The following is a 144179-nucleotide window of genomic DNA, read 5'->3' as shown; positions in this document are numbered from 1 at the left end:
GTGATTCCGGATTTAGGTTGGGTTCCATTCATTTTTTATGTCATTTTTATGATATTTCACTAACACTGGTTGTTTCCTTCCTCATTACTGTACTGTGAGCCATATTGCATATTCTTTATGTAGACATCATATTTCTGCTGCTCATATATTTGTACCTGTTTAGTTTATTAGACCAATGAGTGTCTTGACTGTTCCTCGTCACTACCCCACCGAGGTTAGTCTTGATACTTACTGGGCACCGCTGTGGTGTGCTCATGCTACTCTTCTGCACATTTTTTTTGTGCAGATCCAGGTAATTGTTCGTTAGCTAGCTGTGTGGACTGTTGCTGCGGAGACTCAAGGTAAACCTACCGCTGCTTTCGCAGGCTTCAGAGTCACCTTCAACTTTTTATTTTGCACTGTTTATTCTTATTTCTGGACAATTATATTTAGAAGCTTTCTACCAAACACTCTGTAGAGCTTATGACTTGTACTACCGGTTTTGAGAATTTTAAGAGATTCTATTTAAATAATGTTATTGTTTTAATTATTGTTAGGCTTACCTAGTCCCTAAGACTAGGTGCCATCTCGATACCCAAACGGAGGGAAAATTGGATCGTGACACAAACGTACCTACTAGGGATCCGACATGAGGCTATGTTATTCTAGGTTTAAATCCTGGGGGGGTGGGTTGTTTTAGGCATGGCTTACCCAAGCGGACAACTCGAGTCGAGGTGGTGGCAATATACCGGGACCACGAAAGTCTACCCCGCCTAGTTGCTAATCCCCGTCTCGTTCTATTTGGTATGACCTCTAACAGAAAAGTGGGTCACACGTACGTGTACATCATAGTTTTAGAAGACTCATAAGGGAGGCATAAGAAGACAATTTATACAATTCAAATAATATCAAAGCGGTAAATGAGCGGCAAATAGCATATTAGGCCCACAAATACAGTAATATCAATAATCAAGAAAGCTAAGTGTAGATCACATTTCAAGCTCAGATTCTAAACCCTAAACCAAAGATTCTGGGTTCTTGTCCCCTGCAGAGTCGTCAGATCTTTCACACCTCTTTTTTTCCCGAGGGATAAGGGAATTTTTCCAATTAAGGTGACATTATTAGAAATGAGATTATTTATTTAATTTAGAGTCTCCACTTGGGATAATTATTATGGTGTCCCAAGTCATCGATTTATTTTAAAATCCCAAATCGAGGAAAATGACTCTATTTTAAAGTCTGCGAACACAGAAGACCGGGTAAGGAATTTTGTTAATATGGGAGAAGGTGTTAGGAATTTTCGGGTTTCGTAGTTCTAGCACGGTCGCTTTAATTATACCTGGCTTAATCGATTTGCTTAAATATGTATTTTAGAACCTATGTGTGTTTTATCCTTTTTACCGCTTTTAATTATGGCATTTTATGGATTTATCTTTGAAACAGATCGCATGTGTGTAAATCCGTTTTATTTGGGGCGCTAAAAATCATGTCACACGTATGTGTACACAATTAGTCGTGCTTTATTAATTATTAAGATTATTTTTGGCCAAAGTCGCACGAACGCGTACCTTGATTTACTTGTGAAAAAATTATAATTATGTCACGCGAATGTGTACACAATCGTAATGATATATTAGAATGTGTCTAAAGCATTCTACGATTGTTCATGAATTCTTTTTCCAAGTTTGAGATTGATGGCCAAAGTCATGAATTATCACGAATCAATCATAGAGTTGAGCACGTTTGAATTAATCAACCACTTGTAATTATTTCAGTTTATTGGTCCTCAATTACGTTAGAGTCTACATATTCATGCTGGTATTTGAAATATGCGAACAAGATAATTAGAACGCGCCTAAACATTCTACGACTGTTCATGAATTATTTTTCCAAGTTTGAGATTGTTGGCCAAAGTCATGAATTATCACGAATCAACCATAGAGTTGAACACGTTTGAATTAATCAACCACTTATAATTATTTCAGTTTATTGGTCCTCGGTTACGTTAGAGTCGACATATTCATGTTGGTATTTGAAATCTGCGAACAAGATAAGGGTTCATGATGTAACTACCCATTTCAACAATTGTTGTAATAAATTAATAGGGAAAAGGATCAATTGATTTACACAAGTAATGGATGGCAATACCATAGCAGATTGCCAATTTTAAACCCCAAATGGATTTCAATTGGGTTAAACTCTGAATCCCAATGACCTGGAGTATCTAGCCTCGCTTACTTGACACCAATTGGGCCCTTTTGCAAATCTGGCCCAATTTCCACTTTGGCACTTAATAAAATCACTAAAAATCATGCATTAAATTTTTAACACAATCGCAGTTAACTCGACATAAAAGAATACAAAAGCTGTATTGGAGTTCAGTTTACATATTCAACCTATTCTATTATTATTAATTACAGTATGATCACCTTACACTAACATCCAACCACTTTTACATTAATAGCCAAGTCCCAGTTCATATCCCTTCATTCCACTTTTCATACTCCAAACAATGATACACTAACTTTAACTCTCATTTATACTTTTCCTTTTATGCATGTGATGTTCAACAAAGATTGGACCCAAATCATACAAACTGTTCATACTTTATAAAGTTAGGCTCAGTACATAATCGTGTTTTCTATTAAAGCTCATGAACATTTGATAGGTTATATGTACCTTGTAATGTTTTGATGATCTAATAAACTTAATGACAAAAACCAGATAAGGAACTTGATACACACCCTCAAGTATGTGGGAATAAACAAGTCTCAAGCTGGAGATGTAAATCAACTCTTCAGGCGACAAAGAAACAACAAGGGGAACCGATATCGGTTCCCCTGGTGACCATACCCCAATCAACTCCCCACAATTGTAAAGTTGTTGCCTGCACACGTAACAATACAAAAATAGTGCAACAGTCACTTTATGGGGAATGTATTTGTACCAAACATGCTTACATTATTCAAGTGATGTCACTTATGCAATATTAACATCAAGCTTTCTCTCAAGTATATTACCAATCTGCAAGTGACCTTCAAGGCGTCAAGAACAAAGATCAACATAATAAAGGACCAGTTTCCAGCATTGAGTCATCACATGACCTTAGTTGTGTTCCACCCTTGTTTAAGTTCTTTACTTGTAATTTCTACTTACCTTTGTTAGAAGCAATTGTGTAAGAAACCTTTGTAAATCATAAACCCTTGTGTTTGTGTATTGGCTAGTTTAGTCAAGTTGGAAGTCTTTGTAATAGAGTTATTACAAAGTGGCTTATAATAGAGTTGTTACAAGTTAGTGAGGGATTAAGTCTTTGTAATAGAGTTATTACAAAATGGCTTGTAATAGAGTTGTTACAAGTTAGTGAGGGATTAAGAGGTTAATTCCTAGATTACAATAGGTTATAATCTAAAGTTTGCTCAGTAGTGAAGTTGAAATCCTACAAGGGTAGGTCGTGGTTTTTAATCCCGTGAGCTAGGAGTTTTTCACATAAAATTCTATTGTGTCATTTACTGACTGCTATGCGCGTGTGTTTTGTGGGAACTAATAGAGAACCTGGTTCTCTATATAGTTTGGTGGACCCTTAAATTCTATCAACATTTATTTGATGTTAAAACTAGATCAAAGCCAATATATCAACGATACCAACAAGATGCATACAATGAACTAATTGCGCATGATTAGAGAATAATTGTGGCTTTATACAGTGAACAAACAGTGAAGGAAACAAATTCATACAGTGAACAAACAGAAAACATCAGAGAACAATTGTTACTTTATACCAAAGAAGATCTGCTAATACTTTGAAGGAAAAACATATCTAATTGCGCATGATTAGATGTAGAAGAAAAGGAAACCAAATAAAGGCTTAAGTCCACCACCTGGAGTTCAGCTCAAATTTAACAATCAGCAGCAAATTCAACAGCAATCAGCAAACGAACAACCAATTTACAACTCAAACAGCCTTCGAAACCCAGAAACGATCAAACCATGTAGCGGAAATTTGAACAACCTTTTAATCCTTTTTTTCGATTTTCCTCTTTTCTTTTGAACTTTTCTAGATCTTAAATTTTGAAGTGCAAGCTTCTTCTCTCAACAGTTCAGGCGTGTGTGTGTGTGTGTGTGAGATTGAGTGTGTGTGCGTGAGGTGCGACCGAGAGAGTGAATGTGAGAAGTGTAGGCAGATTGGAGTGAATGGAGAAGAAGAGGGTAGCGGCTAGGGTTTTTTAAGGGAGGGGGTGTTCTGCCTGTCCTCTTTTGATTGAAAGGAATTAGGGGTTATTTTAATGGGTAGGGAGAGAGTTATTGGGCTAGGCGGGTCGGGGGTGAACTTGGCCGATAGAATTGGCCCAATTTGACCTTTTCAGCTTTTTGATCAATTGTCTTCAAATTGTAGCCACTTAACCATTAATTCAAATTAATCCTATTTTTGCAGAAGTACCCTATGCTATTTTATCTAATAATTAACTGATAATTTAACTAACAATGACAAATGTATTTTTGTTATTTTATATTTTAACCATACTTTTAACACATGATTAAATCCTAGAATACAATTAAAATCCTAAACTACACTATATGAAATATAAAAAAAAATATTTTTAGTGATTTTTTATGATTTAAAGCATTTTCTAATAAATAAAAAATCCCAAATTTCTTTAAAAATAATAAAAGCTATTTTGTTTTGATATTTTTAGCAGTAATTTTATATATTGGGTAAAAATTACGTGCTCACACTAGGTACCACAAAAGTCACCTTGGCCAAATTTTATATTACTTTTACTTGAAAAGTTTATTACACCCTTGACATTATATATATTCTCCCATTTATATAATACCTTCTATATTATATATTCTATAATATATTTTACCTAGGTATTTTACTTATAATTAAAATAACTTAATATTATTTTCATAATATATTCGTATATTTTATTTTCCTTTAACGTTAATTTTCAAGATATATTGAAAGCATTATTAAATTTGTCAGTGACAAAACTGTAAGGAAATCTCAAGTCAACGTTCTTAACCATGCCTAATGAAATATTTTTAATAAAAATTATAAAATCAAAGCCCACATATTTATAAGCCAAGCCATGTTCGTTAGTTCAATAAACAAAATACTCACATTTAGCATATTTATACATCACATTAACACTTTCAAATAATAATATTAACAGATAAAACTTTAAAAAACTTAATGTTAAACACAAATATCTTTGATTTTTTAAAAAGTTATACTGACTATAAAAAACTATCATTTGGTAAATAAATCTATTTTTGTTTTTTCAAACAAATATATTTTATCATTTTTATATTTTAAAATATGTTCATGTTTGAATATGATCAAACAAATTTAATGCCATGAAATATATTATAAAAATAATAAATAAAGTAATAATATAAAGTTATTTTAATTATAAATAAAATACTTAGGTAAATTTTATTATATAGTATATAATATAGAAGGTATTACATAAATGGGAGAATTTATATAATGCCAAGGGTATAATAGACTTTTCAAGTAAAAATATTATAAAATCTGGCCAATGTGACTTTTGTGTTACCTAGAGCAAAGTAGAATATTTTTTGTGTAACAAAAGAAAGAAAAGTGACTTTTGAGTAACGAACACTGTAAACACGTAATTTTTGCCCGACGTATAAAATCTCTCCTAAAGAGGTCGAAAATAGTTTTATACTTGTTTTAGATTTTTGTAGGATTGTTAGAGATTTTTTCTCTATTTAATTTTTGCAATATATTGCATTTTTGCATTTTTCTTTAGCCTAATTAGGAGTAGCTTAAATCACAAAATGTCAAAAAATATTTTTTTTCTTTTGTTTTGTTGCATTCTAACACTTTAGTTGCATTTTTAGGCTTTAATTTCATCATTAGATGCATTAGTTAAATTTTAGGTTAGTTAATTAGTTGAATTAGTCCATAATTAGGTAAAATAGATAAATAGGCTAGCCATACAAAAATTAGATTCAATTAAAGTTATAGGCATACGTATGATGTGTACGTAGGCACAAGTTGCTACAAGCGGTTGAGACTAATACCGTGTGTGGCTAGAGTTTGCAAAAATCTAATATTGAAAAGAGCTGGGCTTGCCTCCTCTGCACATTAATGTGGGCCCAAAAAATCGGTGGCCCAATGTCTCAAATACCCACACCCATCCAAATACCCGGTCCAATAATATCCACCCACCAGTCCATCCAAACGACGCAGTTTCGAGACAAACGACGTCGTTTGGTTTCAAGTTTTCATTTCAACAACGCCTCTCATTCATTCTCAATAGACGGATCCCTCCCCCTATTTTTTGGAACCCTAGCCGTCACCCCATAGAAACGAGACCCCCTCCCTTCTACAACAAAAACCAAGCTGCCCGCCTCCCCTTCGTCACTCTGTTACTCATACACACTCTTCCCTGACACACACACGCTGAAGCCTCTAGTAACAAGTGGGAATTACAAAGTTTAGAGCTAAAATTCAAAAATTGCAAAGCTAATTTTCAGTTTCAAATCCTTGTCTTCTCTCACATTTTCTGGGGAGTTCAGAGCTTGATGGATCTGTAGAGCTTGTTTCGAAGCTGAGAGTTTGATTTAAACTCAAATCTCTGTTCGATTCCGCTGATTTTACTATTTCGGGAACTGCTGAGCTTCGGTCGAGTTTGCCTCTGCCTTTAAGTCGGTTTATTCGAGTATTCTTTGTTCAACCAGGTTAGTTTTCAAACTCCCTTGTATTATGCTTTTATTTAATGATTAAAATGGCCTAATCTTTATTTCATTTTTCTAGAACTGCTCAGCCTGATTTTTGCTAGTGCCATGTATAATGAATGTGTATTTTGATCCAATTTGAAACATAACATGAATACATTAAAATTCCTCTTCTCGATTAGGTTCCCGTGGCATAGTCATGATACATAACCCCCAATTCGAGTGTGCATTTCACGTGACTCGACCTCAACTTCAAATAATAATTAAAATCAACATGTTGTAAATCGCGGCTGCGTTTCACGTGACGCGATTCACAATGTGTACAAAAACAATAAGCGCGACATCGCGACTTATTTAAATAAATTCCATAAATAATTAAAAGCGGTTAGAAAGTAAAATGCACAATAGGTTTTAAATATATAATAAATTAGATAATTAGGCCAATTATTAATAGTTGAGCGACCGTGCTAAAACCACGGAACTCAGGGGTACCTCACACCTTCTCCGGGTTAACAGAATTCCTTACCCGGTCTTCTGGTTTCACGGACTTTTAAACAAAGTTAAATTTTCTCGATTTGGAATTTAAAATAAACCGGTGACTTGGGACACCATAATAATCATTCCAAGTGGCGACTCTAATTAAATAAATAATCCCATTTCGAATAATGTCACTTTAATTGGAAAACCAAATATGGAAGAAACCTCAACTGATGATAACCAATTACTTCATTATCATTTCTGGTTATCTGTCATTTGTAGACTTATTTAACGAGAATGACACTGAAAGTCATTGAACTACTTATTAGTTAGTAGGACCGTAGGAGTACTTATTAAACGAAAATGACATTAGACCAGCTGTTGCACTTAAAAAGTTTGGAACTTCGGTGAATGTGCAACAACAAAAAAAAAAAAAAAAAGACACAAATGATAAAATATAAAGTTTTTTTTAAAAGTAGGTTTTACTTTTCAAACATTTTTAAAAGAGGATGAAACAAATTCCCAAACCCCACCTAACAAATTGTGACCCCATTAAAAATGAAGATATAATCATTGTCACAATATGATGAGATGACATTTTATTATTTTTTTTTATGAAAAAAAAATATAGGAGTATGTATATATTATTCAAAGTCATTGCTAAAAATTACTAAAATCAATTGAATTAGGGTTTTCATTGTTAGTAGATTAAGACAAAATGCTTAGAATAGCAACCCAGTTGAGATTAAAAAGCCCAAGTAGCGGATATTCGGCCCGCCAATTTCAAAAGACGCCACAATAGATCGATTGAATTACCACCACCACTTGCTCCTCTCCTCTCTTTCTCCGACCAATATCCCCAGCTGTGTAAGTTCCTAATTTCTCTCTCATTTCTATGTAATAGCCCTAAATTCCCTTTTTCCCAAGTAATTTAGCAATTGATTTACAATGATTTTTGTATGTTTAATTTCATTAAAGATAAATATTTATGATAGAATTAGGAGTTCTAGTTCTTGGGATTTTAAGTCTTAAGTTCAATACATCCACCAAATCATCCTAATATACTAAAAGGGATTTTCTTTTCTCGTTACAGTTTTAACTTTTAAGTCAATTTAATAGAGAAATACCCTTTTCTAATCCTTATTACTGTAACCAGAATTGCTCCATTAGGTTAAATCCTGTCCTAGTTAGTGTATGCAGTAGGTCCTTTGAGTTAAATGTTATTATGTCATGGATTAGAATGTTTTTGTATAGGTTTCAAACTTAGAAATGAAAAGGAACAAAAAGAAAGAAAGATGCTTTAATTATATTAAGAGTGCAAGCCGAGTGAAGAAAATATTCCATTTATGTATTGAAAGATTACTTGGTTGATAAATTTCTTTGTTATGAACCTCAGTTGCTATTGCTTTTCTTCTTTTGTCTGAACAGATTATTGTCATGTACTATTTCTGTAGCTGATGTTCTTTGGTGTTGGAACGGCAAGTTCATTTTGTTTCACAGGAGTATATATTAACTCTACTATTATAGTTGGTAATATTTTCAGTAGAAGAAGTTTTTGTACAATGAAAGAAGTTGGAACTGATAATGCCTCGAGTTTGCTTACGTCAGAATCTGTGGGAGAGGCTCCTGTTCTACATCCTGTGTCTGTCAGAGCAAAATGTTCTTCAAATGTTCAATCAACCCCAGAAATCGAAAAGAAGTATGTCCATGGTGTTTATGATGCTATTGCTCCCCATTTCAGTTCCACTCGGTTTGCAAAGTGGCCTAAAGTGTCAGCTTTCTTGAACTCGTTATCTCCCGGTTCACTCATCTTAGATGCTGGATGTGGAAATGGGAAATACTTGGGGTTAAATCCTGATTGTTTCTTTATTGGCTGTGACATTAGTGCTGCTCTTATTAATATATGTGCAGATAGAGGACATGAAGTTTTGGTTGCAGACGCTGTGAACCTACCATATAGGACTGGTTATGGTGATGCAGCGATTTCTATTGCTGTGTTGCATCACTTAAGTACTGAAGATAGGAGGAGGAAAGCGGTGGAGGAGCTCGTCCGTGTTGTTAAAAAGGGTGGGTGTATTTTAATTACTGTCTGGGCCAGGGAACAAGAAGACACGTCGTTAGTTGAAAAATGGACGCCACTTAACCAAAGGTATATAGCAGAGTGGATAGGACCAGGAAGTCCTCGAGTTCGCAACCCTTCATCTCCTCGCACCCTTGAAAGAATCCCAGAAGCAGAGGAAAATGGTGCTGGGGAGCAGTTGAAAGACCTGCATGCAAAGTCTTCAAAAGTAAAATCAGCTGAAGTTATGGACTCAACCTCTCAGGATAAAGGCCGTTCTTTGCTTATTGGATCTGGAAAAGGATATGCAGAGCAACAGGAATTCTTTGTTCCTTGGCACTTACCTTATCATCGAGCTGAAGTAAGTGGGGCTTCAGCTGTTGCCTTAGCTAGTGGTTTGGCAAAGAAAGATGATAAGAAGGCCTCTGTGGTGTATAATAGATATTACCATGTTTTTAGTGAAGGTGAACTTGAAAGGTAATTCCTTTTCTATTTTATATAAGAAAAGTAAAGAATTTCCCCTAATTTTCTTGTTTGACTGATTTCATTCTGTCAAGTCGCTATATGTTAACAAATGCTTATCATGGTTGTTAAATTTTATAATCTATAACATGATGACTGAATGTCGTTACACTTCTCGCAATTGTTTTTTTTTTGTGACTAGGAAAGTGTAAACAGTTTGTGTCATTCTTTGAGTAGAAATTTAGTGTACAATCAATGCTCTGGCAATAATATGTTCATAGAGTTTGAATCTCTTAAAAACATATGATATTTGGGAGGTCACAAGAGCAATGAGTTTTAGAGTTCTGATTATCTCATTATATGCGATTCTAGGAGTCTCTTTCATCCTTATTCAGAAGTAATTTTGACGTGTTACTGTTCTCTCCCAATATATAGTTCTGATTATCTCATTATAGGCGATGCTAGGAGGCTCTTTCATCCTTATTCAGAAGTAATTTTGACGTGTTACTGTTCTCTGCCAATAAACTGAAGTGCATGCATATAGATGAATGAATGAAACAAAACAAATCCAGTTGATCAGTTTTTCTTGATAAGTAAAAATAGGTTCTTTTTCCCTTATTGCAGCAGGGCTTCTGCTTGTTTGTCTCTGAGTCATTTCTGAAGTTCTTTTATTGCTTCTTTCATACCCCCCCCCCCCCCAATGGACTGAAGGGAAAGGATTTTGATTATTTGGGGTGGGGAGTGGCAAGATGAGGCAGTATTTCTCTGTTATGTAGTTTCGCAAAATTAGAAGTTTGACCAATTTGTAACAATGAGCTGCACTAATTGACATGTTCTGTTCTTCGATAGGTTGGTGTCTGGTCTGGATAATACCATTCTCGTTGATAGATTCTATGACAAATCAAATTGGTGCATCATTCTTGAGAAAACATCGTGATAGTGTTGAACTTTTCAAATGATTCTTGCACTTCCATTTGGCGAAGTCAAATCTATTACCTGAAGACAATAACCCTAGTTGTGAAAGGGTGATATTGTCTTGATGCAAGGATTGTATTGTACAGATTATGGAGGTTATCAACAGAAACATGTCTAGTTTTTCATTCTCCGCTGTTCGCTCGGTTGTTGCCTGTATCTCTCATCCTGGGTTCCTGGTGTTATCACGTGCCTGATGTGGGTATGCATGACAGTATCTTGTAAAATGCAATTATTTTTTAAAGATTTTGGGTGACAGGCCTGAGAACAAGGGGTTTGATATCCCAATAGTTACTTCAGTTTTAGGAGATAGCATTCTCTTGAATAAATTTATGGCTGTTTTTTTAAGGGAACTGAATGCATTTCACAATACTTAGCTGAGTTCATTACTGACCATAAAAACCATCCCTCAAGTTTACGTGTTGGACTAAACTCACTCCTAAAATATTACAGTAATCATAAAATGTTCTCCAAGTAAGCAATTTAGCACATTAGACTTTTGGTCCAACTATTAAAGTTTCTACATGTATTTATCTTTTGACATTTTTCAGTCCAGTTGAGTATCAGGCAATTTTGCATTCTGCTTTTATCTATTTTCCCATAAGCAAATGAGAAGTCGTAAAGTGTTATTTTGGTTTTAGGCTTTTTTCAATTACATAACATTATTAGTCACCTCTTCAAAAGTAAGCAAAGAAAGATGCACCCAAAAGAGTGGATTAGTAATCAATGAAGTAACTATACTATTTGGAAACCGAGGTACAAATTCTAGCACCGACAAAAAAATGATGATTTCTTCCCATATGCCTAATTTGTAATGGATAAAATTCTCTGTATTTGTGCTGGTTAAAGTTAACATGTATTCAGTGGAATATAGTTGAGGTGAGCTGACCCGGCATAATCACTATTAAAGAGAAAAAAGTGTATGCAAAGAAAGATGATTTAAGAGATTGATAGATGGTGATTAAATTAATAAGAAAGACGTTTGAAGTGAGAATAAAGTGCTGTATTTCACATTGAACAGTAATTTATTTTTGTAGAAGATTGATGTGCGGGAGCCAGGAAATGATGTTAAATGAACTAAAATTTCATGGAATTGCATGTTTGGAGGATGTTTTATAGTTATTGTAATACCTGATAAATAAATTTATTCCAACCATTGGCGACGCTTGGTTGGTAGTTCTGGGAAAAACCTCCACTCAAACTTAGCATCGTTAATACATTGTTCGATTCTTGTTTGTCTTTTTGGCATAATTAATATTGTTTATAAATTGGGTGAACATTTATGTACTCCCTCTGTTCATTCGTATTTGTCGATTATACTAAAAATATATTTTTACTTTTACTTGTCAAAATTAACAAATCAAGAGAAGATCATTTTTTTTATTTTACCCTTATCATTAATTACTCATTTCACAAATCTATTTTGAAAAAATGACACTGTTTAGCTGATATCAAAATAATAACCGAATATATATTATATACAAAAATTATACATTTTTTTGGCTACCGAATATAAATAGTTTCTGGCGCGGGCTAAAAGTGAAAAAAAACCCAATCTCAAAATGCTATCATTATTATGAGTAATATAATAAAATATGCATTTCATCTATTATTTCTTATCCATTGTAGACAAATAAAAGTGGACGAAGAGAGTAATAATTATTCATGCAGAATATAATAATGTGAAATAAAAATAGGAATTTTAATAGTATATGAATTAAATAACTAAATTGAAAATATCTCTAACATAGTAAACAGTAATCAATTCATACGAATATTCTTTCTTTTTTAGTCAGTTCAAAAAAGAATCACATCTTTCTATATTTAGTAATAATTTAACAATAAATAAATTATTGTACCCTTAATGAAATATTTAAGTACAGAGGGAGTAGCATATTTAAGCTTCAGAAGACTCTTTTTTTTTAACTTTTATCACAAGTCAGACTATGTCATCTATATATATAAGTTAAAATCGATAGAGTAATATTTTTGTTACTTTTTCCTGCTCTTGCTTTTTTCTTTTGTATTCTTTTCATGAAACAAAATCTCTTTAAAAATGCTATTGTAATCTACGACAATTCTCTTGAAGCTAAAAATTAACTTATATCATTTAGTACAATACTAAGATTCTTTTCTGAACTAATTAATCCAACATCAGTTAGTTAATTTTTCTACAAATATATTCCGGCAATCAAGAAAAATATAAGGTATATAAATTACAGCTTCTGATCAGTGGCGGAGCCACCTTATAGGAAGGGGTGTCAAATGACATTGACATCCCTTTGCGGAAAAAATACATTGTATACGGAGGTAAAAAAATAAATTTATATGTATGTATGCTATGTATTGACTCCCCTTAATTTTCTGGTATATTTACTTTTATATATTTTCACACCCCTTAATAAAACTTTTGGCTCCGCCACTGCTTCTGATATTCGTTATGTCAAACTTAGGGTATTATAGCTTCTTCATCAAAGAATATTATAAATAGTGACCTTGTTTAAATACTAACTCAACAAAAAATAATAAAGATAAAATTACATTAAAAATTGAAACCGTAATACTCTAACCCCTTTCAATTTTAGTGAATACATTAAAAAAAAGAGGAATAGTCTTCTTCGATACTATTTTATGATAATCTCCCTTTTCCAAATTGATTCCTGATCCCATTTTAACAATTTTTGTTGTGATATTTTCAAAAAGTAGACAAATGTCCTTTCATGTGGCAACTTGCGTGGGAAATTCAAGACAAGTGTTATGCATTTGTTATGCTCTAAGCTTCTCTTAAAGCCTATAAATAGGCCTTCAAAATAGCATTCAATTATCAACATTTTTTTCTTGCCTTTTTCGTTGCTCTTCAACTTCGATTTCTTTCCTCCTTAAACTTTTGTAGTATACTTCTTTGTTCCTCTCTTTTAAATAGTTGAGTTTGTAATTTAATATTTTGCTGATTCATGTATTTGTCACGATCTGAAATTCCCACCTTCGGATCGTGATGACGCCTAACATTTCACTTGTTAGGCAAGCCAATGTTAGAATAATATTAACCAATTCATAAACAATCTTTAAATTATTAATAATCAAATAAACAAATGCGGAAGCAAAGTTTGAAATATAGTGAAATAACCCATAAAATTAATGGTGTCTAAATACCATCCCAGAATTGGTGTCACAAGTACACGAGCTTCTAGAATAAAGACAAATAAAGGTCTGAATAAAATAAAGCTGTCTGAAAATAAGCACACAGCTAAAGTAAAATAGACGGGGACTTCAGAACTGCGAACGCCATGCAGTTATACCTCAAGTCTCCTCTGGTAGCTGCAATCCGAGCAAGCCTATGGTACGCCGCTGGGACCAACTCCAAAATCTGCACAAGAAGTGCAGAGTGAAGTATCGGTACAACCGACCCCATGTACTGGTAAGTACTGAGCCTAACCTCGACGAAGTAGTGACGAGGCTAAGGCGGTTCACTTACATTAACCTGTACGCAATATTTATAACAACAACAAATAATAAAAATAAATCAGGTAACTCATTTATAATAATTGAAGCCAACTCAGCAGTCATAATCCATTATTATTTCAACCAATTCAGTTGCAGCGTGCAACCCGCTCTCACAATATATTCACATTTATTTCTGTTGCAGCGTGCAACCCGCTCTCACAATATATTCCTTTTAATCAAATCTGTCATATATTTATTTCAATCAAGTATATATATAGACTTTTAAATAAGTCTGTTGCGGCGTGCAATCCGATCCCCCAATCCAATCCCCCAATATTGACTTTTAAATAAGTCTATTGAGGCGTGCTATCCGATTCCCCAATATATATATATATATATATATATATATATACTTTCATTTTCGTTGCGGCGTGCAACACGTTTTCCCAATCTAATTTTAAACAACTCATAAATATAATAAAACTTATTCTAATAAATACCACATCCAATGAGAAATTATTAAGCATCAAGGCACACAATAATTATAATTTATTTATGAACCAAACAATGACAAATAACAATTTATTATAAAAATCATAGAAAAAATAAGTAGTTTAATATTTAATATGCTAAATATAAAATAACAATTAAAAACACATAATTCAAATAGCATGTAACAATTAATGCAGGAATTCAAGAATTAATATTTGACAAAGAATAGGAGAGAAATAATTATTATAATAATTAATTTATGATTTAAAATAATTTATGATTTTTCAAGTAAGCAGGCAAACAATTAATTTGACGACGTATAGACACTCGTCACCTCGCCTATACGTCTTTCATATGCAATTCACATAACAAATAATTTAAGGGTTCTATTTCCTCAAGTCAAGGTTAACCACGACACTTACCTCGCTTTGCAAATTCCAATCAATTATTCAACCACAACTTTTCCTTTTATATTTGCCTCCGAAAGCTTCAAATCTATTCACAAACAATTCGATATATTCAATACTAATCATAGGAATTAATTCTATATGAATTTACTAATTTTTTCGGATAAAAATCCAAAATTTATTTAAATATTCGACAGTGGGACCCATATCTCAAATTCCAAAAAAACTCACGAAATCCGAATACCCGTTCCGCTACGAGTTCAACCATACAAAAATTATCCAATTCCGATATCAAATGGATCTTCAAATCTAAATTTCTCGTTTTTGGAAGATTTTAGAAAAATCTGATTTTTCTTCCATAAATTCACGGATTCATGATATAAATGAGTATGAAATCATGAAATATAATCAATATAGGATAAGGAACAATTACACCAATGTTTACCGTGAAAATCGCCCAAAATTTCGCCTTAACCGAGCTCAAAACGACCAAAATGTGAAAATAATTTCGGACTCTTCGATATATACACTGCCCGGGCATTTCTGCACCTACGGTGCCTGGGCTCGCACATGCGAGTTCGCATTTGCGAGAAACTCTCTCATCTGCGGAAAAGGGGCTGCCAACGTATGTACGCATCTGCGGACACGCTTCTGCGAACGCGCGGGTGCGTGCAGATTTCCGCACCTGCGGACTTTTGCCTAGCCATGCCTGGGCACATCTGCGATCGAAGGCTCGCTTCTGCAAGCTCGCACCTGTGGTCAAAAATCCGCAGGTGCGATTATAACAGAAGGCAAAAATTCAGATTTTGCTTAAGTCCAATTCTTGATCCGATTTTAATCCGTATCACTCTCGGGGTACCCGTGACCCCGTACGAATATACCAACAAGTCCAACAATATAATACGGACTTACTCGAGATCTTGTATCACGTCAAATAACGCTGAAATTATAATTCACACCCCGATTCAAACTTTGAGTTTTAAACTTTTCAATTTGCAAATCTCGTGCCAAAACATATTAAATGAATCCGGAATGACTTCAAATTTGGCACACAAGTCATAAATAATATAACAGAGCTGTTCAAATTTTCGAAATCGAATTCCGACTACGATATCAAAAAATCAACCCTGTGGTCAAATTTGGAAATCTTTAGCCTTTAAATTGCTAGTTCCGTTAAATGGTCATAACTTGAGCTAGAAACCTCCAAATTAAATTTCGGGCATATGCCCAAGTCCCAAATCACGATACGGCGGGTCTGTTTTCTAAAAATATTGACCAAAGTCAACTCAATTGAGTTTTAAAGCTCTATTTCACATTTTAATCCATTTTCACATGAAAACTTTCTCGAAAATTTTACGGACTGCGCACGCAAGTCGAGGAATGATAAATGGTGCTTTTCAAGGTCTTAGAATACAGAATTACTTATTAAATTTAAAGATGATATTTTTGGGTCATCACATTCTCCACCTCTAAAACAAATGTTCGTCCTCGAACGGAGTTAGAAAAAATATCTGAGCTGGAGAAAAGGTGTAGATATTTACTTCGCATGTCCGACTCGGACTCCTAGGTAGATGCCTCTACCGGCTGACCTCTCCATTGCACCCGAACTGAAGGATAACTCTTAGACCTCAACTGTCGGACCTGCCGGGCTATAATAGCCACCGACTCCTCCTCATAAGTCAAATCTTTGTCCAATTGGACTGAGCTGAAATCTAACACATGGGACGAATCACCATGATATTTTCGGAGCATAGACACATGGAACACCGGATGAACCGCTAATAAACTAGTTGGTAATACAAACCTGTAGGCTACTTCACCCACCCTTTCAAGAATTTCAAAGGGTCCGATATACCTAGGGCTCAACTTGCCCTTCTTTCCGAACCTCATTACATCTTTCATAGGTGAAACCCGGAGCAATATTCTTTTTCCAACCATGAATGCAATATCACGAACTTTACGGTCGGTATAACTCTTTTGCCTAGACTGAGCTGTGCGAAGTCAATCCTGAATAATCTTGACCTTATACAAGGCATCCTGTACCAAATCGGTACCCAACAACCGAGCCTCTCCCGGTTCAAACCAACCAACTGGCGATCGGCATCGCCTTCCGTATAATGCCTCATATGGAGCCATCTGAATGCTCGATTGGTAGCTATTATTATAAGCAAACTCCGCAAGTGGAAAGAAATGATCCCAAGAACCTCCAAAGTCTATAACACAAGCGCGAAGCATATCTTTCAATATCTGAATAGTGCGCTCTGACTGTCCGTCTGTCTGCGGATGAAATGTTGTACTCAACTCCACCCACGTGCCTAACTCATGCTGTACAGCCCTCCAAAAATGTGAGGTAAACTGCGTATCTCGATCTGAAATAATAGACACAGGCACACCGTGAAGGCGGACAATCTCACGAATGTAAATTTCAGCTAACCTCTCTGAAGAATAAGTAACTGCCACTGGAATGAAATGTGCCAACTTGGTCAACCTGTCCACAATGACCCAAACTGCGTCAAATTTTCTCTGAGTCCGTGGGAGTCCAACAACAAAATCCATAGTGATACGCTCCCACTTCCACTCAGGAATTTTTAACTTCTGAAGCAAACCACCAGGTCTCTGATGCTCGTACTTAACTTGCTAACAATTTAGACACCGAGCTACATATGTAACTATATCCTTTTTCATTCTCGTCCACCAATAATGTTGCCGCAAATCTTGATACATTTTGGCGGTACCCGGATGAATAGAATACCTGGAACTGTGTGCTTATTCAAGAATTAATTCACGAAGCCCATCTACATTAGGCACACAAATACGACCCTGCATTCGCAGAACCCCATCTTCCCCCACGACAACATGTTTGGCATCACCGTGCCGCACCGTGTCCTTAAGGACAAGTACATGAGGATCATCACACTGCCTCTCTATGATGCGCTCATATAAAGAAGACCGGGTGATTGTGCAAGCTAGAACCCGACTGGGTTCTGAAACATCTAACCTCACGAACTGATTAGCCAAAGTATGAACATCTGCAGCTATTGGCCTCTCACCAACCGGAATATACGCAAGACTGCCCATACAGCTTTTCTGCTCAAAGCATCGACCACCACATTGGCCTTTCCGGGATGATACAAAATGGTGATATCATAGTCTTTCAACAACTCCAACCATCTTCTCTGCCTCAAATTAAGATCCTTTTGTTTGAACAGATACTGAAGGCTACGATGATCAGTAGATACCTCACACGAGACACCGTAGAGGTAATGCCTCCAAATCTTCGGCGCATGAACAATGGCTGCCAATTCTAAGTCATGAACATGATAATTCTTCTCGTGAACTTTCAACTGCCGCGACGCATATACAATTACCTTGCCATCTTGCATTAATACTGCACCAAGCCCAATGTGAGATGCGTCACAATATATCGTATATGATCCTGAACCTGTGGGTAATACCAACACTGACGTCGTAGTCAAAGTGGTCTTGAGCTTCTGAAAGCTCAACTCACACTCGTCTGACCATCTGATTGGGACACCTTTCTGGGTCAATCTGGTCAATGGGCTTGCTATAGATGAAAACCCTTCCACGAACCGACGATAATAACCTGCTAAACCCAGGAAACTCCGGATCTCTGTAACTGAAGTAGGTCTAGGCCAATTCTGAACAGCCTCAATCTTCTTAGGATCCACCTTTATGCCTTATGCCGATACAACATGCCCCCAAAAGGCAACTGAGTCTAACCAAAACTCACATTTTGAAAACTTGGCATATAACTGATTATTCTTCAAGGTGTGAAGCACACTTAGAAGATGTTGCTCATGTTCCTCTCGACTGCTGGAGTAAATCAAGATATCATCAATGAATACAAACACAAAAGAATCCAAATAAGGCTTGAACACCCTATTCATCAAATCCATAAATGATGCTGGGGCATTTGTCAACCCAAATGACATCACTAGGAATTCGTAATGCCCATACCGAGTTCGAAAAGCTATTTTAGGGACATCAAATTCCCTAATCTTCAATTGATGGTAACCATACCTCAAATCGATCTTCGAAAATACCTTGGCACCCTGAAGCTGATCAAATAAGTCATCAATTCTTGGCAACGGATATTTGTTTTTGATAGTGGCCTTGTTCAACTGCCGATAGTCTATACACATCCGCATAAATCCATCTTTCTTCTTTACAAATAATACTGGTGCACCCCAGGGAGAGACACTGGGTCTAATGAATCCCTGGTCAAGCAAGTCTTGTAACTGCTCTTTAAATTCTTTCAACTCTGGCGGGGCCATACGGTATGGTGGAATAGAAATGGGCTGAGTTCCCGAAGCCAAATTAATACAGAAGTCAATATCTCTGTCGGGTGGCATCCCCGGCAGATCTGCAGGAAATACTTCTGAAAATTCACGAACAACTAGTACTGAGTCCATAGAAGGGACATCCACACTGGGATCGCGAATATAAGCTAAATAGGCTAGACACCTTTTCTCTACCATATGCCGAGCTTTCATATAAGAAATAACCCTGCTGGCAGAATGGCCAGGAGTTCCTTTTCACTCTAACTGAGGTAACCCCGGCATAGCTAGGGTCATTGTCTTAGCATGACAATCCAATATAGCATGATAAGGGGACAGCCAATCCATACCCAAGATGACATCAAAATCTACCATATCAAGAAGTAGAAGATCTACACTAGTCTCAAGATTATCAATAGTAACCACACACGAACGATATACATGATCTACTACAACAGAGTCTCCCACCGGTGTAGATACACACACAGAAGCACTCAGAGAATCACAAGGCACAACCAAATATGAAGCAAAATAGGAGGACACATAGGAATAAGTAGATCCTGGATCAAATAGAACTGAAGCATCTCAATGGCAAACTGAAATAATACATGTGATCACAACATCAGATGACTCGGCCTTAGACCTAGCTGGAAAAGCATAAAATCGGGATTGGGGCCCACCACTCTGAACTGCATCTCTGGGACGGCCTCTAACTGGTTGGCCTTCACCTTTAATGGCATGACCTCCACCTTTAATGGCCTGACCTCCACCTCTAGCTGCCTGACCCCTACCTCTAGATGGCTGAGCAGGCGGTGAAGCAACCGGTACCGGTATGATGGTACGAGAATCTTGCCGAGATCTGTTACTCACCAATCTAGGGCAATACCTCCTGATGTGACCAATGTTTCCATACTCATAACACCCATCCTGATGTTGTGGTTGCTGAAGCTGACCCAAATGGGCCGGATAATCACTGTAGTAACTCTGGAGTGGTGGTGCACTGATAGGAGCTGAATGTGCACTAAATGCTGGCTGCCTAGAGTAATGCATGATAGGACCATGACCCCCTGAAGCACCGGGAGATGCATGAAGTGCTGAATGAAACGGTGTGGGAGGATGACCCCTACCAAAATTACCTCTGCCTCCAGACGAGGCACCACTGAAACCACCGAACTGATGAGGCCTCTTATCGGACCTCTACCCACTTTCCTGTGCAAGAACTATCTCGATCCTCCTTGCGATATTAGCAGCCACCTGAAAAGAAATCTCACTTCCGGTCTCCTTGGGCATCTGAAGTTTGATAGGGTGAGTGAGTCCCTCAATAAACCTCCTCACTCTCTCTCCCTCCATAGGTAGTAAAAGGAGAGCATAACGGGCCAAATCCACAAAACGGGACTCATATTGAGTAACAGTCATACTGCCCTGCTGTAGACGCTCAAATTGCTTGCGGAATTCCTCTCTCAGTGTGATAGGGAGGAACTTTTCCAGAAATAGCTGAGAGAACTGCTCCCAGGTAAATGCAGGCGATCCGACTGGTCGGGTCAATATATAATCTCTCCACCACCTCTTGGAGGAACCCGTCATCTGAAATACAGCAAAATCAACCTCATTGGTCTCAACTATACCCATGTTCCGCAGCACCTCATGGCAGCGTTCAAGATAATCATGTGGGTCCTCAGAAGGTATACCACTAAAGTGAATTGGAAAGAGCTTGGTAAACTTATCCAGTCTCAATAAGACCTCAAAAGACATGGCGGGCATATCACCGATCTGTGCCGCAATAACTGGCTGAACTACCCCAACTGGCGGGGCTGCTGGAGCCTGATTCTGGGGAGCCATCTGCTCCAGAGCGGGAGTAGTGGGAGTTTGTGCTCCTCCCCCAGCCTGTGAGATGGCTGGTGCCACTGGAAATGTACTATTCTGGGCCACGCCCTCCATAAGACTTACCAAACAGACTTTAGCGTCCTAAAGTACTGGGGTGGCTATGAATCCTTCCGGGACCTAAACTGGTCCAACTGGTACATTCTGAACTAGAAACTCCTCCTGAAGGTCCACTTGAGGTTCTATAACAGGTGCAGCTGCTAGAGATCTGGACTGAGCTCTACCTCGGCCTCTGCTTCGGCCTCTAGCACGACCTCGACCTCGACCTCTACCCCTGGCCATAGTTGCCACCACGGGTTCTGGTCCTTATCCATCAGTAGAGGTATTACGTGTTCTCACCATCTATGAGAGAATAAGAGTAGAATGGTTTAATTATCGATGATAGAATAAAATCGCACGACAGAATAAGAAAGAAGCGATATTGTTCCTAAAATTTATAGCCTTTGAGAGATAAGTACAGACGTCTCCGTACCGATCCTTCAGACTCTACTAAGCTTGCTCGTGACTCGTGAGACCTATGTAACCTAGTGCTCTGATACCAACTGTCACGATCCGAAATTTTCACCTTCGGACCGTGATGGCACCAAACATTTTACTTGCTAGGCAAGCCAACGTTAGAATAATATTAACCAATTCTTAAACAATCTTTAAATTATTAATAATCAAAGAAACAAATGTAGAAGCAAAGTTTGAAATATAGTGAAATAACCCATAAAAATAACGATGTCTAAATACCATCCCAGAATTGGTGTCACAAGTGCACGAGCTTCTAGAATAAATACAAATAAAGGTCTGAATAAAATAAAGTTATATGAAAATAAGCATACAGCTAAAGTAAAATAGACGGGGACTTCAGAACTGCGGACGCCATGCAGTTATACCTCAAGTCTCCTCTGGTAACTGAAATCCGAGCACGTCTATGGTACACCACTGGGACCAACTCCAAAATCTGTACAAGAAGTGCAAAATATAGTATCAGTACAACCGACCCCATGTACTGATAAGTGATGAGCCTAACCTCGACGAAATAGTGACGAGGCTAAGGCGGTTCACCTACATTAACTTGTACGCAATATTAATAATAACAATAAATAATAAAAATAAATTAGGTAACTCATTTATAATAATTGAAGCCAACTCAGTAGTCATAATCCATTATTATTTCAACCAATTCAGTTGCAGCGTGCAACCCGCTCTCACAATATATTCACATTCATTTCTGTTGCAGCGTGCAATCCGCTCTCACAATATATTTCTTTTAATCAAGTCTGTCATATATTTATTTCAATCAAGTATATATATAGACTTTTAAATAAGTCTGTTGCGGCGTGCAATCCGATTCCCTAATATTGACTTTTAAATAAGTCTATTGTGGCGTGCTGTCCGATTCCCTCTATATATATATATATATATATATATATATATATATATATATATATATATATATATATATATATATATATATATATACTTTCATTTCCGTTGCGGCGTGCAACACGTTTCCCCAATATAATTTTAAACAACTCATAAATGTAATAAAACTTACTCCAATAAATACCACGTCCAATGAGAAATTATTAAGCATCAAGGCACACAATAATTATAATTTATTTATGAACCAAACAATGACAAATAATAATTTATTACGAAAATTATAGAAAAAATAGGTAGTTTAATATTTAATATGCTAAATGTCGAATAATAATTAAAAATATATAATTCAAATAGCATGTAAAAAATTAATGCAGGAATTCAAGAATTAATATTTGACAAAGAATAGGAGAGAAATAATTATTATAATAATTAATTTATGATTTAAAATAATTTATGAATTTTCAAGTAAGCAAGAAAACAATTAATTTGACGACGTATAGACACTCGTCACCTCGCCTATACGTCTTTCACATGCAATTCACATAACAAATAATTTAAGGGTTCTATTTCCTCAAGTCAAAGTTAACCACGGCACTTACCTCGCTTTGCAAATTCCAATCAATTATTCAACCACAACTTTTCCTTTTATATTTGCCTCCGAAAGTTTCAAATTTATTCACAAACAATTCGATATATTCAATACTAGTCATAGGAATTAATTCTATATGAATTTACTAATTTTCCGGATAAAAATCCGAAATTTATTTAAATATTCGATAGTGGGACCCACATCTCAAATCTCAAAAAAAACTCACGAAATCCGAATACCCGTTACGCTACGAGTTCAACCATACAAAAATTATCCAATTCCGATATCAAATGGACCTTCAAATCTAAATTTCTCGTTTTTGGAAGATTTTAGAAAAAACTAATTTTTCTTCCATAAATTTACGGATTCATGATATAAATGAGTATGGAATCATGAAATATAATCAATATAGGATAAGGAACACTTACCCCAATATTTCCCGTGAAAATCGCTCAAAATTTCGCCTTAACCAAGCTTAAAACGACCAAAATGTGAAAATAATTTCGGACTCTTCGATATATACACTGCCCGGGCATTTCTGCACCCGCGGTGCCTGGGCTCGCACATGCGAGTTCGTATTTGCGAGAAACTCTCTCATCTGCGGAAAAGGGGCCGCCAACGTATGTCCGTATCTGCGTGATTTGGTGCGCATCTGCGGACACGCTTCTACGAGAATTTGTCCGTTTCTGCGAACGCGCGGGTGCGTGCAAATTTCCGCACCTGCGGACTTTTGCCCAGCCATGCCTGTGCTTTTCTGCGATCGAAGGCTCGCTTCTGCAAGCTCACAACTGTGGTCAAAAGTCCGCAGGTGCGATTATAACAGAAGGCAAAAATTCAGATTTTGCTTAAGTCCAATTCTTGATCCGATTTCAATCCGTATCACTCTCGGGGTACCCGTGACCCCATACGAATATACAAACAAGTTCAATAACATAATATAGACTTACTCGGGGTCTCGTATCACGTCAAACAATGCTAAAATTATAATTCACACCCCGATTCAAACTTTGAGTTTTAAACTTTTCAATTTGTAAATCTCGTGCCAAAACATATTAAATGAATCCGGAATGACTTCAAATTTGGCACACAAGTCATAAATGCCATAACAGATCTGTTCAAATTTCCAGAATCGGATTCCGGCTCCAATATCAAAAGTCAACCCCGTGGTCAAACTTAGAAATAATCCATTTTTCATATGAAAACTTTCCAGAAAATTTTACGGACTACGCACGCAAGTCGAGGAATGATAAATGGTGCTTTTCGAGGTCTTAGAATACAGAATTATTTATTAAATTTAAAGATGATATTTTTGGGTCATCACAGTATCCTCCCAAATAGAGATATGCTTGTTTAATCTTGAAGAGACATTTTACACTGCTGAAATAGTTTCTTAGGACAGTGCCCAACACGACTCAAGTCAATTCATATATTTACTTACAAATAATATTATTGCAGTGTTGTTATTTTCCGGTGTCATGTTTTTATACTACAATCTAAGAAACTATGGCAAACAACACTGATGCTGAAAATACTACTGATACTACCAATGTTGGCGCTACCTCCGCTTCCCCAGTTCCAGTTGCACTATCATATGCCAGGCTATTTTCAGATGTGTCGAATATCGAAATTTTTGTCAATGAAAATTTCAAGCGTTTGCAAGAACGTATTTTCTCACTGCTTGATATCCATGGTGTTGCACATGCACTGCTGCATCCACAACCTAGTCCAAACACTGATAATAAAATAGTGGAATCATGAAAATATGTCAATAAGGTATGCCATCATAGTATATTACAAACTATTTCAAATGAACTGTTTGACGTGTATTGCAGTTACAAGGAAGCAAAAGCTATCTGGGAAGCCTTAATTAAAAATTCACTCTTGAAGATGCTATAAAACAAAAATTTGTAGTAGGAAAATTTTATCAATGGCAGATGAGAGATGATAAAGAGATGAACATGCAAATCAACGAATATCAAAATTGCTAGAAGACTTGAAGGCCGAGGGGATGTCATTACCATAAAAGTTTGCTGCTAGAGTGCTGATTGAGAAGCTGCCCGACTCATGGAGTGACTGCAAAAATAACTTAAAGCACAAACAGAAAAATTTCACCATTAAGGATATTGTGAAACACATCCTAATTAAAGATTCCAACAGAAAAGAATCTGCCTAAGCTAGGATGACAGCTCTTAAAGCAAACTTAGTGCAAAGCAACAACAACAACCGCAAAAGGTACGAGAATAAGTCTCAAGGTTGCAAGCTTAAAAATTCTAACCTTAAAAGAAATAAGGGCTCTTGTTTTATTTGTGGAAAATCAGGCCATCATGCCTCACAGTGCAGGTACAGAGCAGGAAATGTCAAAGAAAAAACTAATACTCCTAAGGCTAACTTAGCTGAAGGAGGTGATATTATTGCAGTAAACATTGTAGCACATGCAAAAGAATGGGTGGTAGACTCTGGGGCTACTCGACACATTTGTACAAATCGAGAAGCATTTTCCTCTTATACTCCTGTAGAGGATGATAGAGAAGAGGTCTACCTTGGAGACTCAAGTACTACCAAAGTCTTGGGTAAGGGTAAAGTTCTCCTGAAACTCACTTAGGAAAAAACTTTAGCCCTTATTGATATACTGCATGTTCCTACTATGAGGGCAAACTTGATCTCTGTATCCTTGTTGGAAAGAGCAGGAGTGAAAGTGTCATTTGAATCTGATAAGATCATAATGATAAAAAATAATGTGTTTTGGGGAAAATGCTATGGTAACCAAGGACTCTTTGTACTTAATATTTATGATATTATGAATGGAAATGCATCTGCTTCTGCTTATATGGTTGAGTCTATTTCTTTATGGCATGCTAGACTAGGACATGTTAATGTCGTGTATATAAAATAAATAAAGTCACTAGGATTAATATCTGGTTTAGACTCAAATAATATGGAAAAGTGTGAAATATGTGCTGAAGCTAAAAATACCAGAAAGACTTATTTTTCTGTAAATAGAGAAATTGAATTATTATCCTTGATTCACACTGACTTAGGCGATTTAAAACAAACCATGACTAGAGGTGGTAAAAGGTATTATGTGACATTTATTGATGATTTTTTCAGATATACTAAGTTGTATTTACTTAGAAATAAAGATGATGTCGTTAATGCTTTTATTTCTTATAAAACTGAGGTTGAAAATCAACTCAGTAGAAAAATCAAGAGAATTAGATTTGATAGGGGTGGAGAATATTTATCTTTGAATGTTTTTTGTGAAAAAGAAGGAATAATTCATGAAGTAACTCCTCCTTATTCACCCGAGTCAAATGGAGTAGCTGAAAGAAAAAATAGAACATTGAAAGAGATGATGAACTCTATGTTAGTTAGTTCTAATGCTCCTGATAATTTGTGGGGTGAAGATATTTTATCTGCGTGTCACTTACAAAATAGAATACAACATAGAAGAACTGGCAAAACTTTGTATGAATTGTGGAGGGGTTATAAACCTAACTTGCAATATTTAAAAGTGTGGAGGTACCTTGCTAAAGTCCTTTTGCCTGAACCTAAAAAGAGAAAAATATGTTCTAAAACTGCTGATTACATACTTATTGGATATGTTGAATATAGTGTTGCATATAGATTTCTTGTTTTAAAAAGTGATGTGCTTGATTGTAACACTATAATTGAGACAAAGAATGCTGAGTTCTTTGAATATATTTATCCAATGTCTGATAAAATTTCTCATACACCTGTTGAAACAAATAATAAAATTACCTCTAATGAGGAACTGAGAAGGTGTAAAAGGCCTAGGAAAGAATATTTTTCTTATGGGAATGATTTTCAGACTTTTCTTGTCGATAATGAACCATCAAATTATTTTGAAGCTATAACTTCTTTAGAAGCTAATTATTGGAAAGAGGCAATAAAAGTTGAAGTCGATTCTATTTTAAAAAATAAAACATGAATTTTAACAGATTTACCTCCTGATGCAAAGCCTATTGGTTGTAAATGGATTTTCAAAAAGAAATTTAATCCTGATGGATCTTTAGATAAATATAAAGCTCAGTTAGTAGCAAAAGGATTTTCTCAAAAATAAAATATAGATTATTTTGATACATTTGCACCAATGAATAGAATTTCTTCTATTCGAGTTTTAATTGCTTTAGCTTTTATCCATAAGCTTTTTATCCATCAAATGGATGTCAAAACAGCTTTTTTAAATGGTGATTTAGAAGAAGAAATTTATATGGTTCAACTTGAAGGTTGTGCCATTCCTGGACAAGAAAATAAAGTTTATAAATTAATTAAATCTCTTTATGACCTTAAACAAGCTCCTAATCAGTGGTATGAGAAATTTGAACAAGTCTTACTGAGAGACGGTTTTTCTTCAGTGGAGGTGGATAAATAGGTTTATACTAAAGTGGTAGACAATGATTATGTGATAATATGTCTATATGTTGATGACATGCTTATATTTGGTATAAATTTTAAATATTGTGCAAAGTACTAGATTATTTATGTCTGCTAATTTTGATATGAAAGATCTAGGTGAAGTAAATACAATATTGGGAGTTAAAGTTATAAGGAGTGAAGATGGAATAATGTTGTCACAAGAATATTATGTTGAGAGACTTCTTAAAAAGTTTGAATATTTTAATGTCACATCTGTGAACACTTCTTTTGATGCTAACTCTCAGTTGAAAAAGAATAATGGTGACCCAACTGCTCAGTCTAAATATGTACAGATTATTGGGAGTCTGATGCATTTAATGAATTTTACAAGGCCTGATATAGCCTATGTTGTGTGTAGACCGAGTAGATATACTCATAATCCCAACAAAGAGCATTGGTTTGTATTAGCTAGACTAATGAAATATTTGAGAGGAACCATAAATTATAGTATCCTATATAGTGGATTTACTTTTATTTTAGAAGGGTACAATGATGTAACTGGATCTCTGATTCAGATGAGACAAAATCCACTAGTAGTTATGTATTCACCCTTGGTGGTGGTGCAATATCGTGAAAATCAGCTAAACAGACGATCATTGCTAGATCAACTATGGAATCAGAGTTTGTAGCTCTGGAGTTAGCTGGTTCTGAGGTTGAGTGGCTAAGAAACTTCTTAGCTAATATTCCTTTAATAAAGGATGTATTGCCTCCTGTGTCTATACATTGTGATTGCCAAACGACAATAGCTATAGCAAAGAATAAATCTTATAATTGTAAAAGTAGACACATGAAATTGAGACATGATGCCATAAAGCAGCTGCTGAAAGATGGAATAATTTTTATTGATTATGTGAAGTCAGAAGTTAATTTGGCCGATCCTCTGACTAAACCAATGGGAAGAAAATTATTTCTTCAAACCTCAAAAGAGATGGGGTTAAGGCTGACATATTGTCAATAGAGATGGTAACTCAACCTATGTGATTGGAGATCCCATGAAGTAGGTTCATATGGGTAATAACAAGTCGATATTGCCACTGAAGCACTAAAAGAGAGTACTTGACTGCTACTAATTGAGAGGTTGAGTTATAACTCTTAATGCAATTCATAGTCCTTATGGATGGTGTATTAAAAAGCAGTATACACTTGATGAATTCACCTATATGAGAGTGGAGTGGGACCGCTCCTATGAGATTTTGGCCTAGCCTCTAGAGCTCTCATGAATAACCAGGCATGCGCATGGCCTAGTGGCGCAAAACCGCGTTGAACAGCAAAATTGTGAGAGTCGAAATATGATTGATAAAATCTCTGACTTACAATAAGAATTAGTGGTTCATAGAAAATATTATATTTCACCAGTAATTCTGTAAGTTAAGTTTTATTGGTCTAAGTTTGGTTCATAGTCCAAAAGACACCAAACCTATTGTATTTGGACCATACAAATTCAGTAAATCTTACTCCTCTTTGTGCGAATTTTTTTGAAAATATGTGGGGAAATTATTGTGATATTTCCAAAAAGTGAACAAATGTCCTTCCATGTGGCAACTTGCATTGAAAATTCAAGACAAGTGTTATACATTTGTCATGTTCTAAGTTTCTTTTAAAGCCTATAAATAGGCCTTCAAAATAGCAATCAATTATCAACATCTTTTTCTTGCCTTTTTCGTTCCTCTTCAGCTTCCTTTTCTTTCCTCCTTAAAACTTTTGTAGTCTATTTTCTTTGTTCCCCTCTTTTAAATAGTTGGGTTTGTAATTTAATATTTTGCTGATTCCTGTATCCTCCCAAATAGAGGTAGGCTTGTTTAATCCTGGAGAGACATTTTACACTGCTGAAATAGTTTTTTAGGACAGTGCCCAGCATGACTCAAGCCATATAGGGAATCTACTTACAAATAATATTATTGCAGTGTTGTTATTTTCCGGTGTCGTTTTTTATACTACAATTTTATGAATGAAATAATTTTTATTCATTTCAACCATGGTAAAAGTTTGTGTATAAGTAATCTCAAAAAATGCTATAACAATATCTTAACCAAAAAGGTTGCTTATATCGACAAGATATTCTGAAAGAAACTAAAGCCTTCAATTACTTTTCTTTTTCTTATAACTAATCTATATAGTTTTTGAAATAGTAATATGAGACTAAGTTCTATATGTAGACAATTAGTTCGGCTACGTTAAAAATAATTCCAAATAATTCTTCACAACAACAAAGCATCGGTTGACAACTTGGGAAAAAACTTCATGTATATATTGTGATTTGAATTTATTTTCTGTCAGTTTAGTTACTCAAATTACGTTTTTTTTCTCTTCTTTTTATTTATGATTCATTTATTTGAAAACTGAATGAAGTAAAGCAGCTGCTAGCTTCTTTCCTCTAATTCACTATGTAAATTTTTCAAAATCCTCTCTATTTCCTTTTATTCACTTTACGAAAATTTTCATAAAAGCTCTTGCAATACTATATGCCATTGAAATTATTTACATTTATTTTTATTTTATTAAGTTGGAAATGCAAATATTTTCATACTCTTACAAATATAAGAAGAGTCCATCTAAGTGAACTCAAGTCAGTAAAAAGAAGCAAGAAAATAAACACTTCAACTTTTATTGTTACCCTCATTTATTTTTTTTAAGATTAAGACGTCTGTGTGAGCACCTAAGTTTTTACTATATTTGAATTTTTATCACCTTCTACTATGTAAATATTTTTAGAAATTTAATATATATTTTTTAGCTTTGTTTTACTTTTTTTTATATGTAGGGTAAAAATTAAAAATAATTTAAAAGGTCAATTATTACTATTAATATTATTTTTATTTTTATCTTATTTTAAAATAAAATGAATTAAAAAAATCGGAATAAAATAAAATATTTTTTAAATTTCGGATGGGAATAAAAAGTAGGAAAAGTAAAAGTATGAAATTCAAAAGTAAAAGTAAGAGTAGGCGAAAATTATTTTTTTTAAAAAGTAAAGAAAGTGAAAAATTTTAAAAATAAAAGTAAAAGAATGTGAAAATTTTAAAAATGAAAAGAAAAAGAAAGTTGGAATTAAAAAAGAAAAGTAAAAGAAAGTGAAAATAAAAAAATAAAAGAAAAGTAAAATAAGTGGAAATTAAAAAAAGAAAAGTAAAATAAGTGAAAATAAAAAGTAAAATAAGTGAAAAATAAAAAAAAAGAAAAGTAAAAAAAGTGAGAAATTAAAAAAATAAAAGTAAAGGAAAGTGGGGAATTTATTTTTTTTTTTTTAAAAGAAAAATGGGAAGTGGGAATATTGTTTTATTAAAAAATAATAAAATAATAAAAACAAATCTGAAAAAACTCCGAAAAGTTTTCTATAAATAGAAGAGAAATGGGAGAAGAAAAAGGAGAGAAGGAGAAGAAAAAAAGAGAGGAGGGAATTGAGAGAAATATTTTTTGCTTCTTCTACGCTAAGAGAATTTCTATTCGTGTCATTCTTTCTTCGTCTTTCTTTCGAAAAAACCACCAGCTTCACCACCCAAAAACCACCTTGAAACCCATAAAAATCTAGCCAAGTCCCAACCTCGCTCTCCTGTTTGCGTGAGGTTTAAGAGGTCCTATTCGAGGTCCATTTTCAGCGAGGTTCTCGTTCATCCGAATTCGATTCCGTCGAGGCTGTTCGAACTCCGTTCGACGTCCTGTTCTCCTTCGAGTTGTAGCCGGCACTTTCCTTCTGTAATTCAAACTTGGATTTTTTTTTTGTTTTTGTCAATATAGTGAAGAAGATTTTTCACCTCAAAGGTCCGTTTCTTTTTCCATTTCAGTAATGTTTATTGCCATGCTCCAGTCATATCTCTTTGAATTGTAGTTCTTTGTTGACTTTATTTGGCATGAACTTTTTTCATAATATTCTGTGTTTAATTGTTTTCCATGATTAGTAGGTGTTTTAATTTTCATTATCAGTTGGTTTGATTGTTGAGCATTTTGGGGTTAAAGGTATATTTATTTTTGATTTATATGAATCTAAAGTCATGTGTAGTAGTAGGAAGGCACATATTCTCTGTTTAAATTTGAGATAGAATAATTTGTACATGTTAACGCAAAGATGTCTTGGTCAGTACATTTTGTATTTGGGTCATGAGTGTTAATTAAATTTAAAGGGAGTTGGGTTTGTTTAATGAAGTATGTACTACTCAAAATGGCTAATGGACAATGGACTAATGGAGTAGTTTGGTGAACTAGTAAATGAGCTTACTTTTTAGTTGGTTTTAAATGGCCAATTGTACTATGATCAATTTTAATTTATCTGAGCCAAAATAGTTTCTGTCAGGCCCAATTTAGTACGAGCAAAAGCTGATCCATTTTTCATAATTTATTTCCATAGCTCTTGACCTTACAAAGATATTAAACTCGTAAGGAAAAATAAAAATAACTGTTATGCTTGGCTTTCTTGTGATTGTCTAATATTACTTGTGTGAGCTTAATGTGCTAAATGTCATTTTTACCGCTTTGATATTGTTTGAAATGTATATAAAACTATTACGAAACCCTTCTTCTCTCTAAGTCTTCTAAATCTTCTAGGAAGCGCACGTTGGTGTGGCTTCTTTTCTATTAGTGTCGTACCCTAATTTAGAACGAGGATCGGGTCAGTTACAAAGCTGGATGGCCTTTTGGTTCCCGGTACGTTGCCCCCTCTCGGTTCGAGTTGTCCGCTCGGGTAAGCCAGGTCTAGAACAACACACCCCATGATTCAAACCTAGAATAACATAGCCTCATGTAGGATCCCTAGTAGGAACGTTTGTTTGCATCACGTGCATTTGACTGTGGGGACTTAACACGGGGGTTGAGTTCGTCTAGGACAGGTGTACCCAATTTAAAAGACCATCTTGATGCATTTTGCGTGCTACTTGTGCATTTATTTATTTCGGCTTGCATATTGACCGGCTTCTAGAATAAGGAAAGAAAATCAAGAAAAACCAAGAGTGAGGTAGGAGAGAAAATCACCCGGTTCTAAAAATTTCGATATTCAGAATATCCCAAAACTCTGCCGAATTTTTTGAAAAACAAAAGTAGAAAAAGAAAAAGTCATTTCAAAATAAGTCATATTTTTCTGTTGCGTCAAAACTTACCGAACTACGCGGGTCTGATTCTCATCGGATGTGAGATACTTAGGCAAAACTCATCGGTTCCGTCCCCCATTTTTCAAAAATCCAAAAATATTTTTATTTAATTCCTTCTTTAGAAGTCTTTCCTAAGAAAATCTCAAATAACAAAAAAAATTAAAACCAAAAATATTTTCTTTCTTTTTAGAAGTCTTTCATTTGAAAAAGAAAATCAAATCAAAATCCAAAAATATATTTTTTTTCTTCTTTAGAAGTCTTTTTCCAAAAAAAAAAATAAAAAAAATTCAAAATTAAAAAATAATAATTCTTTCTTCTTTAAAAGTCTTTCTTTTCAAAAATTCTCAAAACAAAAAAAAACAAATCAAAATCCAAAAATATTTTCTTTCTTCTTTATAAGTCTTACTTTTAGAAATTTTAAGAAAAAGAAAAAAAAAATCAAAATCGAAAAAAAAGATATAGTTTATTTACTTTATAACTAATCTTCCTAAACTACGCAATGATCTGATTCATGCATCGTCATGATACAAAAGCAATCCCCGTCGGATTCGATCATAACCATTAATAAAGAGAGTGGAAAAAAAAGAGAAAAAGAAAAAGAAAGAAAGGAGTGACAAAAATTAATAAAGAAAAACAAAGAGCGAAAAAGAAAAAAAAAAGCAAGAGCGAAAAATCAAAAAGAGAACTCTTTGTCTAATTTGAAAAAGAAAACCGCGAAAAACTTCTGTGGATATGCTGTCAAATGGCACGAGCATGCCGTTAGGGTAAAGCCTCCAATAGACGAAGCAGAAATGATTATGGTCTTTCTACAGGCCCAAGAGGTGGACTACTTCCAGAACATGATGTTCGCTATGGGTAAGTCGTTCGCTGAGGCTATCAAAAATAGGGAGATGATCGAAAATGGTTTAAAACGGGCCGAATCTCGAGTCATGCTGCCTTCAAGGCCACATCACAGACCATTCATAATGGTTCGGGGAGTTTGATGAACAGAAGAAGGAGGGAAGATGGAGCCATGATGGCTTCGAGCTCGAGGGGGTCCCACAGGTCATTCAACCAATCATATATGCTTCCTTAGATCCCACAATACTATTATCCCCATCAAGATGATGCTTATGCCGTGGCACCACCTCCCTATGCGGTGATGAACGCGCAATTTTGGTGAATCAGTTTACACAAAATCGAGCTCCACATCCCAGAAATGCTCGTCCCTACCAAGCTCCATATAATCCCCAACCAAATGTTCCCCCATAAAATCCTCGCCCAAGAGAGCCCCTCAGAAGGAATCAGTTCACCCCTATTGGTGAATCATATTCAAGTTTGTTTCAAAAGGTAATCGGGCTAGGTCTGATGCAGCCAGTGACCCCGAACCGGACAAACCCTGAGTCCTCCTCGCACCAAGCTGATGCTAGATGGGAATACCACTCTAGAGTAGTGGGACACGATACTGAGGATTGTTTGGACTCTCAAGAGGGCAGTTGAAGACTTGTTTGAAGCTGAAAGAATCGTTCTTCGGGATGAAGAGGCTCTTGATGTGACGAACAATCCGTTGCCTGCTCACAACACTGGGCCAGACGTTGGAATGATCTGTGATGATGAGAAATTTGATTCGGCACTGAATGCCATGGTAACAATTGCCGAGACAAAAGAAAAGCAAAAAAAAAAAGGTTTCCAAACCTGAAAGTTCCCTGTCAGACGGGAGTCTCGGTAGTCGGGTTTTGCTATCCTTTTTGCGTCCGGATTATTTTCAGGGTGTAATCCAGATGTTTTACTTTATTGTCTTACTTTTTGATGAAAACCCTTCTATCTTTAATTTTTTTTTTAAAAAAATCAAATAAAATTAATACTTCATTGTCCAGGAATATTTTTTTTCTTAATCTTGTCACTTTTCTTATTCTCTTTTGAGTCCGGTTAATGCAGATTTTATTGACATGACATGCTTGCGGACTTCATGCCTAGATCCTAAAACACTGTCAGACTTCAAAATAATGAATCAAGAATCAGAATGCAATGAAGATAAGTTTAAGAAAATAAAATAAAAAATCGGAACAACTGAAGGAAAATTGGCTCGAGATTGGAAAGATCCATATATGGTAATGAGAGTACTGTCAAAAGAGAATGTTGTACCTGAGAAACATCGAAGGAAAATGTCCTTGAAACAATTTCAATGCAGGTGCAGTCAAAAGGTACCATGTTTGATCCCCTATATAGCATTAATATTCTCTGGTTAGGATGAAGAAGGCCTTTTTTCTCACTATCTAAATATTCAACCCTTTGAGCCGGATCTTTTTTTTTTTATTACCCTCTTTGGAACCTGGAAGTTATTATTGAAAAAAAAATTGAATGAAAAATGAAAAAGGAAAAAAATGAAAAAAAAACAAAAAAGAAGGAGAAGAAAAGACAAAAAGAAAATGAAATGAAAAACAAAAGAGGAAAAAAGAAAGGAAAAAGAAAGACAAAAGAAAACAAAATAGAAGAAAAAGTAAAAAAAAATATAAAAACAAAGTTCATTGAACTACGTTCGACTTGATTCCAAAAGGATACGTAGGCAGCCTCTCTCTGGGGTTCAGTCACACCAAAATAAAAATTCACATTCCCAAAAAAAAAAAAAAAAGGGACAAATGTTACAATTGGTTCAGCGATGGTTTCGCCTGAAAGGTTCCAAAGTTGTAATTCAATCCAAATCCTTTTTACCCAAATCCTTTTCAAGTCCTTCCGATCAATCAACGAGAATGTTCAAGAATTGGAGAATACAGTTACTTGGATCTGATACAACCAAATGAGAGAAATAAAATAAGAGAGTCTTATTGGTGAAAACCCTCACGGGCACCATAGGGCGATGACGAGCAGAGAAAATAAAAATGAGAGAGTCTTGTTAGTGAAAACCTGCAAAGGGCACTATAAGGCGATTGTGAGAAGAGAAATGAGGGAGGTCAGCTGGTGAAAACCCGTAAAAAACACTACTTATCGAAAAGAGGATCTTTACATCCATTGGCATCGACACAGTCCTGGGCAAGGTTTCTTGATTTCGAGGGAAAAGTTGTGATGAATTGCTGAGAGTCGGACGGTTTACATAGATTAGGAATCCAGTCCAAAAGGCATGTCATGTTCATTGAAGTCCATTGTTGTTTTTCTTTGAATCCCTTTCGGTATAACTTCGTGTCAAAATAAAGGCAAAGAAAGGATGGTAAGACCGATTACATGGCTCTCGTTTGAAGCAAACAAATACTTTGAAAGGCCACCCAACCTCGGAAAGGGCATCAAGGCCACAAGCTGACCACCACATTGAACAATCATGATTTTTCTTTGTTTGCAGTAGGAACAAAGCAGTGAAGAATAGCTATTCCTAAAGGACGAATGTCACCAAAGGTAAGTTTCCTCAAAATCTCTATTTTCCTTTATTTTTAGCATGCATCACTACTGCTCATACCTCTTATTTTCGTAGTTTAACCCAGGTAGAACCTTTTCGCCTAGGGGGATCCAGCTCATAGTTTTCGGGTATAGGTACTCTTCGCTCAGGTTGTTTTACGCAGCTTAACCCAGGTAAAACCTTTTTACCTAGGAGGATCCAGCTCATAGTTCCGAGTAGAAGTACTCTTAGCCCAGGCTATTTTTCGTAGTTTAACCCAGGTAGAACCTTTTCGCCTAGGGGGATCCAACTCATAGTTCCGGGTAGAAGTACTCTTCACTCAGGTTGTTTTACGTAGCTTAACCCAGGTAGAACCTTTTCGCCTAGGGGGATCCAGCTCATAGTTCCGGGTAGAAGTATTCTTCGCTTAGGTTGTTTTACGTAGCTTAACCCAGGTAGAACCTTTTCGCCTAGGGGATCCAGCTCATAGTTCCGGGTAGAAGTACTCTTCGCCCAGACTGTTTTTCGTAGCTTAACCCAGGTAGAACCTTTTCGCCTAGGGGGATCCAGCTCATAGTTCCGGGTTGAAGTACTCTTTGCTCAAGTTATTTTACGTAGCTTAACCCAGGTAGAACCTTTTCGCCTAGGGGGATCCAGCTCATAGTTCCGGGTAGAAGTACTCTTCGCCCAGACTATTTTTCGTAGCTTAACCCAAGTAGAACCTTTTCGCCTAGGGGGATCCAGCTCATAGTTCCAGGTAGAAGTACTCTTCGCCCACACTATATTTCGTAGCTTAACCTAGGTAGAACCTTTTCTCCTAGGGGGATCCAGCTCATAGTTTCTGGGTATAGGTACTCTTCGCTCAGGTTGTTTTACGCAGCTTAACCCAGGTAAAACCTTTTCCCCTAGGGCGATCCAGCTCATAGTTCCGGGTAGAAATACTCTTTGCCCAGGCTGTTTTTTGTAGCTTAACCGAGGTAGAACCTTTTCACCTAGGGGGATCCAACTCATAGTTTTCGGATAGAAGTACCCTTCGCTCAGGTGGTTTTACGTAGCTTAACCCAGGTAGAACCTTTTCGCCTAGAGGGATCCAGCTCATAGTTCCGGGTAGAAGTACTCTTCGCTCAGGATGTTTTACGTAGCTTAACCCAGGTAGAACCTTTTCGCCTTAGGGGGATCCAGCTCATAGTTCCAGGTAGAAGTACTCTTCGCCCAGGCTGTTTTTCGTAGCTTAACCCAGGTAGAACCTTTTTGCCTAGGGGGATCCAGCTCATAGTTCTGGGTAGAAGTACTCTCCGCTCAGGTTGTTTTTCATAGCTTAACCCAGGTAGAACCTTTTCGCCTAGGGGGATCCAGCTCATAGTTCCGGGTAGAAGTACTCTTCGCCCATGCTATATTTCGTAGCTTAACCTAGGTAGAACCTTTTCGCCCTGGGGGATCCAGCTCATAGTTTCTGGGTATAGGTACTCTTCGCTCAGGTTGTTTTACGCAGCTTAACCCAGGTAAAACCTTTTCGCCTAGGGGGATCCAACTCATAGTTCCGGGTAGAAATACTCTTCGCCCAGGCTGTTTTTCGTAGCTTAACCCAGGTAGAACCTTTTCGCCTAGGGGGATCCAACTCATAGTTTTCGGGTATAGGTACTCTTCGCTCAGGTTGTTTTTCGCAGCTTAACCCAGGTAAAACCTTTTCACCTAGTGGTATCCAGCTCATAGTTCCGGGTAGAAGTACTCTTCGCCCAGGCTATTTTTCGTAGCTTAACCCAGGTAGAACCTTTTTTCCTAGGGGGATCCAACTCATAGTTCTGGGTAGAAGTACTCTTCGCTCAGGTTGTTTTACGTAGCTTAACCTAGGTAGAACCTTTTCGCCTGGAGGGATCCAGCTCATAGTTCCGGGTAGAAGTACTCTTCGCTCAGGTTATTTTACGTAGCTTAACCCAGGTAGAACCTTTTCGCCTAGGGGGATCCAGCTCATAGTTCCGGGTAGAAGTACTCTTCGCCTAGGCTCACTTTTCGCAGTTTAACCCAGATAGAACCTTCTTGTCCAAGGGATTCATTTTTATTTCAGTAACACATGGCACCAACCCCTGGTTACATTTCTTTTCCGTAATTTAGGGTGTCATCCCCTGATTACATTTCCTTTCAGTAATACATGACGCCATCCCATGACTACATTCTTTTTAGTAATACAGGGTACCAACCCCTAATTACATTTTTTTCCCGTAATACATGATATCAACCCATGGTTACATTTCCTTACCAGTATTATGGTACACCAATCCCTAGTCACTTTTCCAATATAAGGTCTCCATTCCCTAGTTTCTTTCATTTTAGACATAGGGTCTCCATTCCCGACCTTTTATTGCTTTCAAATAACTCATGAAATTTTCCTAGTGCAAACTGGGGCAGAAAAATTTTGTTCGTTTGTTTGTTTTGGTGTCTGAGTAGGTTTTACCTCAAGGCACAGGGTTCGAGATGGCCAAAAGAAGAAGTCTTAATTCAGAATAAAAGAAAAGAAAAAATAGGTGAATCCAAAATGCAAAAGTAGTTGAAAAGATGTGGAATGCTCAAGACATGACTGAAGCCACGAGTATTGGAGTCCCGTTTTAATTAGAAGAAGCTATAGAACAATGAACTAGCACCTACAACTAGCGAGCATCAAGTTTTAGATCAGAGTCTGCATGAATAACCAGTCAAGACTCAAGATCAAGTTTCAGAACACTCATAGATAGGAATCTTGTAACTCATTGCTGATGGGCTTGTTTAGTTTCTTTTTTATAATAGCAGGACCGCGGACCGGAGCATCGACGGAACCTCACTCGGCTCCTCAACTCATCATTCCACCATTCTCCTTGAACTACATGTGACCCGATTCCTCTATAACCCGGGATATGTAGACTGTCCAAAACCAGAACTCGGTTGCACCCTATCTTTTATTTCTTTTCCCTTTGAATAACGGTTTGGTCAAAAATTAGTCACATGGCTCACCTAGTCTTTACCTTAAAACTCTTCATGTTTCCAAGCAAAGATGGGTAGCTGTGAGCACCTAATTTTTTATTATATTTGAATTTTTATCATCTTCTACTATGTAAATATTTTTAGAAATTTAATATATATTTTTAGCTTTGTTACACTTTTTTTATATATAGGGTAAAAATTAAAAATAATTTAAAAGGTCAATTATTACTATTAATATTATTTTTATTTGTATTATATCTTTATTTTAAAAGAAAATAAATTAAAAAAACCGAAAAAAATTAAAAAAAATTAAACTTTCGGATGGGAATAAAAAATAGGAAAAGTAGAAGTATGGAATTAAAAATTAAAATTAAAATTAAGTGGAAATTATTTTTAAAAAAAAGTAAAAGAAAGGGGAAAATTTTAAAAAAATAAAAGTAAAAGAATGTGGAAATTTTAAAAATGAAAAGAAAAAGAAAGTTGGAATTACAAATAAAAAGTAAAAAAAAGTGGAAATTAAGAAAAAGAAAAGTAAAATAAGTGAAAATTAAAAAAAGAAAAGTAAAATAAGTGGAAATAAAAAAAAGTAAAATAGGTGGAAAATAAAATTAAAAAAAAGTTGAAAATTAAAATATAAAAGTAAAGAAAAGTGGGGAATTTTATTTTATTTTTTTAAAAAGAAAAAAAAGGAAAGTGGGAATTGTTTTTAATTAAAAAATAATAAAATAATTAAAAAAAATCAGAAAGAATTCCGAAAATTTTCTATAAATAGAAGAGAAATGCAAGGAGAAAAATAAGAGAAGGAGAAAAAAAAAGAGAGGAGGAATTGAGAGAAATATTTTTTGCTTCTTCTACGCTAAGGGAATTTCTATTCGTGTCATTCTTTCTTCGTCTTTCTTTCGAATAAACCAGCAGCTTCACCACCCCAAAACCACCTTGAAACCCATAAAAATCCAGCCAAGTCCCAATCTCGCTCTCCCGTTGCGTGAGGTTTAAGAGGTCCTGTTCGAGGTCCATTTTCAGCGAGGTTCTCGTTCATCCGAATTTGGTTCCGTCGAGGCTGTTTGAGCTCCGTTCGACGTCCTATTCTCCTTCGAGTTGTAGCCGACACTCTCCTTCTGTAATTCAAACTTGGAATATATTTTTTTATCAATACAGTGAAGAAGGTTTTTCACCTCAAATGTCCGTTTCTTTTCCATTTCAGTAATGTTTGTTGCCATGCTCCAGTCATATCTCTTTGAATTGTAGTTCTTTGTTGATTTTATTTGGCATGAACCTTTATCATAATTTTCCGTGTTTAGTTGTTTTCCATGATCAGTTGATGTTTTAATTTTTATTATCAGTTGGTTTGATTATTGAGCATTTTGGGGTAAAGGTATATTTTTTATTTATTTATATGAATCTAAAGTCATGTGTAGTAGTAGGAAGGTACGTATTCTCTATTTAAATTTGAGATAGAATAATTTGTACATGTTAAAACAAAGATGTCTTGGTCAGCACATTTTGTATAGTTGGGTCATGAGTGTTAATTAGATTTAAAGGGAGTTGGGTTTGTTTAATGAAGTATGTACTACTGAAAATGGCTAATGGACAATGGACTAATGGAGTAACTTAGTGAACTAGTAACTGAGCCTACTTTTTAGTTGATTTTAAAGGATCAATTGTATTATGATCAATTTTAATTTATCTGGCCAAAATAGTTTCTGTCATGCCCAATTTAGTAAGAGCAAAAGCTGACCCATTTTCCACAATTGATTTCCATAGCTCTTGACCTTACAAAGATCTCAAACTCGTAAGGAAAAATAAATTATGAACACGTACTAGTTGCTTTAGGTGCGATTAATAAATCATCGTGACTATGGGTGCGATTCCAGTGGCATGGTCACGATACGTAAATCCCAACTCAAGTGCGCGTTTCACGTGACTTGACCATAACTTCAAAATAATAAAATAAACATGTTGCAAATCGCGGGTACGTTTCACGTGGCGTGATTCGCAATATGTACCAAAATGACAAGTGTACGATATCGTAACTTGTTAAAAAAATAACTCCATAAATACTAAAAAGTGGTTAAGTAAATAATTAAAAGCGGTAAAGAGTAAAATACACAATAGGTCTAAAACATGTAATAAATGAGATAATTAGTCCAATTATTGATAGTTAAGCGACCGTGCTAAAATCATGAAATCCGGGAATGCCTAACACTTTCTCCCGGGTTAATAGAATTTCTTACCCAGTCTTCTGGTTTTCGTAGACTTTAAAACAGAGTCAAATTTCCTCGATTTGAGATTTAAAATAAACCGGTGACTTGGGACACCATAAATTATTCCAAGTGGCGACTCTGATTTAAATAAATAATCATATCTCGGATAATGTAACTTTAATTGGAAAAACTCTCTATCCCTTATTTCCTCGAAAAAAGGAGGTGTGATAGTCTGAATTTGAATACACACCTGAATATTAAGATGTGTATTAAGATTAAGACATCTGAATCTGAATACACATCTGAATATTATGATGTATTTTAAATCTGAATATTAAATGATTAAGACTGTTTATTTTTTTTAAACATCTGAATATATAGAATTTATTATTATTTAAAAACTAATAAATATTAATTTAAATAAAATACTAATTAATCTAATATTCTATATATAAGGTGATTGGTGGTGGTGATGGCTAACAGAGGTGTTTGTGAGTGCTGACTAGAGGCAGTAGTTGATGGTGATTTTGGTTGACGGTGGTGGTTCTGGGTAGTAGCTAGTGGTGATTGGTATCGATTGCGAGTATGGTTGAGGATGGTGGTGATAGTTAATAATTGTGGGTGGTGGTGGTGGTGGCAGTTGTGGTTGTGATTGAGGAAGGTGACGGTGGGTGGTAGTTTATAATGGTGAACGGTGCCGGCTATGGTTATTGATAGTGATGTGGTGGCTTGTGGTGGTAGTTGAGGTGAGTGAGTGTGTGATTATGGTTGAGGACGATGGTGGTAGGGGTGGTGGGTGGTGGTAGTGATGGCGGCTATGGTAGATGATAGTGGTGGTAGTTGATAATGGTAGGCGGTGGCGAGAGTTAGTAATGAATGTGGATGATTGAGGGAGTAGTAGAATTTGCCTATTGGTTCTGTGAAGCCATTTGGATAATAATGATGTTTGTGAAACTTTTAGGTTCTGTCTTATCTCTGAATGGAGTGAGGTTGCGACTGTCATGTCTTGGCGTTGTAATGGGTGATACAACTGCAGTACCAAATGGTGCTGTTAACGAGCAAATTCCCTCTGTGAAGCTGTCTGATTCAGTTATTAGTCAAGAAACTGATATGGAAAATGGAGAAGACGGGAAAGATTCTTCTGCAGGGTTGGATGAGAATAAAATGATCAGAGTATGCGACAAGTTAACAATCCTATTGATTGGAGAAGATTACTAGCATTCAGTAAAGAATGGAACAGTATCCGGCCCCACTTCTATAACCGGTGTCAGAACCGAGCAGACAGTGAGAGTGATCCTGGAATGATGCACAAGCTACTCAGGCTTCAAAGAAAGATGAGAGAGGTATAGCTAGCTTCCTTAGCGAGCATGAAGTTTTCATTCTCTACATGTCAGATCATGATTTAGTAACTGCTTTCAATTTCCAAAGAGACCCAATTATGCCAAACTCTTCTTGGAATAGTTTCAATTCCATGATAGACCAGACCTTATTATTTTATATTTAGTGAGGTTCCTCTTTAAGTAAGTCCAAGCAAGGGCTCAGTTGAGTCATAAATACTCAAATTAATCAATTATTTTATGTCTAGTTGCTGCTAATTGCAGTACATTGGGCTGAGGTGAACTTCTACGTTCAATTTACATATTACAAGTCCAAGGATTGAGGATGATTTAAGGATTATTAGCGGATTTCTTGCAATATTTTTCTCGTGTTAAGATACAGTTTTTGGATTTTGTTTGAGCTTGGTATGTTTTTTATTGAACTTCAACCAGTAACTTTCTTTTCTAGGTTGATGATGATGTTAAGAGGCATAATAAACTTCTTGAGGTAATCAGGCGGTCACCATCCGAGGTTGGTGATATTGTTTCCAGGCGTCGTAAAGATTTTACAAAAGAGTTTTTTGCTCATCTTCACACCGTAGCAGAATCCTATTATGATGATGTAGCGGAACAGAATGGTACCTTCTGCCTGGAAAATAAATAATGCGGTTCTTCTGTTTCCTATAATTTTTGCGGTCATACTGCTGATAACTTTCAGTTTATTTTTTGCATTAAGACACTCTATTGCAATATATACATTCTAGAAATGTTGCTTCCCATATATCAACTCGTTTACTCTTCCCCACAACCTTGCCACATGTGAAATTACCCCAAAGTTCCAAACGAAAGAAGTGAATATAATATCAACTAAAATAATCTTTTTTGCTTTGGAAAACAAATGCAACAATGAGATAGAAGAAGCTTTGTAGAACCTTTAACTTTGGGAGTATGAAGTTTCTCTTACTGTAAATTTAGAAATTAAAATCCACGAGTTCAACAAACATCACTTCCTTGATTTTCATAATAATTTATCTGCATTTGATAGGTTTCACTGACAAGATCTTCCTTTTTCTTAATAATTAGCTGTGGCAAAACTAGGGAATACGTGTTTGGCAGCTGTGCAAGCTTATGATAAGGCAACTGAAAGTATAGAAGCGTTAAATGCTGCAGAGTTGAAATTCCAAGATATAACAAATTCTCCGTCAGTGGATGCGGCTTGCAAGAAAATAGATGATCTGGCCCAGAAAAATCAACTTGATTCAGCATTAGTGCTCATGATTACAAAAGCATGGTCAGCAGCCAAGGAGTCGGACATGACAAAAGATGAGGCAAGATCATTCTTTTCTTCAGATACACATCCACATCTCACTTATTGCAGCAATTTTTCTTTGTCTTAGCATTAACTTAATTAAGAAGAGATATGCTTACCGAAGTGATGGTATTCGAAATGACACAATTTTTAGTGATACCCAAACAATTTTTTTTTTCTGGAGCTATTTGAGATTTTGTTGGAAAATTTTCCTCTCAACTCTGAAGTTTCTTTGGCTCTCCACTTATGAGACTATAGAAACAAAGAAGTTTGAGGCAAAGGGGACAAAATGTTTATGACTAATTGATATGAATGATGGGAATTTCTCTCATTATTTTATACAATAGTGCTACTGATGATGTTTAGCAAACGTCGCATGATTTTTGCTAAACAATGTGAACGTTAATAACCTAATGCCACAAGCTAAGGTTATTGTATCTGGACTTGGTATAGTGGAATAGTGATTGTTATTCTCCAAGTTGACTAAAATGCTTATGTCCATTTTATAAACTCTTAAGATAGTGCATAGTTAGTAGCTTCTGTGAGCTCATGCGCACCAAGCTGCGTTACTCTTGTGACGTAGCTTATTTCATCTTGCATTTGAAGAGAACTTATTGTTGGAATGCCTTTATGTTGAAGTTACTATTGGAATTTTACAGGTAGTATAGCAGGGTCTGCAACTTAGATGGGGTAGTTTTATGTCTTAGGATTTCAGGACAGATAGACCTAGCTGTAGCGTTGAAAGATAATATTCATTTGGCTGTTATGTTCTTATTCATGTTTCAATCTCTAGTGTTTTGATGAAACTTTCACAAGGCCAAACGCATTTCTGTATAAGTATGGTATTTCACCACAGCTTGGCTCTCCTCCCCCCCACTTTCTCCGTCTCACCAGCGAGGAATTCATTTTTCTAACATGCAAATGGTTAGGCTTGTCAAATCTTTTCTGCTTTTTTTCAGGTAAAGGATGTCCTTTATCACTTGTATACGACAGCAAGAGGAAATCTTCAGAGGCTTATGCCAAAAGAAATCAGAATTCTGAAATATCTACTCACAATTGAGGATCCTGAGGAACGACTGTGCACTTTGAAAGACGCCTTCACACCGGGGGAAGAACTTGAAGGGAAAGATGTAAATTGCTTATACACGTATGTATTAAATCTAATATTTAATCATTGTTCTCTTGACATAGAATTTCTCGCAGCATTTGTGACGTATCTTTAACCCGTTGCCTTGACGTCGAAGCACTTCTATCAGATGTATATCACTCTGAAAATTTTACATATTTTGGAGGCTTTGCCTTTCACTTTCATTTTTGGTTTCAATCTCAACGCATTGATGAACTGTCCTTATCTCGGGTTTGTCGATAGTCCTGAAAGTTTAAATAGAAGAACTCGGATGTTGCTGAAAGAGCCACGAGCTGTCGTTGGTTGTATAAAACATTGAATTTTGTGTATGATACCTGCATGTATCTGTTGTGGGACAGTGACTTGATGGTCTTTTCTCCTACTGATCAACTCGTCCCATGTTGACGCTCAATTACGAATTTAGGATGATTTTATACACGGATGTATCATTTATCTCGATTTCAATAGATCGAATGAAGTAAAGTATAACATTTACCGGACCAGCATTCAGATCACTTTACGTCCTCTTCTTATAATATAAGTAATTAATTATTGTGAATTAAAAGTAGGGCATGACAAATCATTAATGTTTAAAATAACCAATTCACGTCCCAAAAGCTAAATGCAGAATGTGAATAATCGAAATTCGTTGACCTATATTCATCCTTTGAGTGATCTGTTTTTCTTCTCTTTTGGTTTTGTAATCGTTTACAAATTTCTTTTTTGTTCGAAGATTTTTATTTGTACGCTTAATAAATCTGACAATAATGCAAACGAGGTTTTTTTTTTTTTTTTTTTTTTTGGCAGGAGGGCGCAGGAGACCATTTCCTCCTCTTTTTTTCCTCCACAAAAACCATCACATTGAACTTCACTCATTTGGCAGTTCTCTGCTGTAATAAAGCATGGGATATACAACAACGACCCTATAAAATCTCACTAGTGGGGTCTTGGGAGGTTAGTATGTATGCAGATCTTACCCTTACCCGAGGGAATAGAGAGGCTATTTCCAAAAGACTCTCGGCTCAAGAATACAAAAAGAAACAATATTAGTACCATCCCATAAATCATAAGAAAAGTAACATGGGAACAAGAAGATAGATGGAAAGCAAAAGCGATAGCCAGTAAATATACCCGACACTATGAGAAACGAAAGAGTAGTAAGACATAACATTGCCACTCACGACAAAAACCCTACCATACTAGCCTCACAAAGGTACGAAGAAAGTAAAGACTCAACTACTTCCTAGCCTACAACATTAATCCTTGACCTCCACAAATTTCTATCAAGGGACATATCCTCGGAGATCTAAAACCTCGCCATGTCCTGCCTAATCACAACTCCCCAATAATTTTCTAAAACTTGGTCAAGCAATGAACGAATAAACATTCAGACAAGTTCGTATAACTTTAAACACCATATAAATTCATTGATGATAGTGATAAACTTCAGCATAAGACAATGAACAGCCTGATTCTTCGAGCGTAGCTTCCGAAGCAGTAATAGCAATATTAATAAGCAAGAAATGAAATATTATTGAGCTTTTGAACCGTATATAGCATAAGTTTATCAGAAAATTCATGTCCCTCTAATGGCTGTTGAACTCACTATTATAGTTGCACATAGGGAATAAGTCCTAGGATTAAGCCCCTTCTTAAATGACAATTATGGGGGCCACTAAAAAATGTGTAACGGTAGGCTATGAATGTCATGTTCGCTATAACGGACTACGTATTTAATACTGCAGAATATTCTCCATTGAATGGTACCAGGTGATAGGCATTTATTTGTCTTTATGAGCAACATTCCCTACTATGAAGAAATACTGTGGTTGACATGATTTGAACATCATCGCTTTCGATCTAGCGGAGCAGGTAACCTTTCCTAAGAAGGTTTTAAGTACGTTTACATGTACCCCTTCACTTCGGGCCCGTTCTCATTGAGCGGGGGACTTGACTCCGTAATCTTGGAGTTTTGCTTCCGTTACCAGGTCTTCTTGGCGTAGGTGAGACCTTCTGTGTGGCGGACGATAGCCTATCTTTGGCGTCTATGCCAGGAGACGGGGGAAGAGCTCCCCCTGGCTCGACTGATGAACCTTTATTCCCCCAAGATTTTTCATGGGAGAATGATAAACTTCAACAAATGTGGTCACCATGCTTTGCTCACCAGCATGGATGATGACAACGACCGTAAATGGATGGAGCGGTTCGTTGTAGTTGCCACCAGGGACATCATCCCCGCCATAACTCTATTCTTTCCTGAATTATGGAATTGTACACGTAAGTTCAACGTGTGTCCTTTCTTCTGGTTAAAGGTTTTTCCTTGCTATCACTGATCCTTCTTTTTTCATTATTTCAGCAACTCGGTGGATACCACCAAGGGTTGAAAACTTGGACTAGTGGGTCCAGAAGATTTTGGATGTCACCACACATGAGACCCGCTGATGAAAAGAACTGACTCTTAAATACGGGTGGAAGGCCAAAAATTATGGTAAGTTGAACTTATCTTGTTTTTATCTCATATATAAGAACACTCGCTAACTTTTCTTCTTGTTGAATTCAAGTCTTCCGTAGGACTCTCTTACCATCCCCGAGGAGGACGTTTTGGTTGATCCCGTAGATGCGATGAGGTTGCTGCAGGAGGACGTCACCCGAACAGGTGTCATCGGACCTACTTCCAGTGCAAGTGCTTCCTCTCGGAGTCCCCGGCCGGAGAAAAAGCAACAAAAAAGGCGACGTTCCTCTACGGCCTAGGGTAAAAATAAAAAGGCGAAGAGCGCCGCGCCCGAGCTAGCCGCAGACACCGTGGTGATCAATAATGATGGGGAATCCAGTGATGAAGGGGCTTCTTTATATAGAAGATGATGACTTTCATCAGCTCAATAAAATGCTCAATTTGTTGAGCTAGTTACACCAACCGAGGATGATGTCCAAGCGCTCTATGGGGGAGTGTGATGTAGTGAAAGATGCCAACTCTCGCTTTCAAGTCCCCGTCGCTGCTCCCGGTACTGTTAGGCTGAGTACCGAGCCTATTCCATCTTTGGTTGTTGAGCAACCAATAACTAACACTGTTTTTTCCGCAGCTTCTTCTCAACCCACAACGCCATCAGCTTCATTTCCTTCTTCGCCAACCATGCCTTCACCACCAGAAACTGCTACATCATCTCCATCGGCCGCAGACACCAGAGAGGAGGATGTCCCCCCTCCCCAGTCCATGAGAATTTGGGGCATAACTATTCGCCTTCTTCTGCATATCCTCAGAGGAGGAGGAGCATCTCCCTCTCGGTCTATACCGAGTGCCACCTACTGTACCGGCCGGTGGAGCTTGCCAACTATCTAAAGCCTCTAGCTTCATAGAAAGATAGGAATAAAATATATTCTCTCTCGGGGAAGTTTATGGTAAACAATGCCATGCACAACACAATATAGGGGTGGAGTGTCTCCCTCTCGGTTCTTACCGAGTGCCACCTGCTGTCCCGGCCGATGGAGCTTGCCAACTATCTAAAGCCTCTAGCTTCAGAGAAAGATAGGAATAAAATATATTCTCTCTCGGGGGAGTGTATGGTAAACAATGCCATGCACAACACAACATCGGTATGTTTGTTCTCTATATTATTTCTTATATCTTTACTATGACAGGATATTTGAATTGAACTTTAACTTTGTAAGCTAACTTCCTTGCTTCCGAAGGCCTTCAAAGGATGATCCTTGATAAAGAGAAACTCACCTCTGAGCGGGATCAATTGTTGGACGAGCAGGATCAAATTGCTGCTCGCCTCTCGGAACTGGAAGCACAAGCTATCGAGGCCATTGAGTTGGAGGCTCGATTGCAGCAGAGCGAGGAAGAGGCGGTGAGCCTCAGCCAAGAGACTGCCCTGTTAAGGACATAATTCCAAGAGGCCAAGGCAAAGTGGTCCGAGGTCCAAAATGTTGTTCTCGCCGCCGCCGATCGTGAGGCTGCCTCTACTGAAAGGTTAAATAATTTGGAGGCAGCCTTGAACTCCAAAGTTAAAGAGCCTACTACTGCAGAGGAGAAGCATGCCCGGATGGAGAAGAAGTATAATAAGGTCATGGAGCATAATAAATTTTATAACTCGACTATCCGTGACCTTGATGTTAGCCTTCAAGCCGCTAGATCCGAGCGGAATTACCTTTCGAAAGAGGTTGACCAGCTTAAGAAAGAGCTTCAGCGCCGAGCGGCTTCCTTCATTGTTGAAAAAATATATTCTATGTATATCATGAGGAGAAAAACCTTAGAAGAGGCCAAAGCGGGTGTCATTGACTTTGATGCCGAGATCGCCAAGGTCCGTGAGGTGGAGTCAACTGCCCGAAGGGGTCTCCCAATCCAACTTGATGCGACTAACTCTTCTGGTTCCAGTTCTGAGTTCTCGAGAACTGAAGAAGAACCTGAAGGGGATGATGATGAAGGTCAAGACCTCGATCCGGCGACAGATCTGCCTATTTCTCCTAGGGGCGCAAATTCTTCTCTTTCCCCAAATTCTGGGGATACAGTAGTTTAGCTTTTTATTTTCTTTCCTTTTTGTTTTTTACTTCATACTTTTGTACTTGTGTTGCTTGGCACGTTGTTATATAGAAGTGCTTTTTTATTTAAGTATTGCGCAAATTTTTCTCTTTGCGTCGAGTTATGCAAGGCTTCAGTTGCAATTTTTCCCGATAGCATTTAGATTCTGGGCATAAGTTCTTCGGGAACCAACCCTTTACTGTGAGGGTTTCATAAGAGAGGGCCCTCTTATGTTTACGGTGTTCTTGAAGAGGACGTCTCCTGTTCATTCCGGCACTAGCATTTGAAGTACTTGCTTAACTTTCAAATGGTAAAATTAATTCATCGTTCAGACAAGAAACAAGATAAAAATAAAAGGAGTTTTACTTTATTACTTCCATTTTAAAAAGTAAATAAGCATTCGTTGTGCTAAAACGAAATTGCCATTATTTGTGGCTAATTTGTACAACTTGTTTCCATGGGGCTGGCTACACTGTCCTCGGTCCCGATGATACAACTTTGTTCCCGAATTTTGTAGTCTCGGTTGATGTGGCAATCATGTTGCAGTATTCTCATATCATCCCCCCAGTGTTCGAATGTAAAGAATGTGAATTTGAACACTGGAAGTTTTGCTCCTTTGAAGATTTCACTAGTGAATGGTTGGATAATCTTTGGTTTGATAGCAAGCTTTGCTTCCCATTAAGTACTTTACTATAGAGCCAAAGATTATCTAACCACCCCCAAAGTGGCTTGCACTCGTGAACGGTCGGGTAACCTTTGGCCCGATATCAAACTTTATTTCTCGGTAGGAACTTTTCTACCGAGCAAAAGATTATCTAAACGTCCCATAGCAGTTCTATGTTTCCATGCCTTGTTGTTTTAAGATCTTATTTCTGATGACGATGCTTCCTTCTTAGTATGCTTTTCGTTGTTGCCTCGTTAAAAACCTTGCTAGAAAACCCCAATTGGGACAAAAACTGGACGAAGGGAAAAAGAGTGCAGCACGTACTTTCAGTATATGCGGCGCTCATCAGTAATATTATCTATTGAGGTATGCCACATTCCAGTTGCTCGATAATTTTACTCTGTCTTGATTTTCCAATTCGTATGATCCTTTCCTAGTGACAGCTGAAATCCGGTGGGGACCTTCCCACGTTGGACCTAGTTTTCCTGCGTTGAGCTCCCGGGTATTTTGAGTTACTTTCCTTAACACCAAGTCTCCTACTTTGAAATAACAGAGATTGGCTCTTCGATTGTAATATCTTTCCATTCTCTATTTTTGGGCCGACATTCTTATATACGCCAAGTCCCTACATTCGTCGAGCAGCTCCAATCTGACCAATAATGCTTCGTTGTTTGCTTCTTCATCCACTTGGAAGTATATCATGGTAGGTTCTCCTACTTCCACCGGGACCAAGGCTTCTTCTCCATATTCAAGAGAGAAAGGTGGCTCCCCCGTGCTCGATTTGGCCATTGTTCGATACGTCCATAGTACTCCCGGTAGCTCTTCGGGCCATTTGCCTTTGGTTGCTTCCAATATCATTTTGAGATTTTGAATAAACATTTTGTTGTCGATTCCACTTGGTCGTTTGCGCTCGGATGGTATAGCGATGATGTGATTTTTTTGATTTTCAGGTCTTTGAGAAATTTGGTCACATTTGCTCTTATAAATTATGGTCTGTTGTCGCAGGCTATGTCTTTTGGTATCCCGAACATGCAAATTATGTTTTCCCATATGAAATCTACCACTTCGCGCTCGTCGATTTTCTAGTAAGGACCTGCTTCAACCCACTTAGAAAAGTAGTCAGTTAAAATCAAAAGAAATCTTACCTTACCGGGAGCCGGTGGCAGCGGACCAACTATGTCCATCCCCCACTTCATGAATGGCCAGGGTGACAAAACTGAGTGTAATAACTCTGTTGGTTGATGCACCAACAGTGCATGGTGTTGACACTTATCGCATTTCTGAACATAAGCCTTAGCATCTTGTTCCATCCGGGCCAGTAGTATCCCGCCCTAATTAGCTTTAATACCAAAGAGTCCGCACCAGAGTGGTTTCCGCATATCCCTTCGTGAATTTTTCTTATAACGTAATTAGCTTCGGAGGATCCTAAACATCGAGCCTTGAAAAGATTTTCTATACAATTGACCTCCCATGAAGTAGTATCAGGCTGCTTTAGTGCACAGCGCCGGGATGCCTTGGGATCTTCGGGTGGCTTTTCGTGCTCGAGATAGTCAATGATCTCATTCCTCTAATCCCAGACCAAATTGGTCGTGTTTACTTCATAATAGCCGTCTATGTACAATATCAAATGCATAAGCTGCACGACTGTACCGAAGTCCGATCTTTTCATTTCCGTGGACGATCCCAGATTGGCTAGTATGTCTACTTTTGCATTTTCTTCCTTCGGGATGTAGGTAATTGACCATTCCTTGAACCGTGTGAGCAGAGCCTGGACTTCCACTACATATTGTTGCATGCATTTCTCTTTGGCTTCGAAGATTCCGTAGACCTGATTTACTACCAATTGAGAATCATATTTGATTTCTATGACCTTGAAGTCTAGTCCACGGGACACCTCGAGTCCTGCAATCAAAGCTTCGTACTCGGCTTCATTGTTAGTCAGAGGAATAGTTCTTATGGCATGCCTTAGGGTTTTTTTCGAAGGCATGATTAGTACTACACCGAGCCCGGACCCTTTCACATTAGAAGCTCCGTCCGTGAACAAGGTCCAGACTCCCGATGTCGATTCCGACACCATCACTACTTCTTTGGTAGCCAAAGGCAGCAGTCTAGACTGAAATCGGTCACAAAGTCTGCCAAAACTTGTGACTTAATCGCAATTCTAGGTTTATACTCTATGTCAAATTCACTCATTTTGACTGCCCATTTGGCCAGTCGACCTGAAAGTTCAAGTTGGTGAAGGATATTCCGCAGGGAAAAGGTTGTCACCACAACTATCGGATGACATTGGAAATAAATCCCTAAGCTTTCGAGTGGCGACTACGAGAGCTAAGGCTAATTTTTCGAGATGTGGGTAGCGAGTTTCCACACCTGTTATAATTTTAATAACATAATAAATAGAATATTGCGTACCTTTGTCTACACGGACTAAAATGACACTTACCGCTACCTCCAAGACCACTAAGTAAATCAGTAACGGTTTGCCTTTCTTTGGTTTTGATAATAATAGAGTGATTAATACCTTTTCAAATACTTCAGAGCCTGCTGGCATTCTGGAGTCCATTTGAAGTTGTTCTTCTTTTTGAGGAGCAAAAAGAAATGATGACATTTTTTCGAAGACCGGAAAATGAATCTGCTTAAAGCGGCCAATCTTCATGTCAACCTTTAAACCTCTTTCACGTTTGATAGCTGGTCAGGGATGTCCTCAATGGATTTAATTTTATCGGGATTAACTTCGATTCCCCTTTGCGACACCAGGAATCCTAAGAATTTACCGGATCTGACTCTGAATGCACACTTTACAGGGTTAAGCTTTATGTTGTGCTTCCTTAAGATGTCAAAGGTTTCCTGCAGGTGTTTAAGATGACCACCTGCGTTCAAAGACTTAACCAACATATAATCTATGTAAACTTCCATGGTTTTTCCTATTTGTTTCTCATACATTCTGCTTATAAGCCTCTGATATGTGGCTCCGCCGTTCTTAAGCCTGAAAGGTATCACATTATAACAATATGTGCCGAAGTTCGTTATGAACGAAGTTTTTTCCTGATCCTCCGGGTTCATCTTGATTTGGTTGTATTCTGAATAAGCATCGAGGAAACTCATTAACCCGTCGCATCAATCATTTGATCAATGTTTGGTAGTGGGAACGAGTCTTTTGGGCACGCCTTATTCAGATTCTTATAATCTACGTACATGCAAAATTCGTTATTCTTTTTTGGTACTACTACTACGTTAGCTAGACAGTCAGGATACTTTACCTCCCGGATTTAACCAATATCAAGTAATTGAGTTACCTCTTCTTTGACTAATTTGTTTCTGACCTCGGCAATATGGCATTTCTTCTGACTTACCGGAGGGATGTTAGGATCCAAGCTTAGGTTGTGCATGGCCAATTCTGGAGGAATACCTGTCATATCCGCATGCGACCACGCAAAACAGTCAACGTTAAATTTAAGAAATTCAATAAATCCTGACATGAGCTCGGGGTTTAGTCCTGTCCCCAAGTGGGACTTTCTTTCCAAGAATTTCTCAAACAATGCGACTTGATCAAATTCTTCCATAGTAGATTTGGTTGCATCTGTCTCTCCTGGTACCTGAAAATATCTTGGTACCTGATAAGATTTCGACGACTCCTCCCCCCCTGTTGACTTTTGTTGCATCCTATATTTTCGTACGTAAAAGTGCATCGTGAGCAAACTAATGTAAGACCAAAAATGAGATCATCTTTGAAAATATATAAAGTAAGTTAATCATGTTACCTCAGAGGTTACAAATATTGAAGATCATGAACAACAAGTACAAAGAGGGTTGGAAGGTTCAGAAGCTAAAGGAATTGAAGAAAATAATATTTCGTCGAAAGTCGACAAGTTGGGAATGTTATAACATGTACTTTTGGGGTGAGACTAGGGTACTTAACATGATAAGGAGGTTATGATATGAGTTATATTAGTCGTATTATAGTCATGTGTTATGTTTTGAAGTCAAGCGAGTGGTGGAATAAACATCGATGAAAGTCATCACAAGTTATGTTCATAAGTTTTACTGAAACTTTGGGTCAAATGTAACTGCGATTTTCTCCCAATATACTTAGAGTTATGGGGTGTTCCACCCATCAAATTGAATATATATAATTCTATTTGCTAAGTCATTAAAATGTTTGTCAATACGATATCGTAGTATAGAGATATGGGTGTTTTTGCGAGACTACGCAGACTGTCACCTGCTTGCTTAAATGAGAGTCCAAAAATTGGCTAGTTCGGGTCGTCCAAATATGGGCCAGTTTGGGTCGTCCAAATATGGGCCAGTTCGGGTCTTCCAAAGAGGACTTTTTAAAGGCCTATCTACTTCATATATTAGACTGATAATAGGGCATAATAACTAGACATAAGCTCTGCAAAAATCCTCCCAAAAATTGCTCACAAACCCCAAATTGTTGGCCCAGTTTTATATTGATGTTTAGTCAGCGCTAGTTTCCATTCAGTTTTTTATTTTGTTTCAGAAAGTGTCTTGCAATGTGGCCCCATGGCCAAATTATGACATTATATGTTTAGAGTCTCTTAGTTCCAAGTTGGTACGCTAGGTTAGGTGAGGCACCAGGTGCCGGTCTCGTCCTCCAGGTTCGAGGCGTGAAAAACTTGGTATCAGAGTAGTTCTATCTTAGGGAGTCTATAAGCCGTGTCTAGTAGGGTCTTGTTTATAGACGTGTTGTGCACCACATTATATAAGCAAGGAACTACAGGGCATTTAGGTGCTAGTTACCCTTCTTTCAAATCTAAATCATGATGTAGAACTGAGTTATAAAAAATTTGAGTTAAACTTACGTGTTGGTGTTGCATACACAGATGACGGTAACTAGGAAGACTATGGCTAGCCAGAAGGGAGATGCAACAGCAGGTGAGGGGACCAGCAGGGTACCCCCAATAGATGGGTCTCAGTCTGAGGCCCAAGGCGAGACCCCTACTCAGCCATTACCAGCTCATCCACCACCTGAGGAGATTCCTAGGGATACCGCACACCCAGTTCCCCCTCCACTTCTATCAAATCAAGACTTGAGGAGTGCGGTGCATTTGTTGACACAATTGGTAGCTACCCAGCTAGTGTAGGATCTTCTGAGGTGTCTGGGAGTTTAAGGGTCCAATAGTTTATTGCTTTGAGTCCCCAAAATTCACGGGGACATATCAGAGAGAGGACCCACAGGATTTCATAGATCAGCTTCACAGGATCTTTCGGGTTATGTATGCCACAGAGAAAGAGGCAGTTGAGCTAGCAGCTTTTCGACTCCGAGATATAGCCCTCCTTTGGTACTAGGGATGGGAGAGGTCCAGGGCACATGATGCACCTCCACCTAGTTAGGAGAATTTTTCAGATGCCTTCCTTGATCAGTACTTACCGCGGGAGATCCGACAAGCTTGGGTCAATCAGTTTCTATCCCTCAAGCAGGGCTTATGAGTATTCGAGAGTATAGTCTCCGTTTTGACTCATTAGCCAGATATTCACCATCCATAGTTGCTACTACGCGGACAGGATCCACAGGTTTATAGCAGGGTTGGACCCAGAGTTGACCGAGGCATGTGCCACCGCTGCATTGCGGGATAGTATGGATATCTCCCGGATTCAGTCATTCACTCAGAATATAGAAAGGGGTAGGCGTCGACAGCAGGGTACAGAGAGGACTGATCAAGGACAGCGTAAGAGGATGAGATTTCCCAGGTCTCAGGGTAGTTATAGGCCCCAGTACTTCGGATGACCACCTAGGCCTCCGCCACCTCAGTTACAAGGTTACATGTATGACCGATATACTCAGTCAGGACCAGGTGAGAGCTCACGGGCGTCGAGTTTATAGCGATAATGAGGTTCAAGGCAGATAGAGTCATTTCCGTCGTGGTGTGACATCTGTGGTAGAGGACACTTGGGCCAATGCCGAGCAGGTTCTGATGCTTGTTATACATGTGGGCGTCTGGGGCATATGATGCGAGATTGCCCAAATAGAGATTTCGGGGGTATGGCACACCCAGCGAGTTCAGCAACATGATCATTTATGTCCGTGCATCCTTCAGGGCGCAAGTCTCAGTCTTCGACTGGTAGAGGTCGAGGCAGAGGTAGAGGTTCCAGTTCAGGGGGTAATCAGAACCGTATCTGTGCTTTAGCGGGTCGACAGGACCAGGAGTCTTCACCAGACGTTGTGACAAGTATATTGACCATTTTCTCTCACGATGATTATGCCTTGATAGACCCATGATCTACATTATTGTATATTACCCCATTTGTCGTGGGTAAATTTGGTATAGCGCTTGAAATACTAAATGATCCTTTTGCAGTATCTACGCTGGTTGGAGAACTGATTATTGCTAGACGGGTTTATCGAGGTTGTACGGTGATAGTTTGTAGTCGTCAGACCTCAGCCGACCTAGTTAAGCTAGAGATGATGGATTTTGATGCTATCATGGGCATGGACTGGTTGGCATCTTGCTATGCCACAGTTGATTGTCGAGCAAAGGCAACCAAATTTCATTTTCCGGGTAAGCCAGTCCTTGAATGGGTAGGTAATACAGCGACACCCAGAAGTAGGTTTATTTCCTATCTGAAGGCGAGAAAAATGATCGCAAAAGGGTGCATTTATCATATTGTGTGAGTTAGAGATGCATATGCTGAGATACCTATACTTCAGTCTATTTCTGTAGTCAAAGAGTATGCAGATGTGCTTCCAGATGAGCTTTCAGGTATTCCTCCAGAGCGAGAGATTAATTTTAGCATCGATTTGCTTCCAGGAACTCAACCAATATCCATCCCTCTGTATAGAATGGCACTTGCCGAATTGAAGGAGTTGAAGGAGCAGTTAAAAGATTTGCTGGAGAAAGGTTTCATCAGGCCCAGTACCTCACCTTGGGGTACACCGGTACTGTTTGTGTGGAAAAAAGATGGCTCACTGAGGATGTGTATCGATTATAGGCAGCTGAACAAGGTAACTATTAAGAATAAGTATCCACTTCCAAGGATCGATGACTTATTTGATCAGTTGCAGGGGGAAAGATTCTTTTCAAAGATAGATTTGAGGTCGGGATACCACCAGGTCAGAGTTCGGGAGAAAGATATTCCGAAGACAGCCTTCAGGACTAGATATGGCCACTTCGAGTTCCTTGTCATGTCCTTTGGGTTGACGAATGCACCTGCCATATTTATGAACTTGATGAATAGCCTATTCCGACCATTTTTAGATTTGTTCATAATAGTAATTATTGATGATATTCTGGTTTATTCAAGTTCAGAGGATGAGCATGCAGACCACCTGCGAGTGGTACTCCAAACCCTCTGTGATCGTAAGTTGTATGCTAAGTTTTCTAAATGTGAGTTCTGGTTAAAGTCTGTAGCGCTCTTGGGGCATATTGTATCCGATGAAAGTATAAAGGTAGACACTTAGAAGATTGAGGCCATGAAATCTTGGTCTAGACCTACCACTCCGACAGAGGTTCGTAGCTTTCTAGGCTTAGCAGGATACAACCGGAGGTTCGTAGAGGGTTTTTCTTCCCTTTCGGCACCATTGACGAAGTTGACGCAGAAAGCAACTAAGTTTCAGTGGATGGAGGCTTGCGAGCGGAGTTTCCAAGAGCTTAAGAATAGGTTGACCTCAGTGCCAGTTCTAACACTTCCAGAAGCTCCAAAGGGTTATGCCATGTATTGTGATGCCTCGGGTGTCGGGTTAGGATATGTCCTGATACAACATGGGAAGGTAATTGTGTATGCTTCAAGTCAGTTAAGGAAGCACGAGAAGAATTATTCAACCCACGACCTCAAGTTAGCTGCGGTTGTCCATGCACTTAAGATATGGCGGCATTATTTATATGGTGTTCATGTTGATGTATTTACAGATCATAAAAGCCTGCAATATATCTTCAAGCAAAAAGAGTTGAATTTGCGACAAAGGCGATGGCTTGAGTTATTGAAAGATTACGATGTTAACATTCTCTACCATCTAGGGAAAGCTAATATTGTAGCAGATGCCTTAAATCGCCGATCTATGGGTAGCTTAGCACATAGAAAAGATAATTAACTAGAGAAATTTATTAATTGGCTTATTTGGGGGTTCGGTTAGTAGATTCTGACGATGGTGGAGTTGTACTCCAAAACACTACAAAATCATCTCTCATAGCTGAAGTCAAGGAAAGGTAGTACGAGAACCCAGAGTTGGTCAAGTTCAGAGAGAGAGTTCCACAGCAGAAGAAGCCGTTGTTAGAGCTCAAGGGAGATGGGGTTCTCAGATACTGGGGTCGTCTATGTGTTCCAGATGTAGCAGGTCTATGAGACATGATTATGCCAGAGGCACATTATTCATGGTACTCTATTCGTCCTAGGTCGATGAAGATGTATCATGACATTAAGGATGTGTACTAGTGGAACGATATGAAGAAGAACATTACTGGGTTTGTCGCCTAGTGTCCTAGTTACCAGCAGGTGAAGGTAGAGCAACAGAAGCCCGAAGGGCTAATGCAGACTATAGAGATCCCGACGTGGAAATGGGAGGCGATGAACATGGACTTTGTCACGGGTTTACCTCGTTCTCATCGTAATTTTGATTCTATATGGGTGATAGTCGATAGGCTCATGAAATCAGCACATTTCCTACCGGTCAGATCTATATATATAGCAGAAGATTATGCAAAGTTATATATTAAGGAGATAGTGCGGATACACAGAGTACTAGTATCTATTATATCTGACCGTGGGGCGCAGTTTACAACATATTTTGGAGGTTATTTCAGAGAGGTCTAGGGACTCAGGTGAATCTCAGCACAGCTTTTCATCCACAGATTGATGGACTAGCCGGGCGCACAATTCAGATACTCGAGGATATGTTACGAGCATGTGTGTTGGATTTTAAAAGAAGTTGGGATGAACATCTACCTCTTATCGAGTTTTCATATAATAACAGTTACCACTCCAGTATCCAGATGGCTCCATACGAGGCTTTGTATGGGCGTAAGTGCAGATCTCCTATAGGGTAGTTTGATGTTGGAGAATCTGGGTTACATGGGCCAGAACTGGTTCAGTAGGCCGTAGAGAAAGTAAAGCTTAACCGGGAGCGACTGTTGATAGCTCAGAGTCATCAGAAGTCATATTCTGACGTGCGGCGATGAGGCTTAGAGTTCGGGGTTAATGACTGGATATTCTTAAAGGTATCACCTATGAAGGGCGTGATGAGGTTTGGAAAGAAAGGCAAGCTTAGCCACGGTATATTGGGCCTTATAGGATCATTCGGAGAGTGGGCCAAGTAGCTTATGAGTTAGAATTACCCTCATAATTGGAGTCAGTCCATCCGATTTTTCACGTATCTATGCTACGGAAGTGCATTGGCGATCCTACAAGAGTAGTTCCCATGGATGATGTACAGATTACGGAGGACTTGTCATACGAGAAAATTCTAGTTGCCATCCTAGACCGACAAATCCGCAAGCTATGAAATAAGGAGGTAGCCTCCGTGAAGGTTTTATGGAGAAGCAAGAATGTGGAAGAGATGACGTGGGAAGCGGAGGAAGAAATAAAGTCTAAATACCCCCACCTATTTCAAACTGAAGATATGGATCGAGATGGTATGCTACAACACAACTCTATTCAGGCTAGTAGGTCATCAGGTAAGCTCTTCTTGACTTTCAGTATTTATGATTTACGGCTGTGTGAAGCAAAGTGTTGCTATTTATAGACATTGGCCATGTGTGGCATGCATAGTATGTTTTCTGGCTGCGTGCAGGTTGGTTTTAGTCTAGTGTATGGAGGAAACACTGGCAAAAATTTTCCAAAGTCTCTAAGAGTAAACATTCGAGGATGAATGTTCCCAAGGGGAATGATGTTACACCCTATATTTTCGTATGTAAAAGTGCATCATGAGATCATCTTTGAAAATATATAAAGTAAGTTAATCATGTTACCTCAGAGGTTACAAGTAAGATCATGAACAACAAGTACAAGAGGGTTGGAAGGTTCAGAAGCTAAAGGAATTGAAGAAAATAATGTTTCGTCGAAAGTTGACAAATTGGGAATGTTATAACCTGTACTTTTGGGGTGAAACTAGGGTGCTTAACATGATAATGAGGTTATGTTATGAGTTATGTTCGTCGTATGATAGTTGTGTGTTATGTTTTGAAGTCAAGCGAGTGGTGGAACAAAAGTTGATGAAAGTCATCATAAGTTACGTTCATAAGTTTTACTGAAACTTTGGGTCAAATGTAACTGCGATTTTCTCCCAATATACTTAGAGTTATGGGGTGTTCCACCCATCAGATTGAATATCTATGAATCTATTTTCTAACTCATTAAACCATTTGTCAATACGATATCGTAGTAGAGAGGTATGGTCATTTTTGCGAGGTTGCACAGACTATCACGTACTTGCTTAAATGAGAGTCCAAAAATGGGCCAGTTCGGGTCATCCAAAAATGGGCCAGTTCGGGTCATCCAAAGAGGCCTTTTTAAAGGCCTATATACTTCATATATTAGACTGATAATAGGGCATAATAACTAGACATAAGCTATGCAAAAATCCTCCCAAATATTGCCCACAAACCCCAATTGATTTTCTCTCCCTTTCAAGTTCTAATTGGAGGTAAAACATAGCGTTTGAAGAACCAAGATAGGAGCTGAGTTATCCAATAAATAAGGTAAGTTTACTGCTCTCTTTCATCTATGTTTTTATGCTGTAAATTCATGGTAAGTCATTCTATATTTGTAAGAACTCACGGGATGGTGATCGGAAGCCGTGAGTTTGAGTTATTCACTTGTAGCAGACTATTTTGTGTTGTTGTTGGGCTATGTGTTTTACTACTATTTTGTGGAGTTTTGGAGGAGTAATGGTGTGGATAAATACCACATAAATACAGGGTGGTGGGCTGGTCGTTCGTCGTAATATTTTCGGGATATTTGACACTACTACGGTGGTCGTTTTGTGTATGAAGAGATTGGGGTGTGATGGGTTATTTTGTAGTTTTTGTGGTGTATATAAGGTTGGAAAATAATGTATATATGTTGTTATTGTTGCATTCTTGTGTTGTTGGTGTTATCTTGAATTTGGAGGAAGTAAGGATTATAGGGGAGATGCTGCCCGTTTTAATACAAAATAAGCTTGTCGTTCGTTGTGCGATAGTTGTACCTTTCGTAACTTAATGATAGTATTATTATCGTTGTTGTAGATTAAGGTGCGAAAAGGCGAGTTCAACTTGGTGATTGGAAATATTGTGATAAGGTATGTTAAGGCTAAGCCCTTCCTTCATTTTGGCATGATCTCGTAACTACATATGTTTGATAACGAGGCATAAAGAGAAGTTTATACTCCCGAATTTATATACATTATCCTAGTCTCATAAGTTACAGTATTCTCCCTTATCGGGACTTTATATTTAATTGAGTATTGTCTTCTTCCAGTCAAGAGAGCATAGGGTCTTTATATATATATATATATATATATATATATATATATATATATATATATATATATAGACGATAGACGGCCGAGCGCCTATGAGCGAGCCCAAGATAGACGAGATACAGAGCCTAGTATGGCCGAGCGCCTATGAGCGAGCCTACTACGGCCGATCAGTTATATGTACCGAGCCTTATAGGGCCGAACATTTATTTTACGTACTATATTGAAGGAGTTGAGTGAGTATCAACAAGTAAGTATATCTCCAGATCATCTTTGACTCCCAGTTACTTTCAGTTATTATATTATCAGTTCAGTTTCAACTTTCCATTATGTTATTGCCTTACATACTCAGTACATTATTTCGTACTGACGTCCCTTTTTTGGGGATCCTGCATTTCATGCGTGCAGGTTAAGATAGACAGACAGGTAGACCTCCTCAGTAGGTGTTTCCCGAGTTCAGCCTGATCGGTAAGCTCCATGTCCTTCAGAGTTGTCGGGTCTAGGGTTTTGTGTACATCTTTTGTATGTATGTATATATGTTATGGGTAGGTCGGGGCCCTGTTCTGATCACAATACATCCATCAGTAGAGGCTTGCAGACATATCCTGTCAGCTAGTGCAGTATGTTGGACTTGTATGCCTGGTATGTATATTTTGTTGGTTTGTCAACTGTAGTAGTTATGATGACCTTGTCGGCCCAGCTTTATATTGATGTTTAGTCATCGCTAGTTTCCATTCAGTTTTATATTTTGCTTCGCAAAGTGTCTTGTAATGTGGCCCCATGGCCAAATTATGACATTATATGTTCAGAGTCCCTTAGTCGCAAGTTGATATGCTAGGTTACGTGAGGAACCGGGTGCCGGTCTCGCCCCCCAGGTTCGGGGCGTGACAACTTTGTTCGGTTCAGGAGCAGGTGCCGGTTTCTGGAATTGATATTCCGCATGCTCCTTCCCTTTATTACTGGAAATTAAGATCACATTCATCTCCCTTGCTGCCAGTTGATCTCCTCTTATCTGTTTAATCCCTCCGGAGTTGGGAATTTTAGAAGTTGATGGTATGTTGATGGCACAACCTTTATCTCGTGCAGCCATGATTTTCCCAGAATCATATTGTAACCCATATCGCCGTCTACTACTTCGAAAAGGGTCGTCTTAATTACCCCTTCGGCATTCGTGGGCAGCACGATTTCCCCTCGGGTTGTTACGCTTGCCAAATTAAACCCGACGAGGAGCTTTGTGGCCAAAATAATGCTTCCAGTTAGCTTGGCTTGTTCCATGACTCTACATTGGATAATGTTGGTTGAACTCCCTGGGTCCACCAAAATACATTTAATTTTAAAATCTAAAACATTAAGAGAGATTACCAGGGTATCGTTGTGCGGTAGTAGGAGTCCATCTGTGTCTTCCTCCGTGAAGGTAATGTCGTGCTCAGCGGCTTCCCAGAGTCTCTTACTGTGGGTCACTGATACATGTCTTCTTCACTGCCGAAAAGGTTACACCATAAATCTCGTTCCCCCGAAAATCCTGTTGATCGTCAGACGAGGAGGATCTTCTCCTACTTTTGAAGGTTCCGCGTTATCCTGGTTGCGACCATAGTTGTTCTTAGCCCGGTCGCTTAAGAACTCTGAGATGGCCGTTTCTCAGCAATGTTGTCACCTCCTCGCGCAGATGTCGACAGTCCCTAGTTCGTTGGCCCCATGGTACTCTCACTATATATTAGGATCCCCCTGATTGGGGTCGGATCTCATCGACCTCGGGAATCGTGCTTCCTTAATGTTTCTCATTGCTGACACTAGTTCCACCACGCTGATATTGAAGTTGTATTCGGATAACCTGGGGTAGGCGGAGTCTCGGGAGCCCGATACCTCTTTGTCCTACAATGATCTGTTATTCCGGCAGCGATTAACTCTTCTATCGGTAGCGAATCTATCCGCCGATCGAAAACCTCTACCACGTCCTTCGGCCCTTTCATAAGGCAAAAACCGACCTCTAGAAGACCGTCAGTTTGCATCGAGATCATCCTTCGATTTTTCCTTATTCTTCTCTCGGTCTCGATCCTTGATTGATGCCAGGAAACCGAGTTGGTCATCCTCAATTCTTATCTTCGACTAGTAGCAGTTGTGTACATCTGCCCACGTTATTGATTGGAACTTGAACAGACTTTCTTTCAGTTTCCGGGAAGTGTCAGAACTCCTCAGATTCAGACCTTTAGTAAATGCCTCAGCTGCCTATTCGTTCGGTACGGCCAATAGCAACATCCTTTCCTTTTGAAATTTGGTCATGAATTCGTGCAGCAATTCGGACTCTCCTTGTGCAATCCTGAATATATCGGCCTTTCAGGCTTGTACCTTCCTGGCCCCGACATAGGCCTTGATAAAAGAGTTCGCGAGCATCTCGAAAGAATTTATTTAGTGCTCGGGTAAAAGCGAATACCATGTCAGGGCCCCTTTCGTGAGGGTCTCCCCAAATTTATTTAATAAGACTGACTCAATCTCGTGCGGAGCTAAGTCATTTCCCTTGACCGTCATTGTATAGGTGGTGATGTGCTCCTGAGGATCCTAAGTCCCATCATATTTTGTCATGTCTGGCATCTTGAATCGCTTCGGGATCAACTCCAGTGTTGCACTTGGTTTGAATGACAACTGAGTGTATTTCTTTGAATCTGGTCCTTTTAATACTAGCAATGCACCGGGATTTGGTCCATCCGGGCATTTATTTCCCTCATAAACCACATGAATTTGATTTTAAAGGGATCATTCTCATTGTTGTTACCGGATCCGCTATCGTTCACCCGGCCCTGTCAAAGCTGACCTCGCCTCTCGGGGTGTTGTTATCAACCCTCTCTATTGTTTGGTTTGCGGGATCACCGAGAGGAACTAGGCCTCGTCTATTCGCATTATTGGAAGCACCCGACAATGCCTGCCTCAACTCCGTCATGACCTGATCCTGTCGCGAGAGATGACCCATAATAGCTTTTTGTTGCTCGCTCAGGATTCTTACTGCTTCCGCGACATGCTCGTCTTCAGCATCATCGGGAGTCGCCTCTCGAACATGTCGTGGATACTGCCCGCCATGGACTGGCGTGGCCTCGTCTCCCTCGTTGCGGGTATCACCGATCAAGTCTACGTATTGAGGTTGATTTCCTTGGGCCTCCACGTTGTGTGCGATGTTGATATCGTTATCTGCCATTTTTTATGATTTTTTGATAGGAAACAAAGAATCAACGAGGTTAGTAATATATGCAAGGATCAACTCTATTACGCAACTGTCTAAGCCCCACAGTGGGCGCCAAACTATTTACCCCCAAAATGGTACAATTAAATTTATACGTGGTTTATAGACAAGCGAATCGATTTGATCCCAAAATAATAAATGAATCAAATAGAAATACAAGACTTAACGTTGAAATCGAGATAAGACAGTGAACAACCTGATTCCGGGAGCGTAGTTTCCGAAGGCAGTAATATCAATATTAATAAGCAAGGAATGAAATATTATTGAGCTTTTGAACAATATATAACATAAGTTTATCAGAAAATTCGTGTCCCTCTAATGGCTGTTGAACTCGCTATTTATAGTTGCACCTAGGAACAAGGTCATTGAAGAATGTGTGACGGCAGACTATGAATGCCAGATTCTGTATAACGGACTACGTATTTAATATTGCAGAATATTCTCAATTGGATGCTACCGGGTGGTAGGTATTTATTTGCCTTTATGAGTAACATTCCCTCCGGGGACAACCGAGATTGCTACCCTCGGATTTGATTTCTACTTGCCTCGCTCTTCATTTGTCTCCGGCTCCATGTGTCGCTCTATTATGCGAGCATTTAATATGAACATATTTTACCCTATACAAGTCCATAATATTTGACTTTTTTCATATATCAAGAAAGAATTAACTTTTTTTCTTTCAAAGTTGTCTTTGGAGTAAAGAACCTAGGAGTATTTGTTGTATTTCGAATGAACAAATTAAGGTTAATATGGTCAATTTCATTGTTAATTAATGCTAAAAGGTGGAGTCCTTAATATGTGTAGAAGCAACCAAAAAAATCAATTAAAGTGGACCGAAAGGGAGTAATTGTTTTGATGGGTTGCTCTAGTGGTGAGCACTCTCCACTTCTAACCAAGAGGTTGTGAGTTCGAGTCACCCCAAGAGCAAGGTTGGGAGTTCTTGGAGGGAGGGAGCCGAGTTTCTATCGGAAACAGCCTTTCTATCCATGATAGAGGTAAGGTCTGCGTACACACTACCCTCCCCGGACCTCACTAATGGGATTAAACTGGATTGTTGTTGTAATTCTAAAAACTACATCTATAAATGAGTATCCACATTTTGAATAATTTTTCTTCTGGTGGTATCTTCTCTTTTCTTTTCAGTAACAATAACAAATTATCTCCAATATGTTAGCAAGTTTCTTTGGAGATAATTATATTTCGTAGAAATCATCATACTAATTGTAGGACCACTCTGCATTAGACTTCGAAAGGTTCCTATTCATTAGCACCACGAATGATAACATCACTGTGAAAATATAATGTGACACAACCCGAATGATTACGTTTGAAACCTCCTAAATATTTATTAGACTAAGAGTAAAGGTGAAAAATTATTTTTATTTGGATTTTTAAATTTGAAAAGTATTTAAATTAATTATTTTTAGTAACCATGGAACTGAAAAGGACCGGAGGAAGTACATTCCCTGCGTTTCAAATTAGATGAAGTATTCTTCTTTTTAGTTTGTTCCAAAATAAATGACGACAATAACAATTCAGTATAATCTCACTAGTGGGGTCTAAGGAGGGTAGTGTGTACGCAGACATTACCGGTCTAAGGAGGGTAGTGTGTATGCAGACATTACCCCTACCCTGAAGTAGAGGGGCTGTTTCCGATAGACCCCCGTCTCCCTCCCTCCAAGAGCTCCCCACCTTGCTCTTGGAATTGGAGGGTGCTTACCACTAGAGCAACTCACTCTTGCCTGATGAAAACACCTCCAAAATAAACGATACACTTCTAAATTTGGAAATAATTTAAATTTAGACTCTTCATTTTATTTATTTTACCTTTAACGAGAAGCTTTTATAACCACACAAATGTCATGGTCCCACAAAACTTTTATTCCTAAGTTTTTAAGACCACAAGTTTTAAAATTTTCTTCTTTTTTTTTTCTTAAATTTCGAGTCGAGACAAACTATCTCATCTAAATTGAAACGGTGGGAGTATTAATTATGCCAAAACTTACTGCCAGGTGAACCAAATCCTAATGACGTCGTAAAATTTAATTAGTGAAATGAATGAGTTTTACAACAAAAACGCTTGGTCAATTTATTTCATACTTGTACTCAAAGTTATTACCAGGTCACTAAGATTTAATTTTAAAATTAAAAACCTTAGCTGATCAGAGCTCCGGCGACAAAGACTTATTAGAGACCCCAAAATTATCTATTTGTACCCCTTAAATTAAGCTCCTGTTCTTATCCAATTCACAATTGGTTCGTTCTCTGTTTGACACAATATAAAATTGTAATTGATATTGAAACTTACGTATCAATTGTTTGAATTTTGGTAGTTACTGGTTTTCTGGAAATTGTGTGTAGATAAACTAGGGTTGAAAACAGTGAAGATGACGAGAAAAACGAGTTGCTGTGGTATTTGTGAGAATTCAAATCTTCCTTCCATTTGTCCTCTTTGCGTCAATTACAGGTAATTCAAATATTTAACTACAGTAGAAAAACATCCAAAAATTGAAGTTCCTAGTATTATTTTACAATCTGCTATTTTGTTATTCATAACTTATTCAGGTGAGGCTGTGGATGAAATTTTATGTACAATGCAATTGATGTGGATGAATATCTGAATTTGGACAGGGGCAGACCTACTTAACAATCAGTTGCTTCATCCTAAGCCATTGTTTGAGGCCTTTTGTGTGTGTGTGTGTGTGTGTGTGTGTGTGTGTGTGCATATATGAGTATATGTATGTGTGTGTTTAAATCCATTAGGAATTGGTATAAAAGAATCAAATTCACTGCTTTCGAGCCCTCCACATCTTGAATCCGCAATTCACATTAAAGACCCTTTCCAAAGGTTGAGTACCTTGGCTCGGGTAGGTGGTGCTGGGTTCCGTGTCCTTGGCAGGCTCGACCATCGGAGATCCGTTCATTACGAACGTTTTTTCTCGATGTGGACCAAGCTCCGACTTCCTTTTTAGCTTTGGCTCGGAAGAGGTCGGTCCTTGATTTTAAAGTTACCTTTGGCAATTGGATACTAATACAAAAGCAATAGGAAGTGGGTGGGTGGGGTTATGGGGGGTGGGTTGTAGAGGATTCTGATTCTAGTGATGATGTGTTTTTGGCAGATTGAATGAGTACAGCACTGTGTTAAAATCACTGAAGGGCAGGAGGGATGCGCTCTATGGGCGATTAAGTGAAGTACTCTTGGCTAAGGTTTTCCTACTCCCTGATGAAGTTCTCTCTTGTTATGGTTTCAATTTGGACTTTGACACGTCACTTATGCTTTTGTTACCTTGTTCAAGAAGTTGCCTTCCCTTTTGATCTAATGCAGGTTTAAGTTTGTTCATTTGAAATTCTCTGTGAATCAGGTTATCCATACCACAAGCGATAATCTAATCATACTGTTTATTACATCAAGGAGAACAGCATGGTAGTTGAAAAATTCATACATATGATTAACTTAGGATGGTTAAAATGGAGGAATGTTATGGGAGTTCTATAAAATAGGAAGTCACGGAACAAAATCAAAGACAAGTTCTGTAGAACAGTTGTAAGATTGTTAATTTATGTGGGAGTGAATGTGGGGCGTGTAAGGCTCAACATATCCACAAGTTGAATGTTGTATAGATGCAAATGTTAAGATGTAAATGCGGTCATACAAGATTGGATAAGATGAGATATGGTCATATCCAATAGAAAGTAAATGGGATAAGATTGCTTGAGATAGTTTAATCATGCCTATGTAGACACCTATATGTGCCATCTTATAGTGCAAGAGTATGATGATTGAAGTTGAAAAGAAGAGGACGAGATATATATAATTACAAAATCACATAGAGGGAAGATGTCTCAAAAGACCTATAATCTCTTATAATGTCTTGGAATCCATGGTCTGGAGGGCTTTTGAGCAAATTAGAGACTCGACATTCATGTAGGTCTAGGGACGATGAAAAGATCATATGAACGATGTGAATCTGTTGGGTTTAAGGAACTGTTATTGTTACACACATTAGGCCCCAACTTTGAAATGAAGGTATAAGGAAGATTAAAAGAGAGTGTGTTAGTCAAATAGAAGGCTCTAACAGGGTTCATAGTTGATAGTTCCATACCATCCAGTGTTCTTAAAGTCTTTTTTTCCTAGTTTTGGACTTGTACATCCATGTAAATGTAAATGTGAAGTTTAAAAAGCGTAGTTTTAGAGGACTCATATTTTTCTTTAAAATAAAACTTATTTAGTGTTGGAATGGAATAGACATTTATAGAAAAATTAATTAGAGTTGGGCGTTTAATTTGCACAAAAGAATATAGTAAGCAAAGTGAGAGTAGTATGATGCATGTCAGTGCTGCTATAATATTCTAGCAAAAATGCGAACAAAGTCTTGTTAACCAACTGAAAGCTAGACGGGATGATTGTACTTTGACTTGCTGCCTATAGGCCATTTCCAGATTACTTTAGGGGTTATGAGCTACCATTATGTTTGCCTTCTAGTTGATGCTACCTATCTTAGATATTCAGTATCCCAAACTGATATAAGTTCCCTTATATTCTGTAATGAGGTATATTCTTACCATTACTTATAAAAAAAATCGGTTACAAGGTATACCTGTAGCTGAAAAAGAGACATCTGTTCATTATTTATCTCATGATTTTGATTTGGAACTTTCGGTCATCTTCAGGGTAAGGCCGATGATCAACTTAGTTGGAGGGTGCTTCAGAATGAAAAATTGGCAAGATTAAAGGAAAAGCTTCGACAACAGAAAGAGCAAGTTTCACAAGGTGTTTGGTCCTGTATTACTAGTGGCAGCTGTTCAATTTTAATTGTATGCAGATCTTAACCTATTGGCGAGCAGACTAATACATGTATTTACAGGGAAGGCGAAAATCGAGAAGATGTCTCATGATCTGAAAGTTCAGTATGAGTTGCTAGGATCAGCGACGAGCATGGTATAATGGAGTCTTTCTTTTATATTTCACATTTTGGTATGAATAGTTTGATGTACCCGCCCACTGATGACTGAATCAAATTGCAGTTGGAAAAAAATCGTGCGGAACAACTTGAGAAGTTTTATCCTAATCTCATCTGCACTCAAAATCTTGGGCATGTGAGGAATTATTCTTCTGTCTAACTCACCTATTACAAAATTTTCATGTTACTAATGCTCTTTTATCGAAACCACAGATGGCAATTACCTCTGAGCTTCTTCATAAACAATCTGTGGTTGTAAAGCAGATATGCAAGTTATTCCCTCAACGTCGTGTAAGTCTTGAGAAATTATATATGCTTATAATTGTGGCACACACTACTCAATCCAAACTACAAGAGAATGGAATGAATTACATTATCTTGTACCTGAAAAAGACTATGAAAAATGGATATTGATATGGTAGTCATTTCGAGAGGTTTTTCTTATTATATATGTGTATTACTACCTTTGAATTGGTGAGGCTCTTCATCTTCTTTTTCTTAAATTAGCAAACTCTTAATATTCTTGAACTTGAAGTGAAATTTTGGGAAGAAAACTGCAATTGGCTTCAATGAGGATTGCACCTCACAAACCCCGTGCTTCCCTGGTGATTATGTAAAAATAATGATTATTTCACCAATTCAACTTCATAGTTATATGTTTGATCATGTGAGCTATCGTGGATTGGATCCATGGTTCTTCATTTTCTTGAAACATAGTATCTAATGCGGACTATTGTTGAGATTATGAATCTTAGCCTGTTCGTGTTCCATAAGTGCTTTACAGTCTGTTTCATTTTTGGCCCTTGTAAATTCTCCCCTTTTTTAAAAAAAAAAAATTAAAATTAAAATGTCCGTCATATAGAAGTTATGATTGTTTTAGGAAAAATGGAAATTGGAGTTGGCAGTTCTTGATCTACTATAGGGTCATCGTTGTTAGAATATGGGAGGAACTGTGGAGTCATTCATGAAGAAAACCTGAACTGTGTATGCTTAGTAATATTTCTGTTAGGTATTTACGATGGCCAAGAAAAGAGGACGTTGGACTTTGAACTTTCTCTTTCTATGTTGACTATCTACTTGGAGCACATTTGTGTTTCAAATCTTGCGTTGCAGGTAATAGTTGATGGAGAAAAAAAAGACACATCTAGTGGCCAATATGATAGCATCTGTAATGCAAGGTTGCCAAGAGGACTTGATCCTCATTCAGTTCCATCTAATGAGCTGGGTGCTTCTTTAGGGTAATTTCTTTTGCTTGCTCATCACATAAGTCACTTTTCCAGCTGTGTAGTCATTAAGTTTCTGAACATAGAGTGTGGCGTTCAAGAGTAGATATCTGCGGAGCCATTATTCAAGTGACAATATGAGTTTGCTCTGTTATTCTTATAGTCTCATCTGGATGTTTCCCTTTCTTTTTGCTCAATTATTATCTTGCGCAGTTTTCTTTGAACAATGTTTACATTAGTGCCCAGTAATTCTGGCCTCTATGAGTTGGAGTGCCATGGCTTTTCTACCAAAGTGGATTATTGGCCACCTATGCTTTTTTGCATTCAAGTAGGAAGGAATTTTGAACAATTATGCTTTAGATGCTACAGTCAGGCTCCTATATATTTGTTTTTTCAAACTCTCAGGTTTTGGTATTCTTCTGAATATGCTGTGATATTTTCAAATTTTCTTTGTATACTTGGGCTTTTTTTGGGTTGGAGGTGAGGGTTGTTTATCTGGGCCACGCAATTAAAATTATAGGAAGGGTTTATCAAAGCATTGGAGTATCGTTGATAGGTCTTTTGGCTGGATTTGAGGATCTTTTGGTAAAGGTTCAAGTTGCTTTGTGCTATACAGGAAGTGAAGACGGCTTTCCCACGTACTCAAAAAATTAACTAGAAATTGCAAAACCCATGATATCCTTTTATGGAGAGGATTACTGGAAGATGAAATGCTGACTGTATCCCCTTATGGTCCAAGGGCTTGTTACTATGTGGTCTGCAAGTAAATGAACAGTTAGCTAAAGATATGCCAAGAGTGCTACTTGCTGGTTTAAGAGTACAGAAAGTCATTTCAAAAGCCAGATGGAAAATGCATGTGCATTAGATTTTTCTAGCGATATGGTTTATCTGGTGTATTTTAGAATATTCTAGTATTTACTGGAGCAAATTGAGTTATGTAGTATGCCATTGAAATGAAACATGCGTATACAGATCCATATGCTGAGTAGATTGAGATAATTATCCAACGATTTTTACGTGTCTATTTGTAGAATAGCCATTTTGGCCAGTAATAATATATTCTAATGATTTTATTTTCGATGGTTGAAAGCAGATATATGGTACAACTTTTGAACCTTGTTGTGCGTTGCGTATGTGGTCCTGCACTTCATAATTCAGGATTTGCGGTATGCTCAAACAACCTTCTATCGTTGTTTTGATAGTTTAGCCTCAAATGCTTGAGAGTACATTAATGGAACTGGTCAGAGCTGTCTTAGTACAAAAAACTTTAATTAGAGAAATGTTGCGATTTATTTTATGCCAGAGCCAGAGGAATAGCAAAAAATAATTTCCTGGTGCCTTTCAGACCTTAGTGAATGAGGTCGCCTTTTTTGCCAGAATCACTGTACATAGATGGGCAAAAGATAACATATTTGTTTTATCTTGAACCCACAACAATCTTTTTTAGTTTCTCATGTGTCTTTGTTCATTACATTAGGGTTCATGTTCTCGAATATGGCAACGAGATTCTTACTGGGATGCCCGGCCGTCGTCTAGAAGGTATTCTTTTACTATAATGTAGAAATTTATTGTTCCTTTTCCGCCATAAAGAGATGAAAACTTTCCTACTGATGTTAGTCATGCATTGCAGTGGCGAGTACCCACTTTTTATTCCACGCCAAAACTTTTGCTCGTCAGGTGGGGAAGCTTCATGGTATGACAGAAGTTGCAGTAATTCTGGAAGTTCAAGTGACTTTGGAGTTACCTCAATGGAATCTGATAGAAAACCTCGGTTGGATTCTTCTAGTAGTAGTAGTTTCAACTATGCTTCTGCTTCCCTGCACTCAATAGAATCACACAAGGATCTGCAGAAAGGCATAGCACTTCTCAAGAAAAGTATTGCCTGCATTACTGCATACTGTTACAACACATTATGTTTAGAAGTTCCTGCCGAAGCCTCTACTTTCGAAACATTTGCAAGATTGTTGGCTACACTTTCTTCTTCAAAGGAAGTTCGATCTGTGTTTTCTTTGAAAATGTCTGGTTCAAGGTGCGTATTTCCTTTATTTATGTATCATAATTATAGATCTGTGCTCAATACTATATAATGAAAGAAATTTATTTATCATGGCATTGAAGCCTCTGATTATCCAGCAGTGGCCCGTATTCAGTGATTCGGTTTTATAATTTGTAGGGCATCCACGCAAGTCCAACAACTGAACAAATCTGTTTGGAATGTAGATTCAGCCGGGTCATCTAGCACTTTGATGGAGAGTGGACATGTGCCAGTATTGGTATAGTTTCTTTCTTTGGATTCAGTTCAGCATAACATATGTTGGCATTAAAAATATTTGTATGAATATATATAGAGTGAACATGCGCCAGTATTGGTATAGAGGCATAGTTTTTAGTATTGGTTTCATGTCTGCAGAAGACTTGAGCTTTTCTGTATTTAATATTTGTTTGTGTTGAGCATTATGCCATTGCCTAATTTTTGTGAGGGCTAAAATGCATCATTATCCACTCTTGCTGACCACATCTCCTTTTCTATTGACGTCTACATTTTTTTTGGCTTTCTCACATGTATGCAGTAGTTTGTTGAAAGAAATTGAAGGACCTTATGTTAGGGAACAACGAACTCAGTAATGCGGCAATGAAGAGATATCTATGATAAGCAGGATCTGGCATAACTCAAATATGCCTAGGCGATTCTTATAAATCTTTATGGAGTTTTCTTGCTTACGTATACAAATTGAGTTAGCTGAAGAAGTGTTTTATGTACGGTAGATAATTCTCTCTTGGATTTCAACTGAGAGGCCTTGGTTTTATTAAGCTTTCTTATAATTTTTCAGAACCTGATGAGAAAAATTTATTATGGGACATAATTTAGTAAGAACTGCAAAGAATAGAGAGTCCAGAAACCTTGTAGCTACAATCTCTTTAAAATCTTTTGGAATTGCTTTTTCAGAGGATGTGTCAGCTTTGTTTACTAGTGGATGGTTTATGTTTTGGTGACTATTATAACTGAGCATTATTATATGGAACTCTTTGCTACTGGGCCTAATAATGTGTTGCAACTATGCTATTTTAGTTTTTCTCTCGTAAATAAATTTTGAAAGTAATTAGTTACAATGAAGCTGTTGCATTTGATTTCTCTTCTTTCTTAACTTTGCAGAGAAATACATTTGACAATGCTCTTCCAAGTTCTACTGCTAGTTTGATTTATGCCACTGAAGTATCTGATGTAGGAAGGAATGAAAATTTAATTGAAGGTTGGGATCTTATTGAGCACCCTCCTTTTCCTCCTCCTCCGTCACAAACTGAAGACGTTGAACATTGGACACGGGCCATGTTTATTGATGCAACAAAGAAATGAGCCACTTCTTGGATGGCTACGTCATTGTAATTATAGCCATTGCTCATGAAGGTAAACTGAGCTACTTTGCCACATTCACATAATGTGCAAGTTAAAACCCTGATAGAGTTTCTTTCATTTTTCTCAAATTTAGGGGTAAATATATTCTATTTCAGTGATTGATTCTGACTACAAATTTGTGAATTGTCTTCTTTCTTGTGTGATTTGCTAATACATATATACCAAACTAGCAAAACCTACTCCAGGCTTCATTTCTGAGTTTACAATCTTGCAACTCAATTTTCTGGTCCTTCATATTGGCTTGGTGCTTTGTTCACGTTTAGCTGCAAAAAATGTCTTGATGTGGCAATATATGTGTATGTGATGTAAAACTGTTCCATACAAGACATCTTAGTGATGACCTTTTTGTTTGGCACCGTAGGAAGTTTGGAACTGATCACGGGTATCAAGTAAATAAGAACTGCTGGACTCATGAGTCATCGTCATAGTTATGCATGTCTAAAGCATTTAGATACCTGTTGTTTTACACTGAAAATTTTCTTCTTTGCCTCTTCAGATGTAATAATAAAATAACTTTACTTCCTTTTTTTTCCTTTTCTGGTGTTGCATAGACATCCAAGGATGGAGGGATGCTTCTGAGCTACATCAATCTCCTGGATGAAAAAGCTTGTAAAGTTGTCAAACTAAGTTTAACATTCACAAATTGTAAATAGTGTCAACGTGGTTTTAGCTTTATTTATGGAAACCACAGTATCTTTATTTTACTCTTACCATATTCTCATACAGCTTTAGAAAGAGTGACGGTTTTGTATCCAAGCAAACACCCATGATTAGAAGATGAATATGCAGGTGATATCCTTTTCTATTTAGCTCTCACCAACCTTCCCCGCCTGGGGGGCGCAAAATCTGTTTGTCATCAGGTATTAAAAACCTGATTCTCTAAGGAGCTCTTCTATGGCTGGTAGCTGGAGATTTCCGAGACAAGCTAAAACCTCACAACTGAACTGCTATTCCCGCAGCAAGTTTTATAGGTAACCGCTCTGCACTTTCTAAGGCATTGTTGGTAGCAAAAGTAAAGGCCCATGATATAGTCATGGGGGGCGTGGGTGGGAGGGGAAGACGAATTTAATTACTAGTCTTAACCATGTTAAATCAAATAAGACAGTACCTAAAGCAGGGGTAAAAAATGTAGCTTTCTTATCCAAGATGTTTGTGATATACTTGAACATTTTTAATGTTACCATTTAGTTGGAAAATATATATGGAAGGATTTCGTCAATGTATTTTTTCCATCATCGTTTCAGTTATTATTAGTGGGGAACTTGTTGAGTTGTCTAAAAGTGACTTTAAATCTCATATGCCAGCTGGTTAACTACTGTATACAAAATCTAAAAATTGATCAAGAATCACAATGATTCTCAATGAAAATGGTGTAGGTGAATTTTTGTGAAAAAGGGAAAGGATTTAATAGTATCATTGTAGGTGGAAGAAGGCTGCCCACCAAGTGAATGATAAATTTTGAATGAGAATGTGGGCGTTGAAGAATTTCAGCAACATACGAATTTTCTGAACTGTTCATTCTTGACTTAAAAATTACAAGGATGCTAAAGAAAATAGTAGTAATATTAACAGCTAACGGCAATTTACCCTTAAAATGGGTTTGAGACATTTTACACACAAGGAGTCATTGCAAGTTTGCAACAATGCAGCCCACATACAAGTCGATTGGGAATGCAGGCGGAAAATTACTTCGTTAGACTTGCAGATTACCAAAGACCGAAGTGATAATTGGGTTCTTAGTTCAAAAGTAAAGAAAAAGATTAAGTTCTTGTTGAAGTTATGATTTCATTATTTAGATTGGTTTCTTATAGTGATATTTATAGTATGTAATTGTTTTTGGCTAGATTTGGGCCGTTCGGAGTCGGAAAGTCGAGGGAAAGGCGTTCTTATTGATTGATTGAGCGAGATTTGAGGTAAGTGATTTGTCTAACCTTGTGTGGGGGAAATTCCCCTCAGGTTTTGGTACTGTTATGGTATTTGAAATACGTGGAGGCCGTGTACGCGAGGTGACGAGTGCGTACTCGGGTTATATGTTAAAAAATCCGATTCTTGCGGAGTAGTCTGTGTAGTTGCCTTAGCATGTGTAGTTATCATGTTTAGCATAATATCACATGTCAATGTGTCTTAATTCTTACTTGAAATCTGTGCAACATGCTTAGTTGAATTCCCGCTTCCTTGATTTTGTATTCGGTCTTGAACTGTAGGATTCCTTGCTGTAAATTCATTGTTCCACCAGTTACGAGTTGTGTATTTACTTTTGGGACTACGAGGCGGTACCTCGAGAGCTCCCCTGTTGTATATTTATTTTTAGGACTACGAGGCGGTACCTCGGGAGCTCCCCTGTACATATTTACTTTTGGGACTACGAGGCGGTACCCCAGGAGCTCCCCTGTTGTGTATTTACTTTTGGGACTACGAGGCGGTACCTCGGGAGCGCCCTTGTTGTTTACTCCTATTTGTTGTGTTGTTACCTTTATGAAATTTCTCATTGTTAAATTCTCAGTCTTTTTATTATATTATTATATCTTCTGCCTTGTTTTCTTTTATTCCAGTAAGGCCCTGACCTGACCTCGTCACTATTCTACCGAGGTTAGACTTGACACTTATTGGGTACCGTTGTGGTGTACTCACACTACTCTTCTGCACATCTTTTTGTGCAGACCAAAGTACCTCATACCAGCCCCGATATCAGTGAGCAGTGAGTACGTGGAGACTTCAAGGTATATCTGCCAGCGTCCGCAGACCTCAGAGTCCCCCTCTACCTTTAGGATGTTGTTTTTCATTATCTTCATTAGACTCTGATGTATAAAGACATTTAGCATTTATCTTAGAGCTTGTGATTTATTTTTACCGGATTTTGGGAGTTGTAATCATTTTAAATTGCAGTTTTATTTATTTCAGATTTGGAGATTTGAGTTTCAACCTAGTATTCAGTTATTATGTATATTTGTTAGGCTTACCTAGTCTTAGAGACTAGGTGCCGTCACGACATCCTACGGAGGGGAAAAATGGGTCGTGACAATCCTCCAACTCCAAATATCCATTTTGGGACAAATTATATACTCTTTCCGTTTTAATTTATGTGAACTTATTTCCTTTTTAGTCCGTGCAAAAAAGAATGACCCCTTTCCATATTTGAAAACAATTTACCTCTATGCAATGATTTATAGCCATACAAAATATATATACATCATTTTACATCATAAGTTCAAAAGTCTTCTCTTATTTCTTAAACTCTGTGCTCAGTCAAATAGGTTCACATAAATTGAAACGGAGGGAGCATGTAAATTCACGGTTTTCACAAACCAAAGAAGAATTCTTAGCAAAATTACTCTTGTCAGTTAGTAAATCCAAAGAGTTTCCGGAGGAGATACTCAATTTACCCAAAAATTAAGTTCTTTTTCTTTCTTTCTTTTGTGTTACCTTCAGTCTGTAGGTTTAAAGTTAAACAGTGATTCTTCCTCTTCTTAAAAAAAGTTAGTTTGATAAACACTCCGGTATGATGACGTAATATTTCTGGCCTGTTATAAAAGCCGTCGTCTCACTCTTGAAGGATATATAGCTTGTTATAATCAATTAGTAGGACTAGAGTTTTCAGTAAAATATCCATAAGAGTTGAACGATTTATTTTCAATTATATAAATAATTAATGATATTATGAATTAAGTAACAAGAGAGGGTTGCTCAACATAAGTATTCTCCGCCTCTAATCTTGAGGTTGTGAGTTTGAGTAAACACGAGAATAAAGTTGGAGAGGTTTGTGGAGTGATATAAAAAATTATGAATTAAGTCTGTCGGTTCGAGATACTTCTCAAAGCTTGCCTTATATACTTTCACGTCTCTTTTATTCAAAAAATTAAATCATGCAAGCTTAACTATTTTTAATCTAAAAATTGTTACTGAGATTGGGTGCTCAATTGAATATCTGTATGAATTACTAGTTTTTCTTAATAATATTTGGTTCCAAAAATAATGAAGATCCATAACCCATGACATGGGACTGCCATTGTCAGGACCATTAGAAATTTGAGATTTCTCAAATCTCAACAAATTCATGTGCCTATAGTACGACGTATTAGTGTCACGCCCTAAAATCACACCTTAAGGATTGTGATGGTACATAATCTCTAAAACTAGGTAAGCCTACCACACAACAATACCAAACAGAATATAATAACTTAATCTTTAAATAGAACTGAGAAAATGGCCCAAGATATAGCCAATATGATAATACAACGATCACAATCCCAAAACTCGGTAATACTGAGTCATAAACTCTACAAGAGGTATACAGTGAATCTCAAAATACAGAAATGTTTGAAATACAATAAATAGTAGAAAGGGAACAATAGAAGGTGACTCTGAGGCCTGTAAGCAGAACAACAGGTATACCTTGAAGTCTCCACAGCAACTCATAATCAACTCACTAAAGATCGACACGCTCTGAGGTATCTGGATCTGTACAAAAATGTGCAGAAGCGTAGTATGAGTATACCACAGTCGGTACCCAGTAAGTATCAAGACTAACCTCGGTGGGGTACTGACGAGGTTCAAGTCAAGACACCCACTAGTTAAATAACTTGTACAATGTATCAAGACCGGCAACAGCAAGAATAATAGGAGGCAATAACTGTAACCTCATCAGAACAAGTGATAATAACTTAATACAAGTAAGTACTCAGTTTCAACAACGAGTCATCAAATAGAATCGCTAACATATGACACTTCGTGCCCACATTACCAATCACCCTCGCACGACAAAGACCTCGTGCCAAAACATACGTCACACCCTACACGGCAAAGTCCCCGCGTCACAATATAAGTCACATTTGCACGGCAAAGACTTCGTGGCACAATATAAGTTACACTTGCATGACAAAGACCTCGTACCACGGAGTAATCCGATTTCATATCAATTTCTAAGTAACACGTTCAACTTGAGTAAGGAGTAGACCTTTCTATTTTGGGATGTGCACGGAAAAGACCTCGTGGCACAATATAAGCTACACTTGCATGACAAAGACCTCGTACCACATAGTAATCCGATTCCATATCAATTTCTAAGTAACACGTTCAAGAGATCTTTTCAAGAATCAAATAAAGTAAAGACAACTCCATGTAGGTGAATCCATCTTGACAACTGGAACATCAAGTAATAACAGAGGCATAGATTGGCATGTAATAAATCACACAACAAATCATGTATAAATGCATGACACACACAAAGGAGTCATAAGCACAAACAAGAATACCCCATTTCCACCACCACACAAACACTATTAATAAACTCTCCCAGGCCATCAATAATCATCCCACCTTGTCTCGCCACATGCGCAAAACAGATATAACCCGCCTTGTCTCGCCGCATGTGCAATATCAACAATAACAATAGCACGACAGAAACCTCGCACAAATACCCAAATAATCCACCCAACAAGTCTACATGTGCCATAATCATAACAACACAACATGCCAACAATTGTCATCAAGATATAAACTCACAATTTGTCAACGCAGTGCATAAGGACAAAGTAATAAAGGAAATGCAGATGGGTGTTCAACATATGAGCTTGAATTCAACTAACCCACATCAGCAACAATCTCACAAACGTCCAACTTGGCCAGTTAAGGAATTTCAATCCTAAAACATGATATCTAGCATGCAACATAAATTGAAGTAAATACCCAAAGTGAAAACACGTAGTACAGAGATCTCCCAATCAAAATAAAGCAATAAGAGCAACCTCGGGTCAAAACTGGTCATAAGACACACATACGTCCGTGTGCACACTCGTTACCTCATGTACACGTCATTTACACATAATACAAATAAGCAATTAAGCCAAATCCTAAGGGGTAATTTTTTCACACAGAGTTAGGCAAGATACTTATCTCAAATTGCCCAAATCAACACTCAAAAATAGCTTTTCCTTTAAAATTCACCTTTGCTCGGCTCAAATCTAGCAAAAAATGACTTAATAATATCAAACAATGCCAGGGAAACCAATTTCGATTAATAAAGTTAAGATCTTTGCACAATTTTTCATAACCCCACGAGTCCAAATATGGGTTTGGTTTTCAAATCCGAGTCCAAATCGACTCTCCAATCCGAAATTTTTATTTTTCAAAACATAGTAAAAAATTCTCTAAATTTCTCTTCAAATCTCATAGATTAGATGTTAAAATTCACAAATAATCATGTTATAATATCAAAAGTGAGTCAAAATCACTTACCCAATAGTTTTGTATGAAAATCCTCTCCAAAAATTATCTCCCATTGAGTCTAGGGCTCAAAATGTGATAAAATGATACTAAGTCTCGACTTCAATTATATGCCCAGCTGCATAAGTTGCATTTGCGACCTTAAGTTCACAAATGTTACCATTGTCTCACAAAAGCGTACCCTGTCAAGACCCACAGAAGTCGCAAATTCGACAAAAATGCGACAAAAATATCTGCAAATGCAAACCCTGCAGGCATCACAAATGCGAGATGGGTATCGCAAAAGTAGCATGCCTCAACCCAGCTCCTCATTGCATATGCGAGGTTGGCTTCGCATTTGCGAAGCCTGCCAATCCAAGGCCTCTTTTGCAATTGCGATGAATCCCTCGCAAATGCGGTAATCGCAAATGTGAACGGGTGCTCGCATTTGCGAGATCTGCAGCACCAGCCAAGCACCAACAAAATCTGAAACAGTCTGAATCACTTCGAAACGCGTCCGAAATTCACTCGAGCCCCCGGGGCTCTTCACCAAATATCCACACAAGTCTAAAAATATCATTCGAACTCGCTCGCGACCTGAAAACACTATAATAACATCTGGAACCACGATTCAGATACCAAAACATATAGAATTCACAATGAAATTCAAGAACCGTTAAAATCATAACCAAATGTCTGATTCCTATCAAACCAACTCGAAATGACACCATTTGCAACAAGTTCCAAATGGCAAAATGGACCTATTCCAAGTCTTGAAATCAAAATCCGAACCTGATAGCTACAAAGTCAAACCATGGTCAAACTTGAAAATTTTCTAAACCTTCAAATTGCCAACATTCGGCGTAAGGAGCCAATTCAACCTAGGAACCTCTGAATAAAATTCTGAGCATACGCCTAAGTCCAAAATCACCATACGAACCTATTGGAACCATCAAAACCTCGGTCAACATTTCCAACTTAAGCTTCCAAACTAAGAACCAAGCATTCCAAATCAATCTAAAACCTCCCCGGAACCAAATCAACCATCCTTGCAAGTCACATATTCACAAATACAGACACGAGAAGCTTCAAAAGGAGAAACATAGCTCAAATACACGAAATAACCGGTTGGGTCATTACAATTTGTATGCACTCACTCAAATTCAATGTTTTTCACCTTTTGTTACTTTCCGTATTTGCTACTAGTTTCCCCTCTTGTTATATATTGACAGTATAAAAATTAATTATTTATATAATTTAACTTCTTATAGTAGCATTAACAGTCTTATTTTTCCTTCTTTTTTTTAAATTTCACTTATTATGAATATAAGAAAGATTCTGCCAAATTTTCTTCATAAAAATAAGAAAGGTTATTATGTGAATCTCAACCCCTGATAGGTCGTGACAAAATTAGATAGGAAATACTGCTAATTCTCAGAACAAATACATAATTCAGCTGTCGATGAGACCATGGCAAACAGAGAAATTCAACTTAATAAATGAGTGCAGCAATTCAAATCTCATTTAATTTTAAATGCCTCGTGCTTGGCATAGTAGCATATATATGATAATCAGGCATTAATTATTTGCAGTCTGTTGATGTTCTATGTCGACTATTCTTTATTTCCCTTTGTTTTCTACCAAATTTTATCGACTGTCTCTGACTTTCCACCGTAATAATAAGTATGGAATATATCAAGATTCTGGAAGATCTCCAAAAGAACCAATCCCAGAACTAATTGGATTAGTTTCGATACTACAGCCCAAAATTTTGGTTTAAGCTTGAGTTTGAAAAAGATTTTATGTCCAAATGCATTTTGATCTTTTTTATATCCTATGTGAATAGCAATTTAGGACAATAGATTGAATTAGTTTTCTGAGTCCTCAAACTTCATAATTTTGAGTAATAAATATAAACATATTTTAGTTTCTGGACTTATTTCGAGCTTTACTGTATAACGCTCCAATATAGATTTTCATTTTCCTTTTTGACTAAAGCTAAGGTCCCATGACTTAGAGTTAAGACGGGTCAACTCTCCTTAGAAGAGAGAGAATTTGAATTGAAATTTGTTTTCTTACAGTAAGGTGATATTTACAATATTTATAATTCAAATATGTTGACCTTAATTTGATAATCACTAGAGCAATGTTTTATTGGCATTTTAAATGGTTTAATACTCTTTTCTAAATGTACACAACTTTTTGCATTTATCAGTTACATGGGCAAATTACTTAATCTGAAATATATTGACTGTGATCTTCGGTGTCCTCGCACTTTTTTAAAAGAAAAAAAAACATTAGAATGCAAAAGAAACTAAGAAAAAAAGCGATTAGGTAACCTGCTTCTCAATATGAATAATTAACTTTCTAAGATGTCATATCTTTCATTGAATTAGACTAAACTTTCAACTCAAGATTAAGAGATTGACTTTGTCTTTGTTTACGTTGTATAGCCATCGACTTGTTGGCTTGTTGACAAGTACAATTTTAAAATCATACTTTCTACGAAAGTTAAACTAATACTACTACGGAGTACTTATTTCAATTGTTTTTTTGTCTTTTTAAAAGTCACTCAATGTTATTTTAGTATTTATAAATACGAAATCTGCAGAAACTTGATCGGCTATGAATATACAAACATTGAATTCAAAATTTGAATTTGTCAAATATTCAAGTACTGATTTGAATGTACATTTCAAGTAATATATTGACATCTTGTGACATACCGATTTTCAGTCATGCACCAAATGGTTGTGACATATAGATCAACCAACTTGGAATATATCATGAAAGATCATGAATCAAATTATATCAGAAGTAAAAAAGTTTAGCTATCTTTTTTCTGTAAAAATAATTTATGCCGAATAGACATCTTGTGAGACAAACATGCAACTTTGCACATGTTGAAACCCAATCTCAGTTGGCTATAAATTCAGAGGCTTGGCCTCATTTTTCCTCGCCGAAAAATCTAAAAAATACTCTCACCTCTCTCTTCTACATATAGCATAGTGTAATATGGCCAAATTTTCATAACATTTGCCATGACATAATATCCATTATAACAAATTTGTGGTTCATGACATTTGCCATGATATAATATCCATTATAACAAATTTGTGTATCATGACATTTGCCATGACATAATATCCATTATTAGGCCAAGGATTTCTTGCTATAAATAGAGTAGTTTCTCCTCATTTGCAAACACACAAATTCAAGAGCTTTTCACTCTTGTCTTTCTTTCTCCTCATTTATTTCATTATAAAGTATTTTGTAAGAGAGTGAGTGTTAGGAAACACTTGTGTGAACCCTTTCTTTGGAGTGATCTTGTGAGGTTATTCTCTTGGGGTATTTGGGATTAATTAGAGTATTTACTCTAATTTTGTACTCTCTTTTGTACTCTTATTGGTATAGTGAAATTGCTTCTCTCCGCTTGTGGACGTAGGCCACCTTGACCGAACCACGTTAAATTTGTGTCTTCTTTGTATTCTTTAATTGCCATTATTATCAACTTCCATTGTCTTTGTTATTGTCATTATACCGTTATTTGGCTAAATTCCGCACTACCCGAGTTCCCGATCCTAACACATAGTTTTCCAAAACAAACTAGTACTCCATTTGTTTTGTACCAAATTTGCTCAAGAATGGAAGCAAACAAAAGGACCCGAAAAGAAAGAAAAAATTCCCCAGTCCATAAAACACAATTAGGAAGATAATGAAGGTCTTCATGTGCAAAAAACAATCCTTGAATCAATAAAAAGAAGTTCCCGCTTCTCGGTCGAATTTTCTTCCCCATTTCTCTCTCTTCTATCAAATCCTCCCTTCTTAGCGACGACGGTTTCTATTCAAAGTCCTTACATTTCACATTTATTACCCCCCTAACTAATTTTCTCCTTAAATTTTCCTTCTTTTTCTCTCTGTTCCCCAATTTTATCGTTTCTACAGATCTGTAAGTCCTTTTCCTTTTTTTTTTCTTTCTATCTTCCTCCTGTATTATCCCTGCATGTGTCTTAGATTCATTAAACATTTAATTATTATTTTTTCTTCCTTATTTTTTTTTATCATTTGGTGAATTGATCATTTTTATGCTTAATTCTTTTTCTTATCCAAATTAATTTTACTGTTGATAGGTGTTCCTCTTATTTTTTTATTATTTATTCTCGTTTCCCGGGGTTTTCCGGAGGTTTTGATTAGTTGTTTATGCTAGAATGTTTAAGTTGACTAATGTTTTTAATCTTGATTATTAGAAGATTGAAGATTGTTTTTCTTAGATGGGGTAGCGTAGAATGTCTAGTACAGTGTAAGTGATGAAAACAGTAAACTTTAACTTTAGTGGAAAACATTAGTTTTACAAGGGCCTTTATGTTTGTTCTTCACTGTTTTGCTACTTGAAGTTTATATGGATAGTTTTGCTCACGAATTTCTTGCTGAGATTAATATGTTGCAATATCCAAGATTTTAATTTTATGAGTTCTGGATTCTAGGACAGTGACCTCAAGTGCTAGTAACTAGGTTTTGAATTTAATTTTTGTACATATCTGGTGATTTCTTGCACTTGCACTAGTTTGAGCCAAAGCTGGAATCCATATATTAAAGCCTACATTTGCCCCTGTCTGCTTTGTTCATAGATTTCTTGAGACTTACAATTTCTTTTTGATTTGGTTAGTTACAGGCGGCAGCCAAATTTAGGAACTCACTGTGGTTGTTAAGCGTTCCCATGATAGTACACTCGCGTCATGGAAAAAGAAGTTGCTGTTACAGAAGCTGCAGTCAATCAGTCCGCTGCTGAAAAAGAAGCAAATAAACCAATTGTTAACAGTGAAACTATTATAAATGAAGGTTCTAGCCAGAGGAATTTAGGGAGTACACCAGCCAAACTGGAGGAAGCAAATAAGGTGAATGCTCGAATAGGTGAACAGGAAAAGAAAATCTCTGAAGATAATTCTATTTTGCATTCCAGTGCTGTGAAGAGTCAGGTTTATACAAATAATGAACAGGAAAAGGAGAGTTCTTTAGGTGAAAGCACTTCAAGTTCTTTACTTGCTAAGAAAAACGAGATTGATAGACCCGATTTCGATCAAGTTCTCTCCCCAGGGGAACTGAATGGACAGGAAAGTCCCAAACCAGAGATGTCTGATTTGAATGAAAAGAAGGCTGATTGTGTTAAAGGTGACCTGAAAAGTCTTCGGGTATCTAACAAGAATCTTGACGAAGCTCTTTACGAGGAGGAAGCAGAACCTGTCTTTGATGGAACAGAAGAACCTGGGATGGGTGTTAATAGGAGTTTATCAGCCCGTTCTGTACATCGTGACTTAGAGGCACATGGATCTGTTTGGCCTGAGAAAGCAGTGGCTCTTACAAACTTTGTTAGATCGAAGAGTACAGTTGCCGTCAGTACGGTTCTACGTCGCCTTTCTGGTAAAAATGATGATGGGAAAGATGTTACTGATGAAGAAGATAAGAGTAAATGCAACGAGAATAACGCTGCTGCATCACAAGAGCATGAAATGCAAGCTGTGTCTCAGAAAACTGCAGAACGACCTGGGTGGAATCCCCTCAGTTTAATTGGGATTTTACGTGATGATAATGGAAACAGGACCGAAGAGAAGAATGAGGTCTCACAAGAGGCAGTTTTACCAATAGCTATGAAGGGACGGATTATATTGTATACGAGGTTGGGATGCCAGGAAAGTAGAGAGGTAAGACTTTTTCTACACAGGAAAAGACTCAGATACGTTGAGGTTAACATTGATGTGTATCCTAGTAGAAAGATGGAACTGGAGAAAATTGCTGGTGATTCTGCTGTTCCTCGAGTATTCTTTAATGAAGTTCTAATAGGTGGATGGAGTGAATTAAAGAGCTTGGATGAGTCTGGAAAGCTCATGGAGAAGATTGAATATGTTGTTGATGAAGCACCATCTTTTGAAGCTCCTCTACCACCTCTTTCCGGTGAAGATGATTTGTCTAGTAGTGGGTCCATGGATGAGCTAGCTATTATTGTTAAGAAAATGAAACAGTCTATTGTTGTAAAGGACCGGTTTTATAAGCTGCGCAGATTCACCAATTGTTTCCTGGGATCAGAAGCTGTGGATTTCCTGTCCGAAGATCAGTACTTGGAAAGAGAAGAGGTCAGTTTTTCCGATTACATAAGAATTAGCTTATGGTAAACTAGGTCCAAAAAATAAAAAAAGGACCAAAATATGTGGTGCTAAAATTGTTGGCTCCTTAAAAATATTCTACGGGCAAGGTACTCTATAGTTTTATCCTTTCCCATCCTTAAGACTACTTGAAAACAAACTAATTAAACCTAGGGGATCTTCTAAAGCAGCGTATTGACTTCAACATGTGGTCACCATGGCATAGTTTCGCAACATGTTGATTATGGCATCCATGTCTACTTTGATTATTGAATACTTAAAACACTTGACACAACCGATCATGGTTGATCAGTTTTGGTGTACGAAGATAATATTCCATGTCTTGTTCTTCTCTATAACAATTATTCTATTCTTCATGGTTAGCCGAGCTGTGAAGTTTTTCCTTGAAATCACTGTATATATATTGATGTCACCTGGTTAATACTCATAATCATGTTGATATTACTCCTGTTTAGGACTATTCATGTACTGTATTCAAATACTTCCTTTTCTGTCCAAAACTTATTCTTTTCTTGTGTCTTAATGATACATATTAATTTTTATGTGTAAAGAAATAGTTGGCAAGTCTCAACTGTTCTTGGAATTTTATTTTATTTATCATTATAGAACACTGTTCATTCCATGACCAGAAATTATTGCATAGAAATCTAAAATATATTGGTTCGATGTATGTATTGTGTTAAACCTTGCAAAATTGTATATTGACTTTACACCCACACACAAATTTTCATGTGATTATTCTCCCTTTTGGACCTGAAACACTTCCTTTTTTACTTTTACTTGAAATATATGTGTACTGTGGTTATCTATGTTCCCATTTTTCTGATAAGAGACTGGAGCATTTATTGTTGAAATCAAAATACAAAAGAAATTTACTATTTACTAATAGAAAGAATAACGAAAGAAGTTAAGATCGGCAGCAAACTGAGTATCAATGGTCACTGTGTAGTACTATGGCTCATGTTTAGATGTCCTCTAAGATTTTTCATATGTATCCTGCACTAAGTATGCATTGCCAGTTGCTAAAAGAAGAAAAAATGGTATCACAAGAAGTATGGAGAAACCCATTTAGTTAGTCCACACTTTCAGTATATGTGTTCTATGTTATTACAATTTACAAGTCATCTCTTCATCACATAAAGCGATGGAGCAAATCAGCAATGTGAAGGAGTTATCGCTTCATGGGTGAAGTGATGCGCTCCCGAAGTTTATCCCTTCAGACAGCGAGGTGCAAAACTTTCATTCTTTGAGTATGAATTTAAACGATGAAAAGGAAAAGGAGAAAAAGGATGAAGAAATGGCCTTTTGCTATTTAAGTACCAGGATTCTCCTCTCTAGTCCCTATGTACGTTTCAGCATTCTTGATATGATCAATTTCTTCATCCGTGATAGTATTGTCATGATTATATACTAGATGTTGAAATTAGTATTTAATTGCAATCTGATGTTATAAGTTGTTATTATACGTTGGAATTAGTATTTTAATTGCAATCTGATGTTAAAAGTTATAATTGCATATTTGTTAGGTAATGTATTTTCAGTAAATTGTGCTTTTCATTTCTAACAAGCATGTGCTTCGCTTCTTGCTTTTTGCTTAACAGCCCCGTGGACCTTGTTGCTTATTTGCGCTTTTCGCCTTTGAAAACATTATCTGTGCTGTGGATCATAACATTTTCTCTTATTGCTTTTGTCCTTTAGGCTGTTGAATTTGGTAGGAAGCTCGCAAGCAATCTTTTCTTCCAACATGTACTTGAGTAAGTTTCTGATTACTCTTTTCTTCTCTCTCGACATTGTGTGTGCCTTTTGGCTGATATGTCTCAGTATCTTATCCATCTGATCTGTCTGTTCCTTATTTTCCAGTGAAAATGTGTTTGAAGATGGCAACCATTTGTATCGTTTCCTCGATGATGATCCCTTTGTATCTCAATGTCAGAACATCCCAAGGGGTTTAACAGAAGTGAAGCCCAAACCCATAATAGAAATTTCATCTAGGTTGAGATTTTTGTCTCATGCAATTTTTGAAGCTTATGCATCAGAAGATGGGAGGCACGTTGATTATAGAAGCATCCATGGCAGCGAGGAATTTGCAAGGTTTGTTTCTCGGGGTGCCATAAACTGATAGGATACCATGTAATATGTGTGTTTATACTTGGGTAACCTATGCTTGTGGTACTTGTATGTCTTGGTATTGACTGAATGATGCTCTTCTAGATACTTGAGAATAACTGAGGAGCTTCAAAGAGTGAACTTGAAAGACATGCCTAGGGAGGAGAAGCTTGCCTTTTTTATTAATCTCTACAACATGATGGCCATTCATGCAATATTGGTTTGGGGGCATCCCTCTGGACCAATAGAGAGAAGAAAATTGTTTGGGGAGTTCAAATATGTCATTGGTGGGTGCACATATTCACTATCAGCTATCCAGAACGGAATCTTAAGGAGCAATCAGAGACCACCGTACAATCTAATCAAACCGTTTGGAGTAAAAGACAAGCGTCTTAAGGTAAGATTGTTTACTCGGTCTTACTTACATCTTGGCTTCCTGCATATGTAGAATTGTGGAAGTAGAGGTTTCTTATGGGTTGTAATTTACTCTTCTTCGCCTTAAGATCTTCCATTTAATCATTATCCAAATGTGGCGCAGATGACAAAATGTAAATCTGTTGTCTGCTTTGCTTGAAGGCTTTTATATTTTAGCATCAATCTGTTCATCAATTCTATCAAAGCAACGGCATAGTAAGCTTCATGTTTTGCACCAACACTGCTAAATAGTTGCGTACCTGAAGACCTAGCTCTGATTAGGTCTCGACTTGTTTCTTTGAACTGTTTGGATATGTTTGCTGTGTGACTGAGATCTCATTTGGTTGTTCTTTAACTAAATTTAATTTACAAGACATCTTATTTAATCCTACTTTGGCTAAAATGTAACATCCTATAGTATAGTGTATTATAGAACGGGCGTCAAACTAATGTATAGTCCAACATAAGTTTTCTATGGAATATTGAACCAATTGTGAAGTTTTGAATTTGACGAGATTAGCCTTTAATATGTTAGGTTATGGTAAGAAAGGGAAGAATTTGAGGAGGTAAGGAGGGTAAAATGAGGGATAAGTGTTATCTCCCTTGTTTTGTCAGAATAAACAAGGGAGGGCAAAACTTACAGAGGATGCTTTTCCAACCCCTGCAGTTAATTTGACCCTTTAAAATTGCATAAAAGGGAGAAGGCATATCTTTTAATTTCTACCTTTCTCAGAAACAAAAATGCTTATTGAGAAATTGGAGCTGCATTAATTAGTGGTTTTGTGTTGACCTACGCGGTTGTATTTGGAAATCATTTCAATAATATAATGTCTCTTGATCCATTATCTGTCTAATCCCTCATACCCACCTCTGACTTTCATTCAGGTAGTTCTTCCTTATCCAGAGCCTCTTATTCATTTTGCTCTGGTTAGTGGTACGCGATCTGGGCCTGCTCTTCGATGCTATTCACCTGGAAACATAGATAAAGAGCTCGTGGAGGCTGTCCATGATTTCTTAAGATTTGGAGGACTAATTGTTGATCTTACAACCAAGGTTGCATATGTTAGTAAAATCTTGAGATGGTAAGTTGTTAATTCATCTCTAATTCCCAGTAGAACCTCAAGGGTGTGTACTTTGCATCGACGACATCAAATCTATGCAATGGTTTGGACATGAATATTGCATGCAGAGTAGTGAATCTCTCATGATGTAACTTTCATAAAGTTTCAATAACACAATACTAAGAAGTGCTATTTTCATTTGATAATGCTCAGGTTTAGTGTTGATTTTGGAAAGAATGAGGTTGAAGTATTGAAACACGCTGCAAATTACTTGGAGTCATCGGAATCTCAAGCTTTACTAGAGTTGCTCGCCAACAGTCAGTTGAAGGTGGTGTACCAGCCTTATGACTGGGGACTGAATCACTAGCGCTAGATTCTACCTTGTTCAGAGTTCCTGATATGCTGTTGCAAGAAAATTTGACATGATCTCATATATAAGAGAATTTCATGTTTCTTTGGTTCCAATCCAACCTCTCTTTGGCTCTTGTAGCTGGAATCTGAGGACTTGGGAAAATTGCCTCATAAATAGCAAAAGTAATTTAAGTAGACACATTATATCTGCTGGTTCCCAACTAATTTCTACTTATATATTATCATGCGAGTCATTAATCATGTGTTGTCGCCGTATTCTCATGTATTGTTCTCTGAGTCTGTTGAAGACGGCCTAAAGAATTATATTTTTTTAGTATATAGTATATACTGCTGCTAGGTTTAAGTTAAAAAGTTTCCAGTTTGATTTATTTATTTAGCTGCAAACATGCCTTACACAATATGTGGTTACTTGAAAAGTGTTAGTAGTATAATAGAAAAACAAAGAGCGGTATCAAATATGTCATCAAGTGTGAAACTACAACATTGAAAACTGATAAAATGATGGGTTGTTTATCTATTTTTTGAAACTAACCGATGTTGTAACATGATAACCAAATATGGAAAAAACCTCAACTGATGATAACAAATTACTTCATTATCATTTCTGGTTATCTGTCAGTTGTAGACTAATTTAACGAGAATGACACTGTAAGTCATTGAACTACTTATTAGATAGTAGGACCGTAGGAGTACTTATTTAACGAAAATGACATTAGACCAGCTTTTGCGCTTAAAAAGTTTGGAACTTCGGTGAATGTGCAACAGCAAAAAGAAAAAAAAGACACAAATGATAAAATATATTTATTTATTTTTTTATAAGTAGGTTTTACTTTTCAAACATTTTTAAAAGAGGATGAAACAAATTCCCAAACCCCACCTAACAAATTGTGACCCCATTAAAAACGAAGATATAATCATTGTCACAATATGATGAGATGACATTTTATTATTTTTTTTATGAAAAATAAATATAGGAGTATGTATATATTATTCAAGTCATTGCTAAAAATTACTAAAATCAATTGTATTATGGTTTCCATTGTTAGTAGATTAAGACAGAATGCTTAGAATAGCAACCAGTTGAGATTAAAAAGCCCAAGTAGCGGATATTCGACCCGCCAATTTCAAAAGGCGCCACAATAGATCGATTGAATTACCACCACCACTTGCTCCTCTCCTCTCTTTCTCCGACCAATATCCCCAGCTGTGTAAGTTCCTAATTCCCCTCTCTCATTTCTGTGTAATAACCCTAAATTTTCTTTTTCCCAAGTAATTTAGCAATTGACTTACAATGATTTTTGTATGTTTAATTTCATTAAAGATAAATATTTATGATAGAATTAGGAGTTCTAGTTCTTGGGACTTAAGTCTTAAGTTCAATACATCCACCAAATCATCCTAATCCTAATGTACTAAAAGAGATTTTCTTTTCTCGTTACAGTTTTAACTTTTAAGTTAATTTAATAGAGAAATACCCTTTTCTAGTCCTTACTACTGTAACCCGAATTGCTCCATTAGGTTAAATCATGTCCTAGTTAGTGTATGCAGTAGGTCCTTTGAGTTAAATGTTATTATGTCATGGATTAGAATGTGTTTGTATAGGTTTCAAACTTAGAAATGAAAAGAAACAAAAAGAAAGAAAGATGCTTTACAGTTATAGCCCTCGCTAGTGGGAAGGTAGAACTAGCATACAGTTACAGTTTTCCCTTGAGTAGGGATCTACAGTTATATTTGAGTCCTTTTACGAAGGGGTCCACACAGTGATACAGATTACATGATCCTTTCTTGGAAATCTTCCCAAACATAAAAATTTGCTATGACTCAGTGTTTACTGAGTTTATTACCGATTTGTTAAATTGATTTCATATCTTTGTACGATTGCTTATCTCCTTCTCTTTTCCTTTTTTGCTTGATAGTGACTTCTCAACTTCTGAGATCTTGAAGTTCAACTGTGTAAATACTCAAGAATTTAAAAATTTTCACTGCTTATAATTGATTATACCGAAATTAGTCAATTGAGTTGGGAAATTTTGAGCTTAACTTTTCTACCGAAATTAGCCAATTGTGTATACAAATCTGAGTTGGGAAATTTTGAATTTAACTTTGTGCGAGATCCATTAATAAAAGTTTGAATCTTTTTGGCAAATTCTTAAAGTATTGTTGAATGAATGAATGAATCAATCATTCAAATCTGAGATAATTTGATTTGAACTGGGCGTGAGATGCACTGAAGAAGTCTGAATCTTTTGTAGGATATAGTTTTGGTAAATTCTTAGGTTGTGCTGATTGAATCAATTTGTCATTCTGACTCAGATAGTTTGAATTGAACTGGGTGTGAGATGCACTGAAGAGAGTCTAAACCGTTATACATCCCATAGAATATTTTCCTTGGTAAATTTTGCTAGTTGAATCAATCCACAGGAGAAACTCTGAATCTTTATGCATATATGGAAATCTTTTTGGTGAATACTTAAATTGTGTTCATAGAACCATATTAACTAAGATAGTTTGAATTGAACTAGATTTGAAATCCATGGAAGAAAGTCGTCTTTTTTAAGCGTTTCTAGGATTTCTTTTGGTAAACTCTTAACCTCTGTTGATTGATTTGGTCCTCTTTGTAACTGAGATAGTGGGTAACGAACAATGTTAACAAAAATCATTGCTCCGTCACTTAAGGTGATGAGGCGAGGGTTTAGTGGTTCCTCGGTGAAGCCATGCATTTTAGAGAAGTTTGTGCTTCAAACAATAATGCACTAAGTGATTCTAACGAGAATCAGTCATTTATTTGAATCTTATCTTTGAGGAGTTGGATTAATATCGGCATTATTATATATTGCAAGCTGAAATTTATAATTTAATTGCAATTTAATTTTGGTGTACTAATTTACAGATGTTTAATTTTTTTTAATTTCCCGTAAATTGTGTGCTTCACTTAAAAGAAGTGTGGCTTTTCTTCTCGCTTTTCACTTCAAACCCCATGGTCCTTATTGGTTTTTTGCGCTTTTCGCTATCACTGGTTCGAGTAACTAGAAAGTTCTATTCTTGTTCTGCATCCAAGTTTCGCAGTCTTATCGTTTTTGGCATTTTTTGTAGAATTGCAGAAGGCCGTGATGCCGGGGCATGATAATTCAAATGGGTCTTCAGAAAAATCCAGCAGTGGCATGGATGATTTGCCAACTTTCAATGCTGAGAATATGCAAAACAACATGAAAGTTATTTTATACAGGTTGGTTGACACTATCTTTAGGTTCAGTGCAGTGTTTTATAGTCTCTTATGGTTTTACTGTTTCTTGAAAATTTCAAATAGTTGTAATTAGCTAAGTTGGACGTACGTTAATACATACTATGTTGGTGTGAGTTACGCCCTCAATCATGTGAGATTGATGTTAGAACAACTGGACTACTGGTTGAAGTTATATGCATTTGTGTTGGAATTAAATCCTTCACTGAGGCATTATTTCTATTCTTTTTCTTATAATCGAGAAATCTCCGAGGTCCAGTGGCGTACGATTCGAAACTCGGTAGATAATTGGCCTCCCCCTTTACCCTTCTCCCCATTACCTCTGCAGCAGGGTTTGAACCCGTGACGTCTGCCTAATCCACACATCACGCTTTGCGCTCTTACTACTAAACCAAAGCTTTGGGTCTTATTGATGAACATGAAGAATCTATGTTAAAATTTATTAATTTTGGCCAAAATCATGTTTTAGAGCTCAAGTTCAAACATATGGACTTATTTTTAAGAAGAGCAAGAAGTCCAAGAAGCTCAAGATTGATTTAAAAAAGCCAAGATTCATTCCTTTTTAAAATAAGATTTATTGTTTCTTTACAAGAAAGGATTTCTTGTTTCCTTTTATTGGTAGGTTTAGACTTTCTTTATTGTTTTCCTTTTAGAATAAGCATTTTTGCTTTTGTAGGATTTTAGTTTCTTTTTCTTGTAGAGTAGGGATTTTACTTTCCTTGTCTTTAGCTATTTGATTTTTTTATTAGAATAAGAATTGTAGTCATCAAAGAAGAGATCCTAGGCATATAAAAAGGGTTCTCATGCCTTGTAGAAGGAATTCACGTTTTTGAGATTTGTCCTAATTTGCAATAGAATGTTCTTCTCTATTTTATTTTCTTTATCCTTATTTTTGTTCCAAGCATGGTGGTGATAGTCTTTATCAGTGTTATCAAAGGCTCGCCTAAGCCCTAAAGCGAGACTCAAAATATGTTGAGCGCTTCACCTCGCTTAGCACTTTATTGTTCCCATCAAGGCTCTAAGATATACTTTTCTTGTCAATGAGCGTAATCTTGAAATCGACATTAAGCAATTGATATTTTACTTTATCGTAGATTTTCTTCAATTTCTTTGTCCTTATATTTTGTATTCATGCTTATTGATATTAGTCTTGGACTACACTTACATATTTGTAGTTTTTCTCCATTTGCGCCTTTATTTATTAAAGCCCACGCTTTATTTGTGCTTTGCGCTTAAAGCCCTAATAGACCTTAGAGCTTTTTTGTGCTTTTCATCTTTAATAATACTGGTCTTTATCTTATTTTCAATTGTGTGTGGTGTTTCTTTATCACATTAATTGATTTCAAGTGGCGACTTTAGGAACTTTTTAGTTCTTGATCATTCAAGAACATGTTTCTTGATCTAAATTCGTTCGTTTAATATCTTAGAATCAGAACTTTCACTGAACCGATATAGCCTCAATATTTACTTGTTTTGAACGAATAAATAGTCTTTCTTGCAGTTCAGATCGTCATCGTTTACCTCGTTTTTTAATCATCAGATTTCGAGTCCTAAAACTTGAGATACATTGTTTCTTGAAATCAGCCCATAAATCACGTTTTCGTTTCAAGATCTTGATCCTGGTCGATTGATTCTTTGTTAACTCGAATAATCGCATCAATTTGGTATCAGAGCTATAATCTAGAGATCCAGTATCTTGGCCAAGATCATGTTTTAGAGCTCAAGTTCAAACATATGAACTTATTTTTAAGAAGCGCAAGAAGTCCAAGAAGCTCAAGATTGATTTCAAGAAGCCAAAATTCTTTCCTTCTTAAAATAGGAATTATTATTTCTTTACAAGAAAGGATTTCTTGTTTCCTTTTCTTGGTAAGTTTAGTTTCTTTTCCTTGTAGAATAGGGATTCCTTGTCTTTAGCTATTTAATTCCCTTATTATAATATGAATTATAGTCTTCAAAGAAGAGACCCTAGGCCGATATAAAGGGTTCTCATGCCTTGTAGAAGGAATTCATGTTTTTCAGATTTGCCCTTATTTGCAATAGAGTATTTTTCTTTATTTTGTCTTCTTTATCCTTGTGGTTCCAAGCAAGGTGGTGCTAGTCTTTATCTTGTTTTCAATTGCTTGTGCTATTTTATTATCACGTTAATTGATTCCAAGTAGTGACTTTAGGAATTTTTTAGTTCTAGATCATTCAAGAACACGTTTCTTGATCCAAATTCGTTTGTTTAATATCCTAGAATTAGATCTTTCATTGAACCGGTACAGCCTCAATGTTTATTTGTTTTGAACGAATAAATAGTTTTTCTTATAGTTCAAATCGTCATCGTTCATCTCGTTTTTGAATCATCTGATTCCAAGTCCTAAAACTTGAGATACGATGTTTCTTGAAATCAACCCATAAACCACGTTTCTCGTTTCAAGATCTTGAAATAATCTCAAGATTAGTGCTAACTTCTTTTCATCTTTTGAACAATACTTGGAATGATCTTTCTGTATTATGGCTTTTTGGGTTGGGTTCCTTGAGTTCTTATTTTTCAGTGCATAAGACTGTAACGACTCGGCCGATGGTTTTGAGTGTTACAACTCAATTCCCCCATTTACCGCTCAATTTGTGCTTTACAACTGTCATGTGACTTGCCATGGTAATTGGTTCGGGTCCGGTGAGGTTTTGGAATGAATTGAGACACTTAGACTCCAAGATGAAAACTTAAGTTGAAAAGGTTGATCGGATGTTGAATTATATGTAAACGACACCGGAATAGAATTTTGATGATTCCCATAGCTTCGTGTGATGATTTTGGACTTAGGAGCGTGTCCGAAAAATTATTTGGAAGTCCGTAGTTAAATTAGGCTTGAAATGGCTAAAATAGAAAAAATAAGTTTGGAAGTTTGACCGGGGAGTTGACTTTTAATATCGGTGCCGGAATCCTATTCTGGAAATTAGAATAGGTATGTTATATCATTTATGACTTGTATACAAAATTTGAGATCAATCGGACTTGATTTGATAGGCTTTGGCATTGAATGTAGAAGTTCAAAATTTTTAATTTCATTCAGCTTGAATTGGGGTATGATTCGTGGTTTTAGCGTTATTTGATGTGATTTGAGGTTTCGACTAAGTTCGTACGATGTTTAATGATTTGTTGGCATGTTCGGACGGGGTCCCGATGGGCTCGGGCGTGTTTCGGATTGGCTTCGGACTATTTCAGAGTTGCATGAGATTGCTGGTTTTATGGTGTTTTAGCTGTGTGCTTCGCGATCACGGATGGAGGAATGCGTTCGCGATGGGTATTTTGGTCAGTGCAGCGGTTTGTTCTTCGCGTTCACGCTTCCTTGGTCGCGTTCGCGATGGGTTGAAGTTGTGTTCTTCGCGTCCGCATCCATGGCTATGCGTTCGCATAGTGTTGAGCGGAGGGCTGGCAGTGTTCTTCATCGCGTTCGCGAGGGTTTGACCGCGAACGCATAGTGTAAAGTGAGGCAGTGTGGGTTTGTGCTTCGTGACTTTTACCGCGTTCGCGAAGGAGGAAATTCTGGGCAGCACAAAATGTGCTTTGCGAACGCGAGGGACCTGTCGCGTTCGCGAAGAGGAAAGGCCTGGACAGAATGTTTAAGATCTAAAAATGGGACATTTTCTATTTTTGACGAATTGGAGCTCGGGAAGAGGCGATTTTCAAGAAAAACAACGGGATAAGTGTTCTTAACTCAATTTTGGTCAAATTACCCGAATTCATGGTTGTTTTTAACATTTAGTTGGTGAACTAGGTTGGAAAATTTAGAAAAACCCTCTTGGTTTAATTTGAGGATTTGAGGGTCAAGTTGATATCGGAATTTGGTAAAATTGGTATGGTTGGACGCGTGGTTGAATGGGCATTCATATTTTGTAACTTTTGTCGGGTTCCAAGACGTGGGCCCCACGGGCGATTTTTGAGTGTAATTTCGGATTATTTGGGAAAATTAGTATTTTGATATGGAATTAATTTCTATAATTTGTGTTGACTGAATCAAATTAATTGTGACTAGATTCGAGCCGTTCGGAAGCTGATACGCGCATAATGGAATTTCTGGAGCATTGTTTAGCTTGCTCGACATTGGATTCGGCTTGTTCGAGGTAAGTAACATCTCTAATCTTGGAGATGAGGGTATGAACCCTGATTATACATGTTATGTGAATTGTGTGGAGGTGACGCACATGCTAGATGACGGGCGTGCACCGTAGAAATTGAGACTCAATTGATTCCGTAGAGCTGTATAGTCAATTAACTTGTATTTTTCTATGTATTTTTATGTGTTAGAGAAACTGAGCTGTGACTCATGTTAGAAATCATGCTTAGGCAAATGTTGGTATTATTGGGACCCACTAAGGTCATCTTTGCTATCGAATTATATGTTTAAATTATAATTTCGCACTCAGTCATATTCATTCAATGCATATCATATCTCAGTCTCTGTTGTTATTTATTGATACATCACATCATCATTTTTGGGTTGATTTTCATGATATTGTGAGCCCGAGAGCTTGATGGTGAGGATATTTATGGGATTGTGCTGCGCGCCGCAACATGTTTTATTGATTTATGCCATGATTGGCTTGTTATAGCGCTTAGGCTGAAGGAGCCCCTCCGGAGTGTGTACACACCCTCAATGAGCGCAAGTACCTACTGAGTGCGAGTGTCGAGTGCCGAGCGATTGGGAGGATTGAGTGACTGTGAGGAGTGAGTGACTGGGAGAACTGAGTGATTGGGAGGATTGAGTGAATTGATACTCTGAGAGTATGCATATGGTTTTATCATTGAGTTGCATCGCATTGACATGAACACTTGACATACAAGCATAGAAATGCATTTTTTCTCATGTTGTACGATATGACGTCATTCATGACTTCACATACTCATTGACATGTGGGCATAGAGATGTATTTTCCTCATTCCATTTGAAAATGAAACATCATATTTGTTGTTGAAAAGTTTTTGGGAAAAAACAGTTTTTACAAAACGTACTCATATTTTGGTGATTTCGGCAAACGATTTGAGTTTTACTGTTATAATTGAAAAGAAAATGTTTATTTTTCGGAACAAGCTGAGCATTTTATTGTTGAGTTATTACTGGCGTTACTTTTATTATATTGTTATGATTTGCTGTTGGCTATTGGTGTTGGACCCTAACCTTTGTTCCAGCTCGTCACTACTTTCAACCTAAGGTTAGGTTTGTTACTTATTGAGTACATGGGGTCGGTTGTACTCATACTATACTTATGCACCTTGCGTGCAGATATTGGATGCGGAGGTTGCTGTGATTGTCGGGAGCCGGATTTGAAGACGCATATGCGTTCTGGTCGTGGCTGTCTCTTGTTCATGGTACCCTTAGATTTATAAAAAAATCTATTTATGTATTGTTTGAACAAATGATGCATTTATTTCATACCAGCTTTGTAATTTCTAATCTTAGAAGATCATGATTTGTACTACCAGTCCTTGAAAAATGTGTTATAGTAAGTTGAATATTATTTGAACCGGATATTGTAAATTGGCTTACCTAACGAGTTGGGTTAGGTGCCATCACGGCTAGTTAGATTTTGGGTCGTGACAAGTTGGTATCAGAGCTCTAGGTTCATAGGTTCTACAAGTCATGAGCAAGTGTCTAGTAGAGTCTTGCAGATCGGTATGATGACATCAATACCTATCTTCTAGAGGATACATGTCATTTAGGATAATTTCCCATCTTTCTTTCCTTATCGTGTGAAATTAATTTAGCTTGAAACATAACTCTTTGAATTCCTTCCACGCATTCATGTGCGCATGTGAGCGCTTGGTATCAGTTGTGCATCGCCGGCTTGTGATTCCATGAACGAGGTTCGAAATGTGTATTATGTGTTTTGGTGATGGGCCAGTCTGGAGGACTTGAGGCCAGGTTTGGACCGTAGCTTAGGCTTGGTAGCTTCCGTTGTAACTTGTATATTTAGACTCATATGTCCGGTAGTGTCCCTATAAGTGGAGCTTGTGGCTCGATGAGCGATCGAATGGCTAAACGATAAGTATGATGTGACTGCAAGATGTGTTAAGATGGTTTAAATGTGACGAGAAGTATTTCCTTGGGATGTAAGGAGGGCCATTGGGTGCTTGATTTTCATTTGATGTGATGTACGGTCTCGAATTGTGGGCGTGTTGGAGGATCTATCGTACAGTTTAACTGTGGAGCGAATTGGATTTTCATGTTGTGTTGATGAGTTCAAACTCAGAAAGATTAAGTTATTGCATAGTAATTATGGTTGCGAAAGGGTATAGCAAGATGTCAATTTGAGGCTAAATAGGTGGGTTATCTCCTACGAAGTAATCTATGTATGTGTGTCCCTTATATTGTTGAGTGGAGAGTTTCTTTTCTACCAGCGGGGCGTACGTGTTGAGATTTGAATTTGAATCTGGTTGAGGAAATTGACTTGGCTGTCACGAGAATGAAGGCGAGCTTAGCAGATGAATTGAGGTATTTTATGGTTTGTGTTACCTGAGCTTGTGAAGAATTTTCGTTGAACTGACTGCAGTATTATGGAAGTAATAGAGTATGAGTATTGTGAGTTATCGAGTGTTTAATCCATGGCTTTGAGCCAAGTGGGGGAGTCTGCTATTGACCATTCAATTTCATGGTTATATGTTAAATTTTAGTTTTGGTCTAAGACTTACTTGTGGATCAGTTATGACTGCAGAGGTTGAGATCGATGATGACTCGAGTAAGAAAATTCTTGGATACAGGTTATATTGCACTTATGAATATATGAAAATCATGGAATGAGTGAGTTGTTATTTGTGAAGGATGTCTTGTAGTGAGCTTTGGGTAAGGATCGTAGTGTTCATACAAGGAGAAATGTCAACTTGAGGGTAATTCAGAAGAAACTCGGAGAAAATAGGACAACTGGGTAGTAGGCTAGACCAATATGGTAATGGTATGCTCGGTTCTTTTGGGTAATTATGATATGGAGAGGATCTACAGATGTTTTGGTGGCAATATTCTTAGGTTTGGTGACATGCGTGGCTTGGTCGAGTTAGAGGAATTTAGTTCTGATAACTTGGTTATGTGCAAATGAATTTCAAAGAGTTCTTGATGGTTTCTACCATGTTTCTAGAGCTAACAAAATGAGCATTAGTTGATTTTCATTTTTATATACAAAAATCACTCTATATGTGATTCTAATACGTGAACCGTGGGGGGGGGGGGATTAGGGGCACCTTAGTACAATTATTAGTATTATTAGTATATAATACACCTTCCGGTCTACTTTAATTAATTTTTTGGTCATTTTTTGTAGTCCACAATATTTAATTTTTTCAAATATCAAGAAGGAATTAACTTATTTCTCCAAAATTACCCTTGGAGTAAAGAGTCTAAGAATATTTGTTATACTAGTGAATTTTTCCGCACTACGCTCGGTCATAAGAAACATTATTTTGAATTTACAAAATGATTATTTGTTAATACTTGAACTCTCTAACAGAAATCACCTTAACATATGCAGTCTGAGGGGTTTTCTCACGAGATATTGATGACTGAGTCATGCATCTTGACTTTGTAACGGCTAGTATGTGAGTCTGTGTTAGCACTAAGATGGAGTATACCATAATTTTTATTATAAAAGTAGTCAAATTATAAAGATTCAGAGCGAGTAAACCTAATTAATTTGAAATTATAGTATAGTTGTGTCACAACCAAAATTCACCTATAGGTCGTGATGGCGCCCAACATCACCGCTAGGCAAGCCAACTAATGGATTTAACAAATATTTCCTCTTTCAATAAATTTTCGAGTAATAAAGCTTTCCTTAATTGCAAGATTTAAGAAAAATAAAAGGTTTAAGTAAATAAAACCGAAGTAATAATTCAAAACCATAATTCTACTAGCTTGTGTGCCTAGACCTGGTGTCACAAGAGTATGAGCATCTAGTAGATTATACAAAATCCAAAATACTGTCTGAACATAAAATAGACATAATACAAATACAAAAGGAGACACTAGGTGATGCGGAGCGGCTCAGAAAAAGTAGTTCGCCACTAGGCCTCGGGATAGCGTGGGTGCACACTGGTAAGATCGCCTGAAGTACCTATCTCAGATCCTACACAAAAAGTGCAGCAAGTGTAGCATGAGTACGTAAACAACGTGTACCCAATAAGTATCAAGTCTAATCTCGAAGAAGTAGTGACGAGAGGTCGACTTTTACACTCACTATGGGTCAATAATATTATGATAGAAATACTTAAATAAACACAATTTATGCGATCAAAAATAATATCTCCTTAGCAGGTAGAAACAATTAATTCTTTCACAATTTGATAATTTTCAAATAATCATTTACCTTCACAAGCTGCAATAATATAAATATCAAAGCACCGAATAATTTTTATTATTAAGCACGATTTATACCGAGGTCATACGACCCGATCCAGAATAATGTGTACACTGCCGAGGGTCGAGCGGCACGAACCATAGATGCATCTATCTATTGCCGAGTTATTCGGCTCGCTCCACAAGAAGAGTAGAATATTTTATAAGCATTTGACTTGAATATTATAGAGGTTTTTATACAACAATAATACTAATTTCATAAGCGAATTCCCAAAATATTTCCAACAATTATTAATATACTTCAGTCATTTTTAAATTAACAAGTATGATGCAATAATTCCATATAACGCATTTACTCATGAATAATAATGACCATACCGAGGTCATTTTTCCAACAATTATTAATAATGCACGATTCTGCCGAGGTCGTTTGGCCCGATCCAGAATAATGTGTATACTGTCTAGGGTCGAGCGGCACGAACCATAGATGTATCTATACTGCCGAGGCGTTCGGCCCGATCCACAAGAAAGGAGGACACATTATGAACCTCCGGAATGAGAAGCTATCGCAAGGCTAAGGCATAAGGAGGTACAATTTCTATTAACGGTCAAATAATTCGCACAAAAATTCAAGTACGTGAAATTTCGGTCTTTTACTATTTCCTCTAACAATTTCCAATATGATTCAGATACTTTAATTAACAAAGGATACAAACATTATAAATAATTCATGATTTGGGTCCTAAACTACCCGGACATAACATAATTAGTAGCTACGCACGGACTCTCGTCACCTCGTGCGTACGTAGCCCCCACAATTAACAACATATATTAATTTTAATCATTAATAGGATAAATTCCCTCTTATAAGGTTAGACAAGACACTTACCTCGCTCCCAAGTTCCATAGCTGACTCCAATGTCACTCTAACACCTCAAACCGATGCTTGCCGATCCAAAGCTATGCAAACAATGTGCAAATAAATCAATATGTGTTTTAATACTCATAACTAATCAATTTAAATAATTTCCAACTTCGCTTGAAAAGTTGGAAGTGGGGCCCACGTCTCTAAACCCGACGAAACTCACTAAATTCGACAAGCCATCCAATTATGAGTGCAACCATACTAATTTCACTCAAATCTGACTCCGAATCAGTATTCGAAAATCCGTTTTATGAAATTATAGAAATTTCCTTCGATTTCTCTGGAAGATTCGATAAATCATACACCAAAAATGAAGATTAATTCCTGAAATATAATTACAAGGGAGTCAAGAACACTTACCCTAAGTTGTATGGTGAAATTCCTCTCAAAATTCGCCAAAACTGAGCTCCAAAATTCGAAAATGGGTGAAATTATCGAACCCTCGAACTTAAACGGTTCTGCCCAGTCATTTCCACTTCTGTGGACATAAGACCCGCTTCTGCGGCTCCGCCTCTGTGGAAACTTCCTCGCTTCTGCGGAAGACCACTGTTAGCAGACCCTCGCACCTCCGAAAATTCTTCCACTCCTGTGCAATCGTAGGTGCGACACACCCTAGCGCATCTGCGCACAATCTCGCACTTGTGGCCTTTACTTCGCTTCTGCGCACACGCAGGTGCGCTGCCCCCTTCCGCTTCTGCTACTTCACGCCCAGACTGCCCAAGCCGCTTATGCAGACCTCACCTCTCTTCTGCGAGGTCGCTTCTACGACCAAACTGTAACGACCCGGTCGGTCATTTTGAGTATTACAATCTCGTTCCCCCATTTACTACTCTATTTATGCGTTACAGTTATTATGTGACTCGCCGGGGTGATTGGTTCGGGTCCGGTGAGGTTTTGAAATGAATTGGAACACTTAGTTTCAAGGTTTAAAGCTTAAGTTAAAATAGTGATCGAATGTCGACTTATGTGTAAACGACCCCAGAATAGAGTTTTGATAATTCCAATAGCTCCGTATGGTTATTTGGACTGGGGAGCGTGTCCAAAAATTTATTTGGAAGCCCGTAGCTAAATTAGGCTTGAAATAACGAAAATAGAAATTTAAGTTTGGAAGTTTGACCGGGAAGTTGACTTGTTTTATATCGGGGCCGGCCGAAATCCGATTCTGAAAATTTTAATAGGTCTGTTATTTCATTTATGACTTGTGTGCAAATTGGAGGTCAATCAGACTTGATTTGATAGGTTTCGGTATTGAATGTAAAAGTTAAAAGTTTGTAGTTTTATTAAGCTTGAATTGGGGTATGATTCGTGACTTTAGCATTGTTTGTTATGATTTGAGGCTTCGACTAAGTTCGTATAATATTTTAGGACTTGTTGGTGTATTTGGTTGAGGTCCCAGGGGCCTCCGATGAGTTTCAGATGGTTAACGGATTGAAATTTGGACTTAAACAACTGTTGGAAAATTTGGCCTACTGGGGTAACCGCACCTGCGGAATTTAGCTCGCAGGTGCGAGCTCGCAGAAGCGAACTTGGTTGCGCAAAAGCGAAGGCAATGGGAGTTGGGCAAGACCGCAGAAGCGAAGCAGGCGCAGAAGCGACAGCATGTCCACAAAAGCAGGACCACATATGCGGTTAGTTTATCCGCAGAAGCGGAACCCTTGGACAGATTACAAAACAGAGGGGTTCCGACATTTTTGTCATTTTTGGACTTTCAAGCACGGTTTTGGGGCGATTTTCAGAGGGAATTCACTGAAAACTTGAGATAATTCACTTGTGATCATTGTTAGTCAATAATATTGGATTATCATTGAGTATTTAGACTAGATTACATGTTTTTAAGGTGTAATTAGAAGATTTGGGCCTAGGGATTTCAAAATAAGAATTTGAGATTTGGAGGTCGAGTTGATGTCAGAATTTGGTAAAATTGGTATGGTTGGACTCGTGGTTGAATGGGTGTTCATATTTTGTAACTTTGTCGGGTTCCGAGACGTGGGTCCCATGGACGATTTTTGAGTTAAATTTCGGATATTTGTTGGAATATTTATATTTTCATATGGAATTTGTTCCTATAATTTGTATTGACTGAATCGAATTAATTGTGACTAGATTCGAGCCGATTGAAGTCGAAAAATCGAGGGAAAGGTATTCTTATTGACTGATTGAGCTTGGCTTGAGGTAAGTGGCTTGTCTAACCCAGTGTGGGGGAAATCCCCTTAGAATTTGATATTGTTGTACATTTTGTGATATGTGAGCGCTGTGTACGCAAGGTGACGAGTGCGTACACATGCTAAATTTTGAAATATCGGTTCTTGCTGTGTAGTCTTCTTTTAAATTCTTTAACTGAGTTACTTTAGTATATGTAGTGATCATGTTTAGTCTAGTATCACATGTCTACGTGCCATAACTCTTACTTGCAATATGTGCAACATGCTTAGCAGAATTACCTGCTTTTTTGATTTGATTTAAATCTTTACCTGTGTGATTCTTGCTGTAAATTCGTTGTTTCCTTCGGATATCTGTTGTATATTTACTTTGGGACTACAAGGAGGTTCCTCGACAGATTCCCCTGTACTGCATATTTACTTTTGGGATTACGAGGCGGTTCCTCGAGAGATCCCCATGTACTACATATTTACTTTTGGGACTACGAGGCGGTTTCTCGGGAGATCCTTATGTACTGTATATTTACTTTTGGGACTACGAGGCGGTTCCTCGGAAAATCCCCCTGTACTTTATATTTACTTTTAGGATTACGAGGCGGTTTCTCAGGAGATCCTCCTGCACTGCATATTTACTTTTGGGACTACGAGGCGGTACCTCGTGAGTGCCCTTGTTGTTTACCTCTATTTGCTGTGTTGTTCACTTCTCAGTCATTTCGTTATATTATATATCCTCTGTCTTACTTTTCTATTATTTCCAGTAGGGCCTGACCCGACCTCACAACTACTCTACCGAGGTTAGGCTTGGCACTTACTGGGTACCGCTGTGGTGTACTCATACTACGCTTCTACACATCGTTTTGTGCAGATCCAGGTACTTCTTACCAACCCAGATATCAATGAGCTACCTGTGTGTGTAGACTTCAAGGTACATCTGCCAGCGACCGCAGACCTCGGAGTCCCCCTCTATCCTTATCATTTTGTTTTCCTTATTTTAGTATACTCTGATGTATAGAGACATTAGTATTTCTCTTAAAAGTTTGTGACTTGTTTCTACTGGGTTTTGGGAGATTGTAGTTCTTTGACTTGCAGTTTTCATTTATTACAACTATTGAGGTTTGAGTTTCAGACTCTTATTATGTTATTCCGCAATTTGTTAGGCTTACCTAGTCTTAGAGACTAGGTGCCATCATGACATCCTACGGAGGGTGAATTGGGGTCGTGTCAAGTTGGTATCCGAGCTCTAGGTTCATAGGTGTGATGAGTCACAAATAATTATAGTAGAGTCTCGCGGATCGGTACGGTACTTATCTTTGGGAGGCTATGGAACTGTTAGGAAAATGTTCACTTCTTTGATTCCTTATCGTGCACATTTGTTGGCTTCGAAATTCTAAACTTTTGTCTTTTTATTCTCTCACAGATGGTGAGGACACGCACAACTGGATCCGATGATCAGACACCCACGCCCCTGTTGGATCCGCAAGATGCCAGGGCTGGGGCAGAGGCCGAGCCAGAGGTCAAGGAAGACCACGTGGTGCAGAGCACCTGCACGAGCTACTGCAACAGAGCCACCAGTAGCTCTAGTTGGAGAGAAGGCACCTGAGACGCCTGTTACTACCCCTACAATTCAGGAGACTCTTGCCCAGGTTTTGAGCATGTTTGACACTCTAGCTCAGGCAGAGTTGATTCCACTTGCTCCTGCCACATCTTAGGCCAGGGGAGAAGTACATACTCCAGCCGCCCATACCCCAGAGCCACGGGCCCAGGTTGACCAATCCCCGGAGTTTATACTAGTGCATCCAGTTGTCCCAGTTCAGCCCGAGGTTAGGGCAGCAGTTTCAGAGGGGGAACAACTCAAGCTCAAGAGGTACAAGAAGTACCACCCTCCCACTTTCAGTGGTTTGGCTTCAGAGGATGCCCCGGGTTTTCTTGAATAATGTCACCGCATTCTCCGTACTATGGGTATTGTGGATTCTAATTGGGTTTCTTTCACGGTATTCTAGCTTAGAGGAGCGGCCTACTAGTGGTGGCGGGCATACGAGTTGGATAGTCTGACTGAGGCAGCTTCACTCACTTGGACTCAGTTTTCAGATATGTTCTTGAGGAAATATATTCCTCAGAGTCTTAGAGATACATGGCGTGCAGAGTTTGAGCAGTTGCGCCAGGGTTTTATGACCGTGTCAGAGTATGCGGTCCGATTCAGTGATTTGGCTAGGCATGCACCAGCCTTGGTTGATACTGTTGGAGAGCGGGTTCGTCAATTTATTGAGGGGCTCCACCCTAGTATCAGATTTAGTATGGCCCGAGAGCTAGAGATGGACATCGTATACCAGCAGGTGGTTTCAATTCCTAGGAGATTGGAGGGTATGCGGATCCGGGAGAGAGAAGAGAGAGAAGCTAAGATATCTCGAGATTCTAGCATGTATAACAGTTCTCGTGCCCCAACTACAGCTCGTCAGGGTAGGGGTTATGGGAGTCGCTCTATTCATTCAGCACTTCCAGCCGCTAGCGGTACTTTGACCATTCCTAGGCCCCGGGATCCCTATTATGCACCGCTAATGTCTAGTGTACCTCCTGTACGGGGTGCTTTCAGCGGTCAGTTCAGTCGATCAGGCCCGAGCCAGTCACAGAAGACACGTCCTATGGGAGCTTGTTTTGAGTGTGGTGACACTCGTCATATGATGAGGGGTTGCCCCAGATTCAGGAGGGGTGCAACTCCACAGATTTCGCAGGCTCCACCTATTCTACAGGGCCCTCAGGCTTCTCAGGCCATGGTTACTGCACTAGTTGCCACTCCACCTGCACATCCAGCTAGAGGTGGAGGTTGGACAGGTAGAGGTCGCCCTAGAGGGGAAGGCCAGGCCATATATTATGCCCTTCCTGCTAGGACGAAGGCAGTTACATCCGATTCTGTTATCACAGGTATTGTTCTGGTCTGTCATAGAGATGCATCAGTGTTATTTGATCCAGACTCCACTTATTCTTATGTGTCATCTTATTTTGCCCCGTATTTGGGCGTATCCCGTGATTCTTTGAGTTCTTCTATTTATGTATCTACACCCGTGGGTGAATCTATTATTGTTGATTGTGTGTATCGGTCGTGTTTGATTATTATTAGTGGTTTTGAGACCAGAGTTGATTTATTATTGCTCAGTATGGTGAATTTCAATATTATTTTATTCATGGACTGGTTGTCGCCCTATCACGCTATCCTTGATTGTCATGTCAAGACGGTGACATTGGCTATGCCAGGTCTACCAAGACTAGAGTGGAGAGGTACCTTGGATCATGTTCCTAGCACGATTGTTTCATTTCTTAAGGCTCAACGAATGGTTGAGAATGGGTGTGATGCGTAGCTGGCCTATGTGAGAGATGTTAGTGTTGATACTCCTACCGTGGAGTCAGTTTTTGTAGTAAGGGATTTTCCTGATATATTTCCAGCGGATCTTCCGGATATACCACCTGACATGGATATTGACTTTGGCATTGATTTGTTACCGGGCACTCACCCCATTTCTATTCCATCATATCGTATGGCCCCAACAGAATTGGAGCAGTTACAGGAGCTGTTTGATAAGGGTTTTGTTCGGCCCAATGTATCGCCTTGAGGTGCTTCTGTCTTATTTGTGAAGAAAAAGGATGGTTCTATGCGGATGTGTATTGATTACCGCCAGTTGAACAAGGTTACGGTGAAGAACAAGTATCCATTGCCACGTATTGATGACCTATTTGATCAGCTTCAGGGTGTTCTCTAAAATTGACTTCCGTTCAGGCTATCACCAATTGAAGATTCGGGAGCCAGATATTTCGAAGACTGCTTTCAGGACTCGGTATGGTCATTATGAGTTCCTTGTAATGTTATTTGGGCTGACTAACGCCCCAGCATCATTTATTCACTTGATGAACAGTGTATCTCAGCCCTATCTTGACTCCTTTGTCATTGTGTTTATTGACGACATTCTTGTGTACTCCCGGAGACGCGAGTATCATGAACAACACTGATGATTGTGCTTCAGACTTTGAGAGAAAAGAAGTTGTATGTAAAATTTTCAAAATGTGAATTATGGCTTGTTTTAATGGGATTCTTGGGTCATATAGTTTCGTGTGAAGGGATCAAGGTAGATCCGAAGATGATTGAGGCAGTGCAGAGTTGGTCCAGGTCATCCTCAGCTACGAAGATCCGGAGTTTCCTTGGTTTGGCAGGGTATTATCGCCGATTTGTAGAGGTTTTCTCTTCTATTGCTGCACCTATGACCAAATTGGCCCAGAAGGGTGCTCCATTCAGGTGGACCGAGGATTGTGAGGAGAGCTTTCAAAAGCTCAAGACAACTTTGACTACAACCCTAGTATTGGTGTTGCTTACAGGTTCGGGATCTTATATTGTGTTTTGTGATGCATCGCATATCGATCTCGGTGCAGTGTTGATGCAAGACGGTAGGGTGATTGCCTATGCATCCAGACAGTTAAAGGTACATGAGAAGAATTATTATGTCCACGACCTTGAGTTAGCAACCATTGTTCATGCTTTAAAGATTTGGCGGTATTATTTGTACGGTTCCCATTGTGAGGTTTATACCGATTACCAGAGTCTACAACATCTGTTTAAACAGAAGGATCTTAATTTGCGGCAGCAGAGGTGGTTGGAGTTGCTTAAGGATTATGATATTACCATTCTCTATCATCCCGGGAAGGCCAATGTAGTAGTTGATGCCTTGAGTCGTAAGGCAGAGAGTTTGGGCAGCTTAACATACTTACCGGTAGCAGAAAGGCCTTTAGCCTTGGATGTTCAGGCCTTGGCCTACCAGTTTGTTAGATTGGATGTTTTCGAGCCGAGTCTGAGTTTTAGCTTGTCTGGTTTCTCAGTCTTCTCTTTATGATCGTGTCAGGGAGCATCAGTATGATGACCCTCATCTGCTTGTCCTTAAGGACACGGTTTAGCACAGTGATGCCAAGGAAGTCACTATTGGAGATGACGGTGTGTTACGGATGCAGGGTAGGCTATGTGTGCCTAATGTAGATGGTTTGTGTGAGTTGATTCCCCAGGAGGCTCACAGTTCGCGGTATTCCATTCACCTAGTTGCCGCGAAGATGTATCAGGATTTGAGGCAGCACTATTGGTGGAGGCAGATGAAGAAGGACATAGTGGAATATGTAGCTCGTTGCCTAAATTGTCAGCAGGTGAAGTATGAGCATCAACGACCTGGTGGATTGCTTCAGAAGTTAGAGATTCCAGAGTGGAAATGGGAGCGGATCATTATGGATTTCGTTGTTGGACTCTCATGGGCTTAGAGAAAGTTCGATGCAGTTTGGGTGATTGCGGATAGATTGACCAAGTCGGCTCATTTCATTCCTGTGATTACTACTTACTCTTCGGAGCAGCTCGCTCAGGTTTACATCCACGAGATTGTCAGGCTTCATGGCGTATCGGTATCTATCATCCCTGACCGGGGAACGCAGTTTACATCACGGTTCTGGAAAGCCGTACAGTAAGTTGGGTACTCGTGTGGAGTTGAGTACATCACCCTCATACGGACAGACAGCCTGAGCGCACTGTTTAGATATTGGAGGATATGCTTCGTGTGTGTGTGATTGATTTTGGAGGTGCTTAGGATCGGTTCTTGCCACTTGCGGAGTTTGCCAACAACAACAATTATCAGTCGAGCATTCAGAAGGCGTTGTATGAGGCTTTGTATGGTAGACGGTGCCGGTCCCTAGTGGGTTGGTTTGAGCCGGGTAAGTCTAGACTATTGGGTACATACTTGGTTCAGGATGCCTTGGAGAAGGTTAAATTGATTCAGGATCGATTTCGTACAGCCCAGTCCAGGTAGAAGAGTTATGCAGATCGGAAGGTTTGCGACGTTGCATTCATAGTTGGGGAGTGGGTCTTGCTCCGGGTTTTGCCCAAAAAGGGTGTTATGAGGTTCGGGAAGAAGGGCAAGTTGAGCCCTGGTATATTGGGCCTTTTAAGATTCTTGAAAGGATTGGAGAAGTGGCTTACAGACTTGCACTACCACCTAGTCTCACTGCAGTTTATCCAGTATTCCATGTTTTCATGCTCCAGAAGTATCACGGCGATCCATCTCATTAGACTTCAGCTCAGTCCAGTTGGACAAGGATCTATCTTATTTTGAGGACCCAGTAGCTATTTTGGATATATAGGTTAGAAAGTTGAGATCGAAGAGCATTGCTTCAGTAAAAGTACAGTGGAGGGGTCATCCGGTCGAGGAGGCGACTTGGGAGACCGAGCATGATATGCGCAGCCGTTATCCTCATATTTTCACCACTTTAGGTATGTCTCTATACTCGTTCGATGACGAACGATTGTTTTAAGAAAGGGAGGATGTAATGACCCGGTCGGTCGTTTTGAGTATTACAATCTCGTTCCCCCATTTACTGCTCTATTTATGCTTTACAATTATTATGTGACTCGCCGGGGTGATTGGTTTGGGTCCAATGAGGTTTTGGAATGAATTGGAACACTTAGTTCCAAGGTTTAAAACTTACGTTAAAATAGTGATCGGATATCGACTTATATGTAAACGACCCCGGAATAGAGTTTTGATGATTCCAATAGCTCTGTATGCTGATTTGGACTTGGGAGCATGTCCAAAAAATTATTTGGAAGCCTGTAGCTAAATTAGGCTTGAAATGGCGAAAATAGAAATTTAAGTTTGGAAGTTTGACCGGAGAGTTGACTTGTTTTATATCGGGGCCGGAATCCTATTCTGAAAATTTGAATAGGTCTGTTATTTCGTTTATGACTTGTGTGCAAAATGGAGGTCAATCGGACTTGATTTGATAGGTTTCAGCGTTGAATGTAGAAGTTGAAAGTTCTTAGTTTCATTAAGCTTGAATTGGGGTATGATTCGTGATTTTAGCGTTGTTTGTTATGATTTGAGGCTTCGACTAATTTCGTATAATGTTTTAGGACTTGTTAGTGTATTTGGTTGAGGTCCCAGGGGACTCGGGTAAGTTTCAGATGGTTAACGGATTGAAATTTGGGACTTAAACAACTGCAGGAAATTTTGGCCTTCTGGTGTAACCGCACCTGCGAAATTTAGCTCGCAGGTGCGAGCTTGGTTGCGTAGAAGCGGAGGCAAGGGGAGTTGGGCAAGACCGCAGAAGCAGACAACTCCTTCACCGAAGCGAGTCCGCAGAAGCGAAGCAGGCGCAAAAGCGACAGCGTGTCTGCAAAAGTGGGACCACAGATGCAGTTAGTTTTTCCGCAGAAGTGGAACCCCTAGACAGATTACAAAACAGAGGGGTTCCGACATTTTTGTCATTTTTGGATTTTCTAGCACGGTTTTTGGGCGATTTTCAGAGAGAATTTACGGAAAACTTGAGTAAGTCACTTGTGATCATTGTTAGTCAATAATATTGGCTTATTATTGAGTATTGCGACTAGATTATATGTTTTTGAAGTGAAATTAGAGGATTTGGGCCTAGGGATTTCAAAATAAGAATTTGAGATTTGGAGGTCGAGTTGATGTCGTAATTTGATAAAATTGGTATGGTTGGACTCGTGGTTGAATGAGCGTTCATATTTTGTAACTTTTGTCAGGTTTCGAGAAGTGGGCCCCACAGGCGATTTTTGAGTTAAATTTCGGATAGTTGTTAAAAATTGTATTTTTATATGGAATTTGTTCCTATAATTTGTATTGACTGAATCAAATTAATTGTGATTAGATTTGAGCCGATCAGAGTCAGAAAATTGAGGGAAAGTCATTCTTATTGACTGATTGAGCTTGGCTTGAGGTAAGTGGCTTGTCTAACCCTGTGTGGGGGAAATCCCTTAGAATTTGATATTGTTGTAACATTTTGTGATATGTGAGCGCCGTGTAACGCGAGGTAACGAGTGCGTACATGGGCTAAATTTGGAAATATCAGTTCTTGCTGCGTAGTCTTCTTTTAAATTCTTTAACTGAGTTGCTTTAGTATATGTAGTGATCATGTTTAGTCTAGTATCACATGTCTACGTGCCCTAACTCTTACTTGTAATATGTGCAACATGCTTAGCTGAATTACCTGCTTATTTGATTTGATTTAAATCTTTAACTATGAGATTCTTGCTGTAAATTCGTTGTTTCCTTCGGATATCTGTTGTAATTTTACTTTGGGACTATGTGGCGGTTCCTCAGGAGATCCTCCTGTACTACATATTTACTTTTGGGACTACGAGGCGGTTCCTCTGGAGATCCCCATTACTACATATTTACTTTTGGAACTACGAGGCGGTTCCTCGGGAGATCCTTGTGTACTGCATATTTACTTTTGGGACTACGAGGCGGTTCCTCGGGAGATCCCCCTGTACTTTATATTTACTTTTGGGACTACGAGGCGGCTCCTTGGGAGAACCCCTTGCATTGCATATTTACTTTTGGGACTACGAAGCGGTACCTTGGGAGTGCCCCTGTTGTTTACCTCTATTTGCTGTGTTGTTCACTTCTTAGTCATTTTGTTATATTATATATCCTCTCTCTTACTTTTCTATTATTTTCACTAGGTCCTGACCTGACCTCGTCACTAATCTACCGAGGTTAGGCTTGACAGTTACTAGGTACCTCTGTGGTATACCCATACTACACTTCTGTACTTCGTTTTGTGCAGATCCAGGTACTTCTTACCAGCCCAGATATCAGTGAGCTACCTGTGTGCGGAGACTTCAAGGTACATCTGCCAGCGTCCGCAGACCTCGGAGTCCCCCTCTATCCTTATCATTTTGTTTTCCTTATTTTAGTAAACTCTGATGTATAATATTTCTCTTAGAAGCTTGTGACTTGTTTCTACCGGGTTTTGGGAGATTGTAGTTCTTTGACTTGCAGTTTTTATTTATTACAACTATTGTGGTTTGAGTTTCAAACTCTTATTATGTTATTCCGCAATTTGTTAGGCTTACCTAGTATTAGAGACTATGTGACATCACGGCATTCTACGGAGGGTGAATTCGGGTCGTGATACAAACCTCCGCAGAAGCGGTCACACCAGCTGCTGCCCAGCTTCAACATTTCCTAAGTCCAAAAATAAATTCATTAACCATCCGGACTCTACCCTAGGCCCTCGGGACCTTAACCAAATATACCAACACGTCCCAAAATACGATAGGAACTTAGTCGAGTCTTGAAATCACATCAAACAACGCTAAAACCTCGAATCACACTCCAATTCAAGCCTAATGAACTTTAGAACTTCAAACTTCTACATTCGACGCCGAAACCTATCAAATCAAGTCCGATTGACTTCAAATTTTGCACACAAGTCATAATTGACATTACAGACCTATTCCAACTTCCGCAATCAGAATCTGACCCTGATATCAAAAAGTCCACTCCTGGTTAAACTTCCCAAAAACCTTCAAATTTCCAACTTTAGCCAAATGACCCCGAAATGACCTACAGACCTCCAAATCCACATCCTGATGCGCCCCTAAGACCAGAATCACCATAAGGAGCTCTTCCCAGGCTCGGAATATCAAACAGACGTCGATAACATCAAAATCCACTTCAACCCAAACTTAGAAAATTATTAAACCTTCAAAATGCCAACCTTCCGTAATAGGCACCGAAATACTCCCGGGCCACCCGATACTCGACCCGAACATACGCCCAAGTACGAAATCATCATACGAATCTATTGGAAACTTAAATTCCTGATTCTGAGGTCGTTTACTAGAAATCCAAACCTTAATTAATTCTTCAAACTTAAAGCTTTCGAATTTAGAATTTTCTTCCCAAATCAACTCCAAACCTCCCGAAATTTGATTCTGACCACACGTACACGTCATAATACCAGAAGTGAAGCTACTCAAGTCCTCAAAACGCCGAACGACACGCTAGAGCTCAAAACGACCGGTCGAGTCGTTACACCAACCCAAATTGGTAAAATTCCTAAAATTCGACCCGGGCTCACGTGCCCGGATTCCGAAAATTTTCGAAGGAAATCGTTACCCATAATCTGAAAAACTCAAATATACAATTTTTATCTCATTCCATAACCATTTTCGTGGTTAAAATCTCATTCTTTATCAAAACCTAGGTTTTTCATCTAAACCCTTGATTTTCACAATCTACATGTTATAATCTACCCATAACCGATGTATTTAACTCACAATAGGTAGAATTAACTTACCTCTAAGTTGCTAGGTGAACACCCCTATCAAGAAGCTCCAAAATCGCCCAAAAATGGAGAAATGATTGAGCCCCGCTTTTAAGCATTCTGCCCAGCAGGTATACCTGCGATTCCGCTTATGTGGACAAAATCACGTAGGTGTGGACCAAGGCCAGGCTGCCCATTTTCGCACCTGCGCCCAGCTGGTCGCACCTGCGAGCCCGATCCTGCGGCTAGAAGCTCGCACTTGCGAGCCCGCACCTGCGGCTAAAGGCTCGCACCTGTAGACCCTGGGCTGCCTCTCGCTTGGCCACTTCTGCGGCTTGTGGCTCGCACCTGCTAGCTCGCATCTGCGGTTGTCCAAGCACAGGTGCGAATGCCCCAGAAGTTGGAAGCTTCAGTTGTTGCTTTGAACTCCTAACTTGGTCTGAGCCTCGTCCGGTTAACACCCGAGGCCCCCGGGGCCCGCCCGAACATACCAACAAGTTTGAAATCATAAAACGGACTCACTCGAACCCTCGAAACACGTAAAACAACAACAAAACTAAGAACCATACCTCAAACCAAATTGATTCAAATTAGAAATTTCAAATTCTTCAAACTTATTCCGAATGCACCAAAACATACTTAAACTACTTGAAATCACACCAAATTTTGTGTGCGAGTCTTAAATCACCATAAGGAACTATTCTCAGGCCCGAAATTCCGAACGGACCTCGATTACTTCAAAATCTACTCCAAACTAAATTTAAATAACCTTAAAACCTTCAAATAGTCAACTTTCACTGTTAAGCGCCGAAACGCTCCCGGATTGTCCAAAACCCTATCCGAACATACGCCCAAGTCCAAAATCATCATACGAACCTATTGGAACCGTCAAATCCCTATTCCGAGGTTGTTTACTTAAAACGTTGACCGAAGTCAAACTTGGCCTTTTAAAACCAAATTAAGGAACTAGGTTTTCCGATTTCAACTCGAACTCTTCCAAATCCCGAACTAACCATCCCCGCAAGTCATAAAACAGTAAAAGCACATACAAGGAGTCTTATTTAGGGGAATAGGGTTCTAGAAAGTAAAACGACCAGTTGGGTCGTTATATTCTCCACCTCTTAAATAAACGTTCGTCCTCGAACGAGTTTAGAATCATACCTGGGGTGCTGAACAAGTGTGGATATCTACTCCGCATGTCCTCCTCGGCCTCCCAAGTCGCTTCCTCGACTGGTTGGCCCCTCCACTGAACTTTTACCGCAGTAATCTTCTTGGACCTCAACTGGCGAACCTGCCTATCAACAATGGCAATTGGTTCCTCTTTATAACCCAAGCTCTCATCTAGCTGAACAATGCTGAAGTCTAACACATGTGACAGATCGGCATGATACCTCCGGAACATAGATACATGGAAAATCGGATGAACTTCCGATAGACTAGGAGGCAAAGCAAGCTCGTAAGCAACCTCCCTAACTCATCTCAATACCTCAAATGGGCCTATAAACCTTGGGCTCAACTTGCCCTTATTCCCGAACCTCATGATTTCCTTCATCGGCGAAACCTTCAAGAGAACTTTTTCACCCATCATAAATGATAAATCACGCGCCTTCTGATCCGCATAACTCTTCTGTCTAGACTGTGCTGTACGAAGTCGCTCCTGAATTAACTTTACCTTTTCCAAGGCATCCTTTACCAAATTAGTACCATATCACTTAGCCTCACCGGCTCAAACCATCCGATGGGCGAACGACATTGCCGACCATATAAAGTCTCAAATGGAGCCATCTCGATGCTGGATTGGTAATTATTATTATAAGCATACTCAGCCAAAGGCAAGAAACGATCCCACTTACCTCCGAAGTCAATCACACATGCCCTGAGCATATCCTCCAAAATCTGAACTGTCCGCTCCGACTGCCCGTCGGTCTGCGGATGAAAGGCTGTGCTAAGCTCTACACGGGTCCCCAACTCACTCTATACATCCCTCCAGAAATGTGAAGTAAACTGAGAGCCCCTATCTGATATGATGGAAATTGGCACACCGTGCAACTGAACTCTCTCCTGAATATAAATCTGGGCCAACCTCTCTGAAGTATACGTAGTCACAACCAGAATGAAGTGTGCCGACTTGGTTAACCTGTCGACAATGACCCAAACTGCATCAAACTTCCGCAAGGTCCGTGGAAACCCAACTACAAAGTCCATAGTAATGGGTTCCCATTTCCACTCCGGTATAGTCATATGCTGAAGTAGGCCACCTGGCCTCTAGTGCTCATACTTAACTTGTTGGCAATTTAGGCACCTAGCTATATATTCAACTATGTCTTTCTTCATCCGCCGCCACCAATAATGCTGTCTTAGGTCACGGTACATCTTTGTAGCACCTGGATGAATAGAATACGGAGAATTGTGTGCCTCCTCTAGGATCTTTTCCCTCATCCCATCTACATTAGGAAAACATAGACGACCCTGGAGTCGCAGAGCACTATCTTTGCCGATAGTAACCTCCTTGGAACAACCTGGTAGTATCGTTTCCCGAAGAACCAACAAGTGTGGGCCATCAAACTGGCGGGCTTCGATCCGCTCAAATAGTGAAGAATGGGCAACAATACATGCAACAACTCGGCTGGGCTCTGAAATATCCAGCCTCATAAGTCTGTTAGCCAAGGACTGAATGTCCAAAGCTAATGGCCTCTCCTCTACTAAAATAAAAGCTAAACTACCCATTCTCTCCGCCTTTCAACTCAAGGCATCTACAACTACATTCGCTTTGCCCGGATGGTAAATGATAGTAATATCATAATCTTTAGTAGAGGAGAGGCTAATGGACTGAATCATCAAAGGTGCTGCAATAGATGAAAATCTCTCCACGAACCAACGATAATAACCTACTAACCCTAAAAAACTCTTGATCTCGGTCGCCGAAGTGGGACAATGCCAATTATGAACTGCCTCAATCTTTTTGGGATCAACTTTAATACCCTTGTCTGACACGATATGTCCCAGGAATGCTACAGAGTGTAGCCAAAACTCACACTTGGAGAACTTAGGATATAGCTTTTGTTCCCGCAACGTCTGAAGCACCACTCTCAAATGTTGCTCGTGGTCCTCCATGCTACGTGAGTAGATCAAAATGTCATCAATGAAGACAATGACAAACGAATCAATATATGTCCTGAACACCCGGTTCATCAGATCCATAAATGCCGCCGGGGCATTAGTCAAACCGAGGGACATCGCCATAAACTCATAATGGCCATATCTAGTCTGGAAAGCAATCTTCGGAACATCAGAATCCCGAATATTCAACTGATGGTACTCCGATCTCAAGTCGATCTTAGAGAACACTCTGGCACCTTGCAACTGGTCAAACAAAACATTAATACGCGGCAACGGGTACTTATTCTTAATGGTAACTTTGTTCAATTGGCGATAATCAATACACTTTCGCATAGTCCTATCTTTCTTCTTCACAAATAGTACAGCTGCGCCCCAATAAGACACACTCGGCCTGAGGAACCCCTTTGCTAACAACTCCTCAAGTTGTTCCTTCAACTCTTTCAATTCTTTCGGAGCCATACGGTACAGTGGAATAGATATAGGCTGGGTACCTGGAGCCAAATCAATACAGAAATCAATATCATAATCTAGTGGCATGCTTGGAAGATTAGAAGGAAACACACCGGAGGACTCTCGGACTACGGGCACTGAATCAATTGTCGGAGTCTCTATAGTAGTGTCCCGAACATAGGCCAAATAAGCCAAATAACCCTTCTCGGCCATGTGTCGAGCCTTCAGAAAGGAAACAACCCGACTAGACGCACCGGCAGACAAACCCTTTCACTCCAATCTAGGCAACCCTGGCATCACCAAAGTAATAGTCTTATCATGGCAATCTACGATGGCATGATATAGGGATAACCAGTCCATGCCCAGGATGATCTCAAAGTCTGTCATATCAAGCAGTAGAAGATCCCGCTCTAGTCTCGTAAATAACGGAATCGCCCACATGAGTGGACACATAAAAGTGGGTACCCAAGGACTCACGAGAAACACCCAGGAAATGAGCAAACAGAGATTAAACATAGGAATACGTAGACCCTGGATCAAATAATACTAAGGCCTCTCTACCGCAGACAAAAATAATACTTGTGATCACGGCATCTGAGGCCACTGCATCTGGTCTAGCCGGGAAAGCATAGAACCTGGCTGGAGCGCCACCTGGTTGGCCCCCCACCTCTAGGACGGCCCCTACCCACCTGCCCTCCACCTCTGGGCTGCTGGACGGCTGGAAGAGCAACTGGTGTGGTAATCATAGGTTGCTGACCCTGCTGCACTAGTCTACCCCGAAGACTGGGGCAGAACCTCCGCACATGACTGAGATCCCCGCACTCGAAACAACCCCTCGATACAATGGACTGCTGACATAAAGTTTGGCCCTGATGACCTGAATACCCACTGGAGGAGCCCTGAATAACTGGCAGGCGGTAAGAACTCTCTGGCATAACACTAAAATAAGGTCGCACTATAGCACTCCGAGGAGGTGGCGGTGCTGGATAAGGGGGGTTGTTGGACTGAGCCTTCCCGAACTAACCTCTGCCCCCAGCCAGGGCACCACTGAACTCTCCCGAATCACGAAACCACTTGTCCCTCGCTGCCTGCTCACGACTCTGCTGACAGACACCCTCAATCCTCCGAGCTATCTCTATAACTAGCCCGTAAGAAGTCCCTATCTACACCTCTCGTTCCATGGTGGACTGAATACCATAGTGTAATCCGGCGACAAACCTCCATACTCTCTCTGCATCGATAGGTAGTATCATAAGTTCATGGCGAGACAACTCAGAGAACCTTGCCTCATAGTCAGTCACTGACATCTGACCCTGCTGGAGCTGCTCGAACTGGAACCACAACTCTTCCCTCTGAGAGGCTGGTATGTATCTGTCCAAGAAATGGCGTGTGAACTGATCCCAAGTCATGGGAGGTGAACCTGTTGGTCTGCCGAGAAGATGTGACTGCCACCACCTACGGGCCCTGCCCTCCAGCTGAAAAGTAGTGAAGTCTACCCCATGGGACTCTAGTATCCTCATGTTGTGCAGTCCGTCTCTGCATTGATCAATAAAATTCCTCATGCCGCTCATCTCCGAAAGTAGGAGGATAAAGCCTAGTCCATCTGTCCAGTAGCCTGTACGGATCACCTGCCACAGTTGGTATGGGCTCCGGTGTAGCTGATGCAACTGACTGCGTTTCGCCCACGGGTAGTGCACCCTAGGTCTGGTATTCAACAACTGCCTGCCCATGAGTTTGCGTGGTAGGGGTATGTGCTCCCCCTCCCGCATGAGATGTGGATGGGTCTGCCGGAAATAAACCGGCCTGAGTCATAGTATCCATGAACCGCAACATACGGCCTATGACCTCCTGAATTCCTGGTGCGGATGTGAAATCCACCGGAGCTGGCTTTACTGCGGGCACCTCGCCATGCTCATCGATGATAGAATCCTCTACTGGATCTACTATTGGCATAACTGGAACAACTCTGGGATGTCCTCGTCCCCTGCCACTGGCTGGAGCTCTCCCTCGGCCTCTGCCTCAGCCTCTAACAACAGGGGGAGCAACTATTTCCTGGTCTGAACGTCTGTAGAGCACGTTCTCACCATCTGTGAGGGAGTAAGGGGAAGATACTTAGTATCTCATCAACTACACGATAGAAGATGAAGAAAGGTAGTTTCGTAACACCCTATAGCCTCTCGAAGATAAGTACAAACGTATCCGTACTGATCCGCAAGACTCTATTAGGCCATGCTCATAACTTGTGAGACCTACGTGGACCTAGTGCTCTGATACCATGTTATCACGACCCAAATTCACCTATAGGTTGTGATGGCGCCCAACATCACCGCTAGGCAAGCCAACTAATGAATTTAACAAATATTCCCTTTTTAAAAAAAAAACCGAGTAATAAAGCTTTCCTAAATTGCAAGATTTAAGAAAAATAAAAGGTTTAAGTAAATAAAATCGAAGTAATAATTCAAAAACCATAATTCTACTAGCGTGTGTGCCAAGACCTGGTGTCACAAGAGTATGAGCATCTAGTAGATTATACAAAATCCAAAATACTGTCTGAACATAAAAAAGACAGAATACAAAGGGAGACACTAGGTGCTGCGGAACGGATCAGGAAAAGCAGCTCACCACTAGGCCTCGGGATAGCGTATGTGCACACTGGTAAGACCACCTGAAGTACCTGTCTCGGATCTTGCATAAAAAGTGCAGCAAATGTAGCATGAGTACGTAAACAACGTGTACCCAGTAAGTATCAAGTCTAATCTCGAAAAAGTAGTGACGATAGGTCGACTTTTACACTCACTATGAGTCAATAATATTAAGATAGAAATACTTAAATAAACATAATTTATGCGATCAAAAATAATATCTCCTTAGCAGGCAGAAACAATTAATTATTTCACAATTTGATAATTTCCAAATAATCATTTACCTTCACAAGATGCAATAATATAAATATCAAAGCACTGAGTAATTTTTATTATTAAATACGATTTATGCGAAGGTCGTACGGTCCGATCCAGAATAATGTGTACACTGCCGAGGGTCGAGCGGTACGAAACATAGATGCATCTATCTACTGCCGAGGTGTTTGGCCCGCTCCACAAGAAGAGAAGAATATTTTATAAGCATTCGACTTGAATATTATAAAGGTTTTTATACAACAATAATACTAATTTCATAAGCGAATTCCCACAATTTTTCCAACAATTATTAATATACTTCAGACATTTTTAAATTAATAAGTATGATGCAATAATTCCATATAACTCATAAATTGGTTCCTAAAAACTACTCGGACAATAACGTAATAGTAGCTATGCACAAACTCTCGTCACCTCGTACGTACGTAGCCCCCACAATTAGAGATAATTATTTATTTTAAATACCTATGGGGTAAATTCCCTCTTACAAGGTTAGACAAGAGACTTACCTCGTCTCAAAGTTCACTTTTCGATCACAACTTCGCGTTAAAGCCTAAATTTGGTGCCGAAAAATTCGAAACTAGCCAAATGTTATATAATTTAATTAATACATGCTCAACAATTCGAAATTAGATTATTAGATTAATTACCAACCCAAATTGATAAAATTTCTAAAATTTACCCAGGGCCCACGTTCCTGGATTCCGAAAATTTTCGGAGGAAATCGTTACCCATAATCTCAAGAACTCAAATATATAACTTTTATCTCATTCCATAACCATTTTCGTAGTTAAAATCTCATTTTTTTTTAAATCAAAACCTAGGTTTTACATCTAAACCCTTGATTTACACAATCTACATGTTATAATCTACCCATAAACTATGTATTTAACTCACAATAGGTAGAATTAACTTACCTCCAAGTTGCTAGGTGAACACCCCTTTCAAGAAGCTTCAAAATCGCCCCAAAATGGAGAAAATTGGCTCAAAATGAATGAGCCCAGCTTTTAAGCATTCTGCCCATCAGATCTTCGCACCTGCGAGGAAACAGGCGCACATGCGGTTCCACTTCTGCGGACAAAATCACGCAGGTGCGGACCAAGGCCAGGCTGCCCATTTTCGCACCTGCGCTCAACTGGTCGCACCTGCGAGCCCACTCATGCGACTAGAAGCTCGCATCTGCGGCTGTCCAAGCGCAGGTGCGAATGCACCAAAAGCTGGAAGCTTCAGCTGTTGCTTCCAAGTCCAAACTTGATCTCAGCCTCGTCCGGTTAACAGCCGAGGCCCCCGGGGCCTTGGCCGAACATACCGACAAGTTTGAAATCATAAAACGGACTCTCTCGAACCCTCGAAATGCGTAAAACAAGATCAAAACTAAGAATCATACCTCAAACCAAATTGATTCAACTTAAAAATTTCAAATTCTTCAAACTTACTCCGAACGCGCCGAAACGTACTTAAACTACTCGGAATGATACCAAATTTTGCGTGCGAATCTTAAATCACCATACATAACTATTCTCATGCCCGGAATTCCGAATGGACCTCGATTACTCCAAAATCTATTCCAAACCAAATTTAAATAACCTTAAAACCTTCAAATAGTCAACTTTCACTGTTTAGCGCCGAAACGCTCCCAGATTGTCCAAAACCCGATCCGAACATACGCCCAAGTCCAAAATCATCATACGAACCTATTGGAACCGTCAAATCCCGATTTCGAGGTCGTTTACTCAAAACGTTGACCAAAGTCAAACTTAGCCTTTTAAAACCAAACTAAGGAACTAATTGTTCCGATTTCAACCCGAACTCTTCTAAATCCCGAACAAACCATCCCCGCAAGTCATAAAGCAATAAAAGCACATACAAAAAGTCTTATTTAGGGGAACAGGTTTCTAGAAGGTAAAACGACTGGTTGGGTCGTTACAAGTTGTTTGATATAATTAATGATATAGAATTTTTTTTTCTTTTCTTAGTTTAAATAACTTTGGAGTATTGTTATCATTATTAAATTTTTATAAATGTTGTTAAACATGATATTCAAGTTTCTAACAATCCGGAATATTATGTATTTTTTATAAATGAGCAGATAATTTTTGAGAATTATGTAATTTTACTTATATAATTTAACGATTTTGAGGTATTGTTTTTAGAGTTAAATATTTAGATAGTTAGGAAAAGTGACCAGAAAGTTAGAGCAGAAGAAACGAAAGTGCGGAAAGAAAAAAACAAAAAAGGTAAAATAAAGGGAAAAGGAAAGAAAAACTAAAGACAAAAAATTTCCAAAATATGTAGTTTAAAGCAAACATTTTCTTCAAATTACGTTCTTACTTTACCTTATTTTAAGAAAAATAAAACATATTAGTGTACCTATATATTGATTACACAAAAGTAGAAAGTTAGAGTTATATTTACAACTAAGTTTTACAATATGGATTAGGAATTCCAATCCAAAAATATATAAACTTTAATTTTAACATATTTAATAATTGGGTATTATGAAAAATTATTTGTAAATGCAATAATATTTTTTTCTACCGCGCGAAGTACGGACAAATTCACTAATATATATATATAAAGCTGGGAATGAAAGCGGTCACTCATTTTCTACGTATTTACCCTTATTCTTTTGTTAAGTATTACTCTTTCCGTTTTGCACCGTTTCTAAACAAGTAATCAAACACATTCTTTCGGTTACAACTTCTCCAAATCGTTTTGTTTTGAAAGAACAGATTTGTTCAAGAGCATTTAATATTTTAGTTCTTTTCTCTTTCCACGCCTTGTAATATTCCATGTTAATTAAAGAGGTGGCAACTATCTTTACCTCCCTCACATTTGATCGCTCGTCCAAGTTAATTGCTCAAATGACTAGGTAACGTCAATCATTTAATATTCTTTGATTTTATGACTAACTTTAGTTGTTTATAATATATAATTCCATTGCAGTCTCTCATATTTTCCTTTATTTGCATGCGATGATAAAAAAATAGAGTAATGTGCATTACGTCGATATCCAGGGGGGAAATCAGAGGAATACAGTACAATGGAATTAACAACCTGTTAGAACTAAATAACAAAGATTTGAATGGAGGGCAAGTTTATAGAAAGTGTTGTCATTTTTCCTCCTTTGTTCTCTGAAGCCATCGGTACTTGTATTTCTGGTCTTTCTCTTAGAAAATTAAGGTCTTAAAATTGTTTTTTACTATTGATGATGAAAGGTATCTACCTGATTTGCATATGTTCCCTGCCTTATAATATGGAGTAATGATTATCGAATTGCTTTTGTTGATATACTCATCCTATAAAGTTGCCTTTCTTTAATATGAAGGCAAGAAAACGCAACGAAAAAAGTAATTCATATCATTCACCCGGAAGGCTTGGCTCTCTAAGATTTTTTTTCCTTTTTTTTCCTCTTATTCGCAAGCTTGAACTATGTTAGACGCTATTAATTCATTAAAATAAAAATAAAAAGAACTTTTTACTCTATTTTGGGATAACAAGATATAATTTTCTTGGCTTGACATTTAGTGTAGAGATTAGTACATCGATATACTCATTTTACATTACAATAATTTTTTATTTGGACGGTGAAAAGAACCTACAAAGAAAATGTTACTAATTTTTTTTCTTCAGAGTTATTTACATGTTTGACTATTTTAGATTCTTTTAGCATATTCAACTCAGTGTAGGGAAGAAAAAAGATCTCAAGAAAAATCATACCTTTTCTCTGTAAGTATATACTAAAAGAAGTGTTCGCTTACAACAGAACAATAATATAAGTCGATATCTTGAGATTAAGGCTTAATTATTATAGTTACATTCATTTGTTTATTAGGAGTAATTTTTGTTTGGTTATAGATTTATGACTAAGTTTGTTATTTCCAATTCTTAAAAAATTCAAGAATATTGCCAAGCACATTTTTACAACATGAAGTTGAAGAACGTACTTTCTAATAATGATACAAGTGCTCTAGAATCTGAAGATGAAAATGACACAAATTGAGATGGACGTTCCTCAAGGAAACTAAAACTTGCCCCCAGGAAAAAATTCCTTGTGCTTAATCGTGGTGGTGTGTTGATTCTTAAGGACCATAGTAAAGACCTGGCCACTATTCTAAGCGACATCACTGACCTGGATAACAATCATTTTGCTGGTCTGTGCGTGTTCTTCTTCCTTTAAAAAATGAAATGTGTGTTTTCTGTTTTCTTTTTCTAAGTATTTAGTACTTAATGTCAACTAGATAGAGTTAGTTCGATTTTTGATTTTGATAAAAATCGAGTCAAACCGATCCATGAATACCTACTTACGACTCTAGTAAAATTATGGATGAATCATAGCTTGAGGGTATTAATGGAGGTTGTTGGGTATTATTAGCGAAAAAGAATAGTGGTTAGATGTCTTTAGATATCTTGTAAGATCATACATGGTATAGATAGCCCATGAATAAAGTGACAATGCTTTGGGTGAGTATTGGCATTTGGGTGGCTTAAGGCCAATACCCAAGTGTTGAATTGGATAAATTGAACCATAAATTGCATGGTTAAATTATGATTGGGGTAGATTGACGTTGTTGGGAGGTGTTGAGTTATTTGACGCTCAACAAAATTAGGATTATTTTTTCAAAATACACGCTTTAAATGCTTTCTAATGTTAATTAAAATGTGAACCTATATTTGTGGGGGCGAACAGTTGCGCATCACACCATGATTTGCAAACTATTTATATTTATAAATTATCTTGTTAAATATATGATATGTATTCAATTTTACATAATTTCAAATTATGGTTTTATGAAAGATAGCTTGTATACAATTTGAAATGCCTTTTGATAAATTCAATATAAATGTTGAAAACCTTAAATGACTTGATTATAAGATTATGAAATTAGGCCATATATTCCATAATTTTATATAAGATTGTAAAAGGTCGATAGTCCAAAAGTTCGAATATATAAGTTGAGGCCAATAATGCCTAGATTGTTATATAAAAATTTGGGAGTTATCATAAAATAACTAAGAAGGTTTGTGTGGTTCCAAACAATCAACGTTTATCAGAAAACCGACGTACCAATAAATGATTAGGCTCAACATAACTAATTTGTTGATTAGAGTTAGGCTAGATAGAGTTAGGCTAGATATTTTTCTAACTCTTTTAGAACTTAGGATTTTTGTGCTGACATTTTGAAAGTCCATTCAATTGAATGATTAGGTCAGGAGCTTTTGAACTTTATAGCCCATGAGGTTAGGCCAAGTTATCTATTTTGATAATTGTATCTCACAACCACCAAACACAATAATATATTAATTTTAAGTCAACTAAAATTAATCATACAAATAAGTTTTTCTTGTTCAAACTTCACAAATAAGATAGTACAAATAATTAATTATCAATAAATTACAAAAAAGAGAAAAAGTTACATAAAATGGAGGGGCAAAAAAAAATTAGTTAGTATCGGGCTTGTCTAGTGCGGTTTACATCATGTGTAATTTGCGAGGTATTGCACAGTGAGTAGGTTATCCAGTGCACACCCGGAGCATAGCAGCTGCGATTTTCCTAGGAATTTTCTAAAAAAAATAAGTGTTATGTTATCATTAATATGATATATTACTCAAGTTCAATATCTTCTATTGCCAAACTAGTTATTGCAAACAACTAGTAAACAATATTATATCAAATCTAATGGAGAATCTTAACTTTAAACTTACAGGTTACAACTAAATAAGTTAGGACAAGTGACATACTAAGGGCCGCCTGGACATAAAGTTTGATGGAAGATCTTTCCAAAAAATTTTTGCTTTTTTTTACGAAATTAGCGTTTGTTCATAAAATTTTCAATTTTCACTTGAAGATACATTTTGAAAATTTTCGAAAATTTAAAAAACTGCAAAAAGCTGTTTCTCAAAATTTTCACTCAAATCATTCACAAAACTTCAAAAACAACCCAAACTGAAATTTATGTCCAAACACAACTCTAAATTTCAAATACCATTTTTACTTAAAAAAAAAATTTCAAACATTTTTTCGAATTTTACGATTCTTATGTCCAAACGCCTGCTAAAAACGCTAGAAGGTTATTTTGGTAAAAACGAAACACGCCCCTGCTCCTGCTGCTTATGACACTGACGATAGCGTCAAGAAAAGATATTTTAGCTTAGCCTCTGTATCTCCGCTTCCGCTTCAGCTTCAGCTTCGCTGTAGTTACAATTTTCTCTTGCTTTAACGAGGTAACAAAACTTCTTAACCCCCTCATGTGTCAGATCTACTATGTTTTCCTATTTTTTCCACTTCTATTTAACCGTTTTACAAAATCAATTAAAGATAAAGGGACACGGTATATCTAAGATCGATCTGTCTTCTTGACCTTGATTCTAAGATATGATTTTAATTTTATGTGGATCTCTGAATAAATTTTTTGTCTCAGGAGAATAGAGAAATCTGAAGTCTGAACCCTATAACCCGTTATTCATTACTTTTAATTTAATATAGTTGTTTAGTTTCGTTAAATATTTTAGCAAGAATCAGGTCTACACCCCTAGCGTCTCCTTGACCTACCGTCATAGTATAAACCCAGACCAAAAAGGTGAATTGTGCGAGAAGAAAGACTTTAATCCCCATCTCTACTCAGCTTTCAAGGTACCTCAGTTAAGCTTTCATATCTTTGTACGATTGCTTATCTCCTTCTCTTTTCCCTTTTTGCTTGATAATGACTTCTCAACTTCTGAGATCTTGAAGTTCAACTGTGTAATTCATTCTACCGAAATTAGTCAATTGAGTTGGGAAATTTTGAATTTAACTTTTCTACAGAAATTAGCCAATTGTGTATACAAATCTGAGTTGGGAAATTTTGAATTTAACTTTGTGCGAGATCCATTAATAAAAGTTTGAATCTTTTTGGCAAATTCTTAAAGTATTGTTGAATGAATGAATGAATCAATCATTCAAATCTGAGATAATTTGATTTGAACTGGGCGTGAGATGCACTGAAGAAGTCTGAATCTTTTGTAGGATAAAGTTTTGGTAAATTCTTAGGTTGTGCTGATTGAATAAATCTGTCATTCTGACTCAGATAGTTTGAATTGAACTGGGTGTGAGATGCACTGAAGAGAGTCTAAACCGTTATGCATCCCATAGGATTTTTTTCCCTGGTGAATTCTGCTGGTTGAATCAATCCTCGGGAGAAACTCTGAATCTTTATGCATTTATGGAAATCTTTTTGGTGAATACTTAAGTTGTGTTCATAGAACCATATTAACTGAGATAGTTTGAATTGAACTGGATGTGAAATCCATGGAAGAAAGTCGTCTTCTTTAAGCGTTTCTAGGAATTTTTTGGTAAATTCTTAACTTCTGTTGATTGATTTGGTCCTCCTCGTAACTGAGATAGTGGGTAACCAACAATGTTAACAAAAGCCATTGCTCCGTCACTTAAGGTGATGAGGCGAGGGTTTAGTGGTTCCTCGGTGAAGCCATGCATTTTAGAGAAGTTTGTGCTTCAAACAATAGTGCACTAAGTGATTCTAACGAGAATCAGTCATTTATTTGAATCTTATCTTTGAGGAGTTGGATTAATATCGGCATTATTATATATTGCAAGCTGGAATTTATAATTTAATTGCAATTTAATTTTGGTGTACTAGTTTACAGATGTTCAATTTTTTTTTTAATTTCCCGTAAATTGTGTGCTTCACTTAAAAGACGTGTGGCTTTTCTTCTCGCTTTTCACTTCAAACCCCATGGTCCTTATTGCTTTTTTGCACTTTTCGCTATCACTGGTTCGAGAAACCAGAAAGTTCTATTCTTGTTCTGCATCCAAGTTTCACAGTCTTATCGTTTTTGGCATTTTTTGTAGAATTGCAGAAGGCCGTGATGCCGGGGCATGATAACTCAAATGGGTCTTCAGAAAAATCCAGCAGTGGTATGGATGATTTGCCAACTTTCAATGTTGAGAATATGCAAAACAACATGAAAGTTATTTTATACAGGTTGGTTGACACTATCTTTAGGTTCAGTGCTGTGTTTTATAGTCTTTTATGGTTTTACTGTTTCTTGAAGATTTCAAATAGTTGTAATTAGCTAAGCTGGACGTACGTTAATACATACTATGTTGGGGTGAGTTACGTCCTCAATCATGTGAGATTGATGTTAGCACAACTGGACTATTGGTTGAAGTTATATGCATTTGTGTTGGAATTAAATCCTTCACTGAGGCATTATTTCTATTCTTTTTCTTATAATTGAGAAATCCCTGAGGTCCAGTGGCGTGCGATTCGAAACTCGGTGGATAATAGACCTCCCCCTTTACCTCTGCAGCAGGGTTTGAACCCGTGACGTCTGCCTAATCCACACATCACGCTTTGTGCTCTTACCACTAAACCAAAGCTTTGGGGCTTATTGATGAACAAGAAGAATCTATGTTAAATTTTATTAATTTTGACCAAGATCATGTTTTAGAGCTCAAGTTCAAATATATGGACTTATTTTTAAGAAGAGCAAGAAGTCCAAGAAGCTCAAGATTGATTTCAAAAAGCCAAAATTCTTTCCTTTTTAAAATAGGATTTATTGTTTCTTTACAAGAAAGGATTTCTTGTTTCCTTTTATTGGTAGATTTAGACTTTCTTTATTGTTTTTCTTTTAGAATAAGCGTTTTTCCTTTTGTAGGATTTTAGTTTCTTTTCCTTCCTTGTCTTTAGCTATTTGATTTCCTTATTAGAATATGAATTGTAGTCATCAAAGAAGAGATCCTAGGCCTATATAAAGGGTTCTCATGCCTTGTAGAAGGAATTCACGTTTTTGAGATTTGTCCTAATTTGCAATAGAATGTTCTTCTCTATTTTATCTTTTTTATCCTTGTTTTTGTTCCAAGCATGGATGTGATAGTCTTTATCAGTGTTAAGCGAGGCTCAAAACATGTTGAGCGCTTCGCCTCGCTTAGCGTGCGCTTTATTGTTGTCATCAAGGCTCTAAGGCATACGTTTCTTGCCAATGAGCGTAATTCTGAAAATGCGACATTAAGCAATTGATATTTTTACTTTATCGTAAATTTTCTTCAATTTCTTTGTCCTTATATTTGGTATTCATGCTTATTGATATTAGTCTTGGACTACACTTACATATTTGTAGTTTTTCTCCATTTGCGCCTTTCTTCATTAAAGCCCACGCTTTATTTGCGCTTTGTGCTTAAAGCCCTAATAGACCTTAGAGCTTTTTTGCACTTTTCGCCTTTAATAACACTGGTCTTTATCTTGTTTTCAATTACGTGTGGTGTTTCTTTATCACATTAATTGATTTCAAGTGGTGACTTTAGGAACTTTTTAGTTCTTGATCATTTAAGAACATGTTTCTTGATCTAAATTCGTTCGTTTAATATCTTAGAATCAGAACTTTCACTGAACCGGTACAAACTCAATATTTACTTGTTTTGAACGAATAAACAGTCTTTCTTGTAGTTCAGATCGTCATCGTTCACCTCGATTTTGAATCATCAGATTCCGAGTCCTAAAACTTGAGATACACTGTTTCTTGAAATCAGCCCATAAATCACGTTTTCGTTTCAAGATTTTGATCCTGGTCGATTGGTTCTTTGTTAACTCGAAGAATCGCATCAATTTGGTATCATAGCTATATTCTAGAGGTCCAGGTTGACGACTTTATCTTGGCCAAGATCATGTTTTAGAGCTCAAGTTCAAACATATGAACTTATTTTTAAGTAGCGCAAGAAGTCCAAGAAGCTCAAGATTGATTTCAAAAAGCCAAAATTCTTTCCTTCTTAAAATAGGAATTATTATTTCTCTACAAGAAAGGATTTCTTGTTTCCTTTTCTTGGCAAGTTTAGTTTCTTTTCCTTGTAGAATAGGGATTCCTTGTCTTTAGCTATTTCATTTCCTTATTAGAATATGAATTGTAGTCATCAAAGAAGAGACCCTAGGCCGATATAAAGGGTTCTCATGCCTTGTAGAAGGAATTCACGTTTTTGAGATTTGCCCTAATTTGTAATAGAGTATTTTTTTCTATTTTGTCTTCTTTATCCTTGTGGTTCCAAGCAAGGTGGTGCTAGCCTTTATCTTGTTTTCAATTGCGTGTGCTGTTTTATTATCATGTTAATTGATTCCAAGTGTTGACTTTAGGAACTTTTTAGTTCTTGATCATTCAAGAGCACGTTTCTTGATCTAAATTCGCTTGTTTAATATCCTAGAATCAGAACTTTCATTGAACCGGTACAGCCTCAATGTTTACTTGTTTTGAACGAATCAATAGTCTTTCTTATAGTTCAGATCTTCATCGTTCATCTCGTTTTTGTATCATCAGATTCCAAGTCCTAAAACTTGAGATACGCTGTTTCTTGAAAGCAGCCCATAAACCACGTTTTCGTTTCAAGATCTTGAAATAATCTCAAGATCTCAGTGTTAACTTTTCATCTTTTGAACAATACTTGGAATGATTTTTCTGTATTATGGCTTTTTGGGTTGGGTTCCTTGAGTTCTTATTTTCCAGTGCACAAGACTATAGCTCCTTGCACCTAAGCAGAAAGGAAATATCTGTTACTCTTGTTGTAGTTCCATGTGTTACTATAATGGCTTGAGGAGATGCGTATAGTCCTTCAAATATCCGTTCTTTTACCTCACTAAATTTCTAAGTACCTCAATCATCAAAGAAACAGCCTAATACCCAACACCAAGAACTGGCAGATTATAATGGTATTGATGAATGAATTTTACCTTTATAAGTTGCAATAATCGATGAGAAGTAGTTTTTTGAATCATTTAAGAGTTTATACTGGTTTTCAATGCTAATGGAAGTCCTGGTACTATGCTTCTTATTTTGCTTCTACAACAAAACAATCCCAAGCTCCATAAACTTATCATATAAAAGAAAAACAAAACCAACCTTTTTATGCTGCAATTGTCTATCAAGAAATGTCAATACTTTGATTATTCAATTGGAACAGAAGGAAGAATGAAAATGTGAATGGAGATGGGCAGTTGATCATTTATGAACAAGTAAAGTTGGGTTCTTTTTGTCTTTCTGAGCTATTATGCTTTTTCCCTGTCATTGGACATTTCCAATTTATATTGAGCATTATGTTGTTCAGCCGCACATTCATGGCAATCATTGGTGGTGTCATTGCCGGCATTCTGGGACTTACTAGCTTGACAGGCTTTATCTTTTATTTCCTTGTCATGGCAATAACTTCGGTAGCACTCACAGCAAAGGCCAAGTTTTCAATCCACTCCTACTTTGACAGCTGGAACAGAGTCATGCTTGATGGATTTTTTGGCGGGCTTATGGTACCTCTTTGATTCGATACTTCTAATAAGATGTCTTCTATGTGTATTTTCGTTTGTTCTAATACTTGATTAAGAATCAATTCATCTGCTGCCTGCCCAACCAACCCTACGGGAGAAAATATTGTAAAATTCACTTTCTTTTCAAAATCATAATCTTTTTGAAAAGCCTTGATTAATTTACTTTACCCTGCCTCATTTTTTCTCCCTTGTTACCCTTTTGGAAATTTTTCTCATTCATTTTCCCTGTTATGAATTCTTCCCAAATCTTTTCAACTTTTATTTCCTCAAATTTCTCTTGCAGTTAACCAATTATTGGATCGTATTATCTGTATCTCAGTGATATTTTATTGGTTAGAATCATGTTTATCAGTATTCCTACAGATCTTCGTCAATTATTTGGGAGATGGGATTGAAATCTATCTTGGTAGCCTATGTTGTACCTTTTTGTTTTAAGGTAGTATCCAGCATAAAAAATTCACTGCCTGATTGCTGAGAGGAATTTGCTATCTTTGCATGACAATTTGAAATTTAAATTTAACTTCATATGCTTAATTTGACACTGACTTGACGTTTCTGTTCTTTGCAGTCATTCGTGCTCTTCTGGACGTATCCTAATCTGTTGTAGTCTTTCGACAAATAGATTTATGAAATATTTTATTCCCTCTTGATAAAACTATCTGAAGGTATTCGACTTATCATCTCCGCCCCAACATGTATGTCTTTTGCCAATATTCTCAAGTTTTACTCTAAGTAGCAAGATAGGGTGTAGAGATGACCATGCAGATGTTATCAGGTTATAGTTGGGAACATGTTATCCTCTACTTCCCCTCCTCTGCCCTAGGAAATAACCATATTCTGTCTTTTACCTTTGCCTCTTGGACAAATTGTTTTGGACAAGTTTAGTTGAGAAAAGATTTGTGGGAAACAAAAACATAACTGGATATTTTGTTAACATTTATAGTGCTCTCAAATTCTTTTTCATAGAAAATTATTTCTTAACCAACCAAATTGAAAAAAAAAGGAGAGAGGCCGTAGCGGTGCCAATATTTTCATTGCATTTCTTGTGTGGTTTCTATGCATCTTTACCATATCGGCCCTTGCATGGTGTTGTATCGTATATGCATTCCTGTAATTCCTTGACATGCAAAAGATTCGCATATGACATTGTGCATATATTTTGAGGATCCCTTCCCGTGCGAGATGAAGACCTTTGCTATCCCAAGAAGATGCTAAAGACATTTTCAAGTTCAAAGTGGTGGGTATTCAAAGTCTGCACTCATGATATTTTCGTTCTATTAAGCTTGCAAGAAAGTTTGTTGGGAGTTGTTGAACATTTGATCTTGAGAAAAGTTTTTGGTTAGGTAATTTATATTCAGAGTTTAAAAGCTTGAGTAATTGCATAAGCAGTTGAACATTCCATATCACTGTTGAATGATATAGAGAGCCTGTAATCTTAGTGAAATCTAATTGTTCAGGTTCAACAATTGAGCCTTATACTGTTCTTAATAAGCACTACTATGGTTGTACTTTTGACTACAGATTGGCTTCTCGAATGGTAGAAAATACAGGTTTTGATTGGATTCAGCAGTTATCTGGTTTGTTCTTACTTTCCGATGCCAATAAGTTGCTGTATTGTACAAAAAGAATTGCAGTTTTTTGCATGATTGAATTGAGATGCAACTAAGGAGAGAGGCCTTGTGAATTTCTAAAATTAATTCAGGCTAAAATCGAGCTTTAGGGCGTGTTTGGTATGGAGAAAATGTTTTTCAATATTCCTTACTCTCCACCTTCCCTCAACCTCACCCCACCCCTATCCCCACACTTAACCCCCACCGCTCCACCCCCATCTCTTGCTCCTAACTTCGCCATTGTTACCCCGACTTACTATCCTTCCTTGTCCTTATCCATTTGTTTCTTGTATTTGTTTCTTGTAGTGTTTGTTTAAATTATATATTTTCTAAAAGATACTTTCTGTCACCTAACCAAATACAAGAAACTAAGTAAGAAAATACTTATTTTTCAAAAAATTCTTTCAGGAGAATATATTTTGCTTCATACCAAATACATCCTTAGAATGCAATTTAATTCATATGAAGCCACGTGAGGCCCTCACAAGTGAAGCAAGGTTCAAGAATACAAGAAAAATATTATACGAACATATTAATGCATGTATAACATGGCCCGGGGGTACATAGACGTATGAATATTAAGGTACATAGACGTATGAATGGAAGATGGAATTTTGTTCCTAGAGCTAACAAAATGATCATTAGTTGATTTTCATTTTTATATACAAAAATCACTCTATAGGTGATTCTAATACGTGAACCGTGGGTGGGGGGTAGGGGCACCTTAATACAATTATTAGTATATAATACACCTTCCTGTCTATTTTTTTGGTCATTTTTTGTAGTCCACAATATTAAATTTTTTCAAATATCAAGAAGGAATTAACTTTTTTCTCCAAAATTACCCTTGGAGTAAAGAGTCTAAGAATATTTGTTATCCTAGTAAATTTTTTCGCACTACGCGCGGTCATAAGAAACATTATTTTGAATTTACAAAATGATTATTTCTTAATACTTGATCTCTCAAACATAAATCACCTTAACATATGCACTGTGGGGGGTTTTCTCACGAGACATCTTGCCTTTGTAACGGCTAGTATGTGAATCTGTGTTAGCACTAAGATGGACTATACCATAATTTTTATTATAAAAGTAGTCAAATTATAAAGATTCAGGGCGAGTAAACCTAATTAATTTGAAATTATAGTATAGTTGTTTGATATAATTAATGATAAAGAATTTGTTTTTCTTTTCTTAGTTTAAATAACTTGGTATTGTTATCATTATTAAATTTTTATAAATCAAATCCTAGACATTACAACCGAACCTTTTGTTATATTTGAAGTTGGACATTAATAACGCATATAACCTGAGCAAAAATAAACTTGACAAAATATACGTTTGAGCGTCTAGTATATACATTTTAGTTTTTAAAAAAAAAATTGTTATGGCTACTTGATCGTTACATTTCATATGGCTAAAACTTTACAATGAGCTAATCAAACAGCCCTTCTTAGTTTTGATCCAGAAGCTAGGTATTTATGGCTACTTGATCGTTATATTTCTGCATACTTATTATGGAGTATTATTGTTTTCATTATCGGTGTAAATGACATGATGGATTGCTATGTAAATGAAAATATATACCTAATTTTGTCCCTCTCCTATTAAATTTAATTTTTAGCATTCAAATATGTGTTTTTAGTGTTTACCATGTTATTTTTCAATTTTGCATTTTAATTAACTTTATCTTTTGAGAAAGTTGAAAAGTACGTGAATAGTCACATCTATAGTATCTTATAACATTAGAATTTTTGAGTTTTGTGTTGTTAAGCTTAAAAGAAGACAAATGAAAATCATGCCATCTAGCTCAATTGGATAGAATATTTATAACAAATTAAATTTCATGTAACATAAAGCTTTCTTCCCATGAGCTATTTCTACATTTTACACCTCACAACTCTCACACTGTGCACGTAATTTTATACACTCTCAAACCAAAAACAAATAAATTATATACTCAAACGCATGGTGCCTGGACACGTTCAGTTCTTCCATATTATCTAGACTCCCATATTTCCCTGTTTCTAATCTTCACTTTCTACCCTAAAAAATCAAGCTACCACTACACAATATTGTTGGTCTAAATAATAAAATATTTAAAGGACAAATCCTTTCTCAGAAATATGAGTGAGATGTCTCAAACTGCATTGTTGAAAAATCCAGCAGTAAATCATGACTTATAATTTTAATATTTTATCAAGGATACTATTCAAACGGTGGAGTTGAGCTTATTCAAGAACGATGGGATTATCTTCTCTACAGAAATCTGCCATCAAGACTACATCCTGGGTTTTCCCGTTCCGCCATCTGGCTTATGTTTTTCATGTAGCATTCAGATCGAATGACTATGAAATTATGTCGATACTTCCACGTATTATGGATAACGTAGGAGATATTTCTATTTTAATTTGCTACCATCAAATGAAATGTGTCCTCCTCTCTTTGAAAGAAGGGATGCTTCCGGTTCTATTGGTGCTTGAACAACTTTATCTTCTCCATATTACTATGATATAGCTAAACCAAATGAGGATGAAAAATTGATGATTCTTGGCCTGTATTTATAGAATTGTTTACCCGAAAAATCAGATAACGTTAAATTTGTGTATGGTTCTAAGGATATGTGATACAATTTGATACAAACCGTATAGAGAGATAGAAATATGTATATTTTTGACTATGACAATGAGAATAGTGAGCAAAAAGAATGAATAAGATAAAGTAAAACAAGCACAAGGAGATATCTTTCAATATGAGAAATGATCTTTTGTTACAGTGTATTCGGTGTCTCTATGCTTACGAGGATTCCCCCTTTTATAATAGAGGGATCCTACTTTATTTATAATAAAATAAAGCATATAGTGGAGGACCCATGATAAATTGTCTCTTCCTCGATTCCCGCAAAGATTCTCTCCCTTAGTGCGGTTGTAACGACTCTTGTCTGTGAGCTCGATACTAGCTCGAACTCGTTATTGGGTCGAGCCCTCAGTTTTGTCTTGAGTTTGACCTTCGGGGTGGGCGTAGCGCATTTTCGACCTCAAAACAATGCCTTGCGGATTGATTTGGTCACGGGCTCGATAAAAGTATCGAGCCGACTCCTCGATCAGCCTTCGGACTCGAGGCTCGTTTGTACTATCTTCGGAACTCATCCCAAAATCCCATTTCGGTTGCTTACCATTCGAACTCGATCGAACGTAGGATGGCCGAAATCTATTTCGACCGTATACATATAGTCCCCTCGTTTCTCAGGAAGGATATGGTGAGAATCGATATGATCTTCGACGGTTCGATCGGGTTATAAGCTGATGTTTTCACAGGGCTCGATCATGACGTATGTGATAGCTGTCCCATCGATTTAGTCTTTCAAGGTATTTAATGCATGTCAGATGGTGGTCGGCCACCTCTGATATTGAACCGCCACGATGCAAGCCTATAAATAACCCCTCCATCTAACATTTACCACTTTTGCGTCTTCACTCTTCCAAATTTTCTTACCCTTTCTCTCTATTTCGCCGCTTGCAGAGCCATCTATACCAGTGTTTGGTGTCATCAACTTTTCATCTTCCTTTGCCTTTCTTTCTCTCATATCAATGGCCAAAACTTTGAAAACTGTACATCAGAAGGAGAAAGCTTCTTCTTCACGGTCGTCCGGCGACAAGGCGCCGGTAGAGCCGCCTACCTATGAGTATGTTCCCGGTCCATGTACTCTGAAGATCGATTTTAAGGTTGAGAATCCTTCATATGTTCCGAGTCGATGTGAGCATGTGTCGATGTACATGTGCTCGATAACGGAGGGTCATCTCGAGGCTATGAGGAAAGACTGCAACTGGGGTTCCGAGGTTGTGTTGCAAATTCCCTCCCCCGAAGAGAGCGTCATCACCCATGTGGAGGGGTTTTTAAGTGTTTACACTTACCCCTTCACGTTGGGTCCCGTCGACCCGGTGATCATTGATTTTTGCAAAAGATATTAGGTCACCCTTGGTAAAATTCATCCCTCTCTATGGCGTATAGTAACCTTACTTCGCTTCTTCTCCAACAAGGCCGGGGGGCTGGATTTTTCCCTGAATCACCTCATACAATTATATCGGCCTCAAATCTTTCGAGGACTAATCAGTTTTCATCGTCGGGCATCAAAGGCTTTGATGTCGAGCATCGACGAAGACAAGGATCGGGGTTGGATGGGCCGTTATATCTGGGTGAGGACCCGTGACCTCATTCCGGAAGAGAAGATGTCGTTCCCAAAGGAATGGAATTTCGACCGTAAGTGGTTTTCATAAGATGTTGCTTTTCGTATCTTTTTCCGATTTTATCTAATGTCTTTCTTCGATATACAGCTGCCCCTTGGATTCCACAAGCGGTATCCGACCTCGAGGATTGGGTTCGGAAGTTAGCCTCGACTTCCTCTTATGCCGAACGCGCTTGGCGTGATTTAGAAAAAGGTAGATGGGAGGCCAAGAATCATGGTAAGAGTTACTTCTCGTGTTCTTCAAAATGTTTTTTATGCTCCACTCATTACCGATTTCCTTTCATGCAAGTGTAACCAAGGATGCTGTTTTGAGGCCTTCGAGTGGTGCAGAAGGAACCAAGTCCCCGGTCCCGGAACCGGAGAAAGATAAGAAGCGAAAAGTTATCCCTCGGTCAGAGGACCTCGAGCCCAAAACTCGAAGGGTGAGGAGGAAGGAAATCGCTCTTTCGATGGACTCGGTCCAATGACTGAGAGAAGAAGAATAAGAAGAAAAAGATGATGCCTCGGCTTTGGTGATCCGATCTGTGAAAGCTATCGAGGTCGCCAGAGCTTCTGAGCCGATGGCGGCTGTACCGATCGGGGTCGGTTCCGGTTACCCGAGTCTCAATCAGAGCATCCCGAGCAATTCGCTTGGGACTATGACAGTGGGTCATTTGCCTTCTCTTCCAACCTTTTCTGAGGAGGCATTAAAGGAAGCTCGAGAATTGAAGACTCCCAATATGGGCAGAGGCTCTAGTGTAGGGGACCCTTTTCGGGATTGCTTTACTGGAGTCGATGATGCCTCCGACATTGGTGACGCTTCTCTTCTCCTAGAAGAGGCCAAACGTTTCATTTCTCGGGTAATGATTTTGCTGTACTTGGTTTCTTCATTCTTTTCCAAACTTGACTTGGCTTCTTTCCCTACTGTGCAGGCCATTAGTAGGTTTCGAGTCGACCTCAGCCAGTGTGAGGTCGAGCTTCAGAAGGTCTCGGGGGAGAGAGATGCCCTGCGGCTTCTTTGCAGTCAAAAGGACGACGCTATAAAGGAACTCCAAGCAGATTTGGCTAAGGCTCGTGAAGAAGAGGCCGAACTAGATAAGCAGGTGAGCCTCGTTCTGTTAGAGTATGGGTTTGACTCAACTGTGGAAGTTAACCCTTTGTTATCTCAGCTGCAGCAAAAGGTTGAAAATATCGGGTTACTTCGGGAAGAAGTCGATCAAATCAAGGCTGAATGTAATCGGTGGAAGGAGACTATCGACCGCCTAGCTGCGAAAAAAGAAACCATCTTGTCCAAATTATTATCGGCTGATGTTCAGCTTTGAAGTGTCAAGCAAAAGGGTTCGACTTAGGCTAAGAGGATCGAGGAGCTTGAAACACGGCTTGCTGAGGCCAAGGCGGAGGTTGAGTCGTCGAAAGTCATGGCAGACAAGTCCATTGCCGTGTATCGGGCTGATGCCGAGGCTGCTCAGATGGAGGCACGAGAGGCAGCGGATACTGCCGACACTCGAGCACATTGGGTTGCCGAACTTGCTAAGTGTCAGTCTCGGAGGGAGACCCTCGAGGAGATACACGCTCGAGGTTTCGACCTTGCTGAAGAGATAAAAAAGGCTAAAGAGCTCGAAGCTGAAGCTGAAGCCTTGGCTTCTGATGACGATGATGATGATGATGATGGTAGCAAGAGCAGATCCGAGAAAGGGGGGGGGGAGCCCGATAGAGAAGAAATCGCTCCTGAGGATGATCAGGAAGTTAGTCCTTAGTTTTTACGTTTGTAATCAATCATGTAGACAATTTTGTACATAGACAACTTTGCCGACTTGCTTCTGTTTTTTGAAAACTTTATACATGCCTTATAAATGTTTTCACAAAGATTTAAACAACTTAATCAAATTCTGGATTTTGTAGCCTCTATAATTGAGCGAGTGCTTATTCAAATTTGATGTGATATAGCCCTTAGGCTTATTAGTCGAGTCAATGATTCGAACTCGAAGTAATGTAGCCCGTAGGCGTAATGGTCGAGTGAGTGCTTGCTCGAACTCGAAATAAAGTAGCCCGTGGGCTTAGTAGTCGAGTGAATGATTAGACTCGGGATAAAGTGGCAGGTAGGCGTAATGGTCAAGTGAGTGCTTGCTCGAACTCGAAATAAAAGTAGCCCGTAAGCTTAGTAGTCGAGTGAATGATTCGAACTCGAAGTAATGTAGACCGTAGGCATAATGGTCGAATGAGTGCTTGCTCGAACTCAAAATAAAGTAGCCCGTGGGCTTAGTAGTCGAGTGAATGATTCGAACTCGGGATAAAGTGACCCGTAGGCGTAATGATCGAGTGAGTGCTTGCTCGAACTCGAAATAAAAGTAGCCCGTAGGCTTAGTAGTCGAGTGAATGATTCGAACTCGAAGTAATGTAGCCCGTATGCGTAATGGTCGAGTGAGTGCTTGCTCGAACTCGAAATAAAGTAGCATGTGGGCTTAGTAGTCGAGTGAATGATTCGAACTCGGGATAAAATGGCCCGTAGGCGTAATGGTCGAGTGAGTGCTTGCTCAAACTAGAAATAGAGTAGCCCGTGGGCTTAGTAGTCGAGTGAATGATTTGACTCGGGATAAAGTGGCCCATAGGCGTAATGGTAGAGTGAGTGCTTGCTCAAACTCGAAATAGAGTAGCCCGTGGGCTTAGTAGTCGAGTGAATGATTCGACTCGGGATAAAGTGGCCCGTAGGCATAATGGTAGAGTGAGTGCTTGCTCGAACTCGAAATGAAAGCAGCCCGTAGGCTTAGTAGTCGAGTGAATGATTCTAACTCGAAGTAATGTAGCCCGTAGGCGTAATGTTCGAGTGAGTGCTTGTTCGAACTCGAAATAAAATAGCCCGTGGGCTTAGTAGTCGAGTGAATGATTCGACTCGGGATAAAGTAGCCCGTAGGCATAATGGTCGAGTGAGTGCTTTCTCAAACTCGAAATGAAAGTAGCACGTAGGTTTAGTAGTCGAGTGAATGATTCGAACTCGAAGTAATGTATCCCGTAGGCATAATGGTCGAGTGAGTGCTTGCTCGAACTCGAAATAAAGTAGCCCGTGGGCTTAGTAGTCAAGTGAATGATTCGAACTCGGGATAAAGTGGCCCGTAGGCATAATAGTCGAGTGAGTGCTTGATCGAACTCGAAATAAAGTAGCACGTGGGCTTAGTAGTCGAGTGAATGATTCGAACTCGAAGTAATGTATCCTGTAGGCGTAATGGTCGAGTGAGTGCTTGCTCGAACTCGAAATAAAGTAGCCCTTCGGCTTAGCGGTCGAATTTATCTTAACTCTGTTTGTGTAATAAATCTCCAAATAGAAGAATTTTTCTTGGATATAAGATGTCGGTAAAGAGGAGAACTTTCTTTGCAAGTCACTATACATGTGTTCATGTTTCGCGCCTGGGTTCGGGCCAACTACATGAGCATGGTTCGTTTTGACCATTTGGCTCTTACAACTTTTCCTATTGGAACCCCGTTGTTACGAAATAACTTTCTTGCATCAGAACTTGATATATTTGAAGGCTAATGCCCCCCAGTATTCGAGGTCGATTGTAAAGAGGCCTCGGATACTATTGTAAGTGCAGCACGATCTTTGGTTACCTCGTTAAAAACCTTTCCGAAAAACCCATTTGGGATAAAACTGGTCTAAGGGGAAAAGAGTGCAACGCGTACTTTAGATCTATGGCGAAGGATCCATCTTAGCTCCTGCTCGGACTTCTGCAAGGGTCAGTTTTGAAATGTAAATGAATATGGAAGGGTCGTACCTTAGCAGTAGTATCGTTTTAGATTTGACACATTCCAATTGCTTGATAGCTGTTTGCCGTTTATAATGTCGAGCCTGTATGATCCCTTTCCGACGTTCTCGAGAACCTGATATGGTCCTTCCCAATTTGGTCCTAGTTTTCCTTCGTTCGGATTTCGGGTATTGATGGTGACTTTCCTTAGTACTAAGTCCCCGGGCTTTAAATGGCGGAGCTTGATTCTTCGATTATAATATCTTTCGATTCGCTGCTTTTGGGCGGCCAATTGGACGGGAGCAGCTTCTCGTCTTTCGTCTGATAATTCGAGGCTAGTGTTCATAGCCTCGTTATTTGATTCTTCTGTCATGTATCGAAATATGGTACTGGGTTCGCCGACTTTGACTGGTATCAATGCTTCAGACCCATATACTAAGGAGAATGGGGTCGCCCCCATACTGGATTTCGACATCGTTCGATATGACCAAAGGACTTCGGGTAGGATTTCTCTCCACTTTCTTTTAGCGTCGTTCAACCTCTTCTTTAGGTTCTGAATGATGGTTTTGTTCGTTGATTCGGCATGTCCGTTCCCACTGGGGTGATACGGCGTTGATACTATCCTTCTTATTCTATGGTCTTTGAAGAATTTCGTCACTTTGCTGCCCATAAATTGTTTCCCATTGTCACATACTTTTTCGGCGGGTATCTCGAATCGGCATATGATATGATCCCAGATAAAGTCTATAACTTCTTTCTCTCTTACTTTCTCGAACGCCTATGCTTCAACCCATTTAGAGAAATAGTCAGTCATAAATAAGATGAGTTTGGCTTTACCTAGGGTCGATGGCAGAGGGCCGACGCTATCCATTCCCTATTTCATGAATGGCCATGGGGATAGGACCGAGTGAAGTTGCTCTCCGGGTTGATGGACCATTGATGCAAACCTTTGACATTTGTCACATTTTCGAACAAATTCCTTCGCATCTTTGCCCATATCGATCCAATAATACACTGCCCTGATTATTTTTTGGACTAATAGATCGGCACCGGAGTGATTCCCACAAGTACCCTTGTCCACCTCACGTAAGATGTAATCGGTATCTCCTGGACCCAAGCATACTGCCAATGGTCCATCGAATGTCTTTCGGTATATCGTTCCATATGAAGCCACCATGAATCGAGCAGATTTAGTCCATAGGGCTCTTGAATCTTTAGGGTCCGATGGGAGCTTTCTGTCCTTTAAGTATTCAATATACTTATTTCTCCAATCCCAGGTTAAGATTGTAGAATTTATCTCGGCGTGACCTTCTTCGATCACGGATCCCGAGAGTTGAACGACAGTCCTCGAGCTCAAGTCACCTTCCTCGACCGATGATCCCAAATTCGCAAGTGCATCAGCCTCACTGTTTTGCTCTCG

The 144179-nt window shown here is 38.1% G+C and overlaps 6 protein-coding genes and 1 long non-coding RNA gene across 27 annotated transcripts; all 7 read left to right on the top strand.

The window, feature by feature from the left end:
- Nucleotides 1-6266: 6266 nt before the first annotated feature.
- LOC104088120 (tRNA (carboxymethyluridine(34)-5-O)-methyltransferase-like) lies at nucleotides 6267-11032 on the top strand. Of its 4 annotated transcripts, XM_070200256.1 has the most exons (4): nucleotides 6559-6683; nucleotides 7875-8034; nucleotides 8596-9703; nucleotides 10538-11032. In XM_070200256.1, the coding sequence occupies exons 3-4, from the start codon at nucleotides 8625-8627 to the stop codon at nucleotides 10623-10625; spliced, it is 1167 nt and encodes a 388-aa protein (XP_070056357.1). In that variant the 5' UTR covers nucleotides 6559-6683; nucleotides 7875-8034; nucleotides 8596-8624; the 3' UTR covers nucleotides 10626-11032. The 4 variants fall into 4 exon arrangements, with proteins under 4 accessions (XP_070056358.1, XP_033509844.1, XP_033509846.1 ...); XM_070200257.1 differs by lacking the exon at nucleotides 7875-8034 and having other exon boundaries at nucleotides 6267-6660; nucleotides 8564-9703; XM_033653953.2 differs by lacking the exon at nucleotides 7875-8034 and having other exon boundaries at nucleotides 6267-6693.
- Nucleotides 11033-41973: 30941 nt separating this feature from the next.
- LOC104113371 (uncharacterized protein At4g37920-like) lies at nucleotides 41974-45081 on the top strand. The gene is made up of 6 exons (XM_070201771.1): nucleotides 41974-42001; nucleotides 42127-42254; nucleotides 42338-42508; nucleotides 42951-43119; nucleotides 43565-43809; nucleotides 44750-45081. Exons 1-6 carry the CDS (start codon nucleotides 41974-41976, stop codon nucleotides 45011-45013), a joined length of 1005 nt encoding a protein of 334 aa, XP_070057872.1. The 3' UTR covers nucleotides 45014-45081.
- Nucleotides 45082-47039: 1958 nt separating this feature from the next.
- Nucleotides 47040-49433, top strand: LOC138910527 (uncharacterized). The gene is made up of 3 exons (XM_070201770.1): nucleotides 47040-47193; nucleotides 48604-48764; nucleotides 48819-49433. Exons 1-3 carry the CDS (start codon nucleotides 47040-47042, stop codon nucleotides 49431-49433), a joined length of 930 nt encoding a protein of 309 aa, XP_070057871.1.
- Nucleotides 49434-66851: 17418 nt separating this feature from the next.
- LOC104108712 (uncharacterized) lies at nucleotides 66852-77265 on the top strand. 15 transcript variants are annotated; one of them, XM_070200251.1, is made up of 18 exons: nucleotides 66852-67000; nucleotides 67106-67211; nucleotides 67864-67951; nucleotides 69416-69515; nucleotides 69610-69683; nucleotides 69770-69841; nucleotides 69919-69996; nucleotides 70819-70943; nucleotides 72022-72094; nucleotides 72406-72467; nucleotides 72559-72957; nucleotides 73102-73201; nucleotides 74083-74334; nucleotides 74895-74952; nucleotides 75204-75314; nucleotides 75993-76090; nucleotides 76188-76256; nucleotides 77004-77265. In XM_070200251.1, the coding sequence occupies exons 2-13, from the start codon at nucleotides 67132-67134 to the stop codon at nucleotides 74281-74283; spliced, it is 1452 nt and encodes a 483-aa protein (XP_070056352.1). In that variant the 5' UTR covers nucleotides 66852-67000; nucleotides 67106-67131; the 3' UTR covers nucleotides 74284-74334; nucleotides 74895-74952; nucleotides 75204-75314; nucleotides 75993-76090; nucleotides 76188-76256; nucleotides 77004-77265. The 15 variants fall into 15 exon arrangements, with proteins under 15 accessions (XP_070056352.1, XP_033515192.2, XP_033515191.2 ...); XM_033659301.2 differs by lacking the exon at nucleotides 75993-76090; XM_033659300.2 differs by lacking the exon at nucleotides 75993-76090 and having other exon boundaries at nucleotides 75133-75314.
- A 7063-nt stretch (nucleotides 77266-84328) lies between these two features.
- LOC104108713 (uncharacterized) lies at nucleotides 84329-90895 on the top strand. Of its 2 annotated transcripts, none has more exons than XM_009617816.3 (7): nucleotides 84329-84493; nucleotides 85217-86672; nucleotides 88401-88456; nucleotides 88563-88793; nucleotides 88914-89205; nucleotides 90108-90304; nucleotides 90497-90895. In XM_009617816.3, exons 2-7 carry the CDS (start codon nucleotides 85281-85283, stop codon nucleotides 90648-90650), a joined length of 2322 nt encoding a protein of 773 aa, XP_009616111.1. In that variant the 5' UTR covers nucleotides 84329-84493; nucleotides 85217-85280; the 3' UTR covers nucleotides 90651-90895. The 2 variants fall into 2 exon arrangements, with proteins under 2 accessions (XP_009616111.1, XP_033515188.1); XM_033659297.2 differs by having other exon boundaries at nucleotides 85211-86672.
- Nucleotides 90896-91714: 819 nt separating this feature from the next.
- On the top strand, nucleotides 91715-134753 carry LOC104108714 (uncharacterized). Of its 3 annotated transcripts, none has more exons than XM_033659305.2 (5): nucleotides 91715-91863; nucleotides 93749-93881; nucleotides 132974-133169; nucleotides 133756-133775; nucleotides 134320-134753. In XM_033659305.2, the coding sequence occupies exons 2-5, from the start codon at nucleotides 93766-93768 to the stop codon at nucleotides 134348-134350; spliced, it is 363 nt and encodes a 120-aa protein (XP_033515196.1). In that variant the 5' UTR covers nucleotides 91715-91863; nucleotides 93749-93765; the 3' UTR covers nucleotides 134351-134753. The 3 variants fall into 3 exon arrangements, with proteins under 3 accessions (XP_033515196.1, XP_009616112.1, XP_009616113.1); XM_009617817.4 differs by lacking the exons at nucleotides 91715-91863; nucleotides 93749-93881 and adding exons at nucleotides 127951-128109; nucleotides 129734-129866; XM_009617818.4 differs by lacking the exons at nucleotides 91715-91863; nucleotides 93749-93881 and adding exons at nucleotides 128366-128518; nucleotides 129734-129866.
- LOC138909121 (uncharacterized) lies at nucleotides 105250-106430 on the top strand. Its single transcript, XR_011415661.1, has 2 exons — nucleotides 105250-105320; nucleotides 106173-106430. It is a non-coding gene; the product is annotated as an uncharacterized lncRNA (long non-coding RNA).
- Nucleotides 134754-144179: the final 9426 nt, after the last annotated feature.

The sequence above is a fragment of the Nicotiana tomentosiformis genome, chromosome 4 (assembly GCF_000390325.3).
Source record: "Nicotiana tomentosiformis chromosome 4, ASM39032v3, whole genome shotgun sequence".
Classification (NCBI taxonomy): domain Eukaryota; kingdom Viridiplantae; phylum Streptophyta; class Magnoliopsida; order Solanales; family Solanaceae; genus Nicotiana; species Nicotiana tomentosiformis.
Note: the sequence above shows the minus strand (reverse complement) of the source record. Positions and strands in the feature narration are given on the sequence as shown.

Bases quoted from the DNA above. Each gene is read 5' to 3' on its own strand.
- LOC104113371 (XM_070201771.1), top strand. From the start codon at position 41,974: ATGGCGGCTATGGTAGATGATAGTGGTG. The intron at 42,255-42,337 runs GTTATTAGTCAA...TAAAATGATCAG, and splicing joins CTGTGAAGCTGTCTGATTCA to AGTATGCGACAAGTTAACAA. The intron at 42,509-42,950 runs GTATAGCTAGCT...TTTCTTTTCTAG, and splicing joins TTCAAAGAAAGATGAGAGAG to GTTGATGATGATGTTAAGAG.
- LOC138910527 (XM_070201770.1), top strand. From the start codon at position 47,040: ATGATAAACTTCAACAAATGTGGTCACCATGCTTTGCTCACCAGCATG. The intron at 47,194-48,603 runs GTAAGTTCAACG...TTGCTTCCGAAG, and splicing joins TGAATTATGGAATTGTACAC to GCCTTCAAAGGATGATCCTT. The intron at 48,765-48,818 runs GTGAGCCTCAGC...CAAGAGGCCAAG, and splicing joins AGCAGAGCGAGGAAGAGGCG to GCAAAGTGGTCCGAGGTCCA.
- LOC104108713 (XM_009617816.3), top strand. From the start codon at position 85,281: ATGGAAAAAGAAGTTGCTGTTACAGAAGCTGCAGTCAATCAGTCCGCT. The intron at 88,794-88,913 runs GTTTGTTTCTCG...ATGCTCTTCTAG, and splicing joins GGCAGCGAGGAATTTGCAAG to ATACTTGAGAATAACTGAGG. The intron at 90,305-90,496 runs GTAAGTTGTTAA...GATAATGCTCAG, and splicing joins GTTAGTAAAATCTTGAGATG to GTTTAGTGTTGATTTTGGAA.
- LOC104108714 (XM_033659305.2), top strand. From the start codon at position 93,766: ATGCCGGGGCATGATAATTCAAATGGGTCTTCAGAAAAATCCAGCAGT. The intron at 93,882-132,973 runs GTTGGTTGACAC...TATGTTGTTCAG, and splicing joins ATGAAAGTTATTTTATACAG to CCGCACATTCATGGCAATCA. The intron at 133,776-134,319 runs GTATCCTAATCT...GACATGCAAAAG, and splicing joins TCATTCGTGCTCTTCTGGAC to ATTCGCATATGACATTGTGC.
- LOC104108712 (XM_033659303.2), top strand. From the start codon at position 67,132: ATGACGAGAAAAACGAGTTGCTGTGGTATTTGTGAGAATTCAAATCTT. The intron at 69,684-69,769 runs GTATAATGGAGT...ATCAAATTGCAG, and splicing joins TAGGATCAGCGACGAGCATG to TTGGAAAAAAATCGTGCGGA. The intron at 72,095-72,405 runs GTATGCTCAAAC...TCATTACATTAG, and splicing joins TTCATAATTCAGGATTTGCG to GGTTCATGTTCTCGAATATG.
- LOC104088120 (XM_070200257.1), top strand. From the start codon at position 8,625: ATGTTCTTTGGTGTTGGAACGGCAAGTTCATTTTGTTTCACAGGAGTA. The intron at 9,704-10,537 runs GTAATTCCTTTT...GTTCTTCGATAG, and splicing joins AGTGAAGGTGAACTTGAAAG to GTTGGTGTCTGGTCTGGATA.